Source organism: Saccopteryx leptura, chromosome 6 (genome assembly GCF_036850995.1).
Source record: "Saccopteryx leptura isolate mSacLep1 chromosome 6, mSacLep1_pri_phased_curated, whole genome shotgun sequence".
NCBI classification, from domain to species: domain Eukaryota; kingdom Metazoa; phylum Chordata; class Mammalia; order Chiroptera; family Emballonuridae; genus Saccopteryx; species Saccopteryx leptura.
In genome coordinates, this window is record NC_089508.1 from 181,062,726 (window position 1) to 181,206,904 (window position 144,179).

Sequence of the window (144,179 nt, forward strand, 5' to 3'; positions counted from 1 at the left end):
TAGCTCTGCTAGGAACTTGGGATCAGTCATTAAACCTCTCTGGCCCTAAATTCTCTTTTTCTTACAAATAGAACCTTTGGTCAAATATTTTCTCAAGTCAATATCAGGTCTCTAACATTTTTTTTTTTGCTGAGTAACTTTTTGATATTAATGGAAATGTGGGGAGAAGAACAAAAGTATGGAAGTATCTAATTTCACAAATATCACATCCATGAACGATAGTAATTTCCAAAATTTTTAGTTGGTATTCTACTCGATCTCAAATCCCACAACCAACCACGTGGAATCTTTAAAAATACCAAGAATATTTCACCGTCTTAATTTTTTTTCCAAAATGTGCATATAGTGTCACTTCAAAGTGGACACAGGCGGCCTTCCGCATTGAAACTATGTGAGGCTTGAGGACACAAATCTTGCCTTAATCACTTTTCTGTCCCCCGTACCTAGCACAGCATCTGACATCGTCGTCGATAATTAGCAGTATGTGTTAAATGAATGAATGAAGAAATTGATAAATTGACTTGATCCGGTTTGCCTAATTTTCTAGAGATTAAGTTCAAAAGGATTTCAATTAAAACAGGATTGAATCAAGTAGGAATAAACTCTATAAAGAAAAAAATTGTGGTAGATGCCTTACTAATAGGAATTGACTCAATGAAGAAGGAATTCTCTCTTTTACTTGTTATCACTAAACTATTATCTCATCAAGGCCAAGTAATATGTGAAATGAAACTTAAAATGATGCTTAGATGGATGCCCGATAAAAATTAAGTACTAATAAATTCTGCTGAATGGTGTTAAATAATAGAACAATAATAATAATGAATTATATCATGTTTTGAATATTTAGTATGGGCCAGAAATATTAAAAATGATTTAATTCATTCAATCCATAGAGCTCTATGAGCTTAATGTTATTATTAGGCTATATGTACATGAGACAAATACAAAAAATCTTTATCAGTTGTGACTCAGATATGACAGTAAAATTTCTGGTAAGACTTAAAAAGTTGAATCAGCTTTCCTGTTGAAAGCTCTTAGTTTTTTGTCAAAGGCAGAACTTTTAAATATATTTTCTGTAAATTTAGAGAAGCCCTGTTTTCTTTACATTATTAATTTTAAGTGCTGACATTCATTTCCTCAATAAAATGGTCTGATGATTTTAAACTGAAAGTCTTCCTACCGTTTGGTATTTTCTGTTTTCACATTTGTTTTCTACTCATGCAAGCTGTATCAAATAAATTGTAATGGTTGCAATAATTACTTTAAATACAATCGTGTTTTTTTTATCATAATGAAAATTTTTTAAATAAAATCAATCATTTAAAAACTGATTTACCTTTCAACTAAACCACACATAAAGGAAATTATTTTAAATGTATTCCAGGAATATTACAAATTGTCACTATAATAATTTGCTGTCACTTTCACGTGTCCTTTATTTTACCCTGCAGTTTAAAAATCCTCTTTTATGAAGTACTTGAAGGGATTCTGAAGCTGGCAGGGAGGGAAATTTATATTATAGTTCCAGACCTATCTGTCCCACCAGTCCCATCCACTCACAGTGTCACACTAAATGACACTCCTGTGACTGCAAAGTCTAAAAGAAAGTCCCTGGGAGGCATACTAGTAGCTACGAGAGACACTTGCCTGGGGAAAGTCGGCTTCACTGTGTCTTGATGGCCTAGAACATCAGAGAATCATTACAGGATAATTCACAGCCTTGATCAAGTTCTTACATCATGTGTAAATGTTGAGAATGCCTGTGATTTTCAGATCACAATTTTACATTAAAAAATAAATTAGGCCCTGGCCAGTTGGCACAGGTATAGAGAACTGTCTGGTGTGCGGAAGTCCTGGGTTTGATTCCAGAACAGGGTATACAGGAGAAGTGACCATCTGTTTCTCCACCCATCTCCTCTCCCTTCTCTCTCTATCTCTCTCTTATCCTCCCTCAGCAATGGCTCAATTGGAGTGAGTTGGCCCTGGGCACTGAGGTTGGCTCCATGGCCTCACCTCAGGCACTAAAGTTTGGCTGCTGAGCAACGGAGCAATGGTCCTGGATGGGCAGAGCATCGCCTGGTAGTGGGTTTGCTGAGTGGATCCTGGTCAGGATGTATGCAGAAGACTGTCTCTCTGCCTCCCCGGTTCTCACTTAAAAAATTTTTTTTTAAGAAATTATAACCAGTGATTTCAAAAGATTGGCCATCTTGGAGTCCATACATTGTTACTGTAAATGTACACTGACACACTCCTAGAAGATACCTTATATGATTTAACTTTTAGATTTCAACAACTTTTCAGTGAGCTCAGACTATGTTTCAGGCCTTCTTTTAGGTGCTGGGGAGAGTGCAATCGATAAGGCAAGTAAACGCCCTGTGTTGTGGAGAACTGATGTTCTTACATGATGGCAGGGATTACAACAGGATGAAGATGGAAGTGGAGATGCCTTTCGAGGCTCAAACTTCAGAGCTCATACATATATATATTCTATTGGACAAAGCAAATTGTAAGGCCAGTCCCAATTCAAGCTTAGGAAGACAGACCCCACCGCTACATCTGGTTCATCTGGTATCCTCTGAGCAATGAGGTACTTCCATGCTTCCATGAGGTTTAAGAAGATTAAGATGAAGATAACTAAGACAAACTACTTTTTTTATCAGTTTAAGTGCAATAACATGAACACTGATCCCTGTAATGTCATGCTGAGATCAAAGAAGGCCCTGGCCAGGTGGTTCTATTGGTTAGAGATCATCCCAACATGGTGAGGTTGCAGGTTCAAACCCCATCAGGGCACAAACAAGAATCAACCAATGGGTCCTGGCAATGGGTCCTGGCCGGTTGGCTCAGCGGTAGAGCATCGGCCTGGCGTGCGGGGTACCCAGGTTCGATTCCCGGCCAGGGCACATAGGAGAAGTGCCCATTTGCTTCTCCACCCCCACCCCCTCCTTCCTCTCTGTCTCTCCCCCTCCTGCAGCCAAGGCTCCATTGGAGCAAAGATGGCCCGGGCGCTGGGGATGGCTCCTTGGCCTCTGCCCCAGGCGCTAGAGTGGCTCTGGTCATGGCAGAGCGGCGCCCCGGAGGGGCAGAGCATCGCCCCCTGGTGGGCAGAGCGTCGCCCCCTGGTGGGCGTGCCGGGTGGATCCCGGTCGGGCGCATGCGGGAGTCTGTCTGACTGTCTCTCCCTGTTTCCAGCTTCAGAAAAATACAAAAAAAAAAAAAAAAAAAAAAAAGAATCAACCAATGATAGCATGAATAAGTAGAACAAATCTCTCTCTCTCTCTCTCTCTCTCTCTCTCTCTCTTTCAGCCTCCCTTCTTCTATCTCTAAAAATCAATTAAAAAAAAGAATAAAGAAGATAACTTACTTGAAAGAGCTATGGATATTTCTTCCCATGTCACTCACAAGGAAATGCTATTCAAATTATAGTCACTGAATGTTGAAACTGAAAAGTTCCATGTCTATCACCTGCATCATCCATCATTTTATTGATGAGAAAATAAGACATAGAGAAATGAAGTAATTTCCCCAAAGTCACAGAGTTAATGACAAAGCCAAGATTTCTGACTCTGAACTGTATGCTCTTTGTATTACATCATGTTGACTCTAAAGTTTTATTATAGCTGATGATTAAAGAAGTGAATTAATAACTATGTTATTTATTATCAGAATCATGTTATTGAGAAATGGTTTACAACAATGCTTAAGGTTCAATTTTTTCTATCAGATTGTCTGGATATAAAATCTTCTCTGCCGTGAACTATATAATGAACTCTATAGATTATATTGGGCAAGTAATGTAGGCTTTTTCTAAACTTTAATATTCCAAGGTGTAAAATTTTGATATTAACAGCACCCAACTTGTAGTTTTTTAATGAAGATCCAATAAGGCCTGCCACATGATACTGTGCCTGACACAGATTATAATTATTGATAAGGATATTTATTTTATCAATAGAATTTTTATTAAGATGACATTAACACAGTGAAATGTTCATGTCTTAAGTGTGTAATTTCATAAGTTTTATCATAAGTGTATAACTGTGTAATAACTTTCCTAATTAAGATAGAGAATACTGAATTTACCCCAGAAATTTCTCTTGTGCCTCAACTAGGATAGGCAAAATCTGTTATTATTTTAATCACCTCGACTACTTTCGCTGCCCTTGAAGATAATATAGATCAGTGGTTTACAACCATTTTATGCATGGGGAATGGTGAAAATAAGAGTGATTTTGGGAACCACTAAAGCAGCAATCACCCTGAGAATACATGAATTTGACCAAGAACATTGGGTCTATAATCTTCATACAACATCAAGGTGGTTAACTCTCTCACATACTGACAAAAAATTTCTGAAAGACTCACACTGGTCCACAGACCAGTGGTAGAAAAACACTGATATATCAATAAATAGCATCATCATACAGTATGTACTGGTTTTTGCCTGGCTTCTTTTGCTTAATATAGTACTTTTGAAATTTGACCATGTTGAATGTAGATATGTATGTATGTATGTATATTATATGTTTATATGTATGCATATATTTATATAGTAAGTTATTCATAACATTATTGCTGAATAATATGTTTTTCCACTTTCTCAAAATACCCTGGTCTAATTCTCTATTTTCTGATTGATGATATTTGGGTTGTTGCAAATTTGAATAAATCTACAGAATTCTTGCTCCAGGCTTTCCTTGGGGCACATATTTTTATTTTCTTTGATAAATATCTGAAGGAATAATCAGTTGGTCATATGGTAAATGAATGTTTAACATTGTAAGAAACTGCTAAAATCTTTTGCAAGTAGTTGTACTATTTTATATTCTCACCAAAAAATGCATGAGTTTTGTTTCCTCAATACCCTCAAAAAGTCTGGCATTGTCAATTTTGTTAATTTTAGCCATTATAGTGCATATGAAAAGGTAGAACTGTGGTTCTAATTTGTATTTCCTTAATGAATACTGATGATAAGAACCTTATTGTGTACTAATTATATACACGTATCACTTTTTACATAGTCTGTTCAGCTATTTCAACCATCTTATTGGGTTGTTCACATTTCCATGATTGAGATGAAGGATTTCTTTATGTACACTAGATACAAGTCCTTGTTAGCTATTTTTATTGTGAATATTTTTTTTCTCTGTATATGACTTGCCTTTTAATTTTTTTTAGTAAAACATTTTGATTAACAGGGATTTTTACTTTTATAAAGTCCAATTTATTAATATATATTATGCTTAATACTGTTCATGCTTTGTCTCACAAATTTTTGCCTACCCCAAAGTCATGAAGACATAGTTTCCTTCTAAAAATTCATAAGCTAGTGGTAGAGCGTCAGCCTGGCATGCAGAAGTCCCGGGTTCGATTCCCGGCCAGGGCACACAGGAGAAGCGCCCATCGGCTTCTCCACCCCTCCCCCTCTCCTTCCTCTCTGTCTCTCTCTTCCCCTCCCGCAGCCAAGGCTCCATTGGAGCAAAGATGGCCTGGGTGCTGGGGATGGCTCCTTGGCCTCTGCCCCAGGCGCTAGAGTGGCTCTGGTCGCAACAGAGCGACGCCCCGGAGGCGCACAGCTTCGCCCCCTGGTGGGCGTGCCGGGTGGATCCTGGTCGGGTGCATGCGGGAGTCTGTCTGGCTGTCTCTCCCCATTTCCAGCTTCAGAAAAATACCAAAAATAAATAAATAAATAAATAAATAAATAAATAAATAAATAAAATAAACAAATAAATAAATAAAAATTCATAAGCTTTTGCATGTGAGATGAAAATAAGAAGCAAAGGTTATTTTTAAATACAATTTACCTACTCATTTCAACATTATTGTTTTAAAATATTAAGCTTTTCCTTTTGAAATGACTCACCTCTATTGAAAGTTAAGTGAACAAATATATGTAGGAGTGTTTATTTCTTTTCTAGCTTCTAAAGCCAGCAGCTAAGCTCATTGATTTTAACCTTTCTTCTTTTCTATGTACTGACAGTTACAAATTTTTCTCTGAGCCCCGTATCTCCACAAAAAAAATGTTCTGATGTATTTTCATTTTCATTTGTTCTGAAACATTTACAACTTTCCTTGTGCTTTCTTCTTTGATCCATGTCTTATTTAGAAGTATGTTGTTTAATTTTCAAAATTCTGGGGAAATTTTCTACTTATTTTATATTATTGATTTCTGGTTAAATTAAATTGTGGTAAGATTTACTAGAATTTTACACTGCGGGTTTCCAAAATCTTGAAATCTCTGGCGGCTTATTTGTTGAACACTTGAAAGAAATGTAAATTTTTCGACTTGATCAGCAATTACTGAGTATATAGTCAATCAATGTTAACTCCAAAAACTTTTAATATCTCCAAATGCGATTGTGGGATTTACTTATTCCTCCCATTCTGTAAGTTTTTGCTTCTATTTATTTTGAAGTTCTATTATCAAGTATGTAAAATTCTGTGATGATTCTGTTTTCTTGGTAAGTTGCTCCTCTTGCCTTGATTTAAAAAAAAATGACAAGAGGATTATCTCCTTTGATACTTACTCCTCTATTTGTATCTATTTTCAGCCACCATTTTGATATTTGTGTTCTGTTTGTCCCATCATTGCCCTCTTCTGTTCTGTATTTTCTACTTTATTTTGCATTTATGAACTATTTTTAAGTATTTGATGTTAATTTCTTTAATAATTCTTAACTATATATTTTCATATCATTTTAATGGCACTTTAAGGAGTGCCATATTCACCTTTAAGTTATCAAACTCTATTTCTAGCTGCTGCCATATCATTTTATAAAATAGATTTAAAAATTGCAACTGCATAATTTTGTGCCCAACTCTGAGCTACTTCGTGCTATTATTGATGTTTGTTTTACACATATATTTGTTACAATATAAACACCAAAATGCACTATTATAATTTTTGCATTTAGAAGTCAGGTGTCTTTTTAAAAGAATCAAGATAAAATAAATATATATTTTCTTTTCTCACATATTAACCATTTTCAATGCTCTTCACTCATCATAGATCTGGATTTCCATCTGGTATCACTTTTCCTCAGCCTGAAGAATTTAGTTTAGTATTATTTTTATCTCAGCTTTGCTGGTGAAAAATTCTCTCAGCCTCCATTTGTTTGAAAATATGTTTACTTTGCTTTCATTTTGAAGAATCTATGTACTGAATATAGAACTTCATGTGTACATTTCCTGTCAGTACTTTAAAGATGTCATCCACTGTTTCCTGGCATCAACTATTTTAATAAGTCAGCCACCATTGTAGTAGTAGCTTCCAGCAACTGTTATATTCCCTTCTTTTCCACATACTTATAAAATTTTCTTAATCTTTAGTTTCTAGATGTGTGATTCTACAGTTTTCAATGTGTTTTTTTCCTCTGATTCTATTGAGATTTTTGAATTTATATGCAATATCTTTCACCAACTTTGGGAAAATTTCTGGCCATTATTACTTTAGATATGTTTCTCCTTTACACACTACTTTAATAAAAGGCTTTATATTATCTCAGTTTCCAGTAGCTCTTTGAATTTTTTTAAAAATATTTTTCTGTGTAATTTTTACATTGGATCATTTTTGTTGATATGTCTTCTAATTTAATGATCCTTTTTTCCTCCTGCTATTTTGTCATTGCCAATCTTCTATTAATCAGGCAAAGAAAGGCAAATCCCATATGATTTCACTTACATGTGGAATATAAAAAACAAAATAAGATACCAAACAAAACAGAAACAATCATAGATACAAACAACAAATTGATTGTTGCCAGTTGTAAGAGGTTGTTGATGAGTAGGACGAAACAGGTGACAGGATTAAGAAGCACAGATTGGTAAATATAAAATCGTCACGGAGACGTAAAGTACAGCATTGGAAACAGTGTCAGTAATATTATAATAATCATGGATGGTGTTAGGTGCGTACTGAAAATATCAAGGGGGTCATTTTGTAAGTTATATAAATAGCTAACCACTATGCTGTACATATAAAATTAGTATAATATTGAATGTCAACTGTAATTTTAAAAACACTAGAAAGTTAAAATAAAACCAATGCACAAATTTTTCCTTTCAGGCATTATAAATTTCAGTTCTTGAATTCTGTTTTGTTTTCTAAAAATACATATTTCCCCATGTATAAGACATTCCCTAGTATAAGACACACTTTAATTTTGGGGCTCAAAATTTGAAAAAAGGTGTATTGTATAAGTTATTGAACTCAAGCTTTTTTTGTTTGTTTGTTTTTTGTTGTTGTTGTTTTCTTTTTTTTACAGAGACAGAGAGAGAGTCAGAGAGAGGGATAGATAGGGACAGACAGAGAGGAATGGAGAGAGATGAGAAGCATCAATCATGAGCTTTTTGTTGCAACACCTTAGTTGTTCATTGATTGCTTTCTCATATGTGCCTTGACCACGGGCCTTCAGCAGACCGAGTAACCCCTTGCTCGAGCCAGCGACCTTGGGTCCAAGCTGGTGAGTCTTGCTTAAACCAGATGAGCCCACGCTCAAGTTGGCGACCTCCGGGTCTCTAACCTGGGTCCTCCACATCCCAGTCTGACACTCTATCCACTGCGCCACTGCCTGGTCGGAACTCAAGTTTTATTCACCATAAAATTCATACAACTTCTCATCATTGTCAAAACTCCCATCCATTAGTCTGATGTCATCTGTGTCTGATAATGAATCACTGTCTTCATATGTTGCCTCATCCTCAGTGCCATCTCTGGCATTTGAAATGCCACAACCACTGTATAAGACACACCCAGTTTTTAGACCCTCAAATTTTTTGAAAAAGGGTGTGTCTTCTACATGGGGAAATACAGTAGGTTTCATTTATTTGCTGAGCTCCCCTACTGCACACTCACTGATTATATGAACATCATGACCATTTTTCCTTTCCGTCCTCCAATGTCTTTATTTGCTGATTGTCTGTCAAGTTCAGTTGGTTTATATGAAATGCTATTTTTTAAAGTGTCTTCTTATGCTGTACTTTGTATGCCTCAATATTTGTTTCCATGTATCAAACAGGTTGGATATTATCGACATTCCAAATTTTAATACTCTTCTCAAGAATGCCAATATTTACTGTGGCAAGAGTTAAATAATTGACAAATCCCATTAATCTTGTGCAGGATGAGTTTTATTCTACTTTCAATTTTGCCTTTAGGCTTCCAACAAATTCTTAATTCTAGAACATAGAAGGGTTATTTATGGTCCTTCCGGGGTTTTAAAGGACACTCTGAAGTGCTTCTCAAGACCCTCTGGTGGGATTTGAATTCCACCTCACTGTTGCCTGCAATGAGTGAGGGCTGAAATGTTGGCTCAGATTGTTCAGTATTTCAGTTTTTGCTTTCTTTTCCCTCCTTCCAACTCATAACAAACATTCTAAGGGAAGCTTGCATGTGAATTTGGAGTTTTAAGTCTTTGTTGTTACTTTGTTTCTGTGATTTCCCCTCAGTTTGAGCTTCTCTGGCAGCCCCACGCTCTCTTCAAATGCAAACCAATGGTTCATCACAGTATTGTTCACGGTGGACAAGAAATGGAAACAACCAAAGTGCCCCTCAGTAGAGGACTGGATAAAGAAGATGTGGTACATATATACTATGGAATACTACTCAGCCATAAGAAATGATGACATCGGATCATTTACAACAACATGGATGGACCTTGATAACATTATGAGTGAAATAAGTAAATCAGAAAAAACTAATAACTGTATGATTCCATACATAGGTGGGACACAAAATTGAGACTCATGGACATAGATAAGAGTGCAGTGGTTACTAGGGGGAGGGGAAGGGAAGAGTAGGAGGGGGCAGTGAGAGGAAAGGGGCATAAAGAAAACCAAATGAAGGGTGACAGAGGACAATTTGACTTTGGGTGATGGGTATACAACATAATCGAATGTCAATATAACCTGGAGATTTTTTCTGTAAATCTATGTGCTCTAGTTGACCAATGTCACCCCGTTAACATTATTGTCTAAATAAAACTTTTTTTTTTTAAAGATGGCACTTTAAAGATGTGCCTTTTGTAGATTTCTAGCCATCCCGCTCTCTGGTACTGAGCATGCTACTGGCATGTTTGACTTTTCATACTAAAGCCAGGAAAGTTTTAGGCAAACTGGGAAAAAATTGGTATTCCTTTAGGTATTGTCATGGGAAAAGCTACAAAAGATCTTAGATCTCATCCAATTACTTTCTGCATGCTTTTGGTAACTTTCTAGTATTTTAGGTATTTAACATTATGTCCATCAGTTATAACTGTTATCTTCAGAATGATTTTCCATTGATGTAGGGGGAGAGAAATGAGAGAGAGAAGCATCAACTTGTACCACTTAGTTGTTCCATGTACTTGTGCACTCATTGATTGCTTCTCATCCATGCCCTGACTGGGGATTAAACCCATGACCTCGGCACTCCAGTACAATGCTCTGTCCTTTAAGCCAACTGGCCAGGGCCCTAAACTGATCAAACTTTAGATGGCATAATTCACTTCTGGGTATAGTATTAATAATGATAATGATAATAATAATACAGTGTCAAATTAAAATTAAAAATACATATTTTTATTCAGAAAAATAACCTGCTAAACAATTCTCCAACACATTGACACTAATTGTATGAGTGGCTATAAGTGGCAGTTTTCTTCTTTCTACTTTTTCATATTTTTAAAAAAATTATATAAATAAATATATACATCTATTATTTACAATGAAAATAAATATCATATTTATCAAAGAATGGTAATTTATTTGATAAATGTAATATAAATAAAATCTAAGAATAAATATAGCTGGAAGGTGATCATAAAATAAATTACTAGATGAGGTCTCTTACAAATAACAGCGAATATATTCAATAATACAGGGTGCAGCAAGAGTAGGTTTGCTGTTGTGAGTATGTGAAACACAGAGTTCATTCTTATATTATTACCTATTAATTATCATATAATTTTTCTATACGAACAATTGTACACCTACCCTTGCCTCACCCTGTATGTGTTGGAAAATCTTAGAAAATATATGAAAATAACCTTTTTACAGAGCACAGCCACTAGATGGGAAAGACCCACAATACTAGCCAGGAAAGGCACTGTTAACATTGGACCCAGATACTATAAATAGTAACTGTCCTCTATGAATTCTCTAATATGCCGGGAGGTATTTTGTTATTAAAATTGATTATAACTCATAGCGATCATTAGGATACTGACAAGGGGCCAGTATATCAATGACTACTTTGTGAAGGTGATATAATTTATTCTCCCAACTTCCATGTGTTTGTCATTAAACTCAAGGAAAAGAAACTTCCGTTGGAAAGACTGAAAATGTTCTGGATGGTAGAAGATAGCATTGTCACATAGATTGTTCTTTTTGCATGGTATAAAAATATTTACAGCCTAATGGCCTGCACACGTACTTGGTTTGGCCTCTCCTGTGTTTTAAATATCAGGACATTGCTCATAATTTTTTATTTCCTCTGACTGGAATAGAATCACTTCCTTGATTCCAACCAGCCCGTTTCTTTAAGTTATCTCACTTACTTGGTCTTTGTAGGCATCTGAGTACATAAACCTGGACCTACAAAAATATGATCAAATATCTTCACTAAAAACAAGTGTTCACCTATAAGTGACCTGGGCATTTTGCAAAAAAAAAAAATTATAAATATAAAGAGGGCTAAAGTTTCTTGCAGTGTAGCAAGGAACAAGAGAATTACCAAAAAAGGGGTTTACCTGTGCTTTGCCTCAAATTCAATTGTAACAGAAAGAAGTCAATTGACTATGGCAGTGGATGCTGTAGCTTTAATTGGATTATTCCCTAATCCCATGAAATAACTGAAGAAGGCAGAATTCTAAAGGCTGCAGGTGTCCAGGTGTGTCTGTTAGGCCTTTTTTCTCCCTATTCTGCCTGTGCCTCCTCAGTCTCTGTCATGAGCAGAAGCCATCAGTAATTCTCTCTGCTTTCTGTGGGTATATCTTAGGGTTGGAGATGGAGTGTGGACCTGACCTGAGGTTCTATTCCTATGACTCCTTAACTCCTTATTCGTGCTGCCTCCCTGGGAAGTCTTAGCTTATATAGAAAAGGCACTGGTTTTGATATAATCCCTTGCTATGTGCCAGGAAGAGGTCCAATTGGTTCTCTTCAACTGCATCTCTACATGAACATCTCTGCTGTGGTCTCAACTCTACAGGAACCTTGAAACACTCCTCCACTTTCTTCTCCGTGATCAATGAATGGAGTTCCCTCTGTGATGTATGAACTAGTTCTCTTAAAGGGATGTCTCTCCTGGATCACTATCCATGGTAATATACAATGCAAGAAGGAAGCATGCTAACACCAGCCAACACCACTCATTCACCCCAGAAATGCTCAGGATAGTCATGAAGCAAAATAATAAATAAATTTTAAAAAAGTCAACAATGCATAACAAATAGAAATCCCTTTATACTGTTAAGTGCCCTTTTGACCCTCTCCCTTTGTCTTACTTCCCTTCAAAAAGTCCCTTCTGTTTTGTGGTTTATATGTCATACTCCGGCTAATATTCTTCAACCATCCAGTAGTTTGGGACTTCACCTGTTCACTGGGGAGGGAGGTAAGAAAAGGGTAGGAACGCATCCTAGGGAGCACAGTTTCTTCCTGTCTTTCAAATCAAGCAATGTTTTCTCCCTTCAGTCAAATTGAAAAGCCCTCCAGTCGGTTTTCAAACAGGACAATTTGCAGAGAGACAGCCTTTCCTTCCCCTGCACTCTGATCCCCTCACCCCCCTCCCCACAACGCAATCATGATTTCTGAGACTACGGATTTTAAATAAGGATTTTTGGCAGATCTGAGAAGACAGCCCTTCTGTTCACGACCCAGCTAAAGCATCCCCGGGCTCTCCTGGGGATGTAAGCCAGTCCTTGCCTGTGTGTGTGTGCAGTAAAGGGTTAAAACGTGCCAGAGAGACACCACGCATGTGTTAACTCAAGCTGCAGCAGCGTTTGGCTCTTCCACCTTGACCTCCTAGTTAATCTGCGTGACAGCTGATCACGCAGAGATTCTCGTGATTTTTCTGTTTCTTTTAAACACACACGCGCGCGCACACACACACACACACACACACACACACCCCTGCCCACTCTAAAAGAAAAAAAAATGAAAACAAAACAAATTAAAAACAAACAAAAAAAAAACAACTATAACGCTGAAGCTGGAGGAGTATGTGTGAGTGTGAGGGGTGTCAGTATGTGTACCCCTGTGCACGCCTTTCTCTCCCCCTGATTTGTCCCTGGGTGTCTCTCCCTGCACCCTCCCCCCTGTCTCAATTATATTATTCCCCCAGACTTGGAAGCAGCTCCCAGAGCTGACGCTTTGATGGTATCTGCAAGCGTGTGTGCTGATCTTATTTCTGCCTCCCCGCCCCCCCCCCCGAATTTTAATTTCCTAAACTGGTAGCGATACATCTCCCCGGTGGTGGGACCCGCTAGAGGCAGGTGGGGGGAGCCACAATCAGATCATAAGCATAATAATAATACAAAGGGGAGGGATTCTTCTGCAACCAAGAGGCAGGCGAGAAGCAGAGGAGGGAAAAAAAAAGCGATGAGTTTGCCAAATATATGGAGCACAGGAACCTCAGTGTACTGGACTCCTGAATCTTCACAGAAAATGACGGTGTGGATGCTGCTCCTGCTAATGCTCTACCCAGGGTAAGATGTGCCGTTTTCTCGGCTTCGTTTTGTTCCAGGGAGGTGGGGGAAGGGGTGGGGATGTGCCATTACACGGAGACCACCTAGATTTAAAACACTCCCCCAGAATGTGGGGCTTTGTAATTCAGGGGGTTGTCAACGTGTGGGGAAGGAAAAGCAGAGAGGGAAGAGAAAGGTCATTTTCGTTTATTTTTTAACGTATTACATTGATTTGTTTTGTTTCAGAGTGAAAAACCTAACGTCACAAAGACTTTGTGTTTGAATAGTAGCCTTTTGGGATTGTTGCAAAATGATATCTAGGCGGGCTGCACTGATACATGCCGGCATTTGAGGCCATGTTGGAGGCGTTTGGGGCGGGGGTCTGGAGGAGAAAACTGCAGATGAAGTCCCGGCGCACCCCCGGGAGATGTGTGTTTGGGGGAGGGGTTCTGCTCTTGTGCATCGAAGTATTACTTGCTCCTGCACTTCGGCACTCTTAAGATCATTCAGCCAGGTTTTCTATCCAGCCCCATTGACCCGGCAGCTGGCTCCCTGACGCGCAAACCTGGTTCAGCACCAGGGACAGCAGTCCCGCTTAGGGCCAAATGGAAAGCGGCTTGTTTAACCGGGTAGGACACCCCTAAATTTACACAGGACATCCATACAGTGCAGACAAAAGGCCAGCAGAGCCAAGGAGAACTAATGACGTCCGGGACCCCACTCTGATTATCCCTACTGCCTCCTTCAGATGGGAGGGGACGTTGGGGCATAGAGAACCCAGTTGATGAAAGCATGGAGGAATAAATGTCTGGGGAAAAAGCTGGTCTTGCTGCAGCGTTGAAAAATATGCTGAACCAGGGGAATGTGATGGCCCATTGTAAAGTATGCATTCATTTCCTAGAGACTTGCTTCACTGAATAGAAAAGGTAGGAAGAGGGGATGGAATCCAAAAACCCTCAGCAGTTGTGTGATCTGAAGTGCTTTCACCTGAATTTTTTTTGAACTTCCTTGCACCAAAAGTACCAAAGAAATATTCCTCCATTTGTCTATCCACCTAAACATCCCCCAACCTCAAAACATACCTCAGGATTTCCAGCAAGAACTGAAGGCAGGTTAGAGATTTACTATTTACATTACTTGAACTCTGCTATTCTGTCATGTTTGAAATAAAACTCTGTATTTAGGGTAAATCCACCGCCACCCCAAGAAAAGAAAAACCAGTGATAAAATCTATTCAGTATGGCCCTAAGGTTTTTGTGAAAGTTGTCACTCTTCTGGAGTAGTTATAACAATGGGAGATAAAAGATACGGGGGTTAAACAGTTAGTTTATTTTTAAATAACTAGTTAACTCTGATCATTCTTTAAGGGAGGTAATGGAAGAAGATTTCTGAAAAGGAAGAGATGTAGGCAAAACAGTGAGTGAGAGCCTCAGCTGGAGTTTCTAAGTAGAGAGAGGGTCTGCTTAATTCCTCCAGAGTTTTTCATACTTTCCTTCTTCACTATAAAAATAGAGTGCGTTTTCATTATAAATGTAAGATTAAGTCATTTTCTTAGATGAGTAGAGGCCTTTCTACAGAAAATGGCTAATGTGCAAGTCCATTTTAGTGAGGTCCTGATACAAACACTTTGGTATTCAAAATTTACAGACACTTTCTTTTCTGTCTAATGTGTGTAGTTCTTAACTTGTTTCACCTATTAGAGAGTTGATAGTTGCATATGGATAAAAAATGTAATTCTCATATTCCTACCATTTACAAAACCTGTGGATTAAAATCTAGACAAGACATAGGGAAAGAGGTATTTCCTTCCTCCTCATCTTACATCCATCTCAGTAAACACATTTGTAACTAAATCGATAAGGACATTCTTATATATTTTATCTCTAATGGTCTTCCTTTAACCAGAAAAAAAGTGTAATTTTATTCCTTTTTCATAATAGTATCATATCCAAGATATTTTATGTTTTTGCAACAGTTCCACTTTTTTCCCAGTATCCTATAAAAAGTAAAATATAGAAATACATTTTAATTTTCAATTCTTACCATAGTAGCCTAGATGAGCATTTTAAATAGCTCAAAATAATGGGAGTTATGTGTCATGTAAACTCTCCAATAGGAGGATTTCCACATTTTCTCAATAATGAGAGAAACAAGTCCTTGCAGTCTGGTGCAGAGAATGTGATCAGAGTTTCAGTTTGCTGCAATCCCATAAGAAGGCCATTTAAATGGCTGAATTGGGCTGGATGGAAATGGAAGCTTTGATCTGGAAGTGATCCCAGAGAAGGACCATAAGTTCCTGGAAAATGTGGGACCCTAGGAGACAATCTGAAAGAGGCTGTGGAGAAAAGCGTGGTAGTACAGCCACCTACCAAGTTGAAGGGAAAAAGAAACATTTAGTTGACTTTTTTAATTACATAACTCTAAAGAATATGTCCCCCCCCTCCCCTTCATTAGATTGACTAAATTCATTAGGTTGTGTTGACAAAAAAGGAAAATATGAAACAGAAAGCATTGAAGTGAGAATATTAATAGCTAATATCTCTTCTTATGTGTGAAATAGTCCATTTCTAAAACTAAAATTTATCTAAACGGTCACTTTCTTGTACACAGTGCTGTCACAAACATCTCCCAGAAAACTTGCTAAAATGGAGATTCCTGGGCCACACTCTAGAAGATTCTGAATCATTATGTCTAGGGTGGGGAGCTCCGGAATATTCGTTTTCAACAAGTCCCCTAGACCACACATTGAAGCAATGTGGTATATGCATGGCTGATTTCCAAAGTTAGTTCATCACCATATTTAGTGGTTATAATTGCTTTGGTTGTTGCCATTTTACTAATCAGCTGAGCACAATGAGTCAATTTCACCTCAGAATTTTTTTATATGTGTGTAAATTATTAAATTTAGTATACAAACCATAAAGGTGAGGAATAGCTATAAAGAATTTTAATAAACCCACCTCATATATGTGGAAAAACACTGGTTGGAAAATAAACAGAGACCTCTCTCATTTAAAGGTATGTATGCATGTGTACATAATTGCATTTTCAAACTATATATACTTTATGTATACATATTCATGCACAGAGGTTTTAAAACAATTTTCCCAATTTTATACTCTTTTGATGTAACTACATTCTATCTCAGAGTAAAAATACCTTAAAAGGAAGAAAGAAATAGGGATGCAGAAGAAAATTATCTAAGTGAATTAAAATGTTATTTTTTTCCTTAGAATAAAGTTTTATAGTATGCTTCAAGTAAAAAAGAATTCATTTTCAAGGATGGATTGAACAGAGGTTAATTTAATTAAATGTGTGATGATCTAACCCTTACTTTGAAGAGCTAGCACTTAATTTAAAAAATACTTCCAGTTAAATATTTGTAAACACATTCTGTTCTTAGGCCCTGCCTGAACAAAACGATTTCAGGTGGTGACTTTTCTTATGGGCAGATAAAGTTGTTTACCCCTTAACTACCTTTGTCAGAGTTTTTAACTTTAGCAGGTATGCCCATGCATGCAAGGGAGTATTGTGACTTCACTATAACCCTGTTTGTTTAGAATTAATCTCTACAGACAAGCTTATTCTTTCCTAATTTTCTACCTGCTTTTATTTAGAAAAAGAATTATTTCTTCAGCATATTCAATTGCTTAGTTGTAGACATAATATTGCAACTAGTCTACACTGAGGCAAACATCTACCTGAAAAAAATAAAGAAAAAAAAACCCTACTCATCAAATATTTCCCAGAATCCAGCTGCCCACCACCATCTAGACAAAACACCTAGATCATAGGCAGCAGTTTTTAAATTGGCTTTTAATTTAAATCATTAGTTACATAAATGTCTGCTTGATAGATTCAGTTTAGAAGAATTAAGATCTAATCTCCTCAAAATAATTGAATTGTAGAATATTCAATTATTGTAGTCTCTGTTCTACATATTTTAAAATGTGCTTCTTTCAAGAATTTCTGCTCAGATTGAAATAAAGTTAAGGCTAACTTTAAGAGACTTTGTCTTTGTTGTAAATATTACATTATACCTTTTTCTCTCTGTTACAATTTCCTAGCCATTCCGAAACAGACTTGCCACAGTTTAAGCACAAGAAAGTTCTCCTGGAATGACACATACTTCTAGTTGAAAGGGAGAAGAATTTGCCATCTCAAAATAAAGTCTCTTTGGCATAAGGACTATTTCAGGCTGATTATTTTTAGGAAACAGCAGACACAGGAGAAACTCTGAAAGCCAGTAGAAGCTACCCTTTTGGAAGAGATATTTGGGGAAATCTCCATTTGTAAGGGTATCTCCCTCCCACTACCTGGAAGAGAAGGATGACTAAATCTGTAGAAACTTGTCAATAGAGAAGGCATGGACTTAAATCTTAATAATAACTATACCTTCATTTTACTGTGTCCTATCGGTTTTAGCAGGAGATGGTACTTAAGGTGGTGGGTTGGGTATTACAGAGAGTTACTCAGTTTTCTTGGGTCTCGCCCAAGTAAGTGTACAGGAGGTTATACATATTATTAAGCTTCTGTTTGTTTTTCTCCTCTTACTCTGTCTTTTTTATTACAGCCAAGAACCTAAAAAGTTAGAGAGAATATTATGTTTTCTCCCCTACATGGTTCACCAAAGTACTTCTGCTTAATTCACAGATCGCAGAAGATTGGTTAAAAGCTATAATTAGCACAGTTCAGGAATAGTTTGACCACTATGGGTGTCAGCACAAGTTAAGTGCTTAAACATTCAGGATTTCAATTGGGGTGGGCATTCCAGATATGATAATTTATTCGGATAGATGCGAAGAGAAGAATTCATCCCTCTATTACTGGGTTATGAGAGATCTATGTGACATCTTCAAAGTGAGTGTAGGCAATGAAATTTTCCTGCACTGTCCTAAGTTCTTTCGGCTGGTTAAAGAGTTAAATCTATATGCGACAGATTAAGAAAAGAAAATAATCTTATTTTATTACTTATGTACACACGGCAACCTCACATACATGACAGCTTCAGAGACAAAAAGGGAAAATGTGATATATACATTGGTATTCTGACCCAAGGATGAGAGAAGGCCCCTTGGGGCTTCAGAGGGTTAAGAAAAGCAGACATTCATTAATTGATGTAGCTTTTCCTGCCACATAGATTGGTCACAATAGGTTATTTCTGATAATTTCTTATTACGGGCAAGGCCTCTAATTCAAATCATGTTAGGTAGTTGAGGATGGAGAGGGACAGAAATTTCTGTTGAGCCCATTGGTCTCCATTTCCTCCAGCTCAGAATAACCCACAAAGCACAGAAGCGCATCTTGGGGTGACATATCCTGGACCCCTACATCAGAAACTAAATAGTCACAACATATTATCAACTTCACACTTTCATATATATATCTGTGTCATGCACATACATATGCTAAAGCAAAATTTTACATGTAAATAGTAATATATAATGTATATTTTAATATATCAATTATATATTTCAAATGTATAAATATAGTTAATGAATTAATATATGTTAATTTTTGCTAAAATCTTTCAAGTAGTTGTCAACCACATTTGACAGATTAGAAAAATCAAGATTATACAGATTAAATGACCTGCTTAAAAGCAACAGAAGTATAAAACATATGCTTTATAAATAAAGCAATAAAGTAAAATAGATGAGGATAGAGATAGCTATAGATATATAATGATAAACATATACACATATATAATATAAGTGTATATGTGTGTATTCCATGCTGGGCTTCCTGTCCTGTGTCCCTCAGTGGATGCCCTCCAGGAACCAGGAAGCACCTCTCACTCCAGTCGGCATCACTGACTGGGTCCCCCAAAATAGTGATCAGCAAGGTCACTGTGAATCCCACCCCTGACCTATCAAGAGTGCTGATCCAACTGAAGTCTCTTCTTTCAGTGGCCCCCACCTCTCCCTTACCCAGTACTTCTCACCGTTGTACCCAGACCCCTTCCTTCTCCTCCACTGGGGCCTCAGAAGTCCTGCCAGAGCCAGAGCCACTCCGACTTTAGTACGCCCTTTTCTATAGATGCCTTTCGTGTGTCTAAATAAAAGATAGATTGAAGTTGTCACTCAAAAAATATTTAAATATTAGATATACACTAACGATTATGAGAATTGGTTATATTTTAGATCTGTCACTAATTTATGAAATTTTTGACCAGTTACACCCCGTCAACACTATTTTCTCACAACAGGAGTTAACTAGTCTAGATTATCTATGTTTATCAGCTATAATTTTTGTAATTATTTGATTCTATCTTTAGACAATAGAATCTAAAATAGACACCTTACTTCCAAAGAGACCAACGAACAAATTAAAATAATCTATAAAGTGGCATGTTTTGAAATCTTCAGCCTCCGTTAATCACAGTTCTTAAATTTGTCTTCTTTTTTATATTGAAAGCTCTCCACCCATTCACAAAGAACACCATTATGAATAACAAATAACATAATAGTGAGGAAAACAAGGAATTCTTCTTAAGTAAAGATCCTTTGTAATCCCTAAAACCCTGCCATGAACTCATTTAGTTGCACAACCCAAGTTCATATAGCGAGACAAATATATACTGAGTTCTGTAATTTATTTGGACATATTTAAATAAAAGGGCAAAACAAACCGAATATAACTTGTCAATATGGTTTTGGTAGAAAGAAAAGCTTAGAAATAATCTTCTATTTGGTTGTTTTATGAGTTTAAAACATGTTCAATGGTATTATTTAGTTCCTGGAGCAAATTATGCTTAGAAAATACATTTTCTTAATAGTTATATGTCTGTATATATAAAGCATAGCTTAATATGCAGTTCAATCATTATTCAGAAATTTAGCTTCTGCACGTCATTCCATTTTCAAGGAACAGAACTTGCTCTTCCATTGAGCAAATTTACAGAGTAATTTGCTGCATTTTTTTTCTGCAAAAATACATGAAAAATAAAAGACAAAATCAAGGCAACTATACTGAATATTAAAATTGATATACTATTACCACTTTAATATCTGGATATTTATATCTTCAATATGTAGATACCCAAGGTTGACATTTTTAATAACCTCAATTATATATGCCACTTCTTGAATAACTTTGGCATGTGATTACTCAATATCAAGTTTAATTTCTAGAGGAATAAGAAGATACTTTCTAGAAACTGGGGCTTTAGTTTTTTTCTTAGAATGTTTGTGTGCTTATTCTTATTCTCTTTATAGCCTTGTAAGTTAGATGAAGATATTTTATTCTTCTGTTAACTATAAAAAAATCAGATAGAAAGAGCTTAAGGGACTCATCCACTGCTCTTTGAATCTTATCTGTAAAAGAGGATTTAGCCACTCCTAGTCTCATTTTAGTCTATATGCCATATGACACAAGTATAGTCACCCCTTTCCTTTCTAAAACTAAGAAAATAATTGGATTGTTTCAAGATATAAAAGGCCCCTTCAGTTTGTTTAAGTGGGAGTGTAATTTGCTATTCATTTCCTTCTTATTCTAGAAAATAAATGTCCTTTAAAAGAAAATAAAAAGTTCTTTTATTTTACACATTAGGTTAAAAGTAAAATTTAACTTCAAATCATATTAAATCTCTAGCATTATATGGGTGCAAAATATGGTAATAATTCTATATTATTATAAAACTCATTGTATAACTCTATAAAGTGCCATGTAAATGCTAAGGAGTACTGGTATTACACTCTCCACCCATTCATAAAGAAAACCATTAAGAATACCAAATAACATAATAGTGGGGAAAACAAGGAAAGATCCTTTGTAATCATGGAAACCCTACTATAAACTCAATTTTAGTTGCACTACTCAAATTTATATAGTGAGACAAATATATACTGAGTTCTGTAATTTTTTTGGATACATTTAGATAAAATGGCCAAAATAAACTGAAAATAACTTGTCAATATAATCTTGGTAGAAAGCAATAAATGACTGACTCTTATTTATGTTGTTTTTGAAGGTGATCAGTCCTTTTTTCTGTTATTATATTAATAATATAATAACTTAATAACTTTATTGGGGTACAGGTTTAGGTGTGCAACTCAATAAAACATCATCTGCACAGTGCATCATACACCTGTCTCCCCAAGGAAAGTCTTATATGTCCACAAACCCCCATTTGCCCACCTCTACCAACCCATCACCCCCTTGCCCTCTCGCTATTACCACACTGTTGTCTGGGCTACATGTCATATACATATGTTTTTTCCTTAATCTCTTCACCTTATGTCAGTCCTTTTTTATAAATTGCTTTTGAAAACACATTTGAAATACATAATTGAGAGAAACTATTTGTAGATACAAAACATATTGATATTTAGGTAAACTGTTTTAGCTAGTTCTATGCTAGGAGCCAGATGCACAATTATGGGGCAGCAGAAGCCATGATGTCTGCCATTGTGGAGTTTCAATCTCATGAGATAGCAATGATCAAGGAGCTGTACACATAATTATTAAATTTTATCTTGGATAAATGCTACCCAAGAAAGTCACATGGTGCTATGAGAGACTAGAACAGCTGTCTAGCTTTAGTGAAAGTCAAGGACAGATAAACTGAGATCGACCATCCAGCTGAAACTGATCAACAATCATCTAATTGGTTGACTTTTATATTCCAACACTTTTCTTGGTCATAACAGTTTTTGTGGAAATTTTTTTTTTGCCCTCAATTGGAGAGGTTTTATCCTGGAATTGAATGGTATTTTTTTTTTTTGAGGGGGAAAGTGGTACAAATTAAAAGGAAAAAATGTCTTGAGTCCCTGACCTGGGAGCCTCATCCTGACATGCCAAGGTTGCAGGTTCAATCCCCAGTCAGGAAACTTCTAAGAATTAACCCATGAATGCATAAGTAAATGGAACAACAAATTGATCTATCACTTTAACATCAATCAATAAAAAAGTGTTTTTAATGTTTTGAAAATTAGTTTTCTTTAGTATTCTAAAAAATGATCTATGTAATAAACAAAAACCATATTAAATAAAATTAAATAAAGCAACATGTCCACATATGACATTATTTAAACATAGACTAAATTTACAAATCAATGGCCAGTTGACAGGTTTTTGCTCCACTTACTCCGTCCTATAGGTTTTCAAGCTACAGTCATAAAAATGGTTATTCCCACCATTACTTGCAACTGATTTGCCTTCACTGAGTTGTCAATCCAAAATAAGTAGTCAAATACAGTCAAATAGTGGGAAAGAAAACAAAACAAAACTTAACCACCTTAAATATACATACCAGTTGTGAACTTCAATTAATTTCAGAAATATTAGAGCATGAAAACTTGGATGTAACAGGATCAAGAAACAGTGTATATTTTGAAGCTTTTTGAGTTAAGTGCAAAATACCCTGTGTGTGGCCTATAACTATACATACAGAACAAAATGTTAGTGCTTCAGTGATTTTTCAATATTGACACATTATAATCTTTGGTAAGATTATATCTATAGATCATAGTAATTATATGCTAATAAATTACCAACTGCTTCTTAAAATCTATTTAACTAGTTTCTTCCAGCACCCTCCTTCATCTTATTCTAATAGAATAAGCAAGTAACTATTATATTTAGTTCCTTATAAATAATCACAATTTAAAAGCATGGTATACTATCCTCATCAACTCTCACAAATCCACAACTTTTGGATATTTAATTAAAGCATTTGAGCCAATAGAGTAAGGCTGAAGTTGGTTGAATCTATCAGGTTTTTGGTTTTGTTTTATTATATTTTATTTTATTGACTTAAAGAAATACTGCATAAATTCTAAGTAGAAATTCATGTCAGATATATGTAGTAAAATGTCTTTCCTGTCTTTGGGTAATTTACTTATTTAATTATTTACTGGCTATAAAGTAAAAATTGTCTTTTTTTTAATTTGGGTATTTTTTTTGTTTTGTTTTCTCTAAGTAATTGCTGCCTCCTCTAAAATTGCAAAGATATTTGCATCTGGTTTTAGAAACTTTACAGTTATAGCTCTATGATCCATCCAAATTATTATTTTTATTTAATACATGTTATAAGTTAATATTTATTCCCCCCATGCAATTGTTTCAGATGCATTTTTGAAATGATTTTCTTTTTTCTATCGAGAAACTTTAGTAACTTTGCCAAAATGTTATTAGCATATACATCTGGGTTTATTTCTGACATCTGTATTCCATTCCATTGATTTCCTTATTGATGATTATGTCAGCACTATATGAATTGGATCATTGTACCTTTCCAGGAAATCATAAAATCAGGTAGTAAGTGTGAAACACATTCGTATGTGTTCTTCTTTTATAAAACCAATTTGTCTATTTTAAATCTTTCGTGTCCTGATATGCTTTAGAAAATTTGCCAATTTATACCAAAACAAAACAAAAAGTTCCATTGTATCTTCATAGAAATGGTGTTGAATAGACATCAATTTAGAAAGTGTTGACATTTTTGACAATCTTAAATCCTTCAATGTATAAATACACTCTGCCTATCATTATTTTTTGGGTTTTCTTTAATTCTTCTCACTTACTGGATATTTCAATGTCAATATCTTGAATATTTTTCTTGAGTTTATTCTTAAGTATGTTGCATATTTTCATTCTATTTTAATATTTATTCTCCAAATTTTTATCATTATTATACAAAGCAATTTATTTTGTATATTAATGCATACCTGTGATATTAGTTCTAGTCATTCCTTGTAATATTTTTGTAGATACTTTATGATATTTAAATATAACATTGTCATCTGCAAATAAAGACAATTTCACTTTAGAACAACTTCTTAAAACATAAATCTGGTAATGTTATACGTATTGTTATATTACAGCTTTGCAATAACTATTCTTTCTCCCATAAGATAACATACAGTTGTCTTACCTAGAGTTGGAGGCAATATAATCATATATTTATTGTGCACAATGGAGACACTTGTAGAGTGAAAGAGGGCATAATTATGAATAATTATGTCAGAACCACAGGTGCCAACTGGAACTTGCCCAGGCAAACTGGGCATATGATCACTCAATATGGTCCTCTGTGATGTGATCCCTGATAACTTCCCTCTCCAGCACCAGTTCCTGCCCTCTCTCAGCCACAAGTTCAACTGCCACAAAGTAGTTCATGAGATTCCGAAAAACAGCAGTCTTATTTTCCTACCTCCTTCTCATGTACGCTTTTCAGGGCTTCTTATCCCTCTTCTATTTCCTTTTAAACCTTTTAGTCTTTCATACTAAATCTTCACCTGGGTTCTGTTTTAGAATCTGTGAGATATTCTTACTATAAATCTTTTCTATCTGTGGTTAAAAAGGAGAGATCATAATGAATAAGTTTAACTAAGCTAACATATTTGAAAGTATGAAAAAATAGTCATCAAAAAAAGTGACTCTGAATAGATTAAAAAATTTTTACTAGTCATATCACGTCACTTCACCCAAACTATATTATAAAATACAATAAACAGCAAATAAAATCAGCTCAGTGTCATAAGACCAAGGATATGTTGGTACTCAAACACTGCCTTAAACATCCATCACAGTGATTATAATTTGCCAGGTACCTATGTGGTCAACAGGCCATTAACAAAGTTTCCATGGTCCATGGTGGGATCTCTTTTTTGTAGACCTGATGCTATTTGCATTTTGCAGATCAATTTCTCTAATGAATGATCATTACAGTAAATTCTGCAGAGAATCGTGTGGGGAGGGAGACATTTCCTCATTTAATTTTATTCTTCTTTACTTCAGACTCTAAGTAATCCCCCAAGCAGATTCTTAATAGATGCTTAATGGATGAAATTGATCAGAAAAATGCAGATGCACGTAAAGCAGAAGATTGGAGATGGGGACGGCACCCTCTGACTTTGGTGATCTGAAGTGACCATTTTAATTCTTATTTGTTTTGTGCATCACATTTTGTTTAAGCATTATCCACTATGTTCCTGGCACTACACCCGATATTGAAGATACTGCATTGCAAAAGCCAAACATAGCCCTTGTTCCTGTGGAACTTATATTCTAGAATAAAAACATGCTTTTAAAAACACAACACTGTATCATAGCAATATATTATGTAACGTAACCATACTTCTACTTAGCAACAGCGTTCTACCTTTATATCGATTTGTTTCAGTTACTGCCTCTGATTTAAGTAAGTTGTATAACCAGATACACATTTTCCAGCCAACCATTTTTTTAAGCCCGCAAATTTACATGATTCTGTCCCTTTGCTGCTTGAAATAGGCTAACATGAGATATCGTTTGATTCTTGTTGAGCTCTAAATTGCTTTGTTAAATGTGGAATAAAAATAAACGCAAAGTGGACAAATTTCTCTCTTCATGCCTCTGGCCTCCTTGCCATAAATATTTATTGGATTCCTAGTACTTGTTTTACATTGTACTGGAGATAAAACAGGGAGAAAAAAAACAGACGTCTTCTTAATCCCCTTAGACCTTGCTGTGTGGAGACAGGCAGACAGTAAACAAAGACAGTTCTGATCATGACAAATGTTGAAGAAATAACTAAAAATGTGTGGAGACATGAAGGAAACCAAGAAAAGATGTACTTTAGATTGATGACCAGGAGAGACTCTTGGGTAATGGATAAGATGTTGAGATTACAAGGGGATGAAAGCATTCAGCCATGAGAAGACTGAGGGGAAGACCTTTCTTGTCATTGGTAAGAGTAGGTGCAAGGACCCTGAACGCATTCAGAACCTGGTTTGAGGAAGGAACTAAGAAAGGGCACCAATGGCTGGAGGACAGTGATTAAGAATGCAGAAGTCAGGAGAGAGGGTTTGGGAGGCAGACAGCCGCTTCCTATCGCACGGTCTTGCAGCCGCAGTCAAGAATTTGAATTGTATTCCACCAAGGGGTTTGGATCAGGAGAAGTACTTCTTATAAAATACCATCAGTTTTCCTCTTAAGGAAGAAGTATGTCTCTGATTTGAGAAACAAATTAGGGTTTCAATTTACCTACCAATGTTCAATTGCTTGGAAATTAATGACTGACTTTTAGCTTTCTTAGAGTTATATATAGTATTATATAGATATGGTTTTATATATAGTTATAGATAGTTTTATATAGCCACACTAGCTCTCAGTGACCTTTAAACTATCCTAAATCTAGGTCCTAAACCTTTTGTTCATGGACCATGAGAATTATGCAGAAATATTCCTACCCACCTGTGACCTTATAAATAAATAAAATATTTGCATGTTTATATATATGACCTTCTATTTGCTAGGAGAAGGTACCAAAAGTTTTAGCATTTACCCAAAATGTTTTATGTTCTAGAGATCAATATTGTTACTTCAGAAATTAAAATTTGGAAGTGAGGACAGAGATGCTCTGATAGAAATAACCGTAATATCAAGCTGGAAATGCTGGTCGACAGAGATTAGTCAGATCCTACCCCATGACAGTGTTTTTTATTATTGTCTTGTATTAATATTTAACTGTTGCATTTTTTTTTTTTTTAGCTGTTCAGGTATTTGTCTCCTCAAATAGACAAACAGACGAGAAGTGTTTTAATTTTTGTTTTGTTTTGTTTGTTTTGTTTTATAGAGACAGAGAGTCAGATAGATAGGGATAGACAGACAGGAATGAAGAGATGAGAAGCATCAATCATTAGTTTTTTGTTGTGCATTGCGACACCTTAGTTGTTCACTGATTGCGTTCTCATATGTGCCTTGACCGCGGGCCTTCAGCAGACCAAGTTAACTCCTTGCTTGAGCCAGTGACCTTGGGTCCAAGCTGGTGAGCTTTTGCTCAAACCAAATGAGCCCGTGCTCAAACTGGCGACCTTGGGGTCTCGAACCTGGGTCCTCGGCATCCCAGTTCGATGCTCTAACCACTGCACCACCACCTGGTTAGGCAAGTGTTTTGATATCAACACTGAACTTTGCACTTCTTTCCATCTGAGACTGTGCCTTGCACAAAAGTCTAAAATACATGTAATTAACTGAAAGATCAAGAAATCTAAATCTATGAGGAACTGTTTCCCAAATTGAGCCACCTTCACAGTTTTTGTCATATCTAAATGACATCTGGTTACTTTTTTCCCCCAGTTATATTAAAACTAGTATCTTTTGAATATATTTATTTAATACACTTAATAAAGGCAATAAAACCTGGAAAATCGGTTTTACTTTTCATAACAGAAGACAATTACAAAGTAAATGCCATAAAACCAGAATAATATTATTATGTCATAATTATATATTGTTTTCTACCAGAAGTGCAGAACTCAATATTGCTCTGCCTAGAAATTAGGAAAGCAAACTGCAAAATGTGCTTAAGACAAATTACAAATAAAAAGAGACTTTGTCATTATAATTGGATGTACTGAAAAAAGAAATTAAAAAGGAAAAAGTTTTCTATGAATGTGTTTTCATGTCTTTTCATACTATGCCTATGCGACACTTAAAATTGTCTTAGGAACAAAAGGTCAGGTATCCTTAGCTTCGGGGAACACTATTATGGGGCAATCTTAATAGAACATAAATATTGATTTCAATTACATGGACGGCATACTTATTTTAATATCAGCTACAATTCTCTATATGTTTATTTGAAATGAGTGACTTTTACCATGGTAATTGTCACAAACATGTAATCTTTAAAAATAACCCATACCCTCACTGATTTAATATTTTGAAAAGCATTCATTTGATATTTTATCAAGTGCCAGGCACTTGCAAAAGTTTGAAAAACAACACTGTTAAAGACTGAAACACGTCTTGCCCTTAGGAACATAACAATATTCTACTTTTAATGCTTACACCTAAACCTAATTTTTAAAAATGCTTTGTTGTTGCTATTGTGGGGGGAAAGGTGTAAAAAGTAGACGAGGCAAAAATATGGCTCAACAAATTCTCACAAATTGAAATAAATACCCACATAACCACCAAACAAGCCTGGAAATCAGTTATAGCCAAGAGCCCAGCCAACACTCTCACACCCATCTTAATTCCTTGCCTCTATTTCTTCACTCAAAGTAATCATTGTTCTGACTTTGAGCTGTATGGTTGAATTTCACTTGTTATTAAACTTTACAAAAACAGATGCCTACCCTATGTGTGTGTATGTGTAGCATCTTTTGCTCAAATTTTTAGTTTTCAGATTTATTTTGCTGCATATAGCAGTAGTTCATTAGTTTGTTTTGCCATATAATATTTCAGTGTATCTATCTTTTCTTTTGTTGATTTGGGTTCCATTCATTTCTATAACCAATAATGCAACTTTTAACATCTTTGTGCATGTCTCTGAGAAGACACCTGTACGCATTTCTTTTCGGAATATATCTAAGGATGCCCAATCTGAGTTATAGGATACTGGAGTGCTCATCATTAACAGAAAAGGCCAAAATGCTGTCTCTCCAGCAGCATATGAGTCCTAGCTATTTCACATTTTGCCACTTTTATTTAAAAAGGGTTAACCTGAAAAGACAACAGCAACAAAACTATGATAAGGGGGCTGACCTGGAGAAAATGGATGTCGGTGATAACCTTAGAAGATGACCTAACATTGATGGCATTCTCCTGTTTACAGCCCTGGACTCTAGTGAACCCTGTAGTTATCTTCTCCTCATTTTCCCTCCTCGCCTTCTTAACTATCCCAGTTTTCATTTGGTATTCGTGAAACCCACAGGCTCTTTGGGGAGCTGATTTCAGCTTTGATACTAGTGGAGGGACATAAAATTAGACTAAAATAATGACCCTAGTCCCGTTCTGTAGCCACAGATAGTGTTTTCATAGTATACAGGCTAATGATAGACAAAATGAGACTCAGGCTTTATAATTATGTGTGCTAGTGCCTCCCAATTTAGTTTGAATGTTCTGATGCTTGCAATAAAATTCATCTTAGCAAATGAAGCTCCACGCATCTATTGGATATGGGTCATTGGTGATTGCTAATAAAATAAACAGTCTGCATTTCCATATTGGAATAGTTAGTTCTGATAATGGACAAATACTAATTAACACACTTGTCAACAGCTGTTATCTGAATATCACAAAAAAATAAATTAGGTATGAATTAAAGAAGGTATTAAAAGTAGGCCAGTTCACTATCAGAATTGATCCTTAGTATCAGAATTGCTACTTTCTTGCCCTATCTCTACTGTATTTGCATGTCTACACTCGTCTCTACACACTTGTGCATAGAGCACCCTTCCCAGCAGGCTCTGCTCACTGTATACATGTCCTTACTGGGCAATATGGAATCTCAAAGTCCACAAAAGGCCCTATAGGGAAGAGCAATGGGTGCCCCCATGCTTCTGTTCACTGAACACCATCACAATGTCTCTCTAGAGCTCCCAGTCCTCCAGACAGCAGAGACAGAATCCCCTCCTCCCGTGATCAGATTTAGTCCCTTCTGACCTCTGATGATATGTGCTCACCTTACACAGCTGTTCCTCCACTTCCCATCAAAGCGCACCTTTTGCAGTGGCTGGAGGAATCTTATGAAACGACCTTGCTTACATACCTACATGCCTTGCTCCTGCAGTGTGCATTGCTTGCACGGCTTTCCACTTTCCAGAAATGGTTTAAGTGAGGCAGCTTACTACATCCATTAATTTAAATAGTGAGCTTCACTTTTCTGCCTCGGCGTGGGGAAATCAAATCATTGGCCTCTGCACTGGCAATCTTATGGAATCGGAATGTTATTAGCGCTGTGCTGAAGGTGCCATACTTTTATTGCGCTCGAGCATAAGCTAATTTATTGTCCTAAGGGACAATGAACTTGAGCGACCATTTATTTTGGTGGATTCTAGTGTTTGATGGATGTACAGTGGTGGATTTGCTGGCCCGGATTCCTGTTTCAAAGCCTGGTAGCATACTGGTTTAACATTTTGGTTTTGGCAATCTGAAGTGACTCCTGATAAATATCATTGTTTCTCTTCAAATCCATTGGTATTTGGCATCAAGAAGACAGATTATGTATGTTTCTCAGATATAGGATTCAGTGAGAGAATGTATATGAAGTCCCAAAAGTTATTCTTAGAACACAAGGAATATTTAACAGTAGGCATTGTTGATTTTATTATTTACCTTAGGAAAACTATTTAGCCAAAAAAGAAAGAAAAATAAAAAAAGAAATTCTTTCCATAAGCTCTAATTAAGCAGGCACTCATGGAATGTATAGTCTAGTACTGGAGACAGACAATAAACCAATCAAGAAATAAGGAACTGAATAGAACATACAAAGATGGCGTAGATGACAGAAGGAGATACACAGTAAAGTATGGCCTCCATGAGAAGGTGATGTTTGTGTTGAAAATTGGAAGGGAACAAAGAATAAGCCAGGGCAAGTATTATTCTGGAAGGTGTAGAGAAGGAACAATTGTCAGCAGAAAGGACAATGTATGCTCATGCTTCTGAGACTCAACAAACTCTCACGTGACAGCATGATGTAAGAAACATCACGTTCTCTTGTTGCTGATGCTTGAGGACTGTGAGACTGCCGACTGCATCTGAGAGCTGAATGGGAATTGAAGGGAGCAGGAGAATCCCTAAGAGTGCAGGAAAAGCAAGCAATAGATTGTATGTTAGATAGTGGAGATGGACAATACAGGTAAAACTGACAGAGCAGAAAGTCCAATGCACAGGAATTTTTAATAGAAAAGTTCCAAAAGGTTTCATTTTGCTAACATATGTGTCTTGGGAGACTTGTTTTGACATCTGAGATACTTGGCATTTGACTTATTATACCTACAAAGTAAAAGGAAGCCAAAACCTGTACCAGCCTGACCGGGTGGTGGCGCAGTGATAGAGCGTCTGACTAGGAGGCAGAGGACCCAGGTTTGAGACCCCAAGGTCGCCAGCTTGAGCGCGGGCTCATCTGGTTTGAGCAAAAGCTCACCAGCTTGAACCCAAGGTGGCTGACTCGAGCAAGGGGTTACTCAGTCTGCTGAAGGCCCACGGTCAAGGCACATATGAGAGAGCAATCAATGAACAACTAAGGTGCCGCAATGGAAAAACTGATGATTAATGCTTCTCATCTCTCTGTTCCTGTCTGACTGTTCCTATCTACCCCTGTCTCTGACTCTCTCTCTGTCCCTGTATAAAAAAACAAACAACAACAACAACAAAAACATTTCAAGTACAAAAATAAATGAGTATTCTGTTTATTCAACTGTTTACCTATCCATGTCAGATTATATCAATATATAAATATATATATATATTTATATAAGGTCTACCGGAAAGTTCTGTCCGCTTCTATCACAACAAGTTTCAACATGTAAGCACATGTTTATTTGGCGCATGTGTGCCTCTCTATTTTTATCACTTAATGTATATGTACTGATGTAGCAAATTAACTAAAACAAAGTTGATTCACATTAGTCTTATGTGTGAAGCCATAGTGTACCCATGGCTACTGATAAAGTTCATTTACGCCACTGTAATTTTTACGAATTTCAACAAGGAAGAAATGCTACAGAAGCATGTCTGTCGCATCCACCATAATCCCCGGACTTAGCACCCTCTGATTATCACTTGTTTTTGTCCTTACAAAATTTTTTGAAGGGCAAAAAAATTAAAAAATGAAGAAGATACCAAACAAGCACTGGTTCAGTTTTTCACATCAAAAGATAAAACATTTTTCAAAAATGGGATATACAAATTGCCCTCACGCTGGCAAGAAATCATTAATAATAATGGCAATTATATTATTTAATAAAGTTTATTGACGGTAAGAAAAGTTTGTATTTTGTTTTATTCCAAAAACGGACAGAACTTTCTGGTAGACCTTATATAATACTCTGTTTTTATGAAGCCAAGCAATGGGTTTAAAGGTACCAGAATAAAATGTATTTCTATCTCACCCAAATGTTTGCTGTTGTACTACCCTGGGATCTAATATAATGACTAGATTTTTTTCCCCTCACAAAACTTAAAGCTTTATTGAATCTATGAGGATCTGAAATACCTAGATTAAAATATAAAATTCAAAAATTGCATGATTAATATTCACTGTGGCAAAGGTGTTGAATATACACCAAAATTCAGATATTTAGAATCTTCTATATTAATGAGAACAATCTCTGATTAAATTATGTCTATCCAGTATTCACTGTGTTTTTCTAAGCCACTTATTCTTCCTAAATAAAATCTCTCTCTTTTTTTTGGTTCTGATTATCAACATGAACTCATTACATGTTTGCATAAATTTAAATCATGTATAAAACAATAAAGGTGAAAATAAAAATCAATAACCTAGCTCACAGCAAGGCAATTCAGAGCCAGATCTAAGTAGAAACCTGGAAGTTTGTATTTATATAAAAAAGCTCCCCCCCTCCCGCGCGTGGGTGTATGTGTCTACACTCACACACCAGAGTAAGAACCACCAATTTAAAGATGGTATGACTGAGAGTCTCAAATTTTAATATGTGCATATGAATCAATCTCTTGAAGATTATATTAAATTAAAGATTCTGATTCAGGAGTCCGGGTGGCCCAGGGTTCTGTGTTTCTGGTAGGTTCCTAGGAAATGCCCATTTTGCTATCCAAAGCTCTCAGTCAGGTGGTTTTCTAACAATTTTTTGAGACTATCAAAAATAAAAGCTTTACAACATTTTCTGGCACTGTCTCTCAGAAATGAACACTCAAACTATAAAAAAAAAATTCCATTATAATAACTTAATTTAAGAGTAATTTCCATGTTAATTCTTCCCTTTATAAGATCATTTTTGAAACTAAGGGATCCAAGAAGCAATAATCAATCCTAAAGGCTATTTATTTAAATAGGTGCCTTGAGCTAAAAGTCCGAATTCGCGTTTGCTCTTGGCCCACTCAACAGTTAACTCAATTTTCTTGAATCTTTATCAATCTATTTCTACCCAGGCATCCTCATGGAGTTTACAATACTATAGAATGCCTTATCGAATGGTCAGACTTTATCTTTAGACTGTTCACCTATAAATGTGGATGTTCTTGACTCCAAAGAATTATACAGAAAGAAACAGCCAACATGGAATGAGAAAGGCTCGTTTTTCTTTTCCTAAAGACAAATCTGGACACAATCCTAGAGTATGTATCAGCCCTATTAATTTAGACCTCAGCTGGGAAAGATCTAGGGAATACAACCTTCATTTATTTGTAATATAGGGGCTCATTATTTTTCTTCCTGGAAAACATCTGTTGTTAGTCCTTCTTAGCCCATATTAAATAAAAGCCTAGAGGCAGCATCTGTAGAAACAGGTTTTAGTTACATGATCGGAGCTGTTCTTATAAACTTAGCAGTGGTCTCTTTATAACAATAATTATAATATAAACCTATTTTCAAAACTATACTAAGCATTGAATAAGTATTGCCTTAACCTTACACACACACAAAATGTGATATGAACACTAGTATTAAGTTTTTTAAAAGAATGAGAATGTTGAAGTTTAGCCAGGTTAAATAATTTGCTCAAATTCATATAAAATTGTGATAGAAGAAAAACACAAATCTAGCACACAAACCAGGTAATTTCTGACTCCCAAATATATGCCTTAATTTCTTCACTCCATTTAATCTCTCTATGACTATGGATGAAAACATCCATCACTGACAATTAAGTGGAATCAATTTGATTATTATTCTGGCATCCAATAGGTGATGCTATAAAGAGAATTACTGGTGCAATTTTGGAAAGTAACCTACCTTCTAAGCAAGTATCTCTTTTCTTTCCATTTATTGTATTCTCCTAATTCTCCAGATAATAGTTATGTCAGTAACACAGCACCATGAGGCTAGGATCATTTATTTCTTAGTATGAGGAAGTGCTATAAACAAGCCAACCAAACCACTTAATATATCTGAACTTCCCTTGAAGAAGTTTTATGAGAGAGATACAGACAAAGAGACAAATAAACACAGGGAGAAAGGGGAAGAAGAAAGGATCAAGTGTTTTTGAAAAGACCCTTTTGTATGACCAAATTTGCCTGACCTGTGATGGTGCAGTGGATAAAGCGTCGACCTGGAAATGCTGAGGTCGCCGGTTTGAAACCCTGGGCTTGCCTGGTCAAGGCACATATGAGAGTTGATGCTTCCAGCTCCTCCCCCCTGTCTCTCTCTCCTCCCTTTCTGTCTCTCTCTCCCTCTCTCTCTCCTCTCTAAAATGAATAAATAAAATAAAATAAAAATTTAAAAAAAATCTTCTAAAAGACATTACTTGTATGACCAAATTAAACAGTAGTAAAATTCCAATATGATGACATCCAATGGAGCAAATGCATTTTGTTTTCCTCAATGAATTATTGGAAGGGTTTAAAAATATCTTAGCAAGAGAGATTTTTTTTTTCTCCTTAAATTAGTAAGATTTGGGTCATAGGATTAGAGTTCCATTAGGCAGAGTTCACAGTGCTCTGGTGGAGGAATAATGGATTGAGGCCCAAGGGGGATTTTCCCAGCAGAGAACTCGTCACTGCGGGTTACAGCTCGCAGTGAGCTATGAAATTCTGTAGCTCGATAGGTGAGCTATGAAATTCACATTTTGTTTCAAGTTCTTTTGCTACTAAAGTGGAAGATGTAAAATGCCAGCTTCGGTAGGTGTGCAGATGTGTTGCTCAGTTCATGTTTCCTTTTCAGAATGTCTCCAAGGAATATAAAGAGAGATTACATCCTTACTAAATTAATTCACGCCAGTGATTGCTCTTAAAACTTCATGTCCCTTACTCATTCTCAATCCAGATTAATCACTTATCAGCTTTATTCTATCATACTTAATTATCTATCTATCTATCTATCTATCTATCTATCTATCATCTATCTATCTATCGTTCTCCAAGCTATGCATATAAAACAGAACCATATCTATGACTATGACTGGAGAAAGGTGATAAAATAATGGTTTGAGAAATATATATATATATATATATATATATATATATATATATTTTTTTTTTTTTTTATTTATTTTTTTTTTTAAGTGAGAGGAGGGAAGATAGAGAGACAGACTCCCTCATGTGCCCAGGGCAGTATCCACCTGGCAACCCTTGTCTGGGGCTGATGCTCAGACCAACCAAGCTATCCTCAGCACCTAGACCAACTTGAACCAATCGAGCCACTGGCTGTGGGAGGGGAAGTGGAAGAGAAGGGGGGAAAGGAGGGGCAGAGAAGCAGATGGTCACTTCTCCTGTGTCCCCTGAGTGGGAATCAAACCCGGAATGTCCATACGTGGCTCACACTCAATCCACTGAGCCAACTGTCCAGGACCAAGAAATAAATATATATTTCATATTGAGTATCATACACATATTCATTCAGGTTACCGTGGCGGTGATTTGATTTCTGACAAGATCCAGTCTACATCATTTATTTAGAAAAATAAACTGGGGATGGGATGGAAACTTTTACATTTATAATTTTTATTTACCATAAATGACAAAAGTAACCAATATTCATGGAGCGCTGATAAGGACAAAAGTGGCAGCTTTTGCAAAGTTCTTCATTACTCCTGAATTGGGAAGATATAATTATGTTGTGTGTGGGGGGGATGGAATGGAGCTTGGGGCGGGGACAAGGCAGGTTACAGAAATTATTATATCTTTCCAAAGGTAGCCTTACCTCCTGGCATAACCATGGGAGCCTTACTGAGAGGCTTCGGCATAGAAAATGGAATCACAGGATATTATGTGGCTTTCTGATCACTCCGAATAGGTAACTTCATGTCTATGATTGTCGTACATTAAGCACCAGTACGAGTTTCCAGTTTAGGAACTTTTTTGCTCTAGTAAAGAGCAGTGCAGTTCCATTTTTCTTCATAGTACCGGGTTCTTAACAGTCTAAGATAAATGAACCACCCTGGCCTTCAGCGCAAGTGAGGAGGAAAAACACACAAACACACGCCCTGGGGGAAGGAAAGGCAGCAAGAGGGAGCTCTCCGGGTATTCCACTGAGGAGGGAGAGGCCCATCTGGGGGTTTGTGGGAGTGAATCTCATTATCAGTCTCTTCCTTTCAGTAACAGGTGGGAGCGAGTTAACTCCTCACAGGGAAGAGAAGTAGACATTATGCCTGAATGCTTAGACGGCATTATGATCATTTACGCTTCCCATTCACAAAATAAAATAAAATGAGAGTTTTTTATAGGCCCTTCATGAGACTGGACAGGTGGGCAAAAAAGAACATCAGCTCTGGAAAAGGCCAAACAAAATCACTGTTAAAACACAGTCTGTTTATAGATGGGAAGGCAGAGCACAAGGAAAAGAAATGGAGAGTACACTCTTATTCGTTGTGATCCACAACTGCGTGGTGTCATTGTCTACACTAATCCTTGGGTGAGAACGATCATGCCAATCCGTTTCCATTTATTCCTGTAATCCAGCTTCATTTCTCCATTTTCACCAGTGGTCCAAACAGGAAAGTTAAGTTGGATGTAGACTCTGTGTTTCTTAACCAATATTTTTGTTTTCTTAGCCTCACTAGCCAAAAATCTGATGATGACTATGAAGATTATGCCTCTAACAAAACATGGGTCCTGACACCGAAAGTTCCTGAGGGTGATGTCACTGTTATCTTAAACAACCTCCTGGAAGGATATGACAACAAACTTCGGCCCGATATAGGAGGTATGCTGAAGCCCGTTGTAGTGTGGGCCAGACAGGGACCCATAAGCGTGCCAAACGCATTAGAAGAAAACGTTAGCATATTTCAAAAACCAGAACTATTTAAATGATAGTTTCTTTATATGTTACAAAAATAGGTAAAGAATATAAAAATAGCATTCTAGCCTGAGGATAGGAGGGACAGTGATAAGTTCAAATGAAGAAAGATGATTTTCAACTGAGACTTGAGAACTAGTTATCCCCCCAGACAAAGGCTGTTGGGAAAAAGAGACAATTGCTTTATGAAGTAACATCAGAAACAGGTAAGTAAATAATGATAAAGAAAGGATATACTCATTACCTACTGCTGTGTAACAATCAACCACAAAATCCCAGGGGCAAATAACGGTAGGCATTTTCTTAGCGCTTGCTGGGGTGGTGATTTAATCTAAGCCAAGCTGAGGCTGTTCATTAAGGAAGCTGGATTCTCATTCTACTCCTGGGATGAGCAGACCAGCTAGGAGTATCCTTCTCATGATAACAGCCAAGACCAAGAGAGACACTAGAAGTTCATTAGGCTTAAAGCTTGCAGTCAGAACTAGCACACCCACTTCTGTCCATACATTCTTAACCAAAGCAAGTCAAATAATCAAGCCCAACGTTCACAGGACAGAGGTAGCTTGCCTGAGGTGACAGCGAGGTCGTAGTTACTGGGAGTTGTAAAGAAGTCAATCCACCACAAAGAACTGGGGCATGACCATTTCCAGGGAAGTGGATAAAGGTGAGACAAATGTTGAACTGAAGCCCAGAATGATATTATGAATCCTTGTTCATTAAATGTGAAATGAGAATGGAGCACCTGCATTTGCTCATGGATGTAACACTACGCGGTTGTTAACATCAGGCCTCCTTGACAAATAGGTGTGTGTTGGGTTCCCATATGGTTTCCTCGTATTGGCTGATGAGTCACAGAATCCACGAAACCCCTGAGGAAGACTGATGTGCTGGCTTAGAGGCATATGTGGATGATGTGCTCATAAAAGAAATCAACAGGTTCAACTGTTCCAAAACAATTCACAATACTTGTTGCTTTTTATATCTAAATATCTTGGGCATATTTTTCTAGGTCATGAAGTAGCTGTTTTTTTTCTCTATGGGGCAAGTAAGGTTACAATGTCCAAATAGATTTCAGAGCTCAGAGGAAAAATGGTAAAATTCAGGATATCTGAGAGAAGGCAGGGGAATTTGAGGACTTTTTCTTATTTGTTCGTCTTTACATAGTCTCAAAAGAATAATCATTTTCAAAACTCTACTATTCTTAGTCATAACATTTACACACTAAACAGAGACACTTCTTTTAAAATAGTTATCTAAAAGAACTGAATTAGTCACTAGAACCAAATTAGTTGTAAATAAATCACTTCTCAAATGGCAAAATAAATGTATTTCGAGAATAACACAGATTAAAATGCTGTGCATCTCTTTACACATATATCTCTGGTTCTCTCTACAGTGAAACCAACAATAATTCACACAGACATGTATGTGAATAGCATCGGTCCAGTGAATGCTATAAATATGGTAAGTTTCTAATAGTTTGTCTGTTATTAACATACTAAAGGGTATATGTGGTACGATGAACATAGCAAGAAATATGACAACAAAAAATTCAGAAGGGAGAGAGAATCTTTCAGATCTCTTTTTCCTCTCTTACAATATGATGATACATTTTAATGATTGTTATAAAAATTAAATGTGATCCTATGTAAACAATTAATTTGTGTAAAAATGCTATACTCAAAATTCAACAATAATTGCTTACTTGGTAAGTACTTCTTAGTACAAAATAAAATACAGGATTCCACTACTTTATAGAATATTGATAGTGTGGAGAAGGCATAGTTTGCTTCGAATGAGAATTGTTTCTCAGAGAAAGTAATTATTAGAAGCAACAATACAAGTAACTTTTTATGGTATAACACTTTCTATCCAAATCTGAAATAATAAACTAGATTGGAGTCTATAATATAGAACAGAGTGGAAGATAACATAACATAACATAACATAACATAACATAACATAACATAACTTTATAATAGTGTTACTGCCCTGGCTGGTTGGCTCAGTGGTAGAGCATCAACCTGGAGTGTGGATGTCTCAGGTTCGATTCCCAGTCAGGGCACACAGGACAAGTGACCATCTGCTTCTCCATCCCTCCCCCTCTTGCTTCTTTCTCTCCCTCTCTCTTCCCCTCCTGCAGCCATGGCTCGATTAGTTTGAGTGCATAGACCCCAGGCGCTAAGGGTGGCTCCATGGAGCCTCCACCTTAGACACTAAAAATAGCTTGGTTGTGAGCATGCCCGAGGTGGGCAGAGCATCAGCCTTAGATGAGGTTTGCTGGGAGAATCCCGGTAGGGGAGCATGCAGGAGTCTGTTTATTTCCCCTCCTCTTACTTGGTAAAGAAGAAAAAAAATAGTGTTTACCAAGCTAGCAATAAGGATACCCTGTTAAGTCAGAGATATGAGAAACTTTAGTAGCTCTCAATTGTGGTGATTAAAAGCATGGCACCACCTGCATAGTTTGTGAAAATAAGTTTGTTTGTTTACCCATTAAACAAATGCCAACATGTTTCTTTTTTACAACCCCAATTCTCAGAATACTTAGCATTCTGATGCTAACTGTCAACACCCAAGAAGAAAAAAACTATAATATATATGTGGTTTATTTAAAGCATAGAACTTTTAATTTCTAGAATAGTAGTTCCAAGAACTACTGTCCCAGGATCATAGCCTATGAAATGCCGGTTTAAATCATCTTAAAGCTTTTATGTTTCCTTCTTTATGTGTGTGTTTTGGCAAAATGTACATCAGAAATTATTTAATTACTCTATATACTGGCCCATCATTTCTTAGTTGACAAAGAATTTCACAAGATCGGTTCCCTTCTCTTTATGCATAGACTGCAAAGATGGAATGAAATGGTGAGCCAAGTGGCTTGGTTCCCCCCATGGGAAATGTAGACCAATGCAATGAGACACAGCAGCAGGAGGGGCAAGGGAGTAACACAGGACTGTCCAAATGAGGCGAAGCAGTGAGAGTCTAGTCTGATCCTGAAGGGCTGTGTATTCTCGGGCAAATACTTTCTGTATTTCCATCATACACTGGTGGTGGGTTAAGGAAATTGGATGCTGAAGGTTATTATTTTAAAATTTTTCTCATTTATAGGCATGATTCAAATCAAATTATAAATAATGCTAAATCATAGTTAAATATGATAGTCAAACTATAACTCAGGTGTTCTGATGCAGCCCTAACAGTCTGAATTCACGTCCTCCTTGCTTCTCTTTGGTTAGAGTCAATCGCCTGTCACTGTAGTGGTAAATCCTTGAGGGTCATCTTTACAGAGTAATGTATCACCATGGCACTTTGGCATTTTCAGGGCATGCTTTGTGATAGAGATTAGTAAGGTATTAAAAATTATTTGTCAGTTGGTTTATTTTCCTCTTGTTTGGAGGAAAAGACAACTAAAATCGTTTTCTTCTTTTAAATAAACGGTGACCTTCTACATTGTATTGGTGTTTGCTATATCTGCCAGACACAACGCAAAGCATTCCCTGTGAATTCTCGTGTTCTAACATCACAGTACCCGGCAAGATAGGTTCTTCAGGGCCGCTATTTTCTCACGAGGGGACTGAGGCTGCACAGCTCCCGTTTAGGGCTGCTTTTATTTAGTATTCTGGACTTTCCCTTTACAGCAGTGGTTCTCAGCCCAGGTGACTGTTTCCCTCAAGACATTTAGCAATGTCTAGAGGTATTGTTTTAGTTGTCACACTGGAGGGATGAGGTCTAATGAGTAGAGGATAGGAAGACTACTAAGCATCTTCAAATACACAAGACAGTCCCCACAACAACAAATTAACTAGCCCAAAATAACATAAGAAACTCTGCCTTACAGATATCAAATGCAAACAATTGTATCAGAGCTATGATCATTTGTCAGAATTCATTTAGACCAGTCTATTTTTTTTTTTTTTCAGGAAAATATCAACCAATCTACCAGAGATGAGTGAGTCTCCTTAGACAGCCTTTGCTTTAGTTCAAACTATTCAAAGCCAAAGTAGTTCATAATGGGAAAGAGAACATAAAGGACGTATGATCATAAAAGAAAAAAAATGCTCTACAATATAACCCTACTGTATTACAAATGTTGTGTTTCATCTTTTTTCTTTATAACAGGAATATACAATAGATATATTTTTTGCCCAAACATGGTATGACAGACGTTTGAAATTTAATAGCACCATTAAAGTCCTCCGATTGAACAGCAACATGGTGGGGAAAATCTGGATTCCAGACACGTTCTTCAGAAATTCTAAGAAGGCTGATGCACACTGGATAACCACCCCCAATAGGATGCTGAGAATTTGGAATGATGGTCGAGTACTCTACACCTTAAGGTATTCTTTTGTAAGAAGAAAAAAAGTAATTGCTGGGAATCAAAGAACAACCACACCCTCTTAAGCCAGGGAAGAAAGAAAGAAAGAAAGAAAGAAAGAAAGAAAGAAAGAAAGAAAGAAAGAAAGAAAGAAAGAAAGAAAGAAAGAAAGAAAGAAAGAAAGAAAGAAAGAAAGAAAGAAAGAGAGAGAAAGAAAGAGAGAGAGAAAGAGAGAGAGAAAGAAAGAGAGAGAGAAAGAGAGAGAGAAAGAGAGAAAGAGAGAGAGAAAGGAAGAAAGAAAGAAAGAAAGAAAGAGAGAAAGAAAGAGAGAAAGGGAGAGAGAAAGGGAGAGAGAAAGAAAGAGAGAAAGAAAGAGAGAGAGAAAGAGAGAGAGAAAGAGAGAGAGAAAGGAAGAAAGAAAGAAAGAAAGACAGAAAGAAAGAAAGAAAGAAAGAAAGAAAGAAAGAAAGAAAGAAAGAAAGAAAGAAAGGAAGGAAGGAAGGAAGGAAGGAAGGAAGGAAGGAAGGAAGGAAGGAAGGAAGGAAGGAAGGAGAGAAATCTTAAGCTAACATCAGGGTTGGCATGTTTGATGAAAATAATAAGTGACACTACACTACCTGTGTTTCTCTATGTTTTCAGTGAGCTTTAGCAAAGGACTAGGAATAGTTAAAACTTATTTTCTATGACTGATGTGAGAACGCTTTTCTCCCAAGCACATGCAATTTCCCTTGCCTTTTTAAGACCACCTGATCTTTGCACCAGTCTTGGCTTTGTGTGCATGTCCTGCTACTTTAAAATGTGAAAACTAAAACATAGTTAGTCATCCTTGGGACAACCAGTTGTTATGCGTGGAAATGTCTCCGTTTCCAAGGAAACTGCTGCAAAAGGAGATTTTTCGATGTGCAAGTCTCCAGAATGTCCTTCTCTTTTTAGCTACACAATGCAAGCAACTAGAATGAATTCCGCCTCCCAGCATGCACTCTCTACTACACTGATAGGTTGTTTGAATTAGTTTATTGGCTCTTTTGGAAAGATACCCATTTGGGGGAAAACTTGAAGCTATTTTTTATTTTCTGAACTTAAATAGTAAGTAATATTTGGGAGGTTTTTTACTTTATTTTATGCCATTATCATAGCACTTTATTCTTAGATACAGTGAAAATATTTTTATGCTGAAAATTTTCATTGGTGAGCATATATTATTAAACAACATAATATATAAGTACATAGACTTAAGAATCAGACAAATCTGGCTCTATATAAAGTTCTTAGCTCTATGTCATACTATTCATATGTATTAGGGGCAACTCTCCAGAATTTCTACATATAGGAAGTGGGGCAGCTATCTGGTAGCAGGGGTCTTAGTGCTAGAAGACATATCTCAAAGCTTTATTGTTATAGTAAGCTTGATGTTTTTACTTGGTTATATTTTTATTTAGAGTAATCAGGTAGAAATGGATAGGGATTATTGAGAAAGAAGGCACAACCACCCCAGAAAACACCACCCAGCCAACTAAGCTAAACTCTTAGCTTACATTAATTTTTATAAACTAAAGCCAATGATTCTTATCTTACAGAGTTGTTGTAAGGATTAAATAGGGTGATATGTAAAGTGCTGAGACCCTAATATCTAGTAAGCACAACAGATATAAAATTTATTCATGTATATTTTCAGTAAAAGATATAAATATGATTCCTCTAGGTCTTAGTATCCTGGAACCTTTAGCTTCAAAATGATTCATGTAAATGCCCTTGTGACATATACCTAATGCCTTATATAATGTTCAGCATACAAAATAATAAACCTTTATATCAATTAAGCAGGATTATATCAGTGACTAGGGAAAATGTCTACAATTATAGAAGAAAGTCATTGCGTATAGTTTGAACTCATTGTGGGCTTTATTAAATTAAAGATAAGGTAATGACTGAAATCAGAATCTAGTGAAAATTGAAGTTTGTCTGATAAGTCAGAGTTCAGTCTACCTTTTGAAATATTAAGTCAGTCACAATATCTCAAGTTCCTTTATGTTCTCATAACATTTTCTAACATAATAGTTTTTCACTGCTGGTGATTTGTAGAATCACTATTCAATATTTAATTATAGAAACAGCCTCAAAAATGTCAGCATAAAATTCAATCAAAGTCTGAATGAGTTGCCAATCTATGCTGAAAGATTATTTTATTCTTGTTCTTATCTATAATGAGTTATGAATGTGTGTGTAGATATATATGTATGTATCTATCTTTGTTTCTGCAAACTGTATAATTTTTTTATTTTAACAATTACAGTTTAATTTGGAGAGCTAAAACTAAAAATATCAAATTCAATTATAATTTCACCTATGAATAAAACTAATCTTTTCTTTGGAAGAGTATATAATTATTGAGTGACAATGGTAAAACCTCCAGCTATGGAGACACTTAATCTTGGGTCCAGATCTCAATTGTGCTACCAACTTTGTGACTTTGCACAGATTCAAATACAATAAAGCCACAGTTATTAAATTTAACACTTATTCAATAAAAGAACAATTCACCCTTACCCAGTGCCACCTAAATGATTAACAACTCAATGATTATTAGTTATAAATGAAGATCAGTAATTTCTCTATTTTACTACCAAGAAATAAAATCTCCCCAATTAAAAAGTATGTTAAATTGCAAAATATTTTAAAATAAACAAATGTTCACAAAATAATATTTTCATTACTTTAAGACTGATATCATTGTAAGAAATATAGTTGACAAATATGAAATTTAAAAAATCAACAGTCTATCACCAATATAATTCTAGAATATGTTCACACTTCTACAAAGGTGATCGAGCCATCTGAATGCCTTTAAATTCCCTCCTCCTAGAGCCTAAGCCCACTGGGATTCAGAAAACCTGTATGTTTAATCAGCATCTTAGATATAAACTATTTGAGACTCACTGGCAAACATATTTCTAGTATGTCTCTGTGTGTTTTCATCTAACGTTTCCTGTTTGCCATTAGATATTTTTCTATTTTTAACATCCTTAAACATCCTATAACATCCATGAAATTAATAGTTTATAGTGTTCCATTGTGAGAATGCATAATACTCCATTACAAAACAGTTATTTTTAAACTCACATATATAGTAATTTAAAGCTAACATCTAACAAGTACTTACAAACAGAAGATTTTGCTTTAATTAGTGGACAAATCTGAAATTTATCAGTATTCATTTACATGCAAACAGCTAATGGGCTGAAGTTCTTAAAACGGTTTATTTTGTTAAGTTAAATATATTCACTGAGCAATCTCATGTGTGCAATTAATTTGCTAGAAAAAAAATGGTGTAATCCTAAGTTTTGAAAATATGGAGTTGGGGTCAATGAGAACTTATTGCCCGGTCTGTGAAAATGAATAGACCAACCTTAAGTGTTAAATAGTTTTCTCCTGGACTTGGTAAATTTTTTTTCAGTGAGAATTACCTTCTGTTATCAGTAAGAATGTATCCCCAGGAATAAATATGCAGAATGGTCACTAGAAATTGTGCTAACATACATTTTGAAAACTAGTCTAAAATCTTCCTACCTATGCTTTATATCTTTCTATTTAGGTTGACAATTGATGCAGAGTGCCAATTACAGTTGCACAATTTCCCAATGGATGAACACTCTTGCCCCTTGGAGTTCTCCAGTTGTAAGTAATACTCCTTCTGGGCTCCGTATCCCCTCTCACCAAATAGTCTAATCACAATGTCAATTAACTGGAAGGTTCACAGAGGATGCAAAATTCCATGGAGTAATATGGTTGACTTTGAAGATTTTTAACAGTATCTTTTTTTTTTATTCATTTTAGAGAGGAGAGAGAAAGGGAGAGAGGGAGAGACAGAGAGGGAGACAGAGACAGAGAGAGAAGGTGGGGAGGAGCTGGAAGCATCAACTCCCATATGTGCCTTGACCAGGCAAACCCAGGGTTTCAAACCGGCGACCTCAGCATTTCTAGGTTGACGCTTTATCCACTGCGCCACCACAGGTCAGGCAGTATCTTTTATTATATCACTAGCTTGTCCCTATTAGAGTGATTCTTGCAAAAAGGGATCTAATTCATCAGGAATTACAAATATGCTTTAGTGAGGAATACACTTATTAAATTGGCCATGGTTGCCTGGAGCACTTTGTTGAGAAGAATTGTAAAGCCAGGCCTGGACTGAATAGAAAGGAGCAATGGTGGATCATATGGCCTCCTCCTCCATGGACCCAGGAGGAGAGTGTGACGGGGCATTTGCTACTTATTCTTTCCTTTACCTGTCAGGATGCACAGAGACCCAACGGTGTTATTTGCGCATTCCAATTTTGTATACCTGTTAACAATAACACAACTGATCATTATCTCCTCCTACTGGAGTTCTAATAATACCTAGAACTAATTATCCACCCATGAGTAAAAGACTGATTTGTGGCATCATATGGGTCTAGTTCAAATTCCAACTCTGTCACTGCAGACTGGAGCAAATTAATCTCTCAGTGAGCCTGTATTACCAGCTACCCAACAGAGATGATAGAACCTGCCCCATCACAATATTGTTTTATTGTTACAATATATAGAGATATATAATTCTTGGTATGCTACCTCAACACAAAAGATTCAATAAAAAGCTCTACTATTCTTAATTATTTTTATCATCAGATAATAGACTGTAGGAAGAAGAGCCATGATGATTGTAGCCCAGATTACATTAAGCTTTAGTAATCTTCACAGATATTTCCTGACTGAATCCAAAACAAGCCTCAGTTTCCCCCAACTGTATGCCTCATTATTTCTTCCACACACATGCAGGTTGCCCACTTTCTCCTTATCTTTGGTCCACCACTTGTGCATACCAGCAATGAGTACTGATTATGCATTTTAAGTTTTTATCTTCATAAATATAATTTCCCAGCCAGGGAATGAGGGAAACTCCTAAAAGCCAATTAAATCATAATAACCATACTTAAGAGAAATCAATGATGAGAGAAATGATCATTGCTTTATCATTACATTAATTCCAAAGAGAACTAAAGGAAAAATATCACTGTTTATCATTATACAGGGAGGGGCAAAGAGAGGCTTACAGTTGTTCATATGGGGAAAAAATGCAATAATTAATAAGTAATTATACAAGAATAAACTGTTTTGTGTACTCACCCCTGTAAACCTATTTTTTCCCAACGCTGTATTTAGAAAAAGTTCCATTACAAAACTTATTTTATATGTTTTACTTTATCCAAGAATGGAATATTCTTAAGTGAAATCTTCCCCAAGCTGTAAGAGTCTAGATTTATTTTCTTTTAATTTCTTTAAATTTCCCCTTTTGAGTCAGCTAAAACTTAAGAACTGGTGAATTCTGTGCTGTCAGGTCACTGATTGACAACTGTCGTCTGAACCCAAACACAAGTTAGTATTTCTTGCTAGTAAAAATTAAATCAGGGTGGGGGAGGCAGAAGAGGATATGGAGGGTTAAATGGTGGTGGAGGGAGACTTGACACAGTAAAATAAACAGATGACGTGTTATAGAACTGTGCACCTGGAACATATATGATTTTATTAGCCAATGTCACTCCAATAGATTCAGTAAGAATTGAATCACAATTACATCCTCCATATGGAGTTCCCTAATATCATCATTCTTTTCCTCAGTTTCAACACATCCTGCCTCCCGACAACAATTGGGGAATCCTGCTTTCTCTTCTCCTTCTCCTTAATTAATAAATACATAACAGACAAAGCATTGGATCAAAAGAAAAGAAAATAAGGAGAAGGAAGAAACAGAAGAGATTTTATTTTAAGTAGTGAATCAGCTTCCACAATCAAGACTTATCTTTTCATAGTATTATTAATAGACAAACAGTTGAGATGATTTCTAGTTTTTTTTTTAAATCCTTCTCTCTGTTTATCTGTTTCTATTTAAGTTTAGTCTACATTTTACTTATTAGGAATGTTTACCCATTAAATATACATTGACCATCAGTTTCATGAAATAAGTATTATCATCATCATTACAAGGCAACAAATAATTTAGAAAAAGACTAAGACACTTGTCTAGGGTATTGGTCTAGGAAAGGATGCTGAGAGTCACTGCATTATCAGTGCACTATCTCTTTCCTGAAGGTTTTCTGAAGGCTGTTCTCTTGGTGGAATAAGACTGACCACTTGCTCATTGGTATCTTCCCCTTGACCTTTCCACTTACTGCTTTCATTATAGATTTCTGTGTGTATTAAAATGATGTCTCGACAAATTGAAGAGAGAGAATAATGTACATAGTTGAGGTCATTTTTCCCAACCACCTTCCATGCCAAATGCATGCTCTGGAGAGGAATTTGAGTCTGTCCTCCCAATATTTTCTGTTTCTGCATGACTCTCCCAATCCTGTGCTGGTAGACTGCCCTTCACCATGAAACAATGTCTTACACATGTACTACTTATTCTATACTGATCACTATTTATATCTTAGCCCAGGCAATGTAAAGCATGTATGTGTTATGTATTAAACCATTTATACTATACTTCTATGCAATTTAAATGACTTTCAAAGGTGATTTTGACCTCGTAATTTTCAAGCCTAACTATAACTTTACCTATCTCAGTCCCTTCCTCAGTGTCTTGTTCCTAGAAGGTGGTTGCTACATGTGTTCATTTATAATCATTTTAAGTGTGAGCTTTCCCATCTCATGGCAGACGGTTATCCACGGGAAGAAATTATCTATCAATGGAAGCGTAGTTCTGTTGAAGTGGGTGACACAAGATCTTGGAGGCTTTATCAATTTTCATTTGTTGGACTGAGAAACACCACTGAAGTAGTGAAGACAACTTCCGGTAAGATACACTTAAACAGAATTCTGAGTGACCCTTTAAGAGATAAAATTCTGGTGTATGTGATTCAGTGGGCTTTTTAATATGTGTCTACAAGTGATATTTAAAATATTAAAATGTTCTAATTGACCAGAGAATATTATATTTGATATTCCAGTATAATAGATAAATATAGATTTTCCCATCCATTTGAAGTAAACTGGATTCAAATTGGATTAGTACATTATTTGTTTAATTTCCTTAAGCAAAACAAGTAGCAATTATTTAAAAAAAAGAAACTATTTTATTAGGAATAAGTATAATATTTCTTTTAAGTACTATGTTTCATAATATATTGAAATTTGGAATTGACTAATTAGAATAAGACCTTCATCTTTTGTACAGAGAAAAGTAAACTTAGGACCTATACAAAGATGGAAATTTAAGATTATACCTTCATAAAAACTATGCTCTAATTCAAAGAGCTATCTAGCCCTAACATTGTTTTTGGCATTTGCATATTTCTCCTAAAGATTCTTTTATTTTGAAAAAAGAACCTGAAAGAAGGTCAAAGAAATGCTCAGTTATACATATATATATATGTATACAGTTTATATATATATATATATAGACAATTAATTTTAACAGGGTGACATTGATCAATTAGAGTACATAGATTCAGAGAAAACATCTCCAGGTCATTTTGACATTTGATTATGTTGGATAATGGGTATACAATTATACATGTTTTTAAAGTGTCTTTCTGCTACCTTATTGACTAGAAGTCCTGACCATCAAGTACTAGAACAGTGTTTAATTTGGTGTCAAAAAAAAAATTCAGGATTGCCTTAGAAGTAAAGTCTTCCATCTGTGAAAGGAAGAACATGTGTAAAAATAATCTCCAAGTCTGCATGCTTCCAGAATGAGAAGTTGGACATCAAGTTCTGTTGTTATTCTTATTTCTATAATTATCCCAGCATCCTAAAACAGAAGCCACAAATTCATGACTAGCCAATCTTCTGTCCAGTCATTTGAGTGCAGAGTAGCATTAAAACCAAATGTTAATGAGGGGAGGGTTGGCTTACATCACAGGATTAAACATCATACCCTTCCCACTGTTTCACACTGAGAATGAACTAGAGTATTCACAATCTGTTAAGAGATACTTCCAGAAATAAATGATCCACTCACGTAAAGCATGGCAAGAAAGATCACCAAGGTGTCATAAAGTATTTAATCTTCCTAGAGAAATAAAAGCAAAACTGCAATGATATCAGAATTGATACTAAGTAGCATTCTCTAATTGATGTGTCAACTAACTCCCTTTGAATTTTAATATGGTAGTTAGCCTTCACATTGGGCTCCCTGTCCACCTGCTGCTGCTCTTGCTGTTTTGTATCTTGTGCGCAGTACTGTTTCAGTTGTCTCTGTGAAGAGGGCTGAACAGAAACTCAACGCCAATGCTGAGAGGCAGCCTGATTCTCTTGATAGTTGATGTCGTAATGACCGGAAGTTTCTGCATGGTCTTTTGTTTGATCCTTGGTGCTGTTCCTAATCTTCAGGTATAGCTCCATAATTAGTTAATAGCAACAAAGAAGTTATGTTAACAACTTTCTTGGGAAATTGTTAAAAAATATTAAATTTTTAGTGGTAAGTGTATTCCTTTAAGAAGCCTCTGTGGAAATCCGGTGAGACAAGCTTAAAATGTTGCCTAGCTTACTGCAGGAGATTTTGAACCTTCAGCCATGCAAACCCACCTCTCCTGACTTTGTTAAATCCAAGTGACTGTACTGCTGGTTCCTTAGTATTTTGTGATTACTGGGGGGGGGGGACGGGGAGATGTGGAGGAGGTGAAGGAGGGTACAGGGGAGATAAATGGTGATGGACAGAGACTTAACTTGCGGTGGGGAACACACAATACAGTGTACATATGTGTTGTAGAAGTTGCATCTGAAACCTGTACAGTTTTTTTAACCAGTGTCCCCTAAATAAATTCAATAAAACAGAAAAGAATTTGAAGAAAAGTTCATATTAGGATCATAATTATAAAAAATTTCATTTAAAAACCAATGTTCTTAAATTTTTAAAAAACACTCTTAAATTTTAAGTACATATATATGTGTATTTCCCAGACTGTATGTTGAAAAAGAAAGAGGGAGAAAGAGAGGTATTAGAAAAATGAAAAAAGTATCAATACATCTAATATAAAATTTTAAAAAGGTTCCTGATGTAAAACAGGACAGAGGGAGCGTTTCCCAGGAGGGGATTTTCTCACCATGGAATTTCATGCTATTTGATAATCCTTGTATCGGCCACCCAGATCAACCCATTACCAACAGTTCTATCTGTATGACACTTGGGGAAAATATTGCCTTGGTGGCAGAGTGACAAACCGTGAAGACTACCTTTAATCCGTAGGCAGGGCATCAAAACAGATTCTGGAGCCATAATTTCTCCTCCAGACCATCATGTCTTCCCGACTGTTCTATATCTGGGAGTGAGCCAGGCATGAACACAGAGAGCCACGTCTCTGCCTCCCACATCTCATGAATCACAAAAGCACTTATGTCTCTGAAATTGTCTTGTGTAACTGTCCTCTTTTCAGTTGCCATCACCGCTGTCCTAGTTCACCAGTTTGTCTGTTGCCATCCAGACTGTGTTGGTAGCCTGCTGTCAGTCTCTCTCTTCTACGGTCTACCTTTGACGTGTTAACCACAAAGCGAGTACTTACTGAGAACTGTCTACCTGCACCATAGCAAGCATTTCACATAAAGGACCCCCTTTGAATCTCACAATCATAGTCATAGTTGCTGTCATCAACATCGAGGGGATCTCTGTGGATGAAGAAACCGAGACTTCTAGGGGTTCATGTGCCAGCAGGGATGGTTATGAGAGCTGGGTTACAAACTCAAGAGGCTTGCTCGCAGACTTAGGCTCTCAACCACGATACTATACTATTCCCACGGTGGCCCAGCGCATCTTTCCGAAGCACAGCTTTCATCAGGACTCACAAATCCAGTGCCTTCCACGGAGCACAGGATATTTGCTCCTTCTGTGGTAGCACCTGATCTCAGGACCTCTCCAGCCTTGTTCTCTGCAATGCCCCAGCATGTGATAAGCCGCTATGTTTTCCTGTATACGACAAGCCAATCCCATGCACACATGGAAGCTCAGTTCCCTTTCCCTTGTGGATGGTTTCTCCACAGACCCCCTTCTTCTTCAGGACTTTCAGGTTTAAATAAGCAGCACATCCTCAATGAGGCCTTCCCTGACCTTATCATTGAAACAAATCCAAACAATTAAGAATGGGCACTCTTGGAGTTGTGGGCAGTTCACATTTGAATACTGGCTTGCACAAATGATATGTCTAATTTCAGTGTCATTAACTAAGACCGCTGGGTTGCTCTGAGGATTAAATCAAGGACTCCCTAGAAATGCTTAAAACTTGGTCTGCCACATAGAAAAGACTCAGTAGATAAAGGCTTAAATATTATCACATTACCTGACCAGGCGGTGGTGCAGCGGATAGAGCATTGGACTAGGATGTGGAGGACCCAGGTTTGAAACCCCAAGGTCGCCAGCTTGAGCGTGGGCTCATCTGGTTTGAGCAAGGCTCACCAGCCTGAAGTGAGCTGGCTTGAGCAAGGAGTCACTCACTCTGCTGTAGCCCCCTGGTCAAGGCACATATGGGAAAGTAATCAATGAACAACTAAGGTGCCACAATCATGAGTTGATGGTTCTCATCTCTCTCCCTGTCAGTCTGTTCCTATCTGTCCCTCTCTCTGGCTCTGTCACACACAATATATATTATATTATTGTAATCATTATTTCATTAATTTCCCTCACAGCATTTTCACCCACCTTGTGGAAACATTATTTCTGCCTCATGTTGCTTGGGCATTCGCTTTTCTCCTTCTCTGCCTCATCTCTCCAATAAATTAAAACTTCACAACAGAAGCTTTTCAATAATCATCTTTGTATCTGTGATGCTATTACCATAGTGGCTTGCTAAGAATTGTTCATTAGTAAGTAACTGTAGGGGTGATTATGGCAATTATATTGATAAAACCACACATTTTCCCTCAATTTAAAAAGCAATGCAGTATCTTTTTTTTTTTTTTAATCAAGTGAGGACAGGGAGGCAGAAAGACAGACTCCTACATGTGCCCTGACTGGGATCCACCCAGCAACCATCATCTGAAGTTGATGTTCTGCCCCCTGGGGCCACTGCTCCATTGCTCAGCAACTGAGCTATTTTAGGACCTGAGGCAAGGCCATGGAGCCATCCTCAGCACCCAGGGCCAACTTGCTCATTCGAGCCATCGCTGTAATGCAGTATCTTAGTATGCATTTTTTCATCACTCATTGCTATTCTAAAGTAGATTTTGTTCTTTCTGATCATGCTCCATTTAGGGTTCACCAAATTACCTGCCCAGTTCTTAATATTCACCAGAACTTTGTTTGTTCATGTTTTCAATGTTAAATGTGGGCTAGAAAAGTGGGAATTATTTTCTTAGGGGAACCTATAGTCTTGGGATCCAAATGCCATAATTTTGATTAAAAAATAATATATCCCATTCTTCCTATATTAGAATACCACCAAACCCCCCAGATTGTCTTTAGCAGTTAAATTATCCATGTCTCATAAAATATAAATTTTTTTGAAACAAATTTTTATAAAATATCTTGATAATTTTTTTGACAAACCCATATACATCAACTATTATTTATTTTCTTTTTGTTGTTAACATCTTTTAGGCATAGATAATCCATGTCCTAGTTATATTTTCCTGATTTCCACGATGCGTAAATATTAAGTAAAAAATTCGCATATCGCTAAATTAATCTTGCTTTCCATGGTGACAAGCAGCCTACAATTCTAGAAAAGTCAGCTTCATAGATTAAGTCTCTGTTTATTGCATGATCACTAAAATATGCATAATCCCCCCGACACCTTCGACACCTCTAAGCCTTGTCCATTGTTCTTCCACCATGTGGCCTCTTTTTGAGGCCTCTGTCTTCCCTGAGGGTTTGTGGGCAGACTATACTTCATGTCTGTGTGCCCAGTTTCCCTCATTTAACACCAAACTCAAGTCCAAACTTCTCTGCATATATCAGTATACAAAATTCAAATAGCTTTCCAAATAGAGAGAGAGAGAAAGAGAGAGAGAGAGAAAAGCTCCCACTTAGTAGGCTGTTTTAATTAGGATGACTTTTATTCATCATTGAGGTAAACTTTGGAGAAAAGAAAAAGAAAATTAAAAAAAAAAGACACAAGTTAATGGCAATATTTTTTTTTCATTAAAGAGGTTGAAAGAAAGAAAAGCATACCTAGAAATCTAGATGGTAAGAGAAAAATAACTACAGCATCAATCCTGCCGTCTCTCACCACAGTAAGTTGTGAGCTCATCTTAGTCAACAGTAGACTTTCCACACTACTTGAGGCAACATATTATCTTAAAAATAAATCAGTGGAAAACTGCATAGTAACAGATTTTTTTTCACTTTCTTTAAGCTTCCCTTTTAGAAACATTAACTTTGGCTTCAGGAGAGGAAAATGTATGAATGGTGTAAAGAGAGACAGGCCACGAGCAGTCGGGGGGGGGGGGGTGATTCTGGGGTGAAGGCTCTTACTTACAAAACATTTGCGTTTGACTAGACACTCCTTTCAAATCCTTGTCCTAAAACCCATCCATAACCTCTGATGTAACCAAGGTTGCACGACACACGCCTCATGGAGGAGCAGCTTCCTTTGTGAATTAATGTTCTCCTAGGATGTTTTCCTTCATTAAGCTTTCAACATGTTTTTTTAAAGCAAGTCAAGTGCAAAAAACTCCTTTAGGTTTTTAATTTAGGGAAATGATGCTCTCACTCCATATATATAACTATATATATTTATATATATATAACCACATATAACTATATATATATATATACATATATTACACATGCTATATATATTGTTATATATATAGATACATAGATCAAATATCTGTCCCGTTACCCTTATGCGCATGTTCAGTAGAAAGGTGAGTTAATTAAAAGTTATAATAGTTTTATAATAGTTAACCTGACAGAGACAATGAAATGAAGGAATAGCCCTCAATAGGATAGCCACGTACATGCAGCCACAAAATAGTAACCATCCAGAACAGCAGTTATATTCAGAGGTAGCAATAATATCAAATGACAAACGATTTAGCAGTGATACCCTTTCATTTCTCAGAAACATATTTATTGTCTGTGAGATAGTATCATTCGCTTGCTAAGTGGACCTGTGATTTATGACCCAAATCTGGCCTTAGGAAACTGTTAGATTCACTGTATTTGTATAATATTGTTCCTCACAGAAAAATGTCCTCAGAAAAAAGACATGAAAGGTTGGCACAACTACTATTTTTAGTACTTTTGAGATTTAGTATCTTATGTTGACAGTCTATCCAAATGCAGCAGTTCAAAACAGCACTAATGTTTACCCAAGTTTTTGGTGTTTCTTCACTCATTTGAAAATTCTATTTTGCTATGTTTAAAAAAACACATTCATCAGTATGACTGATATAACTAATTGAACCTTTCTGTATAGATGCTGCCCCAAAATAAACGGAAAACACTAAATAATTTTTAAAAATATAGAAATGTGAGTGAGATAATGGGACCGAGGCTCCGAACATCATGCTGTACACTCAAACCCACTGAAGGTTCTTTTCACTCTTTTTGAGGCCATTGAAAAATTTATCTCATTTTTACATTTTCAGATAATAATGCTATTCAGCATTGCAGATACGCAAATGTATGCATGTCAGAGACCGAAATGGGCAGCAAATAGCAGTAAGGGAAATAATGACTTGGTGTTTTTAAATTTAACTTCCTTTCTTCAGAAGGAGGATATTATGAGAATGACAGCACAAAAGCAGTGCTTACCAGCCCGGAGAAGGATTTGCTGGGTGTACAAGCTGAGAGGGACCAGAAAGTGTTTACCTCTCTCACCTGTCACTCCTGTAATCTGTTTCCTTTAGGAAAATCCATTAGTACATTCAATAAGGGCAGAAAAGCTTGAGGAAAAGAGAATTGACAAATATGTTAAACATGACCTCGTGTATTATTTTTTGTTTACTTTGATATATGGGTGTCCCTGCTGTTGAAGAAATTGACAACGCTTCACATTTAACATATAAAACACATCATAAATGTCTTAATTTTTTTTTCATATTTGTCTTCCAAATTATCTACCCCCCCCCAAACTAAATACTCTTTACTCTAAGGCATCTGTCAGAATTATGACAAAAAAAGAAATACTAACAAATATTGTTTTTAAAAATTACAGTTCCGCCAGCCTCGTCACACACCTAATTGTTTTACCCATAAGTACACCTCTAGCATCAATATATATATTTATTTATGAATATTGATGTACAAGAAGTGATATTGCTGGTAATATGAAAGCTTCGATTTAGAAAACTGAATTTATTGGAGTAATTACCAAACATGATTTTTAATTTGTCTATACTCACATTACTTAGAGCACTACACCCATTGATTTTCATCATTCTAACCATTGCTTACTGCTAAGTGGTGAAGAGCTATGTACTATGAAAGACAGTGTGTAACTCACAAGCTATGAAATAGCTGCTTGTTGAGGAGATGAGATAATGCAATCATGGACGGCAATTGTAACCACTTAATAATCACATTTTCTTAGTTGGTGATTTCTTGTTACCAGTATTAGTGACAGGGAGTAAAATTAGACTGATAGAGAAATACAATTTGGGGGCTAACTCTTGAAGATCAAACCCAATTTTAATTTTACTTGTAGAGAAATTACATGAGAGAAGTAAAGTCAGTTTTAGCCAGTTGACTAACTCCAGCCTAGGTGATGGATAATTAATGAACAAGGACAGAGTTAAATTTTATTGATTTTAGTCAACATTAAACAACTGAGAAATTTCATATAAAATCTTAAACATCTTTTCATCTACAACATCTGGGTCTTCATTTGCGTTTGAAACTGACTGGGTACAGAATGACTTGTCACCTGTCACAATAATTGAGGCACAATCTTCCATTTACCAGAGTCCCTACCACTACCTGTTGCTTTTTCAGGATTATATGTCTTCTTAAATAACTGTATTTTTTTATTTTGGAAAACCATGTGCCTTTATATCTCTACCTAAAAAAAAAAATAGGGGAAATAAAAGCTAATATAGACCAAATGACAGAACATATGTGTCTGTGGAAATAATATTCTGTTACTCTTAATAGGCAAAAAGAGTTTCTATCACAAAACAGCACTCTAAGAGATGAACATGAACACTAGTATTTAACCAAAGTTTGCCTGAGAATATATAGTGAGTTACAGAGAAGGGCTAAAACCTGTCTTACTTAGGTCTCACTTAAGTTTTACATTCTAGAATTGGGCTTATTTCTCATAAATATCTAGTATAGACCATTCAAACTGATTTTTAAGTTTATTCAGTTTATCTCTACCATCCACTTTCCTGGAAGATGGACTTTAACTAAACATAAAGTTTAAAGCGTCTTGTACAAACATCTGTGCGTCTAGTCTTCTCTGCGTTTTTCTTTTTTCAGCTCACATTCAAGCAGCTAAAAGCTTTGTTGCGTTTTTTCCTGTGCATTACTGATTAGCCATCTTGCATAGCCAATTAACACTTCTTCCTGTTGTACTTTTCTGAAGATGAATACCGCCATTGTTCTGTAATAAAGCCTTGTTCTTATTTTCTTTGATGAAATGAGACAGCTGAATATAGAGCAAAACACCACGACTGCTGTTTGAGAGTTGCTTTTGTGGTTATGCCACCATATAGGTGAATGACCCTGAGTGAGGGATTTTCTCTTTCATCCCTCAGTTCCTTCATCTCATAATAAAAAATCAGACTAGATGGAACTGGAAGATCCTTTTCACTAACTATCCCACTATGGGTGTCAGAGGTGTGGGTGTCAACTGAATTTACTGTGAGCGAGAAATTGGAAGAGGGTGAGGATAGGACAATGGCTATGACACAGCTCTCAGAGAGGAGGAAGAACAGACACTCAGTGACCTTAAATAGCAAGAATAATTTTGATCCCAAACAGGACTGCATAGCATATTGTTTATTTTTAATCACTTAGTTATCTAAATTTGGCTGAAGTAAATAGTGCTGTGAATTGGCAGTTGTTGAAATAGCTCACTTCCACAATAATACGAATGTGATGTTCTAGCATTTGCCAGTCCTTTATGTCTACATCACCTCGTTCACTTTTTACAGTAATTCTGTCATGTGATGGTCCTTTTCCAAGTGAGATTATCGAGTACAACCAACCTAGTAGGAACCCTATCCAGCGATGGTAAGGACCTTGCTCAAAACCATAGAGGGGTTTACTAAACAGACACCCAGGTTTCCTGATGGACAGTTGATTTTCCAAGCTGGTGATGACTCAAAAACTAGGGCTGTTTCTGTATTTAAGTTTTTAGAAAGGCTTTCCCTTGGCCATTTTTCCTTTTTCTTTTTAAATTTTGTACTGAACTTGTTGGGGTGAGATGGATTAGTAAAGTTATACAGGTTTCAGGTATATAATTCTATGATACTCATCTGTATCTTGCATTGTGTGTTCACCGTCCCAAGTCAAGTCTCCTTCCATCACCATTGATCCCCTACCCTCTTCTATCTCCCCCCAATCCCTTTCCCTCTGGTAATCACCATCCTGTTGTCTATGTTTTTTTTTTTTAAATCTAGAGTGTGATATATTTTCTCTTTACTGATATGATATCTATCTATCATCTATTATCTATCATCTACCTATCGTCTATCTAAAGTTGATTGTATACAAGTATGGCAGAATTAGACTCTATTGGTCAACTGAAAGCAAATAGCCCTCACATCTCAGAGGTTTAAAACTGATCATATACAATGTATTGCTCTTCTTCCTCTGCCTCTTCATTCTGCGGCTCGCCAAAGGGGGAAATATTAGTAAAAATATAAAGTGATTCTAAGAGTTTCTAATAGTAAAAATATAAAGTGATTCTAAGAGATAGGTATGAGTCACTTGGCCCATATTCCCTTTGCTGAAGCAAGTCACATGGGCTAACCTAACACCCATTGGGATGGGACGCATGTTTCTCTTATACAAAGGGCCACCAGGGAAGGCCTTTGTAGATATGGACTTGGTATAGGAGAGAGCAAATATTTTGAACTACAAAATTATAACAAAAATTTACTGTTAGTATAATCCTTTATGCTATACATGACCCACCTACCTGGCCATGCTAAGTAAGTGCAGTGTGAGATGACAGGTCAGAATGTGGTCCCCAGCAAGGAAAAGAAATGACTTACTCTCACGGAAAGCAGAGCCCCGGTATAAAATGTCTCTCACTCTGAGAATTATCCTCTTGAAAAAAAAAAGGACTCTGTTGGGGTAAGCCTGTTTACTTTGTCAATGACCTAGAGCCATGATTTCCTATTTATGTAAAATTGGCTTCAGAAGGAGCAGGAGAGAAGATACAATATCAACATGAAAATGACTGTAGGGTGATGGGAACTGTCAGGTTTTATAAACACGGGCAGGATTTCCTCGGGTGGGACAGCTCTATTAATTACAACAACAAAAAAACACAGTCCATAAACATTGGTCCCGTACTAAATTCAATTTTACAGATAACAGGCAGCGGTGACGTCTTAAGAAACAATAAACCAGAATCATCCTCTCGTCCGTAGGAGAAAGTAATTGAACACGATTTAATAAAGAATGACCATAAAAGAATAAAAAGGTCAGGCTGTCTTGATTGCTGTTACTTTCTGCATGGGAAAAAAAAAATCTTTAATGTTTCTAATGTTCCTGTGTAAGAAAAGAATACAAATAGAGTAGGTGCGATTAAAACTTAAAATGTTTTGTTTTATTTTATTTTATTATAACAATGAGCTAAAATTTTAACCCTTTCCTCTATAAAAATTCTTAAAATTGTTTCTCTGTTTTGTAAAGTACATGAAGTACTTTATCTATCAATAATTCCAAATATTTTCATGAGTCTAGTTATTAGTAGAACTAGAACTAATCAACAAACATCTATGTCCCTAAACCACTGTTTCGTTGCTACTGCTACTACCTAAGATAAATCTAATATAAAGAGGAATTTCTATTTCACTGGCTGACAATGAATAAGTAAGTAAGTAGTAGGGGATATTTTGGTTCTAGAAATTTTCCACTATGAATCTATACATGGATAAGTCAGGTTGATAATGAGATGATGATGATGATAATGTAGATTTTAAAGCCATCTTTTCGCCTTTTATTGGGCATCTCACATATGTGAGGCACTATGTTAGGCACTTTACAAGATTCATGTAAACATGCAGCTGCTTTAGAAGGTAGATCTTAGTTTTATTGCCACAGTTAAATACAGATGTCCCTCGCCATATCGCGGTTCACTTTTCATGGTCTCTCTGTATCGCGGATTTTTAAATTGTATATGTCTAATTTTGTATCGTGGATTTTTCTCTATATTGTGGGATTTTGTGAAAAAAATAGGTATTCTTATGTATTTATTATTTTAATTATTTTTACGGTAAAATAAGCCAAATAGATGTGGGAAAGGTTAATAACAGTGTGGGAAAGGTTTAGAAGAATGTGGGGAAACCTTAAAATATATATAAATAATAAAATAAATATAAGGTCGCTCCTTTGCAGAATTTTGCCTATTGTGGCGAGGGGGGGGGGTTTCTGGAACCTAACCCCCGTGATAAACAAGGGACCACTGTAGATGGAAAATGGCAGAGCCAAGATTTGAACCTGTGCTCTGAGAGTGGACCATAGTGTTCTTACTAGTCTGATTTGTAAGAAGCAGTGATTTCATTAAGGAAAAAGGCTGTTTATATGAATAGGGGTATGTGTGTGTTTTTGTGTAATACAAAATAAAGAATGCATATTTGCAAAGCACCTCATACTTCTTGTACACTGTAATAACCTAATAAGTTTGGTTATTCAAATTGTTGTCAATATCACAGTGTTGATAATTGATTCTAATTTGATATATCCAGTTTTCTTTTTACAAAGATAAGAATGAGGAAGTAATAGGAGTGTCTTAAACAATGCTAGTTAAAATGCTTCCTATTACTAGTAGTATTATTTATTACTCAAAGGAAAACTCTGGTTAAAATTACATGGGTCCTACTATATTAATAAAACATCACTTTTAATAAAATTTGAAAAGAAAGAATACTGAGCTAGCAATGAGATCTGTCCTTAAGTCTTAGCTGAACGTAATTGGTGTATACATCTAGACAAGTCATTCAACCTCTAGGACCTCACCTTGCTTATTTGTAAAATGCAAGAATTATACTTGCCTGGTCAGGGTTTCTAAGGAACTTAACTGAGGTAAGTATCAGAAAATGTTTAGAAAATTATGAAAAGCTGTGGAAATAGATGAAAATGTGATCATAATATATTTTCACCTCTTTCTCATCCTTTTCTCTAATCCTTGAAATTAAAAAATAAAAAAGATTTCTGTATGAAAATTCCAAGCATATCTAATGGCTTTGAGAAAAGCAAAGGAATTTATAATTTCCTGTGAGTCTGTAGAAGTTAGTGATCGAGGCAAAGACCCACTCCTGCTTGCTGTGACCCTTTAGACTAATGAAGGGGAAGAAAACGAAACTGTTTCCAAAAACGGCAGAAGTGTACATGAAGTGCTCTTTTAATAGCTGTCCCAAAAAGTGGTTTTGCAAGAAAAGTGCTTGAGGATTTGGGAAAGAAATATTAAGTCAACCTGTTGACTGATTATGACTAACACACACACACACACACAAGCTTTCTAGATGCATTATTTTCCATTCCACACTACTAACACTACTTTATGCCATAGTTATATAATAAAACAGAACACACAAGTCACAGACTCTGGACTTACTTAGGCAAATCTTGTTATTGCTTAGATAGAAAAAATGAAGTTCAGAGAAGTGAAATGGCTTGTCTACAGTCTCCCAGATAATAGCACAGAAAATAATGCCTCTAATAATTGATTTTCCAATCTCATTCCAACAGACCTCTTCTAAGCCTCCCTGCTAAGTTCTAAAACTCAACAGTTTACTTTGGCAGGTCCTCTGTCTTACATCAGGTATTGAGGAAAAATGGAATAAAGACAAGAGAGAAGAATCACTGAGTTAAAAAGATGATGTATGTCTACTTTGGTGTTTCCTATAAGATCTCGGTATTCAATGCTCTCTTGAAGATTAAACGATGTGTGCCTTAGCATTTTTTAATAGTGCTTCTATATTTAAATTATCAGTTACAATATCATGGAATGGTGAAAGAAAAACTTTAGTAAGTCTTATAACTCGGGATCTACTCCTGGGACTGCCTCTAACTTGTTGGCATTACCTTGATAAAATTATTTTATCCTGTTGTGCTCCAGTTTCTCATCAGTAAGGAATACACGACATTAGCAGGCATTTTTTCTCAGAGACATGTAGAGAGCCAAATGAAACAATGGAAATGAAAATGCTTTCTTAGAACATGTTGGGAGCGCAGCACATATACATCATTGCTTTGAGACACCCTGGAGATCTGTGTTCTAAAGCCATGCCTTGGAGTCAGATATATATATATATATATATATATATATATATATATATATATATATATATATATATATATATATATATATATATATATATATATATCTTTGTGCCAGTAAGAAAAAGACATTAAAAAAATGAATCAGTTATCCCAGCTCCAGAAGGAGCAAGCCTGGGAGTGTGACTCAGGTCCCTGCCTCTCACCCTAAGGTTCCTGTGATCAGATTCTGTCATTCTCACTTAATGAAAATAACAATCTGATAACAATCAAGGCTATTATTAAAGTAACTCAAAAGGCAAATTTCTGACTCATTTTCTTTTTCTTTTTTTTTTTTTTTGCTATTCTTAGGGGAGAGGATTGCTATTAAAAATTAAGGTTAAATTTGGAAATGAAAGAATGAAGGAAATTGCACTCAGAAACAGACAGAAGAATGGAATTTGGATGGTTCATAGCCATAACGCATTTTCACCTAAAGCCAATAAGGGACCCACAGCATGTGACAGTTTTGAAATCCCTGAGGGTTTGTGAGAGAGCTGAGTAGGCTGAAACTCAGTTTTCTAAGCACTCTGGGACTAGAAAGTTGAACTTTTAGATAAGGAATTAGGGCGGAAAACATCTTGAAGAGAGAATTCATGTAAAACTTTAGAAACAAATTTTAAGAGAATTACGCTCTCACTTGAACACCTTTGGCACAGTCTCTGGCCTCCAAATGGGGATAGGATACAATGAAAATGACACAAGTCTGTATTAGTGCTGGTCTCCATTGTGGTTGGCACTGAGGACAACAAATTACTTAGCTTTTTAAAACTAATATCCTTGTTGAAAATTTCTCTAAAGATAACTGCTGTTTATTTTTAAGATATTATAGTTATCCAATGTTGTAATAATTAATAACATAATTTATTGCAAACATATTGTGTAACAGACTGCCCATGGCAATTTCTAGAAAGTGTATCTTTTAATCCCCATAAAAACCTCCAAGGAGCTATGATTACTGCCCTTCTTTTAAAGATAAAAATAAAAAAATAAAAACTGTAACTCAAGGAAATTAGGTAAGTAGTCCAAGCTCTGACATTCACTAAGAGAAATAAAGGATTTGAAATCAGATCGAACCAGGTTCTTAAACATTCTGCGTTGTATGATTCCTTAGGAGAATGCTCTGGCGAGGGACAGAGGATGAAAAGGTAGGGGAAAAATAATTCTGCAGTTAAAATTTATTTTAGAAACCACCATAATCTGAGACCAGGAAGCCTAGTAGGTACATACCAAAATGCTACAGATTTTGCCCAAGGCAGGTTCAATAGAGACCTAGCTTCTCAATTGTGTTCCCTCACCATATGTTAACTACTGAAAAGAAAAATATCTAAAGGTCACTTCACAGGCACCTGAATGTGTCAGTTTCCTTTCTCCTTAGAAGCTTATTTACTGCTGAATTCGCCAGCTCTCAGAATTCGCCAGCTCCATATAGATTAGGAGTGCATGCAAATTTGTGGATCAACCCACTCGGAACATATTGGACAGAAACAACATGCTTTCTTTGTTGGTTTCTTTTAACTGGCTCAGGATTTTTATTGCTTTAAAGAAAATGTAGGCCCTGGCCTGTTGGCTCAGTGGTAGAGCATCGGCCTGGCGTGTGGGAGTCCTGGGTTCGATTCCCGGCCAGGGCACACAGGAGAAGCGCCCATCTGCTTCTCCACCCCTCCCCCTCTCCTTCCTCTCTGTCTCTCTCTTCCCCTCTCACAGCCGAGGCTCCATTGGAGCAAAGTTGGTCCAGGCACTGGGGACGGCTCCATAGCCTCTGCCTCAGGCGCTAGAATGGCTCTGGTTGCAACAGAGCGACGCCCCAGATGAGCAGAGCATCGCCCCCTAGTGGGCATGCCTGGTGGATCCCGGTCGGGCACATGCGGGAGTCTGTCTGACTGCCTCCCCATTTCCAACTTCAGAAAAAAATTCCCCCCCCCAAAAAGAAAAGAAAATGTAACTCATATTGTTAAAAATAATTCCCCGTAGACTTTTTTTTTTTTGCTATTGAAATAATAGTACCAATGTTATTTAAGTATCTCAATCACCCCATACAGCCATTTTACAAATGATAAAACAGAAGCTCAGAGGGGATGAGTGAGTGAGTTGCCCAAGGTCGTCTGACTAATGAGTGGAACAGCCCAGATTCAGACTCAGTTCAGAGTGCAAAGGCTGCCTGTCTACATCTGCGCTCCGCTGCTGGGCTCTCCCAAGAGCTGTCAAAAGCCCTGGTTAACACCTCTCTTTGATGTCAGCCAAGCCCACTTCATTGGTGATTCATTCAGGGGCTCCTCTGTTTCAAGCCCCATTAGTAGGGTTCAGGACGATAAATTAGACATGATTCCTGCCCTTGAGCATCCCACAGTCAAATGGAACGACAGTGAGCTGTATCTAACTGAATTTTAAATAATTTCTACACGACTCCCTATGTGACAAGCCTAACGGAGCTCACTCTCGGCAATCCTTACCTTCTACTGCAGCAGAGCACAGTAATGCAAGCCTGCCTCGAGAGTATGTCACATCCTCGTCCCCTTTCTTTCCTCAGTGAAGAAACTAGTATCCTAAAAATAGCTCAAATTTTTAAAAGACCTTCGTGATATCTTTAGGATATAATTGGAAAGTATCGGTACAATCATTACCCAGTTTAAGAGCTATTGTAGTTCTTTTTCTTTTTTTTTTTTCTGAAGCTGGAAATGGGGAGAGACAGACAGACTCCCGCATGCGCCCGACGGGGATCCACCCGGCACGCCCACCAGGGGCTATGCTCTGCCCACCAGGGGCGATGCTCTGCCCCTCCAGGGCGTCGCTCTGTTGCGACCAGAGCCACTCTAGCGCCTGGGGCAGAGGCCAAGGAGCCATCCCCAGCGCCCGGGCCCGGGCCATTTTTGCTCCAATGGAGCCTCGGCTGCAGGAGGGGAAGAGAGAGACAGAGAGGAAGGAGAGGGGGTGGGGTGGAGAAGCAGATGGGCGCTTCTCCTGTGTGCCCTGGCCGGGAATCGAACCCGGGACTTCTGCACGCCAGGCCGACGCTTTGCCACTGAGCCAACCGGCCAGGGCCTATTGTAGTTCTTAATGGTGACTGCTCCTGGGCTTCTTTTTGTGAGTTGTGTCCCTCCACCCAACCCGTCTTTCTGGTGGTAGGGACGCTCACCCCTGAGCCTGCAATGCCTGGCACCACCCAGACAGAAGCAGGTGGGGGAGAGGCGTCTGCACAGACCAACTGTCAGCCCAGAACCCTAGAACTGGAGTCCCAGCTTGGGGAGCCTTCGCAAAAAAAACTCGGCCAAGGAAGTGTTTCCGTAGCTCTGCCAGCAAAATGCCGAGTGACTGAGACGCTACATGTTTCTGTTTGCCTCCCCTGCCTTTTACATTCAGTTTCTTATGCCTGTGGAGGGACCAGGGCCAGTAGCATGAGCTTTGAATCCACACAAATCTGATCTGTCTGTACCTCTAGATATGATGGTCAACTTGACATGCTGGTTGCATGTCAACTTTGCAATTCAGCTCCGCCCCTCAGGAGTCCTCTGTGTGGCCTGGGGAAATGTAATTGATCACAGCCAAGGAGAGCATTGAGCGCTCCAGAACATCCATCACTTGGACATCTCCTGTCGCACATGAAACGTTACCTGCTAGAATTCTCTGTACAGTGGTGACATCACATCGGGCAGCTGCAATCAGCACTCCAACACTGTAGCGTTTACCTGAATAATGCATCTTTCTAGCCAAACAGGTAGATGGCGGGGTGGGGGTGGGGATGGGGATAGGGAGAATTCTGGATAAGTCAGCTACGCAGCGCTCTATCGCCGCCTAGGCAAACTGCGTGGGCTTGGGCAAGGTTCCGAGCTAGTTTCCATACTTCTAAATGAGGACTGAAATATTCTTTGCAGTCAACCATATATAAACCTGTACAGTAATGAAAGGAGATGAAAGTATGGGAAATGGCTTTGTCATTGCAGAGCACTACTACATATAACTCTCTAGGATCATTTCTACACCGCTATACAAGGAATCTAGCCAGTTTACATGAAGAATTCCTATTAAACACGGTAGGAAATCTACCCTTGTTTTTATTAACCAGCCTATTTTTCAGTGAGTTGTTCTTCATTCATTTGGTACTCCCTGAGCACACATGATAAACAAACGCTGAGCCGAGAGATAACAAGGTAATAGTAATATGAGGCATGTATGTATCTTGCTTTCAAAAAGTGTAAGAACTAGCTAAGGTAGCTATTTAAGTAGTACTTAGCAAACTGTAGAAGCACTCTTTAGTCTTTGTACTTAAATCGCTTCAAACTACTCTACACAGCTACCTCACCATTACCTCTGTGGAAAGTATTGTCAGATACCCAAGGCAATGAGAGCATTTGAGGCTAATGGGTTCCTCTATGGATTATGTGACCTTAAAATTCTGTTGAATTTAATATTTATCCAGTGCCCATGAAATTTATGACCATACCTGTTTATAAAGGTTGAACTATTTAAATTATACATTTAATACTACACAAAGTCATATGTTTAGTTGGGGACTAATTATAAATTATTATAAAATACTAAACAGTCAAACAAATTTTACACTTAATATTTTTTTTGAAAGTAGATGAATTTTGATGTCATGTGTATGAAAAGTAACACTTTGATAGCAAATTTAAGACTTTTATTCAAAGAAAAAAGCTTTGGGTCTGTTCTTTTTTTTAAAATGTGGAAAAGTATATATTTTGTAGGTTTTGAAGTTAAACTGCATTTTATTTATTTTTATTTTATTTTTTTATTTTTTGTATTTTTCTGAAGCTGGAAACGGGGAGAGACAGTCAGACTCCCGCATGTGCCCGACCGGGATCCACCCGGCACGCCCACCAGGGGTGACGCTCTGCCCACCAGGGGGCGATGCTCTGCCCCTCCGGGGCGTCGCTCTGCCGCGACCAGAGCCACTCTAGCGCCTGGGGCAGAGGCCAAGGAGCCATCGCCAGCGCCCGGGCCATCTTTGCTCCAATGGAGCCTTGGCTGCGGGAGGGGAAGAGAGAAACAGAGGGGAAGGAGGGGGGGGGGTGGAGAAGCAGATGGGCGCTTCTCCTATGTGCCCTGGCCGGGAATCGAACCCAGGTCCCCCGCACGCCAGGCCGACGCTCTACCACTGAGCCAACAGGCCAGGGCTAAAATGCATTTTAAAACATTGCGTAAATCATATTTATTAATACCTGATGAGCCTGACCAGGCGGTGGCGCAGTGGATAGAGCGTTGGACTGGGATGTGGAGGTCGCCAGCTTGAGCACGGGCTCATCTGGTTTGAGCAAAAGCTCACCAGCTTGAACCCAAGGTCACTGGCTTGAGCAAGGGGTTACTCGGTCTGCTGAAGGCACATATGAGAAAGCAATCAATGAACAACCAAGGTTTCGCAACAAAAAACTGATGATTGATGCTTCTCATCTCTCTGTTCCTGTCTGTCTGTGCCTATCTATCCCTCTCTTTGACTCTCTCTCTGTATCTGTAAAAAAAACCCAAAAAACAAACAAACAAAAAAACTTGATGAAAGATCACTTCTTATTAACTGACCTTCCCCAGACTCTTTGTATGTGATGACAGGGCTTCCCCTTTACAAGGCTGAATACAGATAAAATACCAGGTTAAGGCTGACTTTCTTGGTCTCTCTCCCGGGCAGTTAGCAGAGGACCTGGCACTGAGCAGATGGCCCATAACAGTTAGTTGTAGAATTAAAGGAAGAAAAAAGAAAGAATCATAGATACAGAAACATTTGCCGAATCTTGAAAACAGGGAGAGATTGGGTCTGATAGAGATGTGGACAGAGCAGAAAGAACATCAGTGTGTCTTCCTGAGAGCAAGGGATTATTGCTTAATGTAATTGAAGATTTGCAGGCATATCTCGGAAAATGATTAAAAATTCTGGGTTTGTACTTCTCACAGTTTTTGGCCTTCAACAGGGGCTGGGAGTATGACATCAGGAAAATTAATTCCTGTTTTTGATGAAAGATCTTAGTTTGGCATTTGAATGTCTGTTCCTGTAAAATGTGGAAGGGCTGAAATCTAAGGGTCACATAGAACCATGCATGCATGAATAAATTAATGTTTTCACTCGCTTCGTAGCGTCTTATCGTTACTGAGGACAAACGTCGGGTTTTAGGAAGTTCTTAACTTTAAATTATACAAAGAAGCATAATGGAATTTGTGGAATTGATGAGATGAATTTAATATATATATTTCCTATTCCACTATCCTAAAGCTTGAAATATTTTATTGGCTTTATAAGGCATAAACACACACACACACACACACACACAAATGTTTATTTTTAAATCTGATAAAAAATGTACTGACATATTTTGAAGTAATTTTGAATTCTACAAAGTTAAAAGAAAGTTGCATTGATTAAGATGAAGCAGCAGGCAGGGAGTTGAATATTTAAGTGCAAATCATAGATCTTGTATCTTAATGACTATAAGATTTAGATCTCTACTGCAATGTTGTATCTGTAAAAACCAAACCAAACCAAAACTAAGCCAACTGGATAACTCTTTTAGAAAACAGAGTTAATACTGTCGTAGGATTACCATGAGATGCCAAGGGTAACACTGTAAGAAACGGGCCTTGCCCCACAGCTGACCAAGTAAATGATGGAGTGTTGTCAGTTTCTCCACTACCAACCCGCTACATTCCTATCCCCCCTTTAAAGTATTCAGCCCCTTTAAATGTGGTCAAATCAGACACAACCCTTCAAACCCAAGTTCTAGTGACACTGTGTGCATGACATTTTTCCTCACTCTTGTTTCATATACTGCTATCATTAACATTTTTATTTGACTTACAGTCACTACCAAGCAGCCCAGCACTTTGAGTTTCTTAATTATTGTACACATGTTCCTCATCTCTCCAAATAGACTGTAAATTCACTGAAAACAGGTGTATTAAATGACCGCCACCTTGCGGCACGATGTTGAGCGCATCTGTGAGGGCATTTCAGTGCGTACTTGGGGAAGTTCTAAAGCCTAGTGGGTCGCTAGTTCTACTCAAGAGAGAACGGCCACACTTTTCAAGTTATATGTAAAGGTACTTATGTTCCCTTTGTCTCAATGTAGTCTAGGCAGAATGTACTTTTAGAATCAAGATAATGTGACAGACAGGATTATTTAAGTCATGAGTATCAGGTTCAGTAACTCAAAAAAAAAATGTTTACCAAAGATCTGGCTTCTAATCTCTGTCTTTCATCTTGTATCCATGGTTTTGGCTTCATCCTCAGACTCTACTCAGTGCCACCATGGAGATCCCACTGCTCAGATTGTGGTAGAAGAATGGCCACAGGGAGAACACCCCTCATAGCTTCCCACCACACTGTCAGAGAGAACCTCCCCTTGGAGTTCCGCAATGTCTCTCTACTGGCTCTAAACTTGGTCTGGTTCACATCCTTGACTCGAGTGCTCTAGCCATGGTGGTAGGATCTGCATCTTCACCCTGACCCTAAGACCTGGAGTGAGATGACTACCCGAAATTCAGGGGCGGAGAAAGAAGAAAGGTGAATTCCCAAAGGGAAATGAGGGCATTCTGGGCAAAGAAGAAGGAGGGATAAGAGACTGAGTAAATGACCAGTAAACACCCATTAAATGGTGCTCTTTTTCTTAATGCTAGAGAAGACTAGAATAGAATAATCTCACTAATAAAAAGAAAAAATAAATAAATAAGAAAACTCAGTTTAAAAATAGGTTAACATCAATTTTACCTCTTCTTGACATTTTCTGGTAAGCCTCGATGTTCAGAACAATATTTGGCATCAGACCAAAATATATCAGAATATATTTGCTTGAATTCCTTTAAAAATATATGGTTGGTGGAAATGGCCCAGGGTAGAAAACAGTGGTAATGTCAACAGCAGAACTATTACACAACATTATTAATTGATGTTTACTTTGGCCATTTTATCGATTAGAATTGGGAACTGGAGCTAATGATATAGACACAAAGCAGTAAAACCAAGTAACAGCAGGTCAGTGAGCGCTACAACCGTCAGGATTGTGTCACAGTAGCCATCACATGGCCACGCCTAACTCCAAGAGCAATGAATGAGTGCTTTTCTACCATGGTCCAGAGAGAAAGGAGAGTGTTTCCTCACCTTTAACACGGGGGCAGTAAGACATTCTTTTTTTCCATAGGGATATTGTGAAAACAACCACAAAAAATCATATGTGAAACACAATACAATGTCAGGCAAATATTAAGTATTCAGTAAGCTGTAGCTATTAAAAAAACCCATAATGTCTTATCCATAGTATTCAATTGGAGCCCTAGTATGAATCTGAAAATTAAAGCTTTTGTTTCGTTGTCATAAAAGTGGCACGACTTGATCTTAACTCACTTGGCAGAAAGAACTGACCCAGAAAGACACGAAGCTTGTTATAGACTCCATGCCATTTAGTATGAATATTCATACATTTCCTGCAGAAACATTAACATGTTTGATTATGGCTACTGTCCCAGACTCTTCTGAATTGTTCCATAACCCGTGCCATATGCATAGTGTTACTATTTTAAAATCATTTTTAAAAAGGGCTTCAAAAACACATCTATCCCCAGGAGGTATGGAATAAAGACTTTTATGTCTTTACTGAAATCTCTGCGACTGATCCGGACGACTGTGTTATCCACTCGTGTCAGTCATTAAAATGACTTACAGGGACCATTGACTCTCGTACCCATTACGGCATTGGCGGGCTTTGATATATAAAAAAGAGGTAGCATTGGAATCCCTCTGCTGCGGTTTCATTCCAAACCTTTGTTCATTGGTCCTCCATCCCTCTGACGTTTTTAGGGCATGATTTCTCCTAGTATGTGGTGAGCACTTCAGCATCATTCTTGTTTCTTATTCAAAATGTAGATTTCTAGCCCCCACCTCACCCTGTAAAATTAGAATCTCCAGAAGTATGGCCTTAGAATCAGCATTTGAAACCGGATCCCAAGGTGATTGTTAGGCGTACTAAACTTAGAGAAGTGCTGCCTCAGATATTAAGGATAAGACGGTCTTTTTACCTCCTCTTGCATAAGTGATTCGGACTCACCACAACAAATTTCTGCTCATATAACACTGTGCGATGCATTCTGTATTCCTCGGTCTAGAGGTATTGCTTGAAGTCTATCCTATTTGACACGTTTTAAGCTCCTGGCGTACTTAACTGTACCCTTCTTATTGCCAGCGGTTGCCACCTTGTGCTCTTCTAGAAGTGACAGGAATGTAACCAAAGCTGTGGTTTCTTTCTTACTGCAACACCCGACCAGTTATTAAGAAGTATGTGGTGATGAAGCAGTGTCTCTAAGGTCAAATAATCCTAACGAGCTTTATGTGTTTCAAAGGCAAGCATCTAAACAGACATTAAGTTGTTACCTTAGAGTCATTAACTTCCGACAGGCCACGCTTCTTCAAACAATCATGGGGAAAACGTGATTCAGTAGTTGGAAAAATTGAAGTTATGTTCACAAACCCACAATGGACCAGTGCAGTGAGTCATTCATGGCATCTGTTATAGAACGGACATTTCATCTATCAAATGGAGAACATACGTACCTCGAGCTTTACTTGGACTAAATAAGTAGAGTGCAAAATACGGTCCTTGACATTCTGTATTTTATTTACTGAAAGACTACCTTCAACCCATTCTAGGATTGGGTTATTTTCTTGGGAAAACATCAGATAAGAAAACTAAAATGCACTCAGGAGCATCCTCAGACACGGCACACATGGGAGTCACTAGCCCCCGGAGAACAAAACCGTTGAACTGTGGATATTTATGAATGACCTCTGTGGGTGTCAGTGAGAACATGAATGATAAAGGGGAAATGACTGTGAACTTAGAGGCATACAACTCTTTATCCAGCCGGCTATTTGCAAACTCTGTTGGACTTCTGAAATGAAACGCAATGTTCACAATCGCTTGGATAAGCTTGGTCCTCCTTCCTTCTCTGGTTGAGCGTGTATCTCTGTGCCTGTACTGGGAATTGCTTTAACTCTAGTCCTAATCTTCACTTGTCACTTAAGATCCAGTTCTACATTCTTAGCTCTTCGTAAAGACTCCCAATAACAGTGAAAACAGAAATGAAAGACTTCACTGCAAAATTGCTCAAGAGAGCTATAAGTCACCCAGAAAGGGCATTTCCTAAATGTAAGAACAGTCTTGAAATAAGGAAGATGCATTCTTCTCCATTTCTTTTGCAATAGAAGGATATAAGTGTGTGTTCAACAGTTTGAATAAATAAATCTGAAAAGGTACGACCTTGGGATAAATACGCTGTATCCTGAGATGTCAGACACTTGTACTTTTTGGTAGAGAAAAAACAACAGGCAGCGATTGCCTGTATTATTTTTTGTTTAAGTCCTAGAATTTATATCTACTGCCTTCCAGTTGAATCTTTGAACCAGCTGTATCTGGTCCCCACTGTATAGTCGCAGTCAATCCTTCGGGTATTCAATGTTATCTTGCTGTCTCCTCATGTATCCTTTTGGTCACTAGTGTCTGTTTTTACAAATCATTTTAGATTTTCCTGTTAAGGTATAAAATAGTCAGTGAGCGTCTGGGGTCTGGTAACCCAGCCACTTCCCACCAAGACTGTGGGTGACACAGACACTGAAGAAGTCTCTGGGCAAACATACCTAGCAGCTACCCTTTCGGGCCTATAAGGTGTATCACGAACCTATCCGCCATTCTGGAAAGTGAGGATCCCCACGTTTCTAAGACGCTGACTGTTGATTACCTCCAACTCACTAAGGTGAGAGCATGCCTGGGCTAAGAAACAAGAAGAAGGTCAGCTCCGCCTAGAAGTCTGGAATTCACCAGGGAGGCCATGCCAGAGGGAGGGAATGGGTCACAGAGGAGAACTGAATGTAGATAGGAATAAACTCACGCTCCAAGGAGCTGCGTAACCTACCCAAAGGCATAGATACATGGACTAGGGCCAAGCTGCACATCCAGATTTGATCTCAAAGCCTACACTGTTTTCTCTGCATAAACATGAGTTGAGCACAGAGCCCTGTGTGGAGTAAGGCAGGGGGTGGAGAGGAAATGGTTGGTCACGTAGCGCAGAGAGTACCAGGAGGCAAAAGAGCAGAGAAAGGGAAACCATGAGATAGAAATTCAGCCTTTACCATGCTTACAATGAACCTCAAAATTAACCAGAAAAAGCCCTGGCCGGTTGGCTCAGTGGTAGAGCGTCAGCCTGGCGTGCGGGGGACCCGGGTTCGATTCCCGGCCAGGGCACATAGGAGAAGCGCCCATTTGCTTCTCCACCCCCCCTCCTTCCTCTCTGTCTCTCTCTTCCCCTCCCGCAGCAAAGGCTCCATTGGAGCAAAGATGGCCCAGGCGCTGGGGATGGCTCCTTGGCCTCTGCCCCAGGCGCTAGAGTGGCTCAACGCCCCGGAGGGGCAGAGCATCGCCCCCTGGTGGGCAGAGCGTTGCCCCTGGTGGGCGTGCCGGGTGGATCCCGGTCGGGCGCATGCAGGAGTCTGACTGTCTCTCCCCGTTTCCAGCTTCAGAAAAATACAAAAAAAAAAAAAATTAACCAGAAAAAGGGAAAGTCTTGTTTCTCTTTTTTGATTAATTTTTGCTCTATTTGCCAGGTTTCCTGAACACCCTCCCTGTCCCGCTGATTAAAAGTGAGCTCCATTCCAAGCCCAGTCGCCCTTGTGCTTAGCTACCCCAAGTTCTCTCCCTTGGCTGAGATACAGTGAGGAGGTGTGTATTGATTTCCGCTCAGATTTTCATCTGGGTCATTCAACCTGCATTCAGCAAGTGGCGTTCTTTCACTCCCACAGGCAGAGACACTGCCAGCCGCTCCCTGGAGGGTTGGAGGGCAGTGGACGAAGGATGGTGAGACTGTTGGCATCCCTTTTCCATGTCTGGGCTTGTTTTACATAACAGGACACCAGAGCTCTTCAAAGAACGATGCTCGCAACAGCCGTGGCTTCCCTTCCCGTGACACATAGCAGGGAAACATCAGCGCTTGTCAATTGCTGCCGCCCCAAGCTCAGTTCGCAGCAAGCAGGTCATTAATTGTCCCCAATGCCATGCTCCTCTTTCTCTGCTACTCACTCTCCTCTGCCACATTACACACGGCGGCCTATGACAAGGACACCAACAGCTCTCAGTTCTCTTGAAGGAAGGATGGGGAGTGAGAAGCCTCCCTTAGGACTCAGTTCCCTCAGTTCTAGGATGAAAGAATCTGACAAAATGACGGCTAAAACTGCATACTCTGTGCTTATGTTGCTGTGTTAGTATTTCCGTGGCATGAACCAAAAAAATCTGTCCGAGCTGTTTTTTTTCCTTTTCATTGAATTTATTGGTTAACTAAATTATACAGGGTTCAGGCACACAATTCTACAACATGTCATCTGTACACTGCACTGTGTGTTCATGACCCCAAATCAAGTCTCTATCCATCACCATGTATCCCTCCTGTCCCCACCCTCCTTCACTTCCCTCTCTCCCTTCCCCCCAATAATCACCACACTGTTGTCTATTCATGCTTTTAATAGTCACTATGAGAAATTTTCAAATTTCAAACAATTTCAAAATTTTAGAAGAACCAAACTATTGGAATTTTATATTTTGTACTTAATATTAACTAATGATGTAGCCCGGGGCATACACTTTTAACTCTCTGAGTTTCCGTTTCAGCGGGAATTAGGTGATTTTTGAGATCCCTTCTAATTCTAGTTTAAACAATATGCTTTCTCTTGTCCTACTAATATATATATATATATATTATATATATATTATATATATATTATATACTTTATTTATTCTAAAATGATAGTGGTTAAAGGAATGATTTTAGAAATAGGAACAAAAGGAGTCTGTTTATAATCTATTCTTTATTTATTTGTCATTTTTCCTGTTAGTGAGAACAAGGGCCAGGCTATGTAGGAAGGCAGTGAGAGCTTGTGGGGAATGTTTACGCCACTGGAGTTTTCTTTGCCGCTCTTCCAAAGATGGGCTCTACATAAGCGTGGGGAGTTTGTCATGGCACGGATTACAGGTTGTCCACCAAAGCTGACCGCTGGCAAACTAGAAAAGAAGGGGCTTCTCCTTTCTCAGAACACAAATATGAAAACATCACCAAGAGCATCTTCTTTATCATGAAGAAATGTAAGCTATTAATATTTAACTAAACGCAGCTATATTCCATTCTACAATGTCCTATAGCTTGCCAGCCAGTTTTTACAAATCTTTCCCGATGAAGGAACTATACATTATGGTTAATAAATTCTACCAAGTGCACATCCTATAGAAACTGCTTGAAAAGAGACTCAGATTTCTTTTTTCCCCTCAAGGAAGGTGATAGAGTGGCAGAGAAAGACTTCAATTTTTAAACTATACAAATACCACTGATTCCAAGTGGGCTACAATTTCATTAGTGCCAATGTCAAACCCTCCTTGAGAAATCTCTCCTGATCAGCTGGCCGAGAGCTTGTCTCAGTGCTGAGAGAACAATAGTACTTTAGCTAATAACATAGCTCTTTATAATTAAAAGATTATCATTATTTCTTCATCTTATTCTTTGCAAATCATAAGAGCACTTTACTCCATAGCAAGGATTGATTAACTTTGAAGCTTATTCCGGAACTCAAGCATGGGAAAGGAGAGAGAAAATCTAATTAACTACAATATTTAGTGCATAAAACCATAGTTCAATTTTACAATTCACAGTTTAGCTATGTAAGTGATGGCAGTGATGGCAACAATAGAGCCCTCCGTGGTAGACTGAAAGACTTGGCTTCTGCCATGGGTTCAATGGCATGGGCGGTGACCTCTGGCAAGGTCCTGTGCTCCTCTGCACTCTACTTTCTCATCTGTAAAAGAAAGAAACTCTGATCTCTAAACTCCCTTCCAGCTCTGACACCTAAAATCAAACTCCAAACTCTACTTCATCAATAAAAGCACTGGAAACTTCCTGTCTAATGAATCCAAAGGCAGTTTCGGTTTTAGTGAGCAGAGTGTTACACCCATTGTTCTTGATGCTGATTAGACATGGAATGCCATCTGTGAAAATACAGCAAGTGCCAACTCAAAAAAAAAAAAAAAGGATTTGGAGGGTTTCTGATAATCTCCTACTAATCCTGCAATGGCAGAAGCCAGATACGAGTCAGATACCACATACATTGGTTTACATGTTCCTTCTCTTAAAGTAGCTGCTCCCAGAGGCCCATTTTGCTCAAAAAACACTGTCCTCATTCTCCCTGTGGTCAGAGAATGCTGAGCATCAACCCCCTGATCTAGACGGTACTTTATAAATTGTAAGCAACCCAACACCCTATGGAGCCAACAGGCTGATCCTAGCATTCATTCTTTGGCACACAAATTGAAAACCAACACAGAGCCTCGAGGTTGGAATCCTACCTGTAACTGGAAAATGGATGTAGTTGCCTGCTTTTCTCAAGATCTATTATCTAGCTGAATTAGTTATTTCTTCTAAAAAAAAAAAAAAGAAATAAGGAGAACCAGAGAAGAGAAACGCTTTACCCAAAATCACGCAAGATCAAGCCAGGCAGGTGTCGGAACCCATGTCTGCTGACTCGAGTCCAGCCCTTTCCTCATCAACAAAGAACGTTTATTTAGAGAAGGTGAGCTTTTTGGGAACCAACTCTATGCAATATGATATACTTTACAAATGTTTTTTTACAATACTAGTGATTTTTGACAGATATCTTAAAAATTACCTTAAATATCACAAAATGCAAAACTTCCTGGGTGAGATAATTAATTTCAGCAGGGAAAAACAACCAACCCACACACACACACACACACACACACACACACACACACTTAAAATTGAGTGCTTGGGCATAGAGCAAAGACCAAGTGAGGTCAAGTTTTTAAGCCTATAATTTTGCAGAGTATCCCCAGGAGTGATTTCACATCTCAGGGAACATTTTGCGATTTGACCTTTTGCAACCATTGCCTGCAGTCGACTGAATTGAAAACATTTTCCAGCTGCTTTCCAAGTCTTTTTAGAAACTTGGGTGTTCTGATAACATTAGGTTTCTCAAGCTCTGTGGAGTCTTTTCTTTAAGAAAATAGCAATGCCTGAGCTAGATTATCCAGGTCTTGCTTTATACACAAAGTTATACTAAGCCCATAAGCAGGGTAAAAATAAGATGATAATAAAGTGTTTTGATTAATATGGTTATTTATCCAGAAGAGGTTTCTGGGTTTTGATTTATAAACATTAACAACATTGCTTTTGGTTTTGGAATCTTCTGTGAGGTATATTTATAAATTCAACAGGTAGAGTTGAAATACCATCTTTATTTCTAGTAGTGTTGGTTTGGAAGATAAGTCTGTAGTCACAGATGGGATTCTTACTCTTCCTCATCCAAATCTAATCTTTGGTACTAGTAAAATTCAAAGGACAGGTGAGTGTGCAAGGCCAATATACTTGCTCAGTCTAGCTCGCTGGCATCTACTGAGTAACTAAAGTGACAACAGAGCGAGACAAATGTCTATAGTAATTAACTTCTAAAAATGAATCCATGCCGTGGCTCAGAAGAACTTACTGAATGCATAACAGATGCAAGAAGTTATTAGATCCATCCAGTAAGAAAATACCTGAGTGGCCAAGTGTCCTACATTTTGCCAATCAGATAACACAGAATGAATAAAGTAGGAGGAAGCTAGAATGAAATCTTTTCTTTCCAGTACTTCTAAAGGGTGGAGATTACTGATTAATAGGACAGAAAAAAAATGAGGAAAGACAAAGGGAACTGTGGCTGCCCATAGCTAAAGATTACATTTTCAAGGAATCTTTGCAGACCTGTGCACCATGCCTTTCTCAGTGGGAAATTTGCTTCCTTTGGTGGGTTATAAATAGGATTTTTACTCATTTCTTCCATGAGAGCTAAGAGTGAATGAATTCACATCTTAAAATTTCTCCTGAAAGGGGACATTTGAGAAAGGTAATTTAGGAGATCTGCTGCTGTCACATTAATACTCTAAACAGAAATTAACTGCACAGAAAAAGGTACTTTATTGTTTTTGACTACCAAGCCATTTTCATATGTAATTTTCCTGTGCTTCAGAGCCCAAGTTGAACAGAAAAGAATATATAATTTTTGTGACCTAATCTATGAACTACATTAAAACGGTGGTATTAATGGTTTTCATGGATACATTGATGTTCATATAAACAAGAACAAGATTGACTGTTTTACTATTGTTACTAATTGTCGCAGGTAGCTTTTTAAAAAGGTTAAAAAGAATCGCTCAACAAAAAGCATTAATGTCATGGAAATTCTTTTGCCATCAACTGTCCCTAGGAATCTGCAAGTACCACCTCATCTATACATTGTCTGTGAAAGATTACAAACCACTTTCTCTACGATTAGCACACGTGGTTTTCACAGTAGCCTAAGCAATCGGTATGATATCCCTACTTATTTGTATAATTTAAATATCTTACTCAAGTCTTTGCCCTTTACTAATTTCACTAGTACTTGAATCCTAGGTCTGAATTCTATGTATTTTCTGCAACCACGAACTATTCTGCATTTATGTAAAAACCTGCTTTAGTATCTAGTCAGATGTTTGTAGGGATAAGACTTAATTTGCTGGGAAATCGCCTTCTCTTTGGATGGATCAAAGTGGAAAATGCATTCATTCATTTTTATTTTCAACTTCAGACTTCGGAGCTGCAGTTTTTTTGTTTATGTAAGTCCCAAGGTGAGTTAATTCATTGCATTGTTGGAATTTGATGACGGGTTCAAAATAATGAATTGTATTACAGAAGGCCACACTGAATCTGTGATGGCTTTTTCAGAGGGCAAGGAAGGGGTGCTATTGCACTCATAAATTTTATAGGAACAGTGAAGAGAACTGAGATATTAGCAAATACGGAGGTCCGCCGTGTGAACCTAGAGGAAAGCACCTATCACAGGAGGCGGTACAGGCCGAGCTGAGCTCCCTTTTGTCTAAAGCTGTTCTCCCAGAGAACAACCCTCGGATGGTTTGTTGAGTCAGACAGGCTGGTATTCCAGACAAATGAGTCTTCGTCCTCCAAAAAGTACTATTTCTGTTATGTAAGGTTCAAGAAGAAATAAAAGGAATTTCTCTCTTTAGGATGGGGGTTCCCAGTTCTTCAAACCAGCTTTCTGTATTAACCACATTCAATAATTACTCTTCTTTCCACTGTTTGGCTTTATGTCTATGATCCTGACCACTAGATCAAAAAGTACAGGTTGTTTACTGGAGCAGGTTTATTGGTGTGCGAAGCAGGGTTCCTGGGTCTGCACTAGACAGCTTCCTCTCCTAAGATAAAACACCCATCTTCTTTGATGAATCTCAATGGCTTAATCTTTAAGAGGATAGAATTGGTCAATATGGGTAGATTCCAGGATCTTTTTTGACTCTAGTTTTTTTGGAGTTTTTTTGTTGGGTTTTTTTTTTTTTTTTGTATTTTTCTGAAGATGGAAACGGGGAGGCAGTCAGACAGACTCCCACATGTGCCCGACTGGGATCCACCTGGCATGCCCATCAGGGGCGTTGCTCTGTTGCAACCAGAGCCATTCTAGCGCCTGAGGCAGAGGCCATAGAGCCATCCTCAGCGCCCGGGTCAACTTTGCTCCAATGGAGCCTTGGCTGCAGGAGGGGAAGAGAGAGGCAGAGAGGAAGGAGAGGGGGAGGGGTGGAGAAGCAGATGGGCGCTTCTCCTGTGTGCCCTGGCCGGGAATTGAACCTGGGACTCCTGCACGCCAGGCCGATGCTCTACCACTGAGCCAACCAACCAGGGGTTAACTCTAGTTTTATTTTGAAAGTTTAGTAACATTTCTTCTATGCTTATATACCAGCATGATGTTAATTATATTACATATGTTACACTTTTTTAATAATTGACATAAATGGACCTGTTACTATGAGTCAGAAATGATACCAAGCACATTCTATGTATGAACATATCCCCTTTTTCTGACAGATCAACCCCACAAGTGATCCTTCCAAGAGTTCTAGACTCCAGCCCTGTTCTAGGAAATCTAACCTGAAGTAGCCCCTGATTTTCACAATTCTATGTCCTCTTTTCTCACTGAGGATACATTTAATGTGGGAAAAAATACTGTATGTGTAAAAAGTATCCTTTTTTTATTTTTCACTGTATTTTCCCCAATTATTATTTTGTTCTTTTTCCCAAATGAGCTTAAACAGTCAACAGATGAAACAGACATGCGCAGTTCAGGGACGCAAACACCCATGAGGCTGGACGTGGCAGACGGATGATTCTGTCTCAGCGGCCAAGCCCTTGTTCCTGTCTCTCACTAATTGGATCTGGCTGAGAAGCTGAAATCGCCCATCGATTCTTTCATCAGCATAATGCAGCCACTCTGATGCAGCTGATTTCTCGTCCCTTTTTCTCTTCTTGGCAAGCAGTTAGTTCAGTTTGCTAAAAGCTCTCTGTGACCTTAATCCCCTACTCCAGGTTTTGACAAAGTATCCAGTAAAATTATTTCCAGAAGCAATAATTTCTAAAGTAAAAGATTAATATTTTAAAAACCCATGTTGTTTCCCTGCCTTGGTCTTAAATGCTTTTGGTGCATCGTTCCCCCAGGATTTTCTTCATGGCTTTCTTAGCTAAATATATTCTTTTAACACATTAAATACAGAATGACTGAATTCCGCCTCTGTATCGGGCACTGTACTAGGCGTTGACAGTAAAATCAGTGAGCCAAGTAGGGACAGCTACTTAGTCCTTAAGCTTGGGGACCAGGACTCTGCCTAAGGACTGGGTGTTCTACCCTTTCTTTTGGGCATAGACCAAACTTCAAAAAAAGCTTGGTGGCTATTGAAAGGCAGTATTTTATTTTATTTTTATTTATTTTTATTTTTTTATTTTTCTGAAGCTGGAAACGGGGAGAGACAGTCAGACAGACTCCCTCATGCACCCGACCGGGATCCACCCGGCACGCCCACCAGGGGCGACGCTCTGCCCACCAGGGGGCGATGCTCTGTCCCTCCAGGGCGTCATTCTGCCGCGACCAGAGGCACTCTAGCGCCTGGGGCAGAGGCCAAGGAGCCATCCCCAGCGCCCGGGCTATCTTTGCTCCAATGGAGCCTTGGCTGCGGGAGGGGAAGAGAGAGACAGAGAGGAAAGAGGGGGAGTGGAGAAGCGAATGGGCGCTTCTCCTATGTGCCCTGGCTGGGAATCGAACCTGGGTCCCCTGCACGCCAGGCTGACACTCTACCGCTGAGCCAACTGGCCAGGGCCTGAAAGGCAGTATTTTAGAAAAGTGTTTCCTGTTTGTTTTTCTGCAGTGTTTAGTCCAGATATCTAGGAGTAAAATATGTTGTCTTTTTTTAATATATTTTCAGATTACCATCTGAAAAGTTTACATGAGTGCATACCACTACCAAGAGGGTGTAGTTCTCCTCTTGGTCCATATCTTGTCAGTGCTGAAAATGACCAGTTTATGCACCCCCAATCGGATAGGCCAAAAATGAAACACTAACATATTATCTGACAGATCCTTACAGAAGGTTAGACTCTTTTCTTAGGCTTTCTACCCCTGAATTGTTTATAAAGTTTAGCCTACTTAAAAATGTGAGATTTTTTTTTCTCAATAATTAATGAGAATTCTTTATAGATCAGTAACATTAACCTTTGATATTTTATTTATTTTCAAAGTACTTTATTCAAGTGTGGTAGTCTACCTTCTAAAATTATTTAAAGTGAATTATTTATAATGCAGAAGTTCTAAGTTTTACATGGTGAACCTGTAATTTTTCCCCCCTTTGAACCTTTATATTTTGTGTGCTTGACAAAGCCTTTTCCACACTAATACTATACAGCTACGTTCCTACATTTTTCCCAAATGTAGTCCTTATAGTCACAGTTACATTTGGGTCTTTAGTCTATTTTAAATTGTGTGTGTGTGTTAGGTGAGGTAAAGATCTAATTTTAGAGAACCATTTCCCCAAATGGAAAAACAACCAATCACTTATCCCGCTTGCCTGCGGTCAAAATGAACCTCAAGGAATTATGCTCACATTCAAGAGTTCAGTAAGGAATACTACAGATGGACAGAATGCATTGTCTCAGCATATCTCTCTGTCTGAGTTGTAATCATAGAGAAAATAACTTTTTCATTTAATTCATTTAATTTAGAATTAGCTGTGAGATTCTTGAGCTCTTGATCTCCTCATTACCTAATACAGTGCTCTATGCATAGCAGAGATGAAAAGTTTGTTGACTTAAAGATAAGACTAGAGAAAGGAACATAAAGAAAAACCTAACAGTATTATGCCTTCAAAGTTAGGCTGGTAGGATCACATATGCCCTAGTCACTATATTTAAGCGGAGAAAAATCATGAAAGAATGAGAGAGGACCAAAGTGAAGTCTTAGTTTTTGTTTTCTTTTGTTTTTACTTTACCATTCTGACAAAATGATTAGGATGCTTAGAGATAATATACACAAACCAATGCCTGCACGTAGTAGGGCCACATTTCTGGTAATTAAAAGGTAATTATTTTATAATTTTGAATGTTCAATGGAGAGGCAAACTTCTCTATGATGGAATCCTCAAATTTTCAAGAGGAGAGAGTTTTATGCATGAAATGGAGCCTGAAGGCTCTAAACTTATAAGAATTTTATAGCTTTCATATGATTGACATCACCCTAAAGAAATAACAAGTCGAGGTCATTGTTTACTAATGTTGATAGTCTTTTCCTGAAACTAGACATAAGGAACTTACAAAAAAACACAAAAAATGGGTGTTATTCAAGTCTTATGTTTTCTTCCCTCAATCACAGCCTCTCTATTATGTTCCAGATTTGGACAAAAGCAGGGCACAAATTAACTTATAAAATACTGTGACTTTAAATATTTATCTTAAAATAAGTCCATAGAAAGAATAAACTTGAAGTAGCTGAAATAACCACCTTTGACTCGGTTGACATTGAACCCTTTGGGCTCAGGGAATCACTGATGCGGCACCTTCAGGGGAATTAATTTCAGCGGCTCCTCGGCCCAAGAGTTTTTAAAAATACAAAAAGCGATATGGTTTTAGAGATAAGACCAGCGCAGGCTGTCACTGTGAAGCTTTTTTGCTTTTCAATGTCCTGTTCCCAAGTTTGAATCTGAATTCTAGTGGTAGAAGCGCTTTGCATTTGTGGGTAAAGATGAAAGATACTCAGATGCTATTATCTTAAAATAGAAATCGATAGATTAAAAGCTATGGAAGTTTAGAATCTGACCTAAAGGGATGAAGAGAATTGAATCGAGATAATTATCTTGTTAACTTGAAGCAAAATTAAAGTTCACCTTTAAGAGAGTCAGATCATTAATGCCAAAGTGTAGATTCTCATTCATTTCTGTGATAAGGAGTAAGAGGAAGTTACTAAAATTGTCCAGATTTATGGAAATATTATAATTTGTAAAGTGTCATGTAGTATATTTAAAATAGGCAGAAAGCTCTCAAGGACTTGGAAAACAGAGAAAAAGTAACCCTTGAATATTATCATTTTAAAAGAAAACCTCTCTGTGTTTTTCTAGCTTGCATTTGCCTCTGGTAATTCAAATCAGAGAAACAGGAAATAAAAACGCGTTTAGTAGGGATGACCTCAAATTAAATGTCTTTAATCCTCAATCATAGCCTGTGTATATTATTTTCTAAATTAAAACAAAAGCAGAGGCCTAACTAATTTATAAATTGCTTTGACGTTAAAGAGTTTAAGTCCAGATAAATCAACACAGAGAAACATAACCTCAGGGAACTAAACAATATCTAGTGAACATCAGTAAGAAATTTGTACCTTCAAGTTTTGAGAGATAAACATTAAATAACTGTTGCTTATTGATCTCTGAGAGGGAACTGATGTTGCAATGGGAGCCACATTCCCCAGTGTCCAATCCATTGTCATGGCCTTCTTTCTCCAAGACCAACTCAGACAAGAATTAGTACATTAACCTACCAAAGGGCAGTGATAAAAGTTACTCAGAAACACCCTTAGGGAACATTTTTTGGGAAAGTCTTTACTTCCTTGAAAAGGAGCCAGGGAGGGTTTTCTGTCTCCGCAGCCTGGAAGGGTGCAGAGTAAAGCTTGAGAGCGGGCAGAAGGACTGGACTGAGTCAAAACATCTCACCCTGCTAAGTCAGTCTTCCCTGCATGATGCTTCTGAAGTACGCTGTTTTCAAGCCAGGTCTAAAGCAGCCACGCAAGCACAGGAACACGGGCAGAGAGCCAAATCATTCAAATGAAGCGTACGATTTAGAGTCCATTCTCCGCGCATTTTAGAACAGATTATAATTTAGTAAAGAAAAAGAAAAGAAGCAATATTTGAAAACTAGTCTCTCATGCATTCACCTCCCGTTGCGAGAGCAGACATAGTCTTTGAAACTGATGTTCTCTAAGAGTATAAAGAACACAGAAGTATAAATATATAATCACTGGGAGTTGTCACCATAGTACATTTTCTAAATTCAAAAATTAAAATTCCCAAAATCTCACTTGGAACCATAACAAAATGAAGGACATGGAATTCTGAAAGCAATGCATGGATCTTCGTTGTCAACTATCAGAGACCTCAAATTGTGTCATATTAAATTGTTGCCATGCCGAGCTATAAATATATGGATATTCCTTAATCCCTTCATTGCTCTACCCTGGATTATTTACAGAAACTCCCTTTTTTAAAAAACCCAAATGTTTCAAAATACAGCCTCTTGAATTCTTATTTTTTTTCTTTATGTTTAAATTTATGAGTGTATTCACTCACTGGATCATTTATTCAACAAATGTTATGAAATGCCTATTTAGAATCAAGCAGGATGCTAATTACTACTAGTGCAATGATGGGCTAAAACAGGCAGTTTGTGGACTCATGCAGATATACTCTGACAGGGGAGACAGACATTACAAAAATAAACACACACATAAATGAGAAATTACAAATTGAAGTGACTGTGGTGAAGAAAAACCGTATGAGTCAATGAAAACATGAGAAAAATGTCTCAGTATAGGAATGCCATTACAACATAAACCAACTAGTCATTCACTAGTGTGAATCACCAGCACAGTACTCTGGTTCGTACGCAGACGCAGATGGATCCTGAAAACAGGAGGAAATTGTTTCAAATCTTTGGCTTCATTTTAGACAAGAGAGGCACAATGTAATAACACTGTTCCCTCTCCCCACACCAAACCAAAAGAGTAAAATGTACATTGTGTGCATCAGGTAGGCAGAAAAGGCATCACCAAAAATCACTTGATGGAAGAAAATATGATCAATATGCTAAAAAAAAAAAAATGTTTCCTCCCATCTTATAGTCACATTGCTTCTAAAAGAATCAGCTTTCAGTTTCATTTGGATTTTGCTTTTTGTTTTTGTTTTTATTTTTTAATTTAACCCAAGTAGGTAGAAGATGGCTTTCAACATACCCTCGTCTAGAACCCTACGTTTCAATGTGTGAGAACTGAACAAATGCTTTTTCTCCTAATGCTGTCTAGATTTTGATCAGGGTTGGCACGGTGCTGCCTTTGTTCTGTTCCAGGAGATTACGTGGTCATGTCTGTCTACTTTGACCTGAGCAGAAGAATGGGATACTTCACCATCCAGACTTACATCCCCTGCACACTCATTGTTGTCCTCTCCTGGGTGTCTTTCTGGATCAATAAGGATGCTGTTCCAGCCAGAACGTCGTTAGGTGAGATACATTCCTTACGTTGTAGTCCTTCCCCAAGGCAAGTACCCAATGCAAGCAATCCGTAGTCCTCTTTCTAAATTGATATGCTTTTAATTCAGTCAGCAATTACATGGAAAGGCTATTTTGTTTCATTTTAAAGAAAACTAGTGTATTAAAAAGAAAAAAGTGTTTAAAGTTTCCTCATTCTGTTTTCTTTAATAACCTTAATAGGCTTTTGTTTTAGTAAATTATCATAATAAATGTTAGTTAACTAGAAAAAAAGAATCTTCTTATTTCAATAGATTTTTTGTTTTGGTCTCTGGGTAGTTCTATATTCTGGAGCTACACACATCAGCTCATGAGAGTTGATCACCCATCCTTTCCCAATGGTGTGTCCAAGGATGTCATGTTGGCAGCTGGCCATCAGCCAAGGAGAAAGTATTAATGCCACAGAAAAAGGCAAAGTCTAATAACTATGCCATTCATTTCTTTTCTAGAGTCATTTGTTACACCTCTACCAGTACATTGATTAGTTCCAATGTGTATAATTATGATGATATTTAAAGACATACAAGCATATTCATTGGCTACTTACAGTAGAGTCACTAAAGAGATGGTTTTTAGAAAAACACAATCACTTGTGACATTTCGGAAACCCATCGCCCCACTTTTAAGATTATTTACAGTTTGCTCAATCTGTTGTACAATGGTGATAAATATAATGTTGTCTCAGATTTTTGTATCATTTTTCTCACATACAGAAGAAGGTGCACAGAGATTATAACAAAGCCATAGACTCACAGGGACATTGGAGTCTAGGACCGTGAATAAAATGTTCATACTATATAAAATGCCCTAAAAACTTAATAATAAAGCTAATGAAAGCTAAATAATTAGATATAATCCCTTTCATCAGCTATATGAAAGTTAGAACCACATCATTTGCTTAGAATGTTCTAGAGATGCAGTATCCTACAATAGATAAGAGCTGGGGTTTTGCAGTACAAATCTGAATTTCAACCTGCAATTACAGTACGGCCTTGTGAATGCCCTTTAATTCCTATAAATCACAGTTTCTTCCCATGCAAAACGCATGTCATTTCCTTTACCTAACTTGTGCGGTTCTATTAGGTTAAACAAAGTATTCCACACAAAGAGCATACACCATAATAAGACTTTAGAAGTGTTACCAACTACCATCATTTTCTGACAAAATGATCTGTGCCAAGCTACTGAACCAGTGGGCAGAAGTGATTACTGGGAAAAAAATTTTTTTTCTTTAAAGGTATCATTTGCAGAGTTGTCCTCTTCCAAACTTTAGTTTCTCATCTGTTTCAAAATAAAGTTATTTTTATTTTTCCTGTTATATGTGTTACTTTATGTCACAAGTCCTATTCAACAATTATAGTGCACAATGCTACATGCTGAAACAAACCCCAAATATGTTGAGCCTATTACTTGAGGATGACTAATTGTCACTGTGAGTGAAATGTGTTGTGTGACATGCTATGTTGGTCTTTCACACCAGCACATAAATATCTTTTTTATTCCCAGTATTGTGCCTAGCATGTAGCTGGTGGCTCAATGATTGTTTGAGTAAGGTATGTGCGCTAACGAATATGTGGAACCATGGACTGGTACATTCTAATCTATCCATCTCACAAATAATTCAAGAAGTTTTCAAATCCACTTCTTCTTTTGAAGTCAACTTCTGCTGGTTAAAAGCCCTCTAATAGCCACTCCGGTCTCCACTCATTAAATGCGGGTTCATTGACAACAGACATGGTAGGAAAAGGGATCAAGGTGAGTGAGCTGAGCAATGGGGAAGAAGGGAGAGATCCCTGAGCAAACAGCAGGTGCTGTCCTGTTTGCTGATCACTGACTGCGAGTCAGCTGTGTTCAATATGGTCCCCAGGCCTTTTCCACTCTTTACAACTCCAGCGTGTAGAAGTTGTTACAATGATTTTTAAAAATTAGAGCTAAGGAAGCAGAGATGCTGCAAGGTTAAATGCCATTTAAGGCAATAATAATAATAATTTGTGGGCACAGGGATTGATTCCAATGATCCTTCCTTTTCCGTTTCCGAAGTTGCTTATCAGAAGTCACAAAGCCAGTTTAGCTTCAGGAGTGACTAAGTCACCCACATCCTTGAGGATGTGGTCAGCTGACCTTTCTTGCCCTGCCTCTCTTCAGGTATCACGACCGTCCTGACAATGACAACCCTCAGCACCATCGCCCGGAAGTCACTCCCCAAGGTCTCCTATGTCACAGCAATGGATCTCTTTGTATCTGTCTGCTTCATATTTGTCTTCTCGGCTTTGGTGGAATATGGCACCCTGCACTATTTTGTCAGCAACCGGAAACCAAGCAAGGACAAAGACAAAAAGAAGAAAAACCCTGTAGGTATTGTGTCCCACTGGGACCACTGAAATTTTTAAGCAGAAAGAGCATTTAGTTTTGTTGTGGTTTTGTCTTGCTTAGCCGACCTGCATGGTAAGCCTCAACACTGTGGGCTCCAAGATGGAAACTGAATGAGTGATGTTGACTAGGACATAAGGATTCATTATGGTCATTTGTGTACAGAGACCTATTTCCTAAGGCAGAATCTTGCTCTCTTTATTTCATGGGGAGTATAACCATTGCTAAGAAATCCATTTATTTTCTAGGTGCTATTATTCTAGGTTTCATTGATTTTCACTTCTCTGATATTTACTATAATATTTTTAAATTATTAGTGTTTTGAATTTAAATTTTTTTATCCAAAGCTTTCTACTAGGAAGTCACAAGATTCTTGAAAATCAAGGATCACCATAGTTCTGCAAATAATTTAATATGTCTGTGCATGTGTGTGTGTCTGTGTGTGTATGTTGCCACCAGTGGACTATTGGTTTCATATTCAATGTATCTTTTGTTTTAAAAGAAATGTCTCATCTATTATTTGGGCAAGATATTTAGCCTCCCCATGTCTTTTTTTTCATATATAAAATAAATATTATAAAAAATATATATCTTATGGGGCTGCTGGGAGAAACATGGAAATAGAGGTAAAAAGCATTACATAATACCTTAGAGAAGAATGTTCTTATCATTATTACGTAGTTGATGCTGATTAGTGCTGATGATTTATACAGGTACCACCAACCTGGATTGATTTCAGTGATTTGGGAACAGGGAGAACGACTTCGCTTTTCCACCAAACTTTCAATAGAGATGATGAAGCACAAATTTGAGTGCCTAAAGCCATTGTCTTTTATTATTAATGCTGAAGAGAGCACGTAGCTACCCATTGACCACGTAAACACAATGTCTGGCTCATAGGAAGCCCCGCATGAGTAAAGGTCCATTAACTTCCAAGACATTGATGAAGGAATTCACCCAATTTATAGACGTTCCTGGTCTTCCGCTCCGGGGGCCATGAGGGCTATGATAGTGGCTAGCTGTCTGATCCATGGACGTTGGGGGCGGGGCTGAATGACAACGAGGAGATCTAGTTGAGTCTAAGTTGTATCCTGATGCAGCTCCAAGAACAGCAGTAAAATTCTCTAAATCAGGGGTCCCCAAACTTTTTACACAGGGGGCCAGTTCACTGTCCCTCAGACCGTTGGAGGGCCAGACTATAAAGAAAACTATGAACAAATCCCTATGCATACTGCACATATCTTATTTTAAAGTAAAAACACAAAACGGGAACAAATACAATATTTAAAATAAAGAACAAGTAAATTTAAATCAACAAACTGGCCAGTATTTCAATGGGAACTATGCTCCTCTCACTGACCACCAATGCAAGAGGTGCCCCTTCCGGAAGTGCGGCGGGGGCCAGATAAATGGCCTCAGGGGGCCGCATGCGGCCCGCGGGCCGTAGTTTGGGGACCCCTGCTCTAAATGGTGCATGTTTGTTTGAATATGAGAATTTATAACAGGTAAAGAAAGAAGCATTACTAGTCTTGATGATTACTAAGACAATAAATGCTGCTCTTTCATTTCCCGAATATTGACAACGCTTCACGCAGCCCTCACCTTCCCGGTCTGTTCTGCTCTCCTTGCCTTTGCAGTTGCTCTGTCCTTATTTCAGTTTCCTTGTCGTGTGGGGTTTTTGGTTTCCTCCCTCCCCCTCGTTTTCCGTTTTGTTTCCCCCTGAGAAGATGGGTCTGTTGATTCTCAGCCTTGTTACCTGCCAACAGTAACAAGGATCCGAGAGGACTGGCTTTCCAACAAGTCTGCGGAGCCCCCCCGGCTCTCTGCAGCAGCTAGGTCCCTGCAGAGAGCATTTGGGTGCACAAATAGAAACACAGGAATACCTCCATACAGGGTCGGGAAGATGACAGGAGAGCAGAAGGCTGAAGAGAAAAGGAATTAAAGAAACTAGGAGAGAAAAGTTACCTGAGAATTTCATGCACTGCCCCCTTTTCAGTCAATTAGAGGATGTATCAGAAAATGCAAGATCCTCAGGTGTGAATGAGAGACTGAATTTTCATTTTCCCGTTTAATATGTCCTTTGCTTTATTAGGCCAAGATTCACCCATTAAGACCTTCTTCATGATAATTAGAAAATAAAATAATGGAAAGAGTCTCGTGAATGAAGAACACTGGCTTTTGCAGTTAGTTAAGACAGTTGTGGGTTAATTTACTGGAGATTTCACAACTAATCACCAAATTCCCTTCTCCACCCCCTGGTGTATACTCTGTTCCATGTTCAGAATTGTCCTTCCGTGTTTATAATTTTAGTTCATTTCACTTACTATGGTTTCAAAATGCATTTTTAATTTATCTTATTTTGTCTCTTTTTTTCCTTTTCTTTTTTTCCTTCTTTTAATAAAAAAAAATGCAATTCTCTTTTCTGTCTACAAACCCAAAGCTTTTTCGGATGTTTTCCTTCAAGGTATAACGTTTTTGGAATGGAAATTCACTGCATGCAACTGCTGAATTTAAGTATTAACGCTTACATGGTGTTTTGTTTTGTTTTTATGAGTAGACATTTAGGCATTCTACTAAAGATGACACATTTAAGATGAGAAAATTCTATAGATTTCTAGAGTTGGTTCAGCAAGCCTACACTAATTTACAGAGGTTTTTTTTTTTTTTTTACCTTACATGAAGCTAAAAAGCTGTAAGCACTATGAGATGTCATTAGCAAAGAGGGACTCTTTAAACATCAAAGCCAAAACTTACCCTCTCAGATGAAAATGAAATTCAATTTCACTACCTGGATCCACCACACACCACGCTCAACCCATATGTCCTTAAAATTTAACTCTGTAAATCTTAATGCAAAGCAGAATTGTTTTTCAATACGTAAATTTCATAATCGCCAATGGTCTGAACTTGACTGTCAGTTCTGTGAAAATAATACCCTCTTTAAGATGCTTTTGTTAAAGAACCCATCTTTCCTTGCCTTCTGTGGTAACCCAAGGGCCTTCTGCTTTGTCATGCAGTATTACAAAATGTCTGTTCCCAGTTGAGTGCTGACAGCTGTTTCAGAGACACTGGCTTTTATATTTATATTATCCTAAAACTAACTCATCCAAATTAACAAATAGACTACTGAGTCTTATAGCAATTTTATCATTTGTCCTGAAGCAGAAATCAGATTAGCATTCAGTTCATCGACAATAGTTTCTTCTTCCAACGCTAAGTAATGTTTGACAGGCAGTAACATTTTTTTTTCTGAACTTTTACTCTCAAGCAGGTAAACTTTAGCTTCTAGAGGGTGAATGTTACACCAAGTATTATATATTCCTTTAAAACATAAGCCATAGTATTGTGATATAAACTCAAGGTACTTCTATATTTGTATATGCTTCACCATTTTATATAAAAAGCATTTAATACATTTGCTCAGTATAATGGGGTTTACTATATGCCTTTAGGTAAGCATGACACAAAACTTGATTTGAAAATTGATGCATTTTTATTTCTCTGCTGTCCTCACATGTAAAAACCATTAACTGCCTTCATGTAACCAACCGCACATCTAATACTTACTAGGGTAAGATTCCATGTAGTTGTTTGATTTAAATCTCTGAACTTTGAGTTCTTTTTTGGCATTTAATCTTCTTGCTCTAGCTATTAGCTTGATGGTATTATTTTCAGCTGCACTGCTTAAGCTCAAAATCTGAAATCTGCAAGTGTGCTATCTTTTCTAAGCTCAATTTCACCATTGTAGATCACAATGTCATAGCAATTTCCCGAGTACTCATTTTTCAGATTCATCCTTCACATTGGTAACATTGTTGGAGAAACGGCCTAGGATGGATCAAGTGTAACGAACTCTGATCCCCTTTGTCCCCACCCCTTGTCTCAGGCCCCTACTATTGATATTCGCCCAAGATCAGCAACCATTCAAATGAACAATGCCACGCACCTTCAAGAGAGGGATGAAGAATACGGGTATGAGTGCCTGGACGGCAAGGACTGCGCCAGCTTTTTCTGCTGTTTTGAAGACTGCCGTACGGGAGCGTGGAGGCACGGGAGGATACATATCCGTATCGCCAAAATGGACTCATACGCCAGGATCTTCTTCCCCACCGCCTTCTGCTTGTTCAATCTGGTTTACTGGGTCTCCTACCTTTACCTGTGAAGAGGTATGGGTTTTATTGACATGGGTCTTATGTACTAAATCTCATGGAAAGATGTCCTTTCTAGATCCACTTAAATTATCCTCTGTGTGGTTTATAATGACTTGATTTTTGTCTCTCTGTTCTAACCTGGTAAATTGTATTCATGTCATATCGTCAGCGCCCAACTCTCCTTCGGTAAATGTAATTTAAACTATAATGTTTCTGTGTCACAAAACCTGCAGGGCAAAGTGAAATCAGAGCGAGAACATTGAAGCCAAACAAAATATTTCCAGCTACAGAACTGAAAGAGTAAAAGCAGTGATTATTTACCAGTGGTGGTGTCCTTATTCAATTCAAAATTAAATTAGATGCAAATCATCCCAAACTGTACCCTAAGTTCGTTTGGGGTTAAGTTGTGTTAAATTTGATCCCAAGAGAACAGCTCCCTCATTTAAGAAAAATCACAACTCATTTTAAATATAAGAACCTAGACAAGAAATCTATTATATCTCTATCCCAAGATAGCAAGAAAATTTCCTCCATATCACATGTACAATGATGTAAATACTTCAAGAACATAGAATGCTTCAAGTTTAATGCATGCATCTCTTTAGAGCCAAAATACATGGGTTAAAGTTAACATCATAAAGTATTGTCTTTTATTCGTTGTGTCTTTGGGCTATAAAAGAATCATGAATATAATTATAAGGATTTGGAATTGGAATTAAAGGGAAATTTTTTCACTATCTTTTCCCTCATGCATGAAGATTGAAACAGCTTATATTTTTCCTTGTATAACATATTAAAACACTCTAAATAAAATATAGATCAACTATTCGATATTTGCCACCTCAAAATATGCCCAATTTCATAGAATATAAAGAGATTGTATGTGCTTGCTGCTATTTTTTTCTTCCTTTTAGGACTATAGATCTTAACAGAACTTATTCTCCATCTCAAGATCTGCTTCTAGTGATCGTGAGTGCCTTGTGGGCAACATCTTTGTCATTGTCTCTTTGAGTCCTCAGCACCTTGCATAGTACATGGCATTCGGTTGGTGCTCAACAATTACTGTTGGGAGTGAACTGGCCCCATATGCTTCCAGTGACTCTCTCTGTGCTGGTCTGAATCCAGTGACTCATCTTTTCACATCAGCCTTGTCCAGTGATATTTGATCTCATAGAGATAAACAAAAGGATCCAAGAACTCTGGCTATTCGTATTCATGCTTGAAAATGTCTTTTTTGTCAATGCCCATACTGCTTTAAAACAGTATTCACGCCCTACATTTGTATACAAAAATGAGTCTACTAAGGAAGAATTAAAGATTGTGTACTATTTTTCCATGCTTGGGGATGAGTCAGCGTTGATCTATTCACAACTGTGCTAGCGGACACATGACAAGCATAAGCAAGATTCACATCTGACTAGTTACTGTTCAAAGTATAGTATTCTATACTCTGTGAAAAAAAAAATTAATGCCCTGAAGATTAAATTTGAGATATGAAATAACAAGTGAATGACTTACAAGAAGTTTGAGCCTATGCTGTGGCCTCATTCAGCTAGACTGTGATCACATGAAGTGATTGTCCTAGACGGCGAAACATCAGGAGTAGAGCTCCGTCTTCGTGTTCTCATCCTGAATCCTTATTTTCTTTCTAAATTAGCACCTTTTGTCAGTACTTCTTTATGGCAATCATTACTCTAAGTCAGAACTCAGTTGCAGCTAGTGAGACTTTAGAGATACCCTAAAAAAAAAAAAAGTAGAAAAGGAGGGACAGTGACTTCGTTCATAGAAATCCATGTAAGGTCATCATGAAGGCATCTGGATAAATCTTGAAACACATTTAGCTGCCAATTTTGCAAACCTTTAATATATCAGTGCTCTAGTACATAACCTCAAACCCATGTAAATAGGATAAATTATTTTCTTGTTTTGAATTGTTAACATATTAAATGTTGACTTTTGGGAGAGTTGTTGGCAAATTTTCAATGGTGAAAAACATACTATCATTGTCACCTTGAAATGTATTCCATAATGGCGATACTAAAAAAAATAAAAAACAAAAAACTAGCTTTCTAATGTGTGCATAGTATTGGCAATATCAATATATATAATATATAATCTAATTCTTAATGATCAGCTGCTCCTTGTCTATGTATTTGAAAACTTTTTTGCAAGGGGAATTGCCTAATATGTGGATTTTTACAATAAAAATGCTGCATTCTAATCCACGGTGGCATCGCAGTGGTCTGGTTGGACTCGTTTGTTTTAAAGATAATGACTTCTCTTTCCTGGCTTATCCCCAGCCCTGCCTTCCCTGTCTGGGGGCTTTACTTGTGAGCAGTGCGATCACATTTTGTGTCATGATGCTCCTCACTTCAAAAGAATTAACACAGCCATTTGGGGTACGCAGTACAGACAGAAGGTAGAAACATCATGAAGTAATAAAGTTCAAGCCTTCTACACCTCAAAACTTGAGGGGTGGTGAAGAATATGTATATAAAGTTCGTGGCCGGTTGGCTCAGTGGTAGACAGTCAGCCCAGTGTGTGGAAATCCTGGGTTTGAATCCCGGCCAGGGCACACAGGAAAGGCACCCATCTGCTTCTCCACCCTTCCCCCTCTCCTTCCTCTCTGTCTCTCTCTTCCTCTCCTGCAGCCAATGCTCCATTGGAGCAACATTGGCCCGAGCACTGAGGACAACTCCATGGCCTCCACTTCAGGCTCTAGAATGGCTCTGGTTGCAACGGAGCCACTACCCAGATGGGCAGAGCATCGCCCCCTGGTTGGCATGCCGTGTGGATCCCGGTCAGGCACATGCAGGAGTCTGTCTCCCTGCCTCCCCGCTTCTCACTTCAAAAAGAAAAAAATAAAAGAATATGGATATACTGTCAGACACAATTGAGGTCCCGACTCCACATTTATCAGTTGTTTGACAATTGTCAATTCTGCCTTAATAAACCTCCAGTTTACCAGCTATACATTAGGCGTGATAATGCCACCCCATTCAGTGATACTCAACAAAGGGATGAAAGCCTCCTCCCTCACTTCTAGTGCTTGGCAGTGCTCTGCTGATGGTGTAGACCAGGGGTCCCCAAACTTTTTACACAGGGGGCCAATTCACTGTCCCTCAGACCGTTGGAGGGCCAGACTATAAAAAAAACTATGAACAAATCCCTATGCACACTGCACATATCTTATTTTAAAGTAAAAAAACAAAATGGGAACAAATACAATATTTAAAATAAAGAACAAGTTAATTTAAATCAAACTGACCAGTATTTCAGTGGGAACTATGGGCCTGCCTTTGGCTAATGAGATGGTCAATGTGCTCCTCTCACTGACCACCAATGAAAGAGGTGCCCCTTCTGGAAGTGCGGCAGGGGCCAGATAAATGGCCTCAGAGGGTCACATGTGGCCCGCGGGCCGTAGTTTGGGGACCCCTGGTGTACACCCATCAATTCATCCTGAAGAATCCAGCCTTCTGATTTTCTGTCACCATGTTTCATTTTTAAAGAGATTTGCATTGCAAACTTTCTTTAAAATCTAGGTTGAAAATTTGAGTCTCCTGTTAGAAAAAGAAATTTTACATTTGTTATTTTTAAGGCCAAAGAACCCTTCTCTGCACACCCCCAAACTTAAGAACATAGGGAGCTATACCCCAGAAACCATGTCATGTCATATTTCCCTGGGGGCCTCTGAAATTTTCAAAAGAAAAAAGTAGCTTAGTCCTTTATAAACACAGCTGACCTAACGGTCCTCTGTGGGTCATTCTCTTGGCTGTTCATGGCTTCCTTCCTGCAGCCAATTTAAACATCTATTTCTCACCTTCCAGACATGCATAAAAGCAGTTGTCACCTACATCTTGTCTGCTCTCTACTGTAGGCCCTTATCTTTAGCTGAGTTGATATTCATTGTATGGCCTTCACACTCCCCATCCACCTTTTAAAGTCACAATATTAGTCTGACAAGGAGCAACAATTTTTCTCTGTGTTTAAGGTCAAATTAAATTAACCAAATGAAGGGGCCTTTGGGGATTATATCAAAAAATTGCTGTCTCTATGCTTTGTCGCTATGAATTTTTCTCCAATGTGTAAGGAGAAAGGCGCACTGACCTACTAGACCAACGACTCTGCTCTGTTTTTTTAATGCTCGCTGAGCTTCTAAAAGGTCACACAGCCCGTTCATGGCAAACCTGGAAAAGCCACCTGAGCATTGCTCTTTCTACTGAACCTCACAATGTTTCAGGATATGGAAATAGAGTTTTGAAACACTTCATCATTCTGCTAATGCTTTAGGATTTGCCAAACTTGAGGACGGTGCCTTTTTTGCTCTTGACTTCACTTTAATTATTTTAATTTCAAGGAGATAGATTTTCGAATATGTGGCAACAGGGATATGTTGATAAGAGTTTGCATTTCTTTTATTCTCTAATATAATAACCCACCAATATTTAATACTACCCACTGCTTTCCAAATTCTGTTTAAAAGAAGTGATCTCCAAATATCTGAAAAATTTCAGGACTAGAGTTGGCCTTTGTCCTTCAGGGATGGACACAATAGACAACCATACAGTTTTCTTTGGTTAATCTGTAGGTTCATTCTTTCTGTTATTTCAGGAAAGCTGGGGGAGTGATGTATAGCATTCATTCTGACATTAGAAATTATAACCTAATTACAAAATCCAGGTGTAACTTACCTTTGCAATATTTGGGATAATAAAGAAAAGTTATCCCCTGTTATTGTTTGTATAACAAAGTAAAAAAGCAGAGGTGTTTGCCCTGTATTACTTAAGTTCAAATCTTGGCACTGTTAGGACCTCATATCCAACTTTATTCTGCCTCAGTTTCTTTATCTGTAAAAGGGGGGATAATGATGTCTCATAACCCATAGTTTTTATTGTAAAGAATAACTGTGTTAATACTAAGGGACGCATGGATGATTGCAGTTTTCTTCAGCACAGATATGAAGTGTTAGAAAACAAAGGGCACAAGAATCATAGTCTACCTTGCTTAAGGTTAAGTATTATTTATGAAGTTGATTACTATACTTTTCCATTTCGTATGAGTGCCTTTCAATAAACATCTTGACAGATAACATGCCATACTTGAGAAATTCATGGATGTAAAGGAAATCATAGAGCTAAGTAACTGTTTCCAAGTGAAACAGTGAACCATTTAAGTCAGTATATGGGATACATATGAAGATACAAAAGTAGATATTTTTTAAAAGGTAAAAATTATTATTTCCCTTAAAAATATAGAAATGTCTAGTTGAATTACTAAGTAAACGTAAGTAACATTAGGAATAAATATGTAGTTCTATTTTAATATAGTATTTTTTTTGTTATATAACTAAGCCAATAAATAATCTTGTAGCTAAGTTAATTACTGAAGACTCTACCCATTAAAAATAAGCAATAATGACACTGGACCAGAGATAGAGAATTAAAGTCATACCTGGGGCTTTCCCTAAACATCCCCATATGTAAATGAGGATATTTGGTCATGTCTTCTGACAAACCTGAATTCTATCACCCCTTTGCTGTTTTATCATGGTGTGATGTTAGTGATTATTATCTAACATTCAGACTCCAACACTCTTCTTCACACAGCTATCTTCACCCACTTGTCCTGTTGGCTCCTTGAGTCTTCTCCAAAAGAGTGCCAAACTCCTAGAATGCCATTCTCTGCCCAACACACTGAACAGTCACTCATTAATGAGAGACTCTACCTGGTCCATGAAGACTTTCCATTTTCACTAAAGTGCCATAGACTATTTCCTTTCATCTCCTCCAGTACCGGATGTGACTTCTGAAAAGCCTCATCCTAATGTTTGCCTCAGCTAAGTGCTCACATTTATCCAGTCCTCTTAGTAAACATATTTTAAATGAAGAATTCTGTGACAAGAATATGACATAAATAATTCACTATCCATTTGCATCTTAACGATCTGCTGTGTATCTCCTGGCTTTATAAATTTGCTTCATAATTCTTTCTGTTATTTGTAATTTTAATGGTCTAGAAAATAAGCCCCTAGTCAAAGAAGTTTTGATTAACCATCTATGAATTCAATTCAACATAAAGCTTCCATAAACACGTATTGCAACTCTCACATAGGGTGCTATGAACGCAGGTACAAAATAAATTTTAGGGCATTCTGTGCTTTAAAATGCCCATAATGTGATAAAGGAGTCAGGTAAGAATACAAATACTACAATGGAGCTGCATAAAAATAGTTGTAGGAAGAAGAAATCATCACTCTAACCATGGGTGATGTCAGAAAATATTTTTTTCTGGCACACAAAGTTTTCCACTATATGTAAAAAGTTTCTATTCCTGCTTTAAAGCTTTCTTTCTGGGGGGTGAGCGAGTTATATTCAGTGGGACACTTGAATCGATGTAAACACAATAAGTTAAAAATTAATAAAAAACAAATATTAAAAAAACCTTCTTTCTATTAATGAAAACCTTATAGAAATTTTTTAAAAATAAAAAACTAGAAAGAAAAAAATATTCTTCATTCACTAGTAGAAGTTTACCACTAAAAGTATCATTTTTTTTCCTTTTTCTTTCTGTATATATTTAGATACATAGATAGATATAGGTACAGATATAAATCTGTTTGGTAGCCTGATTTTTTATATCATAATGCATATGTGTATATATATAGTAATATAAATATTTTCTAGCATTCTATTATTATATCATACAGCTACACCATAATTTATTTAGCCAGTCCCTATTTTAACATTGGCATTATTTCTTACTGTTGTTTAAATAATGCTACAATGAATATTTGTTTATGTCTCCAGCCCCACACATAGAATAAGTCTCTAAAACTGGCTTTGCTGACTGAAAAGGTTCAGACATTTAACAGAGTCCTGGCAGAAATGCGATGGTAGATTCAAAGAGGAAATGAAAAATTAGCAAAGGGGTTATTTACAAAGATGTGGACAATAAAGGGACAGTGTAGTGCCATGGGTCTAGCAACAGTGGAAAGTCAGATAAACTAACTAGCTTCCTATTGCCACTGTATCAAATTGCCTCAAACTTAGTGACTTAGAAATGCACACATTTATAATCATATCTGAAAATTGAAAGTCCACTGGCTAAACTAAAGGTGTCCCCAGGTCTGAGTCCCTTCTGGTGGCTCTAAGAATCTATCTGCTCTTCGCTCTTTCCAGGTCCTGGAGGCCTCCTGCATTCCTTGGCTAGTGGCCCCTTCCATCTTCAAAGTGCAACCCGTTTCCTTCCTCATATCTCCAACTCTAGCTCAGACCTCCTACATCCCACTTTTAAGAACCCTTGTGATTACATTGGGCCCGCCCACTTACTCCAGGATAATCAACTCACCTCCTGATTCAAAACTTGATTATGTCTACAAAATCCCTTTACTAAATAAGGTATCATATTCACAGGTTACAGAGATTAGAACATGGGCACCTTTCAGGACCATTATTCTGTTTATGACCCCACTCCAGTGGTAAAAATGCAAGAAGAAATAGCAATATTGGGATCTAGAAAATGCTGTAAAACAGAAGTCTCCCAATAGAAGCCTGATGAGGTGATGGCACAGTGGACTGAGCGTTGACCTAGGATGCTGAGGACCCAGTTTAAAACCCCAAGGTCGCTGGCTTGAGTGTAGGATCATAGACATGACCCCATGGTTGCTGGCTTGAGCCCAAGGTTGCTGGCTTGAGCAAAGGGTCACTGGGTCAGCTGGAGCCCCCCTAGTCAAGGCACATATGAGAAAGCAACTAGTGAACTACTAAAGTGCCACAACTATAAGTTGATGCTTCTCATCTCTCTTCCTTCCTGTCTGTCTGTCCCTATCTGTTCCTTCCCTCTTTCTCTTGCTAAAAGACAAAAACAACAACAAAAGATAGAAGCGCCCCCAAAGGAACTGTGGCCTTAGCTCAGGGGTCGAGGAACCTATGGCTCACGAGCCAGATGTGGCTCTTTTGATGGCTGCATCTGGCTAGCAGACAAATCTTTAATAAAAAAAAATAATGTTAAAAATATAAAACATTCTCATGTATTATAATCCATTCATTTCCTACTGCTCATGTTCATGGTTGCAGATGGCTGGAGCCAATCACAGCTGTCCTCCGAGACAACACCAAAATTTTATTGGATAATTTGTAACATACATGGGTCATTGTGTGGCTCTCCCGGAATTACCCCTGCTTTAGCTGGTTGATACAGCCATTGCCAAATAGTGGCTAAGCAGGAAGGGAGGATGAGACCAAGTACCCAGAATTCTTTTTTTCTCCTATCTAAAGTATACCATTGGTCAAAACAAATGGAAATTAAAGGGCAAGGAATCCCTTTAGTTAGTGTGGGCCAGAAAGGTCAGCCTCATTGGGCATACTATATGGGGGGGAAGTACAGAGAATAAACCTAGAGAAATAGATGAAAATTACCCAAAAATATCTCTCCAAAAGTTAACACACATAGTGCATGACAGAGCCTCTTTATTTGCATGCTAGCCATCATAATTCTGATGAGAAAGGTCAAATTTAGGGCTTTTCTATTGATTCCTATTCCATGAAAAATGCAGTGTTTAATCACATTGGTACAGTAGAGAACTATATATTTTATACCATGTACGGTATTCTGGTCAACATGCACAACTTTCCAATCGGCTTTATAATGGTCAAGCAACTGCCTCCAGAAAACTTCTTCCCGGGAGTTAATGTGGGTTAATAACCATGGCCCTCTGGTGAGCCCCATGCAAGGGTGCCAAGTCAGTTAGTGATTTGTAATCCAAAGCAGCCTGGAGTTGTTTTAACAAAGCGGGGACTTTCTGAGCCAATATTTCTCAGTTTTAAAAAAGACAGGGCTTCTGAGTCAGTGGGAGCCCGTGGGTACAATTCTGCTCTGGGTTTAAGGCTAAAAATAGCAAAGTCAGAGTCCTGTTTTTGTAACCAAAGTGACTATAGAGACAATTAAAACTGAACTGGTACAACAACCTAAACTAATGATAGCTGGACCATTTGGAGAACAGATCAGCTCAGTAAACTCTCTGAACCCAGAAGCCAATACAATACAAGACTAGAACTTCCCATTGACTACTCCCCACTCCCTTAAAAGCCATAGGAAGAACCAAGTCCTCATTAGGACCAGAAATGAACTCTGTTGAACAGAAGAGTAAGACAATTCTACTTGGAACTTAAATTTAGTTCCTTTCAGGCTCAGTGGTAGAGCGTCGGCCTGGCATGCGGGGGACCCAGGTTCGATTCCCGGCCAGGGCACATAGGAGAAGCGCCCATTTGCTTCTCCACCCCCTCCCCCTCCTTCCTCTCTGTCTCTCTCTTCCCCTCCCGCAGCCAGGGCTCCATTGGAGCGGAGATGGCCCGGGCGCTGGGGATGGCTCCTTGGCCTCTGCCCCAGGCACTAGAGTGGCTCTGGTCGCGGCAGAGCGACCGCCTCCCCCCCCCCCACCGAGGGGCAGAGCATCGCCCCCTGGTGGGCAGAGCGTTGCCCCTGGTGGGCGTGCCAGGTGGATCCTGGTCGGGCGCATGCGGGAGTCTGTCTGACTGTCTCTCCCCGTTTCCAGCTTCAGAAAAATACAAAAAAAAAAAAAAAAAATTTAGTTCCTTTCCTCTTCCATGACTCTGCTGACTCTGTCTCTCCCCTTTCACTTTCTTTTTTTTTTTTTTTTTTTTTTCTCCCTCCAAAATCTTGATGCCTTTGTAAGGTAATGAAGACGCGATTCCATTCAATTAAGTATCTGAGCACCAACCATATGCCAACCACTGCATTAAGCTTTAGAAATATAATGATAAAAACTCTTGGTACAGGCCCTGCCCTTACAGAGTTTACAATATAATGCCAAAAAAAGTATTAAATTTGAAATTCAGTAGGTGGTGAGAATTATTACTACGTAAGTAAATTATTTGCTGTAATAAGTAAAGATATGATCACAAAATAGTTGCTGCCCAATCCTATATATTTAGGGAAGTTGCCTTAAACTGGCATTCTTTCATCAATTTTAATATATTTATATCTTACAAATAAAAAAAAGCTTAGAAATTTGTAGATCATTGGGTTTCCCTATAATAATACTTTATTTATTTAGTTAGTTAGTTAGTTATTTTTGTGACAGAGACAGAGGGAGACAAAGGGAGGGACAGATAGGGACAGACAGACCAGAAGAGAGAGATGAGAAGCATCAATTCTTCATTGTGACACCTTAGTTTCTCATTAATTGCTTTCTCCTATATGTCTTAACCTGGGGGGTGGGGGCACAGCAAACCAAGGGACGCCTTGCTCAAGCCAGCAACCTTGGGCTCAAGCTGGTGAGCCTTGCTCAAACCAGATGAGCCTGCATTCAAGCTGGCGACCTTGAGGTTTTGAACCTGGATCCTCCATGTCCCAGTCCGATGCTCTATCCACCGTGCCACCACCTGCTCAGGCGAATAATACTTTTTTTATTTTAAAAATATCACTATAATATAATTATTCATGACACTTGTTAAAGACATTAAGCAATACCTTATTTAAGAGGGATTACTGCACCTGGAGTTTTGCAGTAGGGGAGAGAGTGGACTCAGCTACAAACACGGGATGAATGGGCATTTATAGCTAAGAGCATGGTGGGGTTCAGTGGATGAAAAATACAAGGGGGACTCATCAAGGCTAGTGGAGGTTTGCTAAGCTGATAGCGGGATGGTTGCTGAGACTGGGCAATGCAAAGATGAGTACAGATGTCCATAGTATGGCCCTCGTTGAGCAAGGAGCTCGGAGGAGTGTGGGTCAAGATTAGTCAAGGAGAGAATCTTTTCCAGTATTTAAACAGTACAAATCCTCTTCTGGATTATGTAGGAAGTTATACAGCGAACGTGCATTTGTTTTGGTTTTCAGGCATGGGGTGGGTGGGGGTCTTAGGAAATAAGCAATAGAGAATCTTGAAGTGCCCTGAACAGCGTTTTCCATTAAGTTGCTGACCTCCCCAGTTTGGTGCTGGAGATTCGGTAATAATTATTAAAGTAAAAAAGTCCTGCTGCTACCATGACAGCTGGGGCTGGCCAATTTGTGCTGACCTATGGTAAGAAGTTAGAATTATTAACTCAGAAGCGAAGATCTGAATACAAAATCCTTACCCTTCTCCAGATTTGCAAAATGAATACCGGATGTGTATCTCACAAACACACACACATAATGTTCTGTAAAAGCTTCTCATGTAAAGCTTTCTTATAAAGCACCTTAAGGTTTTCATGTAAAGCTATAAGATCCTTAAAAGTGGGGGGGCTGCAGGCGCAGTGGACGAAGTGTCAACTGGAATGCTAAGGTCGCTGGTTCAAAACCCTGAGCTTGCCTGGTCAAGGCACATAGGGGAGTGGATGCTTTCTGCTCCTCCCCCTCTTCTTTTTTTCTCTCTAAATGTGACTAAATAAAATCTAAAAAAAGAATTATATAAAAAAGGTGGGGGCTGTGGCTTTCACCTCTGAATCTTGACTTCCCAGCCAAGTCCTTTCCCATAATAGGCACCTGAGAGATGGAGAGTTTATAAAACAAAATCTGTAAAATGATTGCTGCTTGCTATTATTTGTGAAATTTTCACTGAAAACACTCATGACAGTTTTTAAACAGGTTATTCAGAATGGATACCTACATTTATAGATTTATATATACATTTATGTTTGCATTTATATATCTCCACAATCTTCCAAGGCACTCCTCCCACACCCCTCACTTGAATGAGATCAAAAGTCATTTTCAGATTTTCGCCTTAAACCAACAGCAAAGCCATTCTCGACTAAAAGGCAATAAAATTTCAGAAAGCATAATGAGATTTGTTATTTACTAATTATCCATTAATGACAACAAATAGACTCAATTAGTTTTGGGGAAAAATAAAAAAAGAATTCCCTTAGATTCTTAGATTAAATGTGAGGAAGAATCTGTCCAACAAAGGACAAGACTAGAAATGCTTTTCTTTATGATTCGTTAGCTATTATTTATATTTTTCTCAATTAACTTTTTTTAGTGATCATGAAGTCAATTTTGTCTGCTTCCTGTTTTTCATACAAAATGTTCTAATTAGTCAAAAATGGGAAAATAAAGAGATGACTATTTTACAGTTATTTTACATAACTTCTACAGCCTTCAAAGGATTATTTTGGTACATGATACACTATACATAAAATATAAAAAATAGGTCATTTTTATGTCTTCTGAATGAGTGACAGTAGGAACAAGACCAATAGCAAGCTAGAGAGAGTAAATAACAATACAGAGAAAGATGTTACATTTTGTTATCCACTAATGTTAGAAGTAATTTAAGTAGAATTCTAAGGTAATAATTCTGGTTTATTGTAATTTGATTTTTTGTTATTAAAATTTACATGAACCTTCATATTACCATTATAATAATTTAAGCACTTACATTTTTATTTGTGTATTTAATGGAAAATACTACACAGTTTTTCAAAATGTTCTGCTGTTTACGACATAAAGTTTAATCACAGTATGCTGCTCATAGCTGGTACTCAATAAATCCCTGCTTTAACAACGATAAAGACAAAGGTTTACAGAGCAAGAAAGATGTGTTTCTATGTTTCAGTGCACATTGTTGATATATAGTTTACTTCACAGACATCGATACTTTAGATCTCTGCACATTCCCAGGTTATTCCATTTCCCCCCTAACGAATTATCCTTTGTAGAGGTTTATCTGATGCTAAAAGTATTAACATGTTCATCAAAACAAAAATGGGCAGAAGAATATTTGTCAAAGCTCTGTTTTTTAAATAGTATATATCTTGAAACCACTCAAATGACTATCAATGGCAAAACAGATATACAAAACAAAACAAAAATAATAAAACACCTGTGGTATATTCTTATAACAGCATATTCCACACTGCAGAATTCATAGGAATCAGATAAGCTACCAGCAACAAACTGGATAATCCACATCTGTGATGCAGAGCAAAATGACAAACTCAAATGAGAACATCTGTAAGATTCAATGTATATAAAACTCAAAAAGAGCCTGACCAGGCGGTGGCACAGTGGATAGAGCGTCAGACTGAGACGCGGAGGACCCAGGTTCGAGATCCCAAGGTTGCCAGCTTGAGTGCAGGCTCATCAGGTTTGAGCAAGGCTCACCAGCTTGAGCTCAAGGTTGCTGGCTCGAGCAAGGGGTCACTCGGTCTGCTGTAGCCCCCCAGTCAAGGCACATATGAGAAATCAATCAATGAACAACTAAGGAACCACAACAAAGAATTGATGTTTCTCATCTTTCTCCCTTCCTGTCTGTCTGTCCCTATCTGTCCCTCTCTCTGACTCTCTGTCTCTGACACACACACACACACACACACACACACACACACACACACACACACACAAAGAAAACTCAAAAAGAATAGAAATGAATCTATGGTGCAGAGTAGGGAGCATTCTTATGATTCTCTGTGTGTGTGGGTGGCGGTTGGGGGTGTGGGAGGAGAGGATGCTTGGGCACAAGAGAGGCTTCTGGGACAATGGCAATACTGTTTCATGACCTGGATCGTGGGAGCATGGGCAGGTGACTGTGTAAAAATTATTTTATCAGAGCACTTGTCAGTATATACATATTTTCAATGAAAACTTTCAAACCCTTAAAAGGATCTATTTACACATATACATGTTCTATTTTCACTTATATCTATCCACAAACACTATCCATCTGCCATGAAATAAAATACTCCCTTTGGCTGTGAAGCCATGGGGTACAATACAAAGGATGTTGTTAGAAAATTAAATCACTTTTCATCTAGCTCTGTTTTTGCAACTAACCAGCATTGTAACCTCAGGGGAGAAACAGCAGGCTCAGAATTTTCTCATGAGGGATTTGGACCACATTGACTCCAGATTTATCTATTTTTTATATCTTATATAAGCTATGTATAAAATAAACATCCCAAACCTCTGATAAAGGATGAAGAGAATATAGTTTGTTGAGAATCAGTAGACCCATTATTATGTTTATCTAGGTTTATACTAGTTCACTTGACAAAATGCTTTTTGTAGGTTGATCACAAGTTTTAACTATGCAACCAAGCAGAGAAAATTAAAAAGATATTTTAGTAGTAGGAAAATATTCTGTAAGATGTATAAACAGAATAATCCAATTGTGAAAAATATACATATATTCATTCATTCATTCATTCATACCCATACAATGGCCTTCATTTCTTAGTTGGAGAAACCTAAGCAAATAAAGAAATTCTTAATGATATTTATCCTGATGTACATTTACCGAGTGGGATTTTGGTACATAAGAATTAATTGTCCTTCTGACAGGTAACCTGAAATGACTGTTTTCTCTGTTTGTAGTCTCAGTACCTCTGGGCTTGTCTCCCCTGACCAGAGTCCATGGCTCTCTAGCTCTGCATAGATCTCAGCTGCTTTTAAAGCAAGCTTCCAAAAAAATCTCTCCAATGAGAATCATGAAGTCTTTTACCACCCATCTGAGAACGAGCTACAAAAGTCACTCATGTTTGAAGCCAATCATGACTTTCACTTCTCTGGGTGTCTAACCCTGGACTTCCCGAAGTATATTTTAATTATGCCACCTGGTATATTTTAAATCAGAAAACCTTAAAGCTAAATTTCAAATTTGGTACATAGATAGATTTGATGAATGAAAGATAGATAGATAGATAGATAGATAGATAGATGATAGATATGAGAAAAATGCTAATATATTTATGCTGCTTGGAGCATTAGAAATTATTGGTGCTTTTCATTGAAAAATTTTCCATTGTTTCCTAAAACCCTCAGTTGTGAACATAAATTAATTGAGTAATCCAAAAAATTTTCTGTTATTAAATTAGAAAGTTGCTGTGATAAAAATCTGAATTTTTAAATTACCTCATATGTAGTCAGTATATGAAAGAAATTAAAGAACAAGAAATTCCACCTAAAAAAATTACTACCAGCAAGACAGACCTCAATGGTAAATATAATATATATATATACACACACACACACACACACACACACATACACAATTCACCAAAAAAAAAAAAGTGAAATGTTCTAAAAACTATAAATAGAGTGTATTCACTTTCTATTGTTTAAAGGCATCCCCATTGTCCTCTCCTCCGAGCCCTTGTGTTACCGATACAGTTCAGGAAGCTGTTTGAAGACTCAGCCTCCCCCATGCTCAGATCTTCACTTTCCATCCATCTTTACAAACACAGAAGATGTTCCCGGGGAGTGTCAGAATAACAGATCTGGAGACTGAAGTGCTCCTTACATTTCTGTCATTAGTGGAGCTCAGGTGGCAATTGTCAATCTATGCTCCACCAGACCATGGGTTGGTCTTTAAATGTTTCTCAAGTGACAGGGCCCCAAAGCTGGGTCATGGTGGCCCTCCTCCAATTAGTCACAGCCACTCTGCTATGCGGATGATGGAAGAATTTTGCCGCGTTCGTCTTCCCTAAGGTGGACAGGCTAAGGATGATTAAATAGTGTGCCCACTTGGCTCTCCACAGTGCCCACCCCAAGATTATCAAGTGATATGTTTCAGGAGGACACTACACAAGGTACACACTACATATATATTTGTTTTAATTTTATGAAATCTCACAGTGCACAAGAACCATAAAATCATCTACTTCATTCAGTGAGAACTTTCTTTAATTATGCATTCATTCAAGACATTTATTAAGCTTACTAAGTGCTATAATTGATGCTACACACTGAGGATTAAATCATGAAATCATGAACAGGTCACAGAAACTTCCTTTTTTTTTTTTTTGAAAAAAAAATCACTGATTTAATAAATATTTTTGAGTACCTACTACATAGCAGGCACTGTGAGGCATTAAGTCTAGGACAGTAAACAAGGCTGTAGCAAGTGCCAAGGAGACTTGGCAGTCATACCCAGTGTACACTAGCCCAACCTTCAGCTGCCAGCTCTTATGTTTCTTTACTTGGGGGCTTTTATGTCACCGGAGTGCACTGTGCTGTCTACTCAGCAGGCTAGGAATGTCAGAGAATCAATACCCTCTCTTCCGCTCACCTGCTCTCCCCTTAGCTGCTTCCAACCAGTAACTGACAAGAGCTGGTGGTAGGATGATTAACTACTCTGGTTTGTCTGGGACTCAGGGGTTACCCAGGGCACCAGCTGTAACTTTCAATGGACCAGGGTACTGTGTGATACGTGAACTCTCCCCTGGGGCAGGAACCGGGGGGGGGGGGGTGTGTGTGACGCTGAAGCACAGAACATGATTAACACTGAGACCCAGAGTGCCTCGGCATATTCGGCTCCGCTGTCCCACGGCGGTAATGCACTTGAGCTCTTCTCTGACTTCCTGTTCTTCCCTGCCCCCGCTTCTTTCCTCTGCCTCCCCTGTTTACTGAGATCACCTCCCCAAATGGGTAATGACGATGCAGTGTGATGAGTTTCATGATCAAGACCAGGAAGGGACGACGCCTGTGTGCTCTGGGAGGACATGGGGGTCCGGGTGGAAGTGAGATGCCTTCCTTTGAAGAGGAACTTCCAACTGAGCAGAATTGTGAAGGATGAGGTGCAGTTAACTCACTGAGCGGGGAAAGAAAGATACATTTGGCAGGACACAATATAATTTTTAAAATCATAGAACTAGAATAAAAGCACAGCCTGCTCAGAGAGCTACAGATAATGTCTCTCCGATGACTGGAGCTGAGAGTGACAGTAGTTTGGATGGGGGAAGGCAGAGACCGGGAAAGGCTTGGTCACAGATGACCTTGCATGGCCCGGAAAGGCATTTGGACTTTATCCTGGGGGGGCAGGAGAATGGCATTGGCAGGCTGCCAGGCAGCAAGGAAATGACATGATCAGATGTGACTTCAGAAAATCATTCAGACTGCATCGTAAAGAAATGGATTGGAGGGGTCAGGACCCAAAGCGGGGCAGCAGTCAGAAAGCAGCCGCAATGATTCAGGGAAAATTCGTGGTATCTGAACACTGGGCGTAGGTAGAGAGTGCTGTACTTTTAAGTTACTGAGGAAGTCAGAGAAGAAGGTATTTTGTAACAAATTACAAAACTTTGTAATTTATTAGATATGGTCTGTAAGACATAAAGTCCAGTTTTCCTAGACATGCAAATTAACTCAGAATTTGAGAAGCATTGCGATAGTCAAATAAAAGATTTCAGGGAAGGGCCTGTTGGATTTGAGTTTTTGTGGGGAAGCCCCTGAATGTAAATCATTAGAAGTAGTATTAGACAAAGTTAACAGTGGAGGATTAGGAATCAAGCACATCTGGATTCTAGTTGTATGTGTCAAGTAATTTATTAAATATCTCCAAGCCTCAGTGGACTCATCTTCAAATGGGGACAATATTTGAACCTGTTTTTTTAAGGTTGAGCTAATTCACGAAATGGGTTTAGCAGAGAGACTGGTCTGCAGGTGTTTCTCAATGATTGCGATCCTTACATTTAACAGCACTGTTACCACCCAGGTGGTGATATGCAGTAGATCCTTGGCTACTCAGCGTGGGGCCAAAGAGAGAAATATAGACAGAAAATATCATCTGAATTATGTTGATATAAGAAACATCCAAACCTGGAAAGGATTTTCATAAGATTTTTATTTGAGCTAAACTGATAGAAATTACCTGGAAGCCAGATCCCCAATGCTTCTGGGAAGAAGAGTTTTGCAGCTCCTTGTATACATTTGGAATGAAGGAGGTGACAAAAGGAAGATGAGCTGGAGCGGGAGGAAGCAAGGGGGGGATTAGATTATAGCCCAGTTCACAAGATGAACCTTTTTGCCTAGGGTGTGACTGCCCATCTTGACCTGCCCAGTCCTATAGCAATTTATAATCAGATCGCCCTGTGCGGTTACTCTCAGAACCTACTTGTCACCCACAATTATTAGGATATAAAATAGTACATGAAGATCAGAAAATGGATGGGATTACTGGGAGGAAGTGTTTAGAGAGAGAGAGAGAGAGAGAGAGAGAGAGAGAGAGAGAATGTAACTATGAGGAAAACAAGAGGAAATTCCAATAAGGAGGGTCAGAAGGTGTCACCACAACCCGCCCCCAACTCCTCTGAACTAGAGTGCAGTGCAAGGAGAAGTTAATGAACAGATCAGATTCTGCACAAAGGGTGACTAAAACTAGGATTGAGAAGTTTCCACTGAATTTAGTAGCAGAGAAGTCAATGGTGATTTTATCTGCAACTGCCGCCAAGTGGAGGTGGCGGGAGGCAGACTGTAGTTGTCTGAAGCACAAATGGAAGGTGAAAAAATGCAGACGATTGTGGACAAGTCCTTTGAGTCACTTGGCATTGAAGGGAAAGAAGAGAGATAAGAAAATAGCTCCAGGAGTTCTAGAAGAGGTGAAGGGAAATATTTATCTTTTAAAGATGGGAGAGAATTTCACAGGTTTAAGTGCAGTTGGGAAGGAGTCAGAGGAAAAAAAAGAAGAAAAAATAGTGAAGATAAAGAAAATAAGGTGTTTTCACTAATGATCCAGACTGTTAAGGAGACTGACTGCAACCAGTGCCCAGGTGATGACAAAACGCCTCGGCTACCATAACTCAAGGAGTAAAAAGAAATTAGTGCAGCTGTGATGAGAAGTGAAGGTAGTTTGTCAAGAAGAAAATAGCATTAATTGATAGATCTAGGAAGGAGAGCGAAAGCAGTAAATACTGATGGAAATGATTACAGGGAAAGGTCACAGCATGAATCTAACTTAGACTGATTCCCAGACACCAATCCAGACCTATAGAATCAGCATCTCTGAATATCGGACCCAAGATTGTGCTTGTATCAAACTCCCAAGTAATTTTTATGAAGAGAAAGTACTAGATTGAATTTATGAAGAGGCATTTGGGAGGCAGTCACCTAGTTGGCATTAATGAATAGGTTTGAGAAAGAAATGAAAATCATAGACATGAAAGATTAGAGGAAATAGAGCCAGATAATTAATCATTAAGTCCCGAGTATTGGCATTGACTAAAGTCAAAGGTTATTAGAATTAATATGGTCAAAGGACTGAGACTATGTGTGATTTATACAGTTGAAGAAACTGAGACTTTTTTTTTAGGACGTAGCATGAGGAGCAAGAGTGTAAGTCAGGTGTCCAATTCTCCAGTGATGGTGGGGAGCAATAGAAAGATCTGTAAATGTCACCAATGAGTAGATGTAAATAGTGACATGACTGAAAGTCATGTTTCTCAAATAAATTTTTTACTTTGTTTTGTTATTATATAATTGAGCAAGGAGTAATTATCTAGAATGGTTTTGAGATTTAAGGTAATTGTGACCTCACCAAGCAAATTTGTTGTTTGTAAAGAAGAATAAATAGAACCACAGAAACAAAGTGACTTTTCTAATAAACAGTTCTAATTCCTTGAGTTCTGCTGTGATTTGTTCTTCCTTATATCACGTCTTTTTATTACAGAAGAAGAGATGGAAACCCACAGACTTATGTAACCTGGTTTAAGTAAGTGGCAAAGTTAGTCATTGGTAAAGTACAGTTGAAACACAACTTACAGGCATGCTTGCCATAGGCATTAGCCCCATTCCTTGAGGGCTCCATTCCCATGACCTAGTCACCACTTCAATGTTGCATCTTCAAATACTGTCACATTGAAAGGTTTGATTTCTCTGGGGCTCATTGTCCTCTTCTCCAGAGAGAGATAATGCCTCCCAGGGTGGATGTAAGGAATGTATGAAATAATGTATCTAAAACAAATGGAACACTTGGTACCCATGTACCCATGTAAGAAATGAGAAGTGGTAATAGCATTATCATGACAAAGTTTTCCATGGAACACCAATTAAACAAACAATTCAGTAATGTCCTTCTCTGACCTTTAGTTTTTAGTGTGCCAGGTATGATTAGAAGATTCCGTTTACATAAAATTATTAATAGAACATTTAAAATTACAGTTTAGGGTGTTTTGTAAACTCCAAATAACCAACTGGGTGAATTCTTTTGGATAAATTAGATTCAATGTGAAAATCAAAAAGTTCAGGATTCAGTTCCCTGGGAGTACTACATTATGCTACTTCCCGTTGGCTTTTTTTCCCACTTCTAACAAATAAATTGTGTTTGTCTCTATGTCTTCTCACACCATCCACAGAGAAATAGAAAACAGTGATATTTTTTAATACAGGCTTTCTTGCTCTCCAGAAATTGAGCTAAAAGAAGGTGAGAATCTATCCGATTTGCCAAAAGAGAAATGTTTGGTGATAAATTATCTATCTGAGCATGTACAACGGACACAGAAGATATTCTGAAACTGTCAAATTGAATGTGAGCATGATTAGAATAAAGTTGCTCTATCTCAGGGTCTTGCTTAAATAAAAGTGACAAGTTCTGACACAATTTCTGCCCGGTGCGAATGACTGACTGAGCAAGCAGCATCGAGATGATTTGTGAAATAGCTTTTTTTTGTCAAGGAAATATTAAAAAGTCAAAGTTTTTTCTGCTCTATGCTGTACGCAGACAACACTTTGGAAATGAAAAGCCTATTTTCCCAGAAGCTACACTTTTCACTGATTGGAATGCTGTGGTCTTTCTCCCTTTGTCACTTCCAGCTGGCCCCGGACTTTGATCAGCTGTGGGTGAAATGACACTTTGGTTTCCAAAATAACATGAGCAAGCTAGATGAGTTAGAATAGATAACATATTTTTAAACTATCATAGATGGGCTGGATTCTGGGAGGGTGGATTGTTGGGGTCACGGTTTTGCCTCTGGCAGTAACGAACTGTCCCTTATTCATGTCCTCGCCAGGGCCGGGTACAGTTCTATTCTGACTCAGTTAATGTTGAAATCTATGTCCCAATACCCAATGGCAGAGTATACCTCTGCGAAGGTCCTGTGAGTACCAAGGTGGATTTAAGAGTCCACAGAGATCAGTTTTCATTTTCTTGGATAGTTTCACTAACACTCATGCAATATAAAAAATATGATTAGATTGTTTTCCAGCCCTTTATCTGTTCATTCTAGCTTTTCCCAACTGGTGTGGTTTGGATGCCCCAGAGGAAACTGATATTGCATCCAGGAAGAAACTGAAACCAGAAACATTTTTTCCCAGTTAAATACTTGTTACAGTTTCCGCTCCTGTTTTCAGAGCCAGAGGGGAAACTAAATTGATTAAATAAGAAGAGAATGCCCCCTCTTTTGCAATATGTTGTTCTCTCGCTTGACTATATGAAAACATTCAAAAGAGAATGTTATTTCAGTGAGGTCTCCCTATCAATAGGACACATGGGTTGACCCAGCAAAATTGTGCTTTCTGGAAGCTCAAATTTAGTTACGAACCCTACTATCATTGTTCCCATTGCATAGCTCTTCACAGTTTATAAATAACTTGGCATATGCGATTTTATTTCAATTTTGTGGAAGAGGATGGCCCAGGTTAAACAGTCCTAATCCTTCCATTGACCACACAAACGGGACAAGTAGATGCTTTGTGAGAACTCAAGTCATTTAAGTGACAAATGAAAAGATCTTTTAGGATAGGTTAGTATTCAGCGAGAGAGATTAAGGGATAGAGAGTGGGAAGATGGAAGAACGGAGGGAAAGAGGTAGGGCGATAGAGAGAGAGGGAGAGAGAGAGAGAGACTAAAAACAACTCCCATGTCATGGCAGGGACCTGATGACCAGAGGGAGCCCGTACCTGAACCCCGGCTTCTGAAGCCACACAGCTGACTCGCCAAGTGAATGCAAAGCTCCTCCTTGAAACAAGAAGAAGAAATTGAAGATGTGTTAGGCCTGGTGAGTGAATCATAGCGCTGTGGAAAATTCTGAGTTTTCCCACTTACATTTCTTCCTGAGATACTTCTCTGTTTTCTGGGAAACCACTCCTTCTTGACTACCATCAAAGGCTTTACAGAGCAAACACAAATTACTTAGAAAGGCTTTGATCAAAGCAGCCTATCAGTCTACCCCGGTAATTTTCAAACTAGAGACAGAGAGCATAGAATTACCCAAAGAGCTCCTTAAACACAAAAGGGTGGCGGGGAGGCCCCCAGCGCCAGGCTGTGTGATTCCAGGGCTGGCGGGGAAAGCCCAGACCTTTGCCCTTCTGACAGGTTCTTAGGGGATGCCGAGGCTGGTGGTCGGGGAATCTGACTTGAGAAGCCCTAGTCCGCTCCTTTAGTTTCTCCATTCCTGGAGTTCTCTTCTGGCCTTGACCCCGGCACTGGCACTGGCTCCGGATCCCTATCCAGCATATGGGCTGTTTTCATTTTCATTTGTCTCAAGATATTTTCTGGTTTACCTTGTAATTTATTCTTTGACCCAATGGTCGACTAAAAATGCAGTGTATAATTTTTACATATTTGTCTATTTTCCAGTTTTTCTTTGGTGATGAATTTCAATTTTCCTTCTATTAAGATAAAAAATGATACTTACTACAATTTCCATCTTCTTAAATTTGTTAGATATGTTCTATGCCTAACATGTGGTTTGTTCTGGAGAAAGCATCGTGTTCACTACAAAAAAGTGGTTATTCTGCTATTGTTGGGTGGAGTGTTCTGATTATGTCTATTAGGCTCATTTTGTCTATTGTGTTTTGTAAGTCCTCTATTCCCTTATTCAGCTTCTGTTTGGATGTGCTCTCTGCTATTGAAAGTGGAAAACTAAAATCTACTTCTAATATTTTACAGTGCAGATGTAATTTTATTTTATGTATTTATTTTATTTTTTCCCAAAGTGAGATGTGGGGGGAGGCAGAGAGACAGACTCACACATGCACCCAACCTGGATCCACCTGACATATCCACTAGGGGGCAATGCTCTGCCCATTTGGGGCATTGCTCCATTGCAACCATAGCACCTGAGACAGAGGCCATGGAGCCATCCTCAGCACCTGGGCCAACTTTGCTCCAGTGGAGCCTTGGCTCTGGGAGAGGAAGAGAAAGACAGAAAGGAGAAGGGGAGGGGTAGAGAAGCAGATGGAGACTTCTCCTCCGTGCCCTGGCCAGGAATTGAAACCAGGACTTCTACACACCGGGCCAATGCTTTACCGCTGACCCAACCAACCAGGGCCTACAGATGTAATTTTATCTGGCCTCCTTTTTCTTCTCAGAATTTGTGGCAAGAATTAGGGGAAAATATGTGAGAGGGATTAGTAAAGCAAAGTGGTAGAAGTATAGATTATATATTGTACAATTAATATTTTTTTTCCCCTGAGGCCTCCATATCCCTACAAACAGGCTTGAGCATGCTGCCCAGGTGAGGAGGTACACTAGTGTGGTAAAGTTGACCCCAGCCATGAGTTCTCTTCCTACCCTCTTCTGTCCATGATCTACTGACATGAAAACACATCAATGAAATTCTCACATGACTGCTTTTGTGTTCTCCACGCTGAACCCAGTAAAGGAACTTGCTCACAGGTCCTTGCTCTTTGCTCTCCCCCTTACTGGTTGAGCCACCTCCCATCACACTACTCCAGTGTCACCCTCTTGGCCTGCAGTGATTGAATCTTATCTCTTCGTGACCTGTTAGTATAATAAACTATTTACTTCTGAGCCTCTCCTGTGTCCTCTCTTGTGACTATCACCTAAAAGGATACAGAACAAATTTCTAGAGGCCAAAATGACAATAGCTTAACCAAACACACCGCTGGGCAGCAGGAAAATCTGACACTGTAAGAATTTAAAATCTAGCCTAAAGTTACATAGTGATTGTAGCAGAGTTAGATCTAAAATGTGGATGGTGTTATGTTTCATCTTTTATACGAATTTTATTATACGTATAGTAAGTTCTCAGAGTTAAGAATCTTAAAAAAAATTCACTGTCTTATGTGGGCTCACTGGAAAAGAGATTTGTAGCGAATTAGTTGATGTCTGCTGGAGGCATGTTAGCATTTTGGCAATACATATTCATGTGCTTTTGATCCAGAATAAAAAGGTCTTAGGATTCAGAAGCCAATGTTTTCCATGAAGCAAATGACTATAAAACATGGTACATGTTCTATTAGTTCTAACTCAGCTGGTATTTAGATAGCATAATTTTTTAAAATTTCTGCCAATAAATACTTTTTAAAGAAGTATTAGGAAAACATATTAGTATTTATAATAACAGTGAATAATACTTAAAAAATAAATGGATGCATAGTGAACTTACTTAAGAGAAGTATTTAGTAATTTGATAATACTGAGAAGTAATATCATATAATATTTAAGAACTCAAACTCTGGGGTCAGATTTCAGTTTAAATTCTCACTCTGGCACTCCATTAAATTTAATTTCTAAGTAGAAACCAAATAGATTCCAGCTCAACTACTTAACTTCTTTGAGCCTGAGCTTGTTTATGTATAAAATAAAGATAATATTATTTACCTATAGGATTATATGAGGATTAAAGTTGTTAATAGAAATAAATGCTCAGAACAGTGGCCAGCACTATGTAAGTATTAATGTTGATTAGAGGCAGTATTGGTGGTAATACATACAAAATGTTATTTTCCAGGAAGAAGGAGAACATCCTCAAATCTAATAATTTACTGACCTTAAAACTTTTTCAAAAGGTAAGTTTAATGTTAAGAACTTACTTGAGTGGTCATCAATATGTATTTATTTGGCCCTAAAAAAGGCAATTTCCAATACAATTAAATCAGCATTTATATTAACTGTCACCATTATCGGGTCATAACCACCACACCATTAACCCAGTTTTCTGACCTGCAATTTTGTTGCCACATCTCCTACTGCATTGTTATCCACCTATAGACATTGTAAGAGGAAGTCTCAACCAGCAGGCATGCCTCCCAAGTATACTTAGCTTTTTCTGCAAAGTTTTTCAGCAGGTACTCAAATGTTGTTCTACCTCAGCAATGACTTCCAATCCCTTAACTCCTGCTGGGCAACCAACCAAAGTTTCCTAAATCATTTCTTAGCCAGTTGTACCCATGATTGGCTCGACATTATATATATGTAGGACTTCAAGGCTCCTTTTATTCAAAGGTGATTGCAATATTGTGTCTTTTAACCTAGTTAGCTGCTTTCAGCAAAGAAGTTTATTTGTAAAGATAAAAAGTTTATTGCAACATAATTCACAATAGCTAAGACTTGGAAACAGCCTAAGTGTCCTTCAACAGATGAGTGGAGAAAGATGTGATACAATGGAATACCACTCAGTCATAAAAAAACAATGACATGTTGCCTTTTTTGAGGACATTCATGGATCTTAAGAGTATCATGACCAGTGAAATAAATCAGACAGAAGAGTACAAGAATCATATAATTTCACTCATATGTGGAATATAAAAGAGAAAGCAACAAACCAACCAAACAAAAACCCACAGACACAGACAACAATACGGTAGATACCAGAGGAGAAGAATGGAGAAGGGAAGGTGAAGGGAGGAAAGGGGGTCAGATACGGGGTGACACAAGGAGTCTAGACTTTGGGTGGTGAGCACACAAGGCAATGTATAAAAGATATATTAGAGAATTGTACACCTGAAACTTATATGTTATTAATCAATGTCACCCCAATAAATTTAATTTTAAAAGATTCATCTTAGCAAAATGCACAAAGATGAGAAAAAACGTTTAACAACAACAACCTCTCCTGCAGATTTTTCGGCTATATAGTATTATCTTGGGGTCCTTCTGAGACCCCTTCTTGCTGACTGACACTCATCTGCCCCCTATTGCCAACCTAACAGTCCTGGGGCATCACCCACATCGATGGCTTCTTGCACTACTCTGTATTATGAAAGGAAGATATGTTTCTGCTAAGATAAGTGAAGACACATTAAAATTAATGCCGACTCTCTTCCTTTAATCCTCTATCTCCTATGCAGTCCTCAGCTGGAAAAGGATGGGTAGCATTGATCATCGTCGTTGGTTCTATTTTTATAACTGATCAAGCTGAATTCTCATCAGCGAACCTAATATCTTGGAGATAATAAGATAGTGAGAAGCAATTAACTGGTTTTCATCATTATTCTCATTTTTAAACCTCTGAGGCCCTGACCACTCATTACACTAAACTGTTAAATAGCAGAAAATCTGTCCTTTGGATAACAATTATGTGTATTTATTGTTTTTCTAGGTATTGTACATGGTCCCTTTCTAGCACCCTAGAGGCAGTTTAGATCATGGAAAATGCACCACAGACAGGCTCGAGCACTCTGATGTGCCAGGTTCAAACCACGGTATTGTGGCTCCCAATCCTTAGGCCATGAATAGAATTATTAAACTCCTTCATTCTAGCTTCCTAAAGGGTGAAACTGAAATAATAATTCCTACTTAAAGTTCTAAGAATACAAATGAAACAAACATGTATAATGCTAGGCCCATAGGTATGATTCATACATTTTAGTTATTAATGATCATTCTTTGCAATTTTATTCATTCATTCAAAAAGTACTTACTGGAATGCTGTTGTGTGTCAGGTATGATTATTCCACTTGAAGGGTAGGAGTACCTTTTTATCTTTCTATCACACAATGCCTGATACACTCCTGTGTCTTTACTAAATGTTTATAAATGTGAATATAGCACTGTTATAGTATCTAGCATCTTAGAAAACTCTAGAAGTTTCAAGTTTTCTCTAGGGTTACTGTTTTTAAGCTGGAACTATTTAGAAGATATGGAATTATCATAGTTCATAGTTTAGCCAATTTAAGAGGTATCTGATTCATGGAAGAGAGCATTTTACTGTCTCACTCTATTACTATATGACCTGGCAAATTATATGATGTCAACTTATTGTGGTTTTGCTGCTTCAATTTTTCACCTGTAAACTCAATTTATATACCCATTCATTAATTCATTACACTTACATGTTTTGTTTCACTGAATTTATATACTTATATATTTTTAAAGTATTTCTTAGGTACATAAGGGCTTATGTCGTGAGGTAATATCAATGTCAAAATTATGTGCTATTTCTTTAAATAGATTATCTAAATGTAAAATATTATTGTTCTAAAAACACAGGCTATTTTGCTCTCTCCTGAAGTTAACTAAATTACAGAAAGAGATTTTACAAGTGCATGCTGAATGAACTATTGAGCTATTAAAAGAAGAACTTCCAGCTGTGGCCAGATAGCTTTATTGTTTAGAGCATTGTCCCCAAGCACAGAGGTTGTAGGTTCAATTCCCAGTCAGGGCACACACAGGAATAGATCAGTATTCCTGTCTCTAGCTCACTCTCTCCCTTCCTCTTTCTAAAACTAATAAAATAAACATTAAATAAAGAACTTCCATTAAGAAGTACATATATCTTAATATTTATGAAGAGATTAAAAATAAAATATGGCCCTGATGAGATATTGGTGTAGGAAAAATACAAGAGCCTGATATACTTTTTGGAACAGTAACAGAATTACCATCTTATAAAAAATTATTTAATTTTTATACTTTCCCTGTTTCTTCAACAATAGCTCAATGCACTGGATTCATGATATTAGCCTTGAACCCTTAACACATGGTCATCACACTGTTTAATATTTGAAAATTCTATAAGGCATGAGGAGTCTGAGAGGTCACTTAATAAGAGTTGGGATGTTTTATAATCCCCATTGTGTCTTCTCAAATTGAGGGAAATAGTTTGGGTCGTAGGCATAATGCTAGGTGAACCCAATCCAAACTTACTAGGTTCATGGCTTCATCGCACAATATTGAATGCCGGCTATGTGCCAGACAGGCAGTAGAGTAAATATCAGGTATTAAAGAATCACAGAAAAGTTGCACTGGACTCAATATTGTATTATCTGGCATGATTTTTTCATTGGTGGGAATATTGAAACCAACTCTAAAGGAAGAAGAGAAAGAAGGAAAATTAAACTGTGACCTGACCAGGCAGCGGTGCAGTGGATAGAGTGTCAGACTAGGATGCAGACAACCCAGGTTCAAAACCCTGAGGTCGCCAGCTTGAGCGCAGGCTCATCTGGTTAAATAAAGCACAGCTCACCAGCATGAACTCAAGGTCACTGGCTTGATTTGAGCAAGGGGGCACTTTTTTGCCATAGCCCCCCCCCCCCCCGGATCAAGGCACATATGAGAAAGCAATCAAAGAAAAACGAAGGTGCCACAACAAAGAACTGATACTTCTTATCTCTCTCCCTTCTTGTCTGTCTGTCCTATCTATCCCTCTCTCTGTCTCTGAAACAGAAAAAGTTAAATTGTGAAGGTTGGTGTTTGGGACCGGCAGATGGCATATAAGAAAGCCATGAAGTAGACTATTCAAGCATTTTTCATTTCAAAAAGAGTACTTTTAGAAATCTTATAAAGCCAATATAAAGGGACTATGACGTTAGCATGCAACTAGGAATGCAATCCAGTAGTTCTAGCAGAGCCTTGCTGTACTGGCTGTGACTTATGAAACAGAGGGAACCTCTTGCAGTTGAGTTGATGAATTATTCAAACATAGCTACTCAATCTTTTTTTTTTTTTTGGAGACATAAATACATCTACTTATTTATGAAGTGCTTTTCTCACCCAGAAGAAAATGCATATTAATGTAGCCTTTATTTTTTATCCTTTAACACATAACTACATTAAATACAGTTTTATTTTTTAACCTTTCAAAACATTTTTATTGAATTTATTGGGTGACACTGGTTAATAAGATTATAATGGTGTCAGGTGTAGAATTTTATGATATATCATCTGCATATTATATCGTGTGTTCCCCACCCTAAGTCAAGTCTCCTTCCATGACCATTTACCCCATTTACTCTCTTCTCTACCCTATCCCTCTTTCTCTCTGCTAATCATCATACTGTTATCTGTGTCTATGAGGTTGTTTTTCTGTTGTTTTTTTTTTGTGGGGTTGTTTTTAAATCCCTTCACCTTTTTTCACCCAGAAGCTACCTAGTGTTACTAGTTTTTGAGAACTGGACTTGTGCCAGCAAGAAACAGATGGCACATTCAAATGAGGCTAACTCAAGGCAGCTTACTAAAGGGACTATTTACGAAGATGTGGTCAGGTCAACACCAGGGCTGTGTGTACCCTGAAGGGGTGAGTAGGCAGAGCATTTATAGACATTCTTAAAGAGAGTCATGTGGAGATAGATGGCCACCTGGAGTGGAGATCTGACCTTTAGTTAAAGGATGCAGCCAGGCCAAGGAGAAACCATCGAGCTGGGAGAATAAATAGCCGAATGACTTGTCTCTCCTTTTTCAGTTGCCAACCGAATGGAGGAGGGCAAGGGATCCACAAAGGTCTGCCTTTGGGAGGCAGAGAGCAGGGCAATAGGGAAAGACGATCCGGAGGGCATGAGAGAGCCACTGGGCACAGTGCACTTTACGAATCAGAAAGGGGACTGATTCACATGCATCCACTTAATTATTTTCCAGCCTTTCATACTGTGCTGCTTGTGAAATTCTTTACAAAATGTGCTATGAAGCGATTGCAATTTTTAAAGAACTCTCTGACTCTCTGTGTGTGTTTGTGTGTGTGTGTGTGTGTCAAGAGGAGGGCTCAATTATGTCTTTCTGATTCTTCTGATTATTTATTACAGGCCTGTCAGTTGACCTATTCATCACCACCAGGAACATCACTGGATGAGCTGAGTCAATTTTAATCTCCTCTTCTGGTAGGATTATCATGTTTTAGCAAAAATACTGTAGGCTTCACCAAACAATAAAATTAACCACCAGGAAATGTTTTATAGCCCTATAAAACTGATCTACCACAGCTAGGATTATTGCTGGATATTACATATTCACAATCTATGTTGAGGACTAAAACCAGGCAGCTTTAAATGGAGCTATTCTATGGTTGAAAAATAATAGATGCCAAGAAAAATACTAGGAGGAGAGCCAGGAACAATTTTCTATTGGATAACTCTGAGGTTATAAATTTGAACTTCATCTATTGATTCCTAGTTCAATTTCAAGGTCCATCATGCCAGTCCCACATTAAATAGTCATTGATAGATTTCAACAAACAGGTCAGATGATCTCCCTTTGGTTCTAGGAAATACTAATCATGGGAACTGACTTTGAAGGTATATTCTGGCTACTGTAATAGAAAGTGGCCAACATTTTCCATTGTCCAGACTAATGAATTAGTTCTGTCTAGGCCATAAGGTGAGCTCAGTGTATTATCCTTGACATATAATAAACACAAAATAAACATTATTTATTGTTATTATATAGCAAGTTTCAAATTTGTATCTTTTTATACATATTCTGTTCATCTTCTATTCTTATGTCTTTACCATATTGTGTCTTCTTCCCACCATGATAAAGTAAGTCAAGTTTATCCTAGGTCAGGGGTGTTCTCTTTATTTTGTTGGGGAGTCTTTCAGGTTCTGGATCACTAAATTTTAATGTGGGAGAGGGGTTCCCCCCAACCACCAAACAATTCTTGGACACCAGCTGAGTGTCCAAGGATTCAACTCAATTTGAACACTATCTGCAGAGAGGTAGCATCAGATTCCACAGGCTAAGGATTCAGTCCTACAAGGCTGCACACCCGTCTCCCGCACCCAGTTCAGATGCCAGTTGCAAGCCCAGGCTTGTCACTTGTGTTTCTGACCAATTCGCTATAAATCAAAGGTCCCCTCTATTCTCTTCTCTGATTTGATTAATTTGCTCGAGCAGCTCACAAAACTCAAGAAACATTGTACTACTAGTTTATTATAAAAGGATATAATCCAGGAACAGCCAGAAGGAAGAGATGCAGAGGGCAAGGTATGGTGAGAGGGCAGGGAGTTTCTGTGCCCTCTTCAGATAAACAGGTAAACCTCTCTCCCCACATCTTCACATGCTCACCAACCCAGAGCTCTCTGAACCCTGTCCTGCTGAGTTTTTAATTGAGCTTCATCACATAGGCACCACTGATGAAATCATTGGCCGTTGGCAATTGAACTCAATCTCCTGCTCTTCTCTCCCCAGAACTGGGAGGTATGGTAGGGACTGAAAATTTTCACCCTCTAATTACATGGTTGGTTCTCCTGGCCACCAGCTCCCATTAATAGGTGATTTGCAAAGGTCACCACATTCACATTAGACATACACACACACAGAATAAACTTCACGGATCTCCAAGGTTGAAGGTCAATATCATCATTCAATATGTCACCTGATATACCGACATCATTTGCCAATGAGTTTAGTGTTGTCCAACGGTAATTAAATCTAGCAGATGCAAAAAAAAATTACTGGAAAGCTATCATCTTCTTGTTTATGAGAAGACTTATGAAGAAGATTCTCAGGATTGCCTTTAACAAGATTAATTACGTGAAATGAAGTGTAATTATCCTCCACTCACAATTTTTGGTTGCTTCTGTTACAGCAAATTTTGATTTTCATACTATTAAGTAAAACCCAGCTTTAAAATTTTCCCTTTGGATTTTGACCAAGCATAGCTTGGTAGTACATTAAAGAGATATACACCTTTACCAACAAGACTCGTCATAATCTTCTTAACATCTTTGTTTTCCCTCTCCTTTCTGTCCTTTTCCCCAGCATCTTCCTACTTTCTTCATCAAAGAGCAATTCTCTTACAAGCTGGAAGCTGTGCAGGAATTGCTTCCTCAGGATTCTGAAATTAATAGGCCTCTCCTTGTTTATTTAGCTCTTTGAAAATAAACAAAATTCCTTTACACAACCAAGGAAGACTGGAATCCCAGACTCTGTAGCCTGATATGGTGTCACCACGAATGCAAAACATTTAGAAAAGTTGCTGGGCTAAGTTTTGCAACAAATGTCCCCGTTAAGAAGTATATTGAACAAGATCTATTTCATAGCAATCACTTACTTAAAAAAATGCTGAAGTCCTTTCTCTATAGTCCTGTTGTGGCTAATTCTCTTTGCACAGAGTTCCCAGATCAGAGCCAATGCAGGATTTTCAATGTCTCCTGCCCACCGTAAGTTTCAGAACACAACTCCTAGAGTTTCAGGGAAACTGAGAAGGCTACATTTTAAAAATGCATAATTTAAAGCTCTTTTTTTTAAGTGGTTTATTTTTAACATTGAAAATGAAATGGAGAGGAGCTTGATCCAATAATGACAGAGTGCCTATATTTCTAAGAGCAATAGTCCCATATCAGTTACATGTTTGCAGTTAAGAGGGCCAACTCGCAAAGCTCCTGCTCTCCAGACCTGTTAAATTAGAGAGACTAAAACCGAGGATGGCTATCCACATGAGAAATGGAATTTCACCTTATTACTTTGGAACAGTACTTTCTTGCTCAGTAAACAAAGGGGTCCTGAACCTTGGAGAAGGTGGCTTCAGCCTGAAGTTGAAATGAAGCTTCCTCCTCCATTTCCCTCCTGAGTGTAAAACAGTTGTGTCTAGAGAAGATTCAGATTTGCAACATTACACTTTGAATAACTGCTTCATTAAACATTACCATTATTTTACACTCTCACCTAATCTTGAATTTTTTAATTCATTTTTTTAGACAGCTGTGTATGCATGTGTGTGTATTTCCATTATAAAGGATTTATAACAGATACTGGGTTTTGTTTAGTTATTTCTAAGCTTTCTGCAACTAAACAGACACGTGCTTTACTTACACTGATACATATATATATACGTGTCTATATGTTTGCATATATATGACAACTTAAATCAGTATAGACTTCTTGAGTTACAATTCATTTTTCCTCAAAACTGTCAACATCATTGCATTGCTTTCTGGAGTTTCATACCATAGAGGAAAAGTCTAAGAGAGCTATTTTCCATATATCTATATATCTATATATGTCTATCTATACCTATCTATCTCTATATATAAATATAAATATATATATATGGCTTCCCCCCCATGTGTTGATATGTAAAGGTTACATTTCTTTACTCTTGAATTTAATACTTGATTCTCAATTCTTTTTAACTTTGTGAATTTTTCTTGATCTGCATTCAAATCTTCCTGTTAGGATAAATTTAATTATTTTTCATACTATTAATTACTATTTTATTGAGTATTTCCCCTTCTCTGTGCATTCTTTCCAACACTGGCCCCACCCTAAATTAAGTAACCCTCATACATCGATACTGGAACTCCTGTATCTATTAATGTCTTTCAACTATTATATCACTTTATTCTTAGCCTGTGGATCTCAGTAAATATCTCAGTTTTGTCATCAATCCCTGCTTGACTTTTACTTCATTTGAAATTTAGTAGTCATGTCGTTTATCAAATGTATTTTTATAATTTTATATTTCCCCTATACATCTGCTTGCTTTATTTTCAAAGATTAGACATCATCTACAATCCCTTTTCATTTTTGAAGAAAATCATTTTCAGATAAAAATTTTTCTCTGAGTCTTCACAATTTCTCTCTCTCTCTTTTTTTTTTTTTTTTTTTTTTTTTTTTTTTTGTGGGCTGTAGTAAATATTTTGCATAGACCCCATGCCTTTCTTCTATCATAAGAATCTGACAGGAAGCTCCATTCAGCAATACTGAACTTATTGTGAACAAATAGTAGCTATCGAAGCCCCCTGGGAACAGGTTTTTTGCTTGTTGCAGCATCTGCTTTGAGACAAAGCACTGCCATTTTAGTCATTCAATTCATTTATTCAGTAAAAATTGCACTTCAACTAGGGCCCAGATGTGGGCAATGGAAATATAATAGAGAACCAAGTAGGCTGCTTAGTTTGACTATCTGCCCCTTTACAGAGAGAGAGAGAGAAGAGAAATCCAAAGGACCAGCACATCTAAAGTAATAATGTATATTTTATAGGAAGTTTTCAAATATACTGGCTTATTTAAGCATCAAAACTACTCAAGCAGGGAAAAAGCAATGAATAATTCCATGTAATAGAGAAAGAGGCTAAAGTCTGAAAACTGAAGTGTCTGGCACTAAGTGTCCTCAAATAGCTAGGCTGAGGGCTTTCTCTTGCATCTACTACTCCCTATTTTATCAATCACTCTCAATTTGTCTCTTGTTCCTCGTCATCTGTTCATGCCTCTTCCTCTTGTTACCAGAGCACAGAAACTTCTATGATGTAGTGTGGAATGTGTCGAAGTATAAAAATAGAGTAGCAGCACACATGGGGAAAATGGAAAGGGCCGCATGGGAACAGGCCGAGTGAATCTCTCTGGAAGAACCAGTAGTAATTACAGGAACAAAATCACTGTGGTCTGGGTGGACAGAGAAAGAATAATTCAGTTTTTCACGAAAAGAATAAGATAATCCCTCTTCATAAAGGATCCAAGTGGGGGGAGAATTTCCCAAAAAGGATCCAGACAATGTAACAGGCAAATAATTTCTCCCAATTTGACTTTAATCATGAAAGATGAAGCAAGTGAGAAGAATATATATTGGGGCCACACATTCCATTGTTTCATTGAATAACCAGTAGAAGAAAATTTGAACAGATGTCTGCAGAATCAACCTGGAGTCTGACAATTTGATAACCTTTGCCAGAACTAAGCAATTGCAGAACACAGAACTTTGGAGTTGAAAGGACCTTCAAAAGTTATTCATTCCAGGCAGTGGAGCAGTGGATAGAATGTCAGACTGGGACGCTAAGGACCCAGGTTCAAAACCCCAAGGTCGCCAGCTTGAGCATGGGTTCATCAGCTTGAGCATGGGGTCACTGGCTTGAGTGTGGGAGCATAGATATGACCCGATAGTCGCGGCTTGAGCCCAAAGGTCGCTGGCTTGAACCCAAGGTCGCTGGCTTGAACCCAAGGTCACTCGCTGTCTTGAGCAAGGGGTCACTTGCTCTGCTGTTGCCCCTTCCCCAGATGCTCCATTCCAACTCTGTAACAGCCCTGAGGTATGATAGTCCAGCTTCTGTTTGAATCTCCCTGATGGGAAGAAATCCATTAAGCCTTAAGTAGATTTATTATAGTGCTGAATAGCATTCAGGCTAAGAAATTCATCTGTTCATAAATAGCATCCATGTTCTCAATTACCTCTCAAGAGTCTCAGTGAACAAGTACAATCAAATTTTACTCATTAAGAACCTTGAGTATTTACAAATACTTTTATCACCTTGGGTCTTTCCTTCTCCAAGCTAAATAGCTGTTATTTTTATCAACTTTTTCTCATGACACAAACTTCTGTTTCCTGTACATCTAAGTGATTTGCTTTTTTCTTTTTCGCCTTTTACTTAGTTAGCATTCTGTTTAAAGTCTTACTTGTGTGTTCTGATGAGGATAGGAAAATAAGGCAAGGACTAAACAAACCCAAAAAAGCAGAAAAAGGATTTTCAGGTAGTTGTTAATTCTGTCAGCTTGAATGTGTAGGACTCATTTACCCAATGAACAAATTTCTAAATCATGAAGTTTGCTCTAATTATAGCCGAAAATAATTTATCTAATTAATCCTTTTCTGTCTGTTTCACCCTCCACAATAGAAATGCTTTGTCTTTTATTCTTTCCTGTCTCTTTCACCCACTTCTCACTTACATTTATGTCCTTTCTTTGAAGGGACTCTTTCTGACATGTGCAATGACACTTAGATGATAATTTGGGAAACTCAGTCTTTGGCCCCAAAGGAACCCGTTGTTTTTGCTTTTCACACTTGTACAGCAAGTCCTCGATAAAGTTTCATCCTACTTGTTTTGTCATAAAGTAATGAGATACCATAGGAAATTAACTCTTATTTATATCAATTAGCCTATAGTAAAATAGGTTTCATTCTTTTTAAAGTGGCAGAACAGCCAGGACTTACTGGGTCCTTTGCTTCATTTTCTCTCACTTTCCTTTTTCAATGTCATTCACCATCAGTGCTTGACCTCTTATACTCAGGAATAAAATGTATTCTGATATTCAAGAATGGAGTCAATCATTTATTCACCCAAGAAACACTACTGATTGTCAACTATGCAGAGGCATTGCGTGGGGCACTGGAAATCAATGGAGATACCTAATCAGAGACATTAGGATCTGAGTTTTTCATTAATACATCACATAAAAATAGGGTTTATTGTACATTTAGTATATATCAACACCTGTGTTAAGTATTTCCATGCCTTATTGAAATTCATCCTTATAAAACTTCATGAATTTCATATTGTTATACTAACTTTACAGATGAAGAATCTGATGAGTAAACATATTACAGTATTCAAGATGTCATTTCGGCTGTCACTTCTCCCTATTAGCCTGGTCAGTTTTAATTTCTTTCAATTATCTGAGTCCATTTAAGGCAAAACCACACTGTATTTTAGAGAAATGTAGCTTACCCTGCCCAGAGGTGGCTGTCCAGCTCACTACCCACTTACCCAGCTGAGGGCAGGAATTATATGTTAGTGTTGCAGGCAATCAGGTACCTCAGATTTAAAGTTGTTTAGGACAGATTTTGAATTGTATTGAACAAATAATGCACCACTTCATAAAGCATTAAAGATCGTCATAGGCCCTCACGAGCACAATTGAGTACAATAATACAACAGCAGTTTAAAAGACTCTGTGTAAAGCAGATACAAAACCACTGTGCTCCGTCTACAAAACGAATGTGCTGGAGGAATTGATTTGGTAATTGTTGCCTGACCTGCGGAAGTCTAAGGGTGTTGCGCACAAAGCAAATAAGGCGGTATATTATTATTATTATTATTATTATTATTATTATTATTATTATTATTAGATGGGATCCTCTAACTGCAAGGTAATTGCAGAAATTATTAAAATGGTTGGAAGGAAGAGATTCAAGGGGCACCAAAGAAACCGCTGCAGCCTCGAAACCGTAGGGGCTCAGCTCTAGGGAGTCCTTTAAAAAGAAATCGTTGAGGAAATAATTAACTTCCCTTGGAAGAATGAAAAAGCTTCACTATCTAGTAATAAGAAATACTCCTGAGTGGAGCCTTAGGAGAGCCAGCGCCTCCACCACGTTTGTCATTCAGACAGGCATGAGCACTTGGCGGACAGGCCTTGGTTATTTATCTAGTCTCCTCTCCAGCGACTTCGTTCCCTTTTCTTTTTCTACAGCACTTGTGTTTAAAAGATACATTTTTGGCCCTGCCAGTTGGCTCAGTGGTAGAGCGTCGGCCTGGCGTGCAGGAGTCCCAGGTTCGATTCCTGGCCAGGGCACACAGGAGAGGCGCCCATCTGCTTCTCCACCCCTCCCCCTCTCCTTCCTCTCTGTCTCTCTCTTCCCCTCCCGCAGCCAAGGCTCCATTGGAGCAAAAAGATGGCCCTGACGCTGGGGATGGCTCCTTGGCCTCTGCCCCAGGCGTTAGAGTGGCTCTGGCCACGACAGAGCGACGCCCCGGATGGGCAGAGCATCGCCCCCTGGTGGGTGTGCCGGGTGGATCCTGGTTGGGCGCATGCGGGAGTCTGTCTGACTGCCTCCCCGTTTCCAGCTTCGGAAAAAGTAAAAAAAATAAAATTAAATTAAAAAAATAAAAGATACATTTTCAAAACAGGGTATGATCGTGTAGATATAAAATAAACACCCGTCAAAGCTTGTACATGACTAATTAAAGAGAGAAGCAGTAAGATGCTACTTTAGCTGCTCAAAGAAAAATCCAAAGGGAAGGAGGCTGTATTGGCCATAGGAATGCTGAAGTTAAAGTGCTCAAATAGATGCAGAATGGGCAACACTGGTCAGTCTCCACAGGGATTCAATCAACTGAACTTCCATTGGAGAAATTTGCATTGTTATGGACACGAGTCCTTGCACAATTATCAGTCTCCTACAATGCACACACCTGCAAAACAGTTCAAAAATAATAAAAAGCTCGATATAACCTGGAGAGGAATACTAGACAGGACACTCAATAATTTTTTGGTCCATTCAAAGTCTTCCACAATTTTCCCCCTGATATTAGAATCTAATTTTTCAAGTATATGCATTATTTTACTTAATCCAAATGCATCAGATATTATTTTCATCATCTCCATTTTTTAAGTGAGGAAATTGAGGCCAGAGAGGTGGATGTGACCAGCATGACACAGTTAATGTCAGCATGGAGATGGTTAATACAGTTGTTTGAATTCCTCCTTTATAGGTTTCTCTAGTCTACATCGTATTACTTACCCAAATCTAATCTGTCCTTATCTAAGAGAACCTAATTTTAAATGAAGCTTATCACTTTATAGAAACATCCCCATGATCCCCATGCACTTAGATGTTTTTTAGAAATGGATTTAATATGTTTGGCTTCCTCAGAAACATTTTAATTTCTTAAAAAACATAAATGCATCTAGGATTTTTTGTTGTTGTTGTTGACTTGACTAGAAGAAGTGGACCTGAAGGGAGGGGGAAAGTTCCTCTCCTCTCCCTCTTAATCTTCTGGCTAGACTACTACTCAAATTGACATGAGACAGATCAACAGGAGAAAATAACCAAATTTTATTGTGTACATGAGTACCGGGGTTCCGTAAGAATATGGAGTCAGGGGACAAATTGCGCAGTTGAGGCTTATATGCCGACTTGAGCAGAGAAGAAAGAGCTGTGTTAGTGATTGTGGGACTTCAGAGGGGAGGGAAGTAATTCACAAGGAAAGGAAAAAGCCAGCGTTTGGTCAACAAATGTTTGTGGGGCCAGCTTTAACCACAGGACACAGAAAGGACTTTGATCCTAGCTCTGCTAGGTTCTTCCTTATCACACTGATTCATATTAAAGCACAGTGATTTATAAGGATAGCTCCCTTCCCAGAGCAGGTCTCTATCGAAGTTCTTTAAGCAGTGGGGGAAGGTCAATGGTACTCCCTGAGTCTTTGTTTTTTGGAAATAACTAGCTTAAAATAATATATATATTAAACATATTAAAATTATATATATATATATATATATATATATATATATATATATATATATATATATATGAAAGAACTGGATGTTCTTTTTAACATCCGAAGATAGATTCATGTGTTAACATATATATTTATTTAGTACAAGTTTCTTCAAAGAAGGAACAGAATTAGCCTGGGCAAAATAAGTTCACTCAACGTTACTTTCAGCCCGGCAGAACAGATGTTTCATAAAGAGAAAGACATATTGAATTTTGTGTCTAATATTTCAAAGATCCCCTTGTGGTCATTCCCAAAAACTAGTATGAAAGCTATTTCCATATTGTTTGCTCCTCCAAAAACAGCAGTTCCACCCTCTCCTAAAATCCTTGGTACTCCTTGAGTTGAGGATTCATCTGGAATATAGTACTTGCCTTTTGCCAAAGAGGTTTCTCACAGCATGCAAATTGTTGGAGAAAAGACAATCACACCTTACTAAAAAGAAGCCCCAGGAAGCACGCCAATAGCATTAGACTGCTGATAGGATATGATGTAACTTTCTGTCCTCCATAAAAAGTTAAGGACATTTAACCTTGAACCCTTTCTTCAACCTGCTTTAGCGGTTTTCCAAAATTCCAGGATTCTCCTTTTCCTCTGGGACATGTTTCCCCCATTCATATATATAATTACCATGTTTATATACCTTTAAATAACTACACCATTACCTGTACGGAACAAGCTAGGGGACATACAACATGCACACATATATTTATTCAACTTAAAAAATGCAGAGTTCCTTTAAATAAGGATATGTGTCTGTGTATTTTAGATATGCAATCAATCCATTCACTGAACACATATTGACTGAGCATTATTTGGTTAGCACAGACATGGTCCCTGTACTCAAGGTCCCTACACTCAAATGGAAGAGACAGCTAGAGTTGTTACTTAAATGGAATTACTCATTGCTTTAACACTTTGAGTAGTGAGACTTTTCATGCTCGCTGACCTCTGTGAGTGAGTTGGTTTTTTTTTAATGCAATTCCAGTTACAGTTTTATTAACCTAAAATCATGTTTGTTTGATAACAAATTCACGGAAGCAAAAAGAACATATATAATATATTTGCCTCTTTTTAATGTTGCCTTACACATTTTTAAAATAAGAATTTTCATACAATTGTACTCTGGATGGTCAGGAGGCACAAGGACGTACATGAACGTTCGTACTACTCAAAGGGTTAAAATACATGGTTTAGTGTTATTTAGGTATCATGAGACAACTGCTGTTGAAAACATACAGTTTGCTATGTGCAAAGATCCCATGAGAATGGACATGCCATACCACAGGAGGCCACGGAAGGAAGCACTGGGCGGGATAGGTTAGGAGGCAGAGGATAATGGTGTCTCCCGAAATGAAACATCAACTTTGCCTTTCACATCTCCTCTTGCCCATTCTCAGTTGAACTGCTGTCCCTCTGTGTGAACCAGCACCCAGGAAACGGTTTCCTCACACACAAGTTCCTAGCACTTCGGGAACCTGTCTCACCCTGTCATTAATTTCAAGGGGAAAAGCGACTTCTAGCCGAAGAGAAGCAGAGAGTAAAGCACAGGGCACTCGGGCTCAACAGGCGGGCACTGTGGTTCTGAGACAGAAGGGTGCTGAGGCAGAATGCAGCAAGCTGTAGCTTAATTAGCCCTGGTAGGAAATGAGATGCTAATTGATCTGCTACTGCTAACCCAAGGGACTTGCCTTCGCCAGTTCTTATCTGATGGTCCCTTGGCTCCAATTTCTTTGGGAGGAAGAATCTTGCTCCTGATAACTTTCTTACAATGACCGACCGGGAAGGTTACTGCTCAAAATCTCAGAGTTGGATGCAGAGTTGGCTTGGTTCCCAATTGTGAAGTAAGCAAAGTTCCTAAACTGTCTGAATGTCAGCTGTTCGGCTTCTGTCCTCCTCATGGATACCTGGCCCCTTTCAACAAAGCCTTCTTTTCCTTCCATACTGATCCTGCCCTGAAAACTTCTTGATTACATATCATTTTATATTAATAAACATTAGGAATAAGCCCAGCTTTCTCATTGTTTGACAACATTTTCTTGTGGGAATTCAAATTTAAGAGCAAAATCTAGCACAAGATGTGATGATTTCTGGGGTTATAGATTTTCTAATATTAGACCATATTAGATAAAAATACATAGTGACCTCCCTATGCTCACCATGCTGTCCCCAAATGTGTCTCCTTTTCTTATTAAGGACCAGCTTGTGTAATACCTGGGAAGAGTAAACCTTATATACTAATTTCCCTCAATTTTAGGCCACTCCTGATAGAAATAAGAATGTTACTCTATAAGAGGGATGGCATTGTAAAATATATTGTTTGCGTTTCTCTTTAACATTTGCCTGCAGTGGACACCCTCCCCGGTGAGTCCAAGGCACCCAGCTATCTCAGAGTAGGGTCAGGTTGATGGTAAGGAATTAAATTGTTATAACAAGAGTCACAATAAGCCCTGGCCAGTTGGCTCAGTGGTAGAGCGTCAGTCTGGCATGCAGAAGTCCCGGGTTCGATTCCCGGCCAGGGCACACAGGAGAAGCGCCCATCGGCTTCTCCACCCCTCCCCCTCTCCTTCCTCTCTGTCTCTCTCTTCCCCTCCCGCAGCCAAGGCTCCATTGGAGCAAAGATGGCCTGGGTGCTGGGGATGGCTCCTTGGCCTCTGCCCCAGGCGCTGAAGTGGCTCTGGTCGCAACAGAGCGACGCCCCGGAGGCGCAGAGCTTTGCCCCCTGGTGGGCGTGCCGGGTGGATCCTAGTCGGGTGCATGCGGGAGTCTGTCTGACTGTTTCTCCCGGTTTCCAGCTTCAGAAAAATACAAAAAAAAAATAAAATAAAATAAAAAAGAGTCACAATAATAAAAGGAGAAATAGATAACATTTTGCTTCTGACGTTAAGACGGGGCGGATGAAATTTTGAGCCTACTGTTCCTTAGAGACAGTTTCTGATCACATGCCATAATCAGCCCCCAAACATGGTGATCTCCACAGATCACCGAAGATACAGAAAGCCATCACAGGCGGCGACCACGCACAGAGGGGAATGGGTTTTGAGTAACGCATGGAGGATCTCTTAAAATTAGTGGTCAAAGGAAATAACTGAACAACAGTCCTAACTCGAGGACATGCCGACCTTCTCAAGAGATGAATTACCTGAGGATTCGTATTATTTGTTCATACTTCTATTATTTGTTCAAGGAGTTGGGGAGGGGAAATGTCACACATTATTGATGAATATATTGCATAATTCTTATAGCTGGTGTTCAAGCTGAACTGGGCCTAGGTCCAACAAACACGGATCTCTTATTTAACATATTATATATCCACCATTACACAAAACAGACTGTCCTGGCTGTACTAACATGGTGTCTTTTAGTTGGCTCCATGCTCTTCACTAACTAGGAGGTGAGTGCTCTAGACAAAGTGCAGATAGGTTACAGATCAAAAGTAAGAAGCCATATTTTTTACAACAGTTATGTTGATGGTCTATATACCATATGGAGCCAATCTGGATTGGACTCAATGGACTATTTTATTTTCTAATTTGAAAATGAGACACTGATTAGCTAAGCAGGTAGTGTAGTATACTGGGGCACAAACAAAGAACCTTCTAGGGCTGTTGCTTTGTGGAAAGGAGGAACTCCCTTATTGCAGGGATTTTATTCCCAATTGACTTCTATTTCTCTCGAGTCTTCGGAACTCCCTTATTGCAGGGGTTTTATTCCCAATTGACTTCTATTTCTCTAGAGTCTTCAACTTCTCCCTTTCTCTATTTAGCTCTTATCTTAAGTATTAAATATACAAAGAGGTTGTTCCCGACTCCTGAATATAAGAAGTAATCTAATACCTCACCATTATAGAATCCTGTTTTAATTCTATTTGATACTCTCTTGCAGTTGATCTTTTGTGTGTTGGTCTGGGTATCGCCCTTTCTCCCCATTTCCTGAAACAGCAGCTCCATGAAAAGTGGAACCCGTATTGTTCACTGTCTGTGCCTGTCTCAGCCTGCAGAAGTGTGATTAGCTGGGACCAGCCCTTGTGGTTCTTATTGCGATTGCAAGACAACTTTCAGCAATAGCCATCACGGAACTTTGAAAACTAAAGATTTATTTCTTCCAGGTCCTGGAAATTACACAGCATTTCTGGAGCCATATAACAAGGTTGTGGGGAGAGAGAGATAAAAAACAGAGAGAGGGAATGTGGGGCTGGGACTCTACTTTTACTGGGTCAAGGGTTGGGCTTTGGGTTTTGTGGGCTTGCTCTTTACTGATGAATTTAAAGCTTGGAAACAGCAACAATAACAACAACAAAATAGCAAAAATTGGCCCACATGGTCAGTTACAGGAACCAACCAAGATCTTTAAAACCAAGGACCTATACAGGTGGTGTGTGTATGTGTATGTGCGTGCGTGTGTGTGTGTGTGTGTGTGTGTGTGTGTGGTAGGAGTGCAGGGGGAGATGCCTGGCCTGGCTCTTTAGTCACACATGGCTGGCAGTGTGTTTATCCAAGATGACCTTTTGTGAGGTGGGACCACTTTGAGGCGGGTGAAATCAAAGCTGAAGTCAGGCACTTGCCCTACAAAATTGAGAAAACCCAACTGTCAGGGCTTCCCCTACACTCATGTGCACCAGGGGACCCCAAGTACACATAAATGTGTTTGGCATATAGTAGGTGCTCTAATAAATATTTGCTGAATATATTAAACACTTTTTAAAGCATGAGCCCAAGGGTCCCCCAGCCTAGGGAAGAAGACCCAGGCAGAGCAGTCTGCCCACTTGGCTCTTTCGGACTCCAGGCACTGTGTTAGGTTCACCTTCCCAGACTACCCTCTCCAAATCTGCTCTAGCATTTTAACCTGGAGGGTGGGGAGGTGACTTGCCCAGAGTCCTGTACCCAGCAGACTGCAAAGTCCCCTGACTCCTAGTTTAGCACCTTTGTATATTGTATCTTACTGCCTCCCCTTCTTATTGAATTATAATAAGCTCCACTCTGTTTTAATGAGTATGGTAATGTGTTAGTGTGGATCCCAGCCTGACCTTGTGTGTGCTTGTCTTTGATGCTCTGTTTCTATTTAAGCTGCAAGCTCTTGGGAGGAGGAAGAGATGCCAATTTAACCACCCCACTGCCTCGTGCTCCTGCAGGCTTAGCAAACAGTATTTGGTGATGATAATGATGATAGGCTAGGCATAATAATATTCCCCTTTCTCTCTAGGGAACTGTGTGGTTGCATTATTTTGCATTTGGAATTATTCTGCTATGGCTCCAGAGCTAGGTACTTCGGATCTTCTAGAAGTCAGAAATGGGAAGTAGCATTTTCCACCAGAAACTTTTCTCACCAGAATTCAGAGTTTTCACCAGATCTGCCAAGGGAGACAGAAGTGGGAAACACAGAGAGAGAGTGGAGGGCAGCTGGCGTTTCACACTGGTTTTCCAGCGCTGTGCTGAGTACAGCAAACATAAATGGCAATCCTGGGTTTCATTGTCAGGAGAGCTGGTGGCACCTGAGGTGGGGGAATGGGAAGAATGTAGGGAATCAGGAAAGAAAAACAACAAAAGGAGAGATATGGAAGCCGCGGTGGTAGTTGAAGTACCAGCTTCCCTACCCCCTCAGGTGTGCCTGTGATATCTAGGAGGGCCCACAGGCGTAGTAGATCCTTAGTGTGAAGAAGACAATACTCTGTTAGACACACTCACACGAACTCGGCAGATTTACCACTGGCGTGGCAAAGGGACTGAATGAGGGATGAAATTCAGACCTCACACCCTTGGCCAACCTGTATTTCAAGATCCTGTATAAACCAAGAGCAGGCACCGTTTTCTAAGGCAGATGCTCTAAGGAGACAGATCAAGTCCTCACAGGGGTGTTGGGTATGTGAGAGGCAGCCTTGCCTAAAGTAGTCTAGAGAGTGTCAAAACAGGGCTTACATCGTTTCAGTCCATGCAGAGTCTGCTCAGATGGCTATCAACCTGCCCCTTCTCTCTGACCTCCCTTTTAATTCAGTCCCTTCAATTTCCCTTGGACCCTTGGGTTCTTCCAGAAAGTCAAACATCTTTAGTCTCCCTAGAATAAGATGAAACTCTTACAGATTTTTCAGAACAACTATATATAAGACAATATATAAATATAAATCATTTTTGTTCTTCTTAAACTTCATCTCCTATTATCATTTCTATGTGTTTGTGTGCTCACAAACTTGTTGTCTTTATCCAGTCTCACGTGAGCAAGGATTTTAAAATGAAAGGATTAAAAAATGAATTTAAAAGGATTACAAACATCAACTCTGCCCCATAGAAATGTCTCAGGGCATTAAAAGGGATTAGCAAGATGCTGAAAAATTAAAAAGAAAATGTCACCTAACATTTATAAAATTCTTTACAGTTGAAAAAGACAACCATGTTACAAAGATATGGCAGATATGATTATTTCCATTTTACAAATGAGGAAATGGTGGTTTATGGATGCTATATGACTTATCCAAGGTCACACAGCTAATAAGTAAAAGAGCTTGTTCATTCTGAGAGTAAGAATGCTATTGCTACTTAGAACATGATTTCAAATTTTCTTTTTAAAATTAATCTGAAATTTTAAAAAATGCCTACTATTCACCAGGTAGTGTGAGGTATATGTGTGTCTGTGTAACATACAAAATTTATTTTAAACTAGAAAATGCTGTCTCAAAAATGTCTTTGAATGAAGACTTAATGTTCTATCCTTTCAAATTTAAAGCCCTAGTGAAATCTCTTTGATGGTGTCCACTGCAGTATGCGTGGACTGTTTGTTCTCTAAAATTCCGTTCTCCAGGAGTTCTGCTAAAGCACTTTATATGGATTAGATCTCCCAAGTCTTAAAATATGTCTGAGTGGTGAAGGAGATCTGACTATGGTCATATTATCAGCAGAAGGAACCTGGATGTAAACCTACGTCAACTTGGATGTCCCTGACCCCAGGGTCTACCTTGTTAAACACTAAGGGCTACAGGGTCTTTGTCTGTTTGTTTATTTTTCTGGTGCAGTTTTTCTCTCTCTTTCTCCAAAACTCACTCAGAGTCTCTCTCTCTCTCTCTCTGGCATAAAGTAGTCCTCAACCAATAATAGTTTTAATTTTTACTATTAAAATCACACTTTAGGAAAAATACTTTATTGTATTCTATATTCACTGTTCTATGAAACAAGGAATGATAAATTTTAAATAGATTTCCAGGACTCAAGATGTTTATAAATGATGTAAGCTTTTATGATTGAAAGAGTACATTGTTTACTTGGAAACATTTAGCATAACACTTCTCCTAAAGATACTAGAAAAAGAAGGACAGACTCAAGGCCTGTAATAAGTGACAGTGAAGGAATATTTTGATTCTTTAGTTTGTATTGTTCTTCCAAGTAAATGTTTCAGTTTTACCAAATTGTATAAACAATACAGAAAAAAATTTTTTCATTCTCCATAGGTCGGTTTTGGGTAAGGTGCACAGTTCTGGCTTTCTAGAGAGTTCCAGCACTCAGACCACAGTTATAGCTTCTAGAATGGCCATGTATCTCACAGTGGATCAATTAGAGTTCTTCCTGAAACTTTTGCTACCACTATCAGTAAAGATGGTATCTTTTCCAGATCAGGATCCATACAGATAAAGGGGGTCTGCAGTGCTCTGTGATCACATATGATATGAGAAAGACAAGTAGAAAAAGCATAGCTAAGAGACAAAGAAAGAGAACTCTGTTGACCCTGTTTGAACATATTAATCTGGGTATGTCAAATGAACTTGACTTTGGACTATCTGTTCAAGGGGGCACATGGATTTCATTTTTGGTTTAAATTGCTTTGAGATGGATTACTGTAACATTAAATTAAAAGACTGTTGAGTAACAAAGTAAAAACAATATTAAAAATGAACAGAATCCTAAAAGTAGAAGTTAAAACTTTCCACCCTTCAAATAACTGCAGAACTGACCGGAGGGTAAATGGCAATATTTCTGTCTCAATTGCCCATTTGACTTCATAACTTTCCTGTCTCTGACTACGCTGCCATGGCTTACTTGGGCTGCTTTAGTTGATTTTCCTCCCTTGGGATCTAGTATCTGTAATCAGGGACCCTACTTATCCCAGTGCTTGAGTTAGTTTAGACAGGAATGTGCTTATCAACAGCTCCTCTCCACAGAAAGTGTAATGATGATTAATGAGCTCACTTATCTCATAGTGCAAAAGTGACTTAACAAGGTGGCCTATGTGGGTACAGGGAGACAAAGAAAGAAGGAAAGAAGTGCTTTGTGTGAGCCCAACACCTTAGACCCCACCAGTCCAACAGCACTGGGACTTCCACGCCCTTCAAATTGAGATGGTCAGTCATTTGTTTCATGGCAGACTTTAAAAGTAGAATAAACTGTTCTCACAATTAAAATAGTAGAGAGATCATAGAATAAGAATACTATAGGTACTTTTTACCACTATCTCATAATTTTTTTAAAAAATCTATAATGTTTGAAAGTTATCTACTATGGTAAGGTGCCAGGTGGTGATAAGTGTGCTTCTCAATATGTAATGGTACTGTTGTCTGTCTCTAAGTGATCTAGAAGCAGGAGAATTTTGAACTAAATACCCAAATAAGACCAAAGATCTGAATAAACAGACTCTTCAATATACTAAATTCATATCCTGAGACAATTAAAAAAAAATCATGCTTAACCCTTCTTTCATAGCTTACATTCCAAGTGAATGTATAAGAGTATAAACATGCAGACTTTGTCTTTTACATGTACTGGTTATATTCTTAAATAAAAGAAAGAAATAATGTGTATTCAAAAAGACATTTAAAAATATTAAATAGTAAAGGATGATTTTTAAATTGTTAAACATAATAACTTTCATATAAATAGGTAAGCATGTACCAAAGTTGTACTTGAGTTATTAATAAGAAAATCACTATAATGTAAGAGACGGTGGGAAAGGGAATTGAGAAACGGGTATATGTGTCATTGGGAAAGGTACCAATCAAATAAGATTGCTGTATTAGAAAACAATTCAGCCTGACCTGTGGTGGCGCAGTGGATAAAGCGTCGACCTGGAAACACTGAGGTCGCCGGTTCAAAACCCTGGCTTGCCTGGTCAAGGCACATATGGGAGTTGATGCTTGCTGCTCCTCCCCCTGTCTCTCTCCTCTCTCTCTCTCTCTCTCTCTCTCTTTCTGTCTCTCTCTCCTCTCTAAAATGAATAAATAAAATTTTAAAAAAAGATGAGCATCTAAAAAAAAAAAAAAAAAAACCAATTCATATCTTGCCAAACAGTAAACATATCTCTAGTGGAGAGGGGGAAAATAATCATTTTATACCAGTTTCTACAACATCCAAGCACCAACCATTGGGCAAAGTAATATTTTCTGGGAGCACCAGATATTATTCAGATGCACTTACTAGAAAACTATGTAGTCCCATACTGAAGTCACATAATTAACATTTGTTTTATTTTAAATTTTGGATAATTTTCTTTCCAAGAGATAAGTCAGCATAATGGTAGGCCAAATTAATAGGTCTTACCTAACTACAAATGGAGTTTATGAGATCACTATGAGACCTCACTGATTTTTTTATTTTTTTATTTTATGTGGACAAGTCCTGCCAGGGGTGAGGATGACAGAGACGCAAAGACCCGACTCTGGGGACCAGGTTCAGTGACGCAGATCCATTTTATTCAGGAAGTAAGCTAGCTTATATATGTGGGTTCAGCCAATAGGATGTTACAGCGTGTCCTTCATAGCCAATGGCTGAAAAGATCAGGGAGCTGTGTGGTTGGCGCTAAGTCACTTCCTTATAGCAGGCGAGCTTCCTTCCTGGGTATGCCCAGGAGGCTTCTGGGAGCTGGAGTATTCTCACAGCATTGCATCAGCCACAGCTGCCAGGAATGTGCTCTGTGCTCCACCCACAATTTTATACTAAAGAACAATAAAATTTGCCATAAAGAACTTTTCATCTTCAAGGTTGTTTTTTCCTTCAGTGAAAAATATTTTTAAGATTCCATTTTCCCTCACTTTTCCATACAGTGTTTGGAATGTCACCCACTTCCAGAATTTAAACAGGAAAGGAGGAAGGGAGAGAGGGAGGAAGGAAATAAGTAAACCTTAAAATATAATAAAAGATCAATTTAAGTATTCAGTTTGGATCATCATCCTTATCATTATCTGAGAGCACTCTAATTTACTTGCCCAAAGCACTTCATTTTCCAAAAATAATTAAAACGATTAAAAATACAAATTACAGATAACATTTTTTATTTAATTAAATGAGAGTTTTCTTTCTTTGGATACTCTGCCTTCTCTAAACCCTTTCTTGCCCTTGTCTTGGGAGGTCACTGGCACTATTTCTACCATAGTGAACAAGTCACTCCCAATTAACTCACCTTATAGGGAATCATTAACCAATAGTTTTAAGATTTTAGAGATAGGCAGAATATTAAGCTGTTCCCAGAGAGATAAAGATTATGCATAACCTAATTTTCCTTCCCTGGTTGGAATCAGTAACACGAGTTTTCTAGGTGCAGGAGGAGTTTCTAGGCTAGAAATATAAGGACTAGAAAAGCTAAGCACAAGAAGACATAAGAAGAAACCCCAAATCAGGCCCGATCTGTATGAGCTGCATAAATGTGGAAAGTACAGCACTGGGTGAGTTTGAGTCTGGCATGGTTGTTATTTTGGAGTTCAGTGGAAGATCTTCAGGATGTGGGTTCTTATCCTAGTGACTCTGGGCTAGCAACTCCATCTTACTATCCTCAGTGGGGAAAAATTCTGTGAATAACTGGTATTCCACAACTTTGCATACAGGACTGTACAATGCTAGTACAGATAATTACCAGTTGGAGCACTCTGCTGGAATTCTTAGGAGACAACTTTGTGTAACTACAATTAATTAAGGCATGTTTTGAATTCAAGCTTTCTTTTGCAATCATGGTATATTTTTGTCAGTAAAAATCTGAGAAAATTAAAGTTTGAGGATATCGATGACAATGACCCTCAGAAACAATAAATCAGGGACAACTGAATGGTGGATTACATGTCTAAACCAGGAAGATGTTCTTTCAGAGGAGGGGGCAGCCTTTGAGGTCATCTACTTGAGGAACAGGGCTGGTTTTGGAAACAGGAGCATCCCTAAGCACAACCCTCCTAACCAGAAAGACTCAAGTGGATGGCAAGTTATCAAGTGCAGCTCCATAGACGTTGAATGATTGATTCCACTGCCTCTTGTTCAGTGCATCCTGGGGCCTAGAGGAGTTGATTCCTAATAAACTCTGAGATTAAACTCCTATTCCTGGTGGCAAAATGACAATTTACAACTTCAATTATAGTTAACCAGGGAGAACGACCGTCGCGGCAGAAAACACAACCAGTAAGCTGTGCTCTTCACCAAGACAATCAATAAACTGACTATTATTAGCAGTTAAGAAGGTGATTATTTTAGAAGTCTTTAATGGTACATTTCAGAAGGATGTAGTTCAAAGGAGACTTAAAGTGGAAACCTTATCTTTAAGTAAGTTATTTATGGTCTAGAATCAGGTCTCTTTCGGCCCTGGCCGGTTGGCTCAGTGGTAGAGCGTCGGCCTGGCGTGCAGAAGTCCCGGGTTGGATTCCTGGCCAGGGCACACAGGAGAAGCGCCCATTTGCTTCTCCACCCCTCCCCCTCTCCTTCCTCTCTGTCTCTCTCTTCCCCTCCCACAGCCGAGGCTCCATTGGAGCAAAGATGGCCCGGGCGCTGGGGATGGCTCCTTGGCCTCTGCCCCAGGCACTAGAGTGGCTCTGGTTGCAACAGAGCGACGCCCAGGAGGGGCAGAGCATCGCCCCCTGGTGGGCAGAGCGTCGCCCCCTGGTGGATGTGCCGGGTGGATCCCGGTCGGGCGCATGCAGGAGTCTGTCTGACTATCTCTCCCCGTTTCCAGCTTCAGAAAAATACAAAAAAAATAAATAAAAAATAAAATAAAATAGAATAGAATCAGGTCTCTTTCTTAATGGCCTTATCACGCTCCACCCACCGTGTTGGAAGTAAGCAAAACAGATCACAAAGCTGGCCAAGCACTACTCTACATCGTGTGCCCAGTGCGTCACTGCTGAGCCACCAAGCCCAGGAGAGACCTGACCTCCTTTGTGAATTCTTTCCTAACTCTGCCCTCTGAGAGATTTCAGTACAAACTGCATCACAAAAGGAGTATTGGAAGGTAATGAAGAAAAACTTTGAATTGCTGCAACAAATATATACAGATTATTTTAAAGTGCTGCTCACAGTAACAATCAAACCCTGAAAGCCCAGTAGTCAAACTTGAGTAGCTTAGGAAAAGAAGAAAAATGTTTTTTTTTTTAAAAAAAAAAAAACAGAACAATTGTAGGGCAATCACAAACAAGTCAAGTCTTATTCACAAATCCTGCAAAAACAACAGGCTGGTCCTGTGACATCAAGTAAAGAAAATGAATAAAATACACTCAGATAAACATCACCGATGGAGTCATTCCGTAGTTTCCTTTGCTTGGAAAGACAAGTTGTGTTTCCTTGAATTTCACATAACTAGATTTAATTAATGATTAGAAGGAATGCAATTCTGACCTTTACCCTGTTCTTCCTAGGTATGTTTGATTCAGATTGTTGCATTTGTTGATATATGGTATTTGTAATCTTTTAACAAATTGGAACCAAACATGGTTATCAAGACATTGCCAAATATTTGAGTCAAAGAAGAGCAGAGAAAAAGCAATCTTGTTTCCTTGTTACCATAGTTTAGTTTCTAATAAACATGACTCCTACACTCCAAACAGCAAGCCTATTTTCATTAAAAGCAAATCTTATAATAAGCAACACTTAATTAAATCAGAAAAAAATTGTTAAGATTTTATATCACTGAAATTCATAAAGAAAATACCTAACCACTATGATCCTGGTTGTTGCCATCACTTAATAGTTTGGCACCTGTAAGACGATTGTTCATTTTCTCCTGCATACTATTAGTGTAATTTGGTCAAGCTGCCAACTAGAGAATGTTGGTGCCCAGGTATGGTTTAATGGTTTGAATTGAAATAGAAATAATATTCATGTACGTCGATCTTAACTTGTTGCTTATAATTACGGTAAATCACTTTCTGTTTAACACTATGCAATGAAATGACAAACAAAATATTAAGTACCTTTTAAAAAAAATGCAGGTTAGAACAAGATTTAAAGACATAAAAACATATTAGAAAACTTAGGTACTACAAGGTCAACACATTATAAAAATTAACACTATAAGAAGCGTTTAAGGATAACATTTATGTTCTTAAACTATTATTGTTTATCCAATCTAAACAAATTACTTTCTCCCAGACACAAAGAGAAAGGAACTC

At 38.1% G+C, this 144,179-nt stretch overlaps 1 protein-coding gene across 2 annotated transcripts; it reads left to right on the forward strand.

Annotated features, from left to right (window-relative positions):
- Positions 1-13,143: 13,143 nt before the first annotated feature.
- On the forward strand, positions 13,144-93,584 carry GABRG2 (gamma-aminobutyric acid type A receptor subunit gamma2). 2 transcript variants are annotated; one of them, XM_066342581.1, is made up of 10 exons: positions 13,144-13,682; positions 37,064-37,215; positions 38,705-38,772; positions 41,428-41,648; positions 45,219-45,301; positions 48,321-48,458; positions 85,545-85,697; positions 87,870-88,075; positions 90,535-90,558; positions 91,981-93,584. In XM_066342581.1, exons 1-10 carry the CDS (start codon positions 13,576-13,578, stop codon positions 92,254-92,256), a joined length of 1,428 nt encoding a protein of 475 aa, XP_066198678.1. In that variant the 5' UTR covers positions 13,144-13,575; the 3' UTR covers positions 92,257-93,584. The 2 variants fall into 2 exon arrangements, with proteins under 2 accessions (XP_066198678.1, XP_066198679.1); XM_066342582.1 differs by lacking the exon at positions 90,535-90,558 and having other exon boundaries at positions 13,146-13,682.
- The last annotated feature ends 50,595 nt before the right edge of the window (positions 93,585-144,179 follow it).

Coding starts and splice junctions, on each gene's coding strand:
- GABRG2 (XM_066342581.1), top strand. CDS start 13,576: ATGAGTTTGCCAAATATATGGAGCACAGGAACCTCAGTGTACTGGACT. Junction 13,683..37,063: donor CTGCTAATGCTCTACCCAGG/GTAAGATGTGCC, acceptor TTGTTTTCTTAG/CCTCACTAGCCAAAAATCTG. Junction 48,459..85,544: donor AGTAGTGAAGACAACTTCCG/GTAAGATACACT, acceptor GTTCTGTTCCAG/GAGATTACGTGGTCATGTCT.